Source organism: Orcinus orca, chromosome 8 (assembly GCF_937001465.1).
Source record: "Orcinus orca chromosome 8, mOrcOrc1.1, whole genome shotgun sequence".
NCBI classification, from domain to species: Eukaryota; Metazoa; Chordata; class Mammalia; order Artiodactyla; family Delphinidae; genus Orcinus; species Orcinus orca.
In genome coordinates this window covers 90,783,437-90,922,776 of record NC_064566.1, presented here as the reverse complement: position 1 = coordinate 90,922,776, position 139,340 = coordinate 90,783,437, and the positions used below count along the sequence as shown (strand labels likewise).

General features: G+C 39.2%; 3 protein-coding genes across 13 annotated transcripts; 2 read left to right on the top strand and 1 right to left on the bottom strand.

The window, feature by feature from the left end:
- The first annotated feature begins 31,151 nt into the window (after positions 1–31,151).
- USP28 (ubiquitin specific peptidase 28) lies at positions 31,152–88,111 on the top strand. Of its 11 annotated transcripts, none has more exons than XM_033434561.2 (29): positions 31,152–31,367; positions 41,355–41,416; positions 41,579–41,642; positions 42,758–42,850; positions 44,573–44,650; positions 45,654–45,786; positions 52,942–53,047; positions 53,964–54,123; positions 59,459–59,545; positions 60,253–60,390; positions 61,331–61,404; positions 62,938–63,017; positions 64,279–64,427; positions 66,169–66,296; positions 69,073–69,168; positions 72,159–72,338; positions 74,356–74,573; positions 75,539–75,609; positions 77,014–77,242; positions 79,099–79,293; positions 79,898–80,037; positions 80,199–80,384; positions 81,387–81,482; positions 82,167–82,345; positions 82,448–82,526; positions 83,328–83,407; positions 83,973–84,096; positions 85,545–85,740; positions 86,874–88,111. In XM_033434561.2, the coding sequence occupies exons 5-29, from the start codon at positions 44,582–44,584 to the stop codon at positions 87,047–87,049; spliced, it is 3,369 nt and encodes a 1,122-aa protein (XP_033290452.1). In that variant the 5' UTR covers positions 31,152–31,367; positions 41,355–41,416; positions 41,579–41,642; positions 42,758–42,850; positions 44,573–44,581; the 3' UTR covers positions 87,050–88,111. The 11 variants fall into 11 exon arrangements, with proteins under 11 accessions (XP_033290452.1, XP_033290453.1, XP_033290449.1 ...); XM_033434560.2 differs by lacking the exon at positions 31,152–31,367 and adding an exon at positions 40,039–40,169; XM_033434562.2 differs by lacking the exons at positions 41,355–41,416; positions 41,579–41,642.
- Positions 88,112–99,390: 11,279 nt separating this feature from the next.
- On the bottom strand, positions 99,391–100,082 carry CLDN25 (claudin 25). Its single transcript, XM_004286735.2, is given in 2 exon segments — positions 99,391–99,761; positions 99,764–100,082. Coding segments are annotated over 2 exon segments (690 nt in total).
- A 6,866-nt stretch (positions 100,083–106,948) lies between these two features.
- Positions 106,949–138,763, top strand: ZW10 (zw10 kinetochore protein). Its single transcript, XM_004273388.3, has 16 exons — positions 106,949–107,130; positions 109,775–109,909; positions 114,526–114,627; positions 114,818–114,895; positions 115,367–115,526; positions 117,042–117,194; positions 117,610–117,801; positions 124,272–124,435; positions 125,343–125,525; positions 128,210–128,448; positions 130,487–130,558; positions 132,634–132,803; positions 133,641–133,771; positions 134,349–134,480; positions 135,255–135,457; positions 138,161–138,763. Exons 1-16 carry the CDS (start codon positions 107,026–107,028, stop codon positions 138,279–138,281), a joined length of 2,340 nt encoding a protein of 779 aa, XP_004273436.2. The 5' UTR covers positions 106,949–107,025; the 3' UTR covers positions 138,282–138,763.
- The last annotated feature ends 577 nt before the right edge of the window (positions 138,764–139,340 follow it).

Sequence of the window (139,340 nt, the reverse complement as noted above, 5' to 3'; positions counted from 1 at the left end):
TAACATTAAGAGAGTACCTAGAAATATATTTATTTCAGAAGTCCCCTCTCCACATTCCCATGAGCCCTTGCACTTTGTTTTTCCATTATTTCCGAGTAAGATATGACACCTCTTGGACCAGTTTTTTGGAAGAAGCAGGGGGAGAGTGTTTATTATGCAAACATAATAAGGAAGTGTTTATTATGCAAACAGCAACTGAGTTATGTGTCCTTTAAGACTACTAAATAGTTTTTAATTACTGCTATATCAGTAAATCCCATAAATATGCAAATGCAATTAGTTGACAAAATAGGCCTTAAATATCTTTATTCCTCTCCAACAAAGTTCTTTGAAGTTAATCGCTAACTCTCTTTGTTCACTCCCTTGGCAGTAGTGCTAAAATTGACAGGAATTTTGACAGATGTACATATTCAGGGAGAACCAAATTTTCTGAGCACATCTGGTCAGGCTGCAGGAGAAAAGCAGAAATGGACACTCTAGCCAAACTCAAATATTTAATGAGTAGAGTCCCATATGAAATTTCTTTTATTTAATGAGTAGAGTCCCATATGAAATTTCTTTTATTCCATAGCAGTGTCTTCTGAAATAAATATCAAGGTAACCACTTGGGTACCACTTCAAGTCCAAAGCTACATTGAACATTTGCTTTTTTTTCTGGCACAGGATTTCATTTTTTAGTAATAATGCACATTTTCTGGTCCCTAAAAATAAACAAAAAAATATGGTCTGCCATGACCCCGGCCTTTCGTGGTTATGTGACATTGTTTTCCATGAGAACATAGGAGCTAAGGCTCCAGGCTTTGGAGTCAGACACACCTCATTTTGCCTCCCAGCTCCATCACTTGCTAGCTGTTCATGGCCTTGGTCAAATTGCTTACTGTTTCTAAGCCTCAGTTTTCACAACTGTAAAAAGGGTATAATAGGCTCTGTTTAGTTTTCTATGGTTGCATAACAAATTACCACACACTTAGCAGCTTAAAACAAAGCTCATTGGTGAGCTCAAAGTTCTGTAGGTCAGAAGCCCAGGCACAGCAGGGATAAATTCTCTGCACAGGATCTCACAAGGCAGAAATCATGGTGGTATGGTGGAGCTGGCTCTTAGTACATCAGAAAGGCCAACTGTGGGGACTTCCCTGGTGGTACAGTGGTTAGGACTCTGTGCTTCCACTGCAGGGGGCACAGGTTCGATCCCTGGTCAGGGAACTAAGATCCCGAAGGCAGCCCTGCACAGCCAAAAAAAAAAGGGGGGTGGGGGGGGCAACTGTGTACATCTCTTCCCAACTCTGTGTTCAGGTTAGTAGCTTGAAATCAGCCATGACGGAAGTATCTGCCACACGGGAACGAGCAAACACTAAAAATCAGGTCTCCTCCGACCAGCTGGTTACCAAACACCCACTAGCACCCCAGGGCCCACTCCCTTGAACTTACAGGGCTTCATAGACACCTCCATTGTGGCACTTGAGTGTGTTATGACTCTTTGTTTACTTTCCTATCTCTTCCAGAATTCTGTGGATTCCTTGAAGGCAGAGCACTGTATCGTATTCATCCTTCTATCTCCAGCACGGAGCTTGGTACCTAGCGAGTGCTCATTAAATGTTTGAGAAGGATGGAAAGAGGAGAGGAAGGAAGGAATTAACAAATAGGCAGAAAAGAATTTCGGTTTATGCAGGAAAGATGGCACCAGGAAGGGCCTAGCTTTTTCACAACCACATATAATATGCTAACCCTTCACTACCCATCTCACAAAGGATGGTGAGAATAATGGCTTGGGTTCAGATCAAGATTGCTTTTATTTAGTTTGCTCCAGAACAGGCCAGCAAGCCGTGAAAAGGATAAACATGGGACACAAATGCAGGAAGTTCATGCCTCTCTTTGAGTCTCTCAGAGGGTACCTAAAATTCGGGGGTCTTGTGATCCCCAGGAGTGAGATGTCCCCCCAGAAGCCAGAGGAATGTACACCTGGGGGCTTGTTGCTTCTGTGTATTCCTTCAATGACAGCAGTTCCAGGAAGCTGCTTAGACTGCAGTGTAAAGCAAAGAGTCTGACTCACGATGCCATGCTGGTCAGGCCTTCTGCACAGATCATGAGCCTTCAAGTCTTGCTGTGCCAGCACTGGGGAATCTCTCGTGACCTGTGGCTCACCGCAGAGCCCAGGACTTTTCCATTTACGTTCATTTAGGAGTCTTCTGTGGAGAGGCCTGGATATGGTCAATCACAGAAACCAGTAAGAAAGATATTCTGGTTTGGTCTAAATTTCTGGATATTTCTATCTCTGCCGTGGACTCAAGATGGGCAAGGGCTTTGATCTTTTAGAGCTTGCTTTATTCATTCATTCATTCACTCTGTGGAGAATTGTGGTAGACACTGGGGATATAAAGATAAGGGAGTTCAAGGAAATTGGGGTGGAGGTAATAGGTAAGAAACACCTAGAATACAATGAGATAAATGCCAAAAGATGAATGAAGTGGGGGAAAATAGAAGTAAAAGAAAAAAATGGAGCCCAGATTTGGGGTGAGGTGAGGAGAGGCTTTTCACAAGTGACATTTGTGCTGGGTAAAGATAGGTAGGTGAGGAGAGAACTAGGAGAGCGGAAGGAATAGCATGTGAAAAGGCTGGACGGTGAGATGAAAAAGCATGATAGAATGAAATGATGCCATTTCAGCAACATGGATGGACCTAGAGATTATCATACTAAGTGAAGTAAGTCAGACAGAGAAAGACAAATACCATATGATACCACTTACATGTGGAATCTAAAAAAAGATACAAATGAACTTATTTACAAAACAGAAATAGAGTCACAGACATAGAAATCAAACTTATGGTTAACCAAAGGGGAAAGGTCAGGGGGGAGGGATAAACTGGGAGTTTGGGATTGACATGTACACACTACTATATATAAAATAGATAACCAATAAGGACCTACTGTATAGCATAGGGAACTCAATACACTGTAATGACCTATATGGGAAAAGAATCTAAAAAAAAGAGTAGGTATATGTATATGTATAACCAATGCACTTTACTGTACAGCAGAAACTAACACAACATTGTAAATCAATTATACTCCAATAAAAACTAAAAGAAAAGAAAGAGCATGGTACCTTCCAGGGAGCTGCAAGCCTCACTGTGTAAAATTGGGAGGCAGATAATCCCAGATGCACATGAGTTGAGTGGATTAATAAGTTCGTGTTAAAAAGCGTTGAGGAGAGAATAAAACGGAAAAGTGAAATACTGTATAAGTCTGTATAAGGGCTGTTGTTATAAAGCTGTCTCCAAATGGCCCGTAGCAATTATTCTAAAATGCACAACAGCTGTATTTGTCCCCTTTCTGCCATTGCTGAAATTTACACTGTCATTGCTCCAGGAGGAGGGCTTGGCACTAATAATAGGCTGGCTGACTATGGCTGGAGTGTGACAGACCTCTAGTCAGAGCCCTTAAAAACTGCAGAGTGGGAAAAGGGAAAGCTACTTGGAAGTCAAAGTGAATGTAATCAGAGCGCTGCCTTGTGGCAGCTGTCATACCTGCAGCCCCAGGAAACGCCAAGCTGTTTTCTATTTTATTACACAGTGCACTTTTACGAGACTTGAAAGTCACGTCCCGCCTCTATTCGTGTCACCACTCTTTTTTCTTTGTTCTGACTATCCCTCTTTAGATTCCCCAACATCAACTCACACCAACCTGTCTAATCTATTTCCACTCTGCTTACAAATGTCAACCAATTCCTCCCTGCTCACTTACGTTTGTTCCTCCAAACTCTTTGTTTCTGGGAGTTTCCCAGTGACTCAGTGACTTCCCTACTCTGTTCCTAAGAGCAGGAATAAGTAAAACCTTGATGCTCCTTGTCTGAAAAGTTATAAACAGTATTATTAAAAGTCATGTAGAATTTTAATATTAGACAGAAAGTATAAAATTCCATAAAGCTGAATGTCTTAGATTGGGTTTTCCTGAAACATACCTGAGATAAGGATTTGTGAACACGTGTTTATTGTAGAAGTACTCACAACAGAAATAGCTAAGGAAAAACAATCGTTATAGCCTCAAACTGCAGGGAAACTGACAGAAACCTACACTAAGAATTCGTTCCTTAGTAAGGGAGCCTGGTGGCGGCATACTCACACCTGTCTGTCATTGGCTTTGAGCCTGGGGGCAGGGGTGACGGAGTGAACTCCCAGGCATTTTCTGCTCTTTTCTTGGGCAGACAAAACTTTAGTAGCCCAAGGAAAGTTCTACGAAAGTTCTAGGTATTGGCATTTGGAAGCAATAGCACACAGAAGTTGAGATAAGGGAGCACAGAAACAGTAAAAAGGGATCTGAGAAGAGCTGGGAAGATCACTGAAGGTTTCCACTGAAGAGTCAGCAAAGATTTGTGGGAGATACTACGTTTCTTATTTTTCCAGAAGACTGTTACATTCTAAGGAACCTGATGATCAACTTTGTTTCAGAGCCTAATCATACAGAAATATAAAAAGCTACCTTTCACACCTGAAACTAACACATTGTAAATCAACTACACTCCAATAAAAATGTTTTAAAAATAAAACAAAAAGGTACCTTCAAATTAATACTACCCCACCCTGAAGGAAGCTCTTCTCTCCCCAAAATACTCAATGATGATTTTTCCATAACTTTTAGCAGAGGCACATGATTCCTAACTTGATCACATCTTTTAAGAATAATATATGAAGGGACTTCCCTGGTGATCCAGCGGTTAAGTCTCTGTGCTCCCAATGCAGGGGGCCCAGGTTCGATCCCCGGTCAGGGAACTAGATCCTGCATGCTGCAACTAAGAGCCTTCATGCAGCAACAACAACAAAAAAGAAAGATCCTGCAGGCCACAACGAAGATCTTGTGTCCTGCAACTAAGACCTGGCGCAGCCAAATAAATAAATATTTTTAAGTTTTAAAGAATAAGATATGAAACCATAAAATCGTAAGTCTAAATTATAATGGCATGAAGTCTAAACAAGAAGTTTGCAACCCTGGCAGCACACTGGGATCATTGGAGTGCTTAAAAACTTTAAAAATATTATGTGGGGGGATTCCCTGGTGGCACAGTGGTTGAGAGTCCGCCTGCCGATGCGGGGGACATGGGTTCGTGCCCCGGTCTGGGAGGATCCCACATGCCACGGAGCGGCTGGGCCCGTGAGCCATGGCCGCTGAGCCTGCACATCCGGAGCCTGTGCTCTGCAACAGGAGAGGCCACAACAGTGATTACGTGGGCCCCAACTTCACAGATTCTGATGTTAGGGTAAAAAGTGGGAACAAGGCACTGGCATGTTTTTGAAACTCCACAGGTGACTCTGATGTGCAACCAGGTCTGAAAATCACAAGTTTAAATCAGTGCAAATAGAAGCACTTGTAGATGGATGGAATGAATTTCCCTTCATTCAATTATCATTGAATTCTACTTTGCCGCTTGTAAAAAGAAACTGTCAGGATATTTGCCCTGTGTACACTTCCCTTCTTTGAAAATTGCCTCCTTCTCCAGTTCCCATGGCCATGTGTGTATTGTTTTCCCAAGCACTCTGACCAAAGCCAACAGGACAAGGGGTGGCCATCTGGTCCAAGTGGACCACTAGACTCTCTCCCAGAACTTGGGGGATAAGTCACTGGCCAGTTGGTTACTGGTGCTGGGGCTGGGAAAGTGTCATGGACCTGGCGTTGGGGAAATGTCAATTTCCACCATTTCCGTAGAGAAGCAACTGGACGACAGAGAATGAGAAGAAAACAGACCTGTAGAGAGATCAAGGATGAGAAATCACGTGGCAGCAAAGAGAAGAGTAACTGATTCCTGATGACTCTCCAAGAGTTGGTTTCAGTGCTCGTGTGGCCCAGCTATGTTACCAAGAAGTTGCCCTGTGGCTTCCAAAAAAGCCCTCCTCGCCCCTTTTTACTTAGAGCTTCTTTGTGCTCGTTTCTCTTACTTACAACTAAAAAGCCTTTGTTAAAACAATGGTAGTTTGGCCAGGTGCTAAGTTTGTGCCCCAGAATAACTTTCCGTTAGGTAAGGTATATGAGCTTATAGTGCGTATACATTTCTGAGTCTGTGTGGAATCATTGTTCATCACCATGTTTGTCTGCCTCACTGAACTAGAGGGCCCTTAAGGAAGAGAGGCTATGCCTTACTCATCCAGCTGGCATCGAGCACAGTAAAATGGGGCAGTGAGGGTTCAGTACATGCTTGTTGAATTCAACTATGAGGCTGGTCAAATAGAATATGTATATATTAGTCTGCTAGGGCTGTCATGACACAATACCACAGACTGTGGGGCTTAAATAATTTATTTTCTTACACTTCTGGAGCTGGACGTCTAAGATCAAGACGTCAACAGGGGTGGTTTCTTCTGAGGCCTCTCTCCTTGGCTTGCAGGTGGCTACTTTCTCACTGTGTCTTCATCTGGTTGCCCCTTGGTCTGTGTAAGTTTCTGTGTCCTAATCTTTTCTTATAAGGATCCCAGTCGTATTGAACTAAGGGCCACCCTAATGACCCCATTTTAACTTAATTACCTCTTTGAAGGACTTGACCACATATTCTCCACATAGTAACATTCTGAGGTACTAGAAGTAATGGCTTCAACATACACATTTGGTGGGAGCACAATTCAGCCCATCACAGTGTGTGCTGATTTATTTATTCAACTCACTTTTATTGATTGTGATTGAAATAGGTCGAGTGTGATCCTTCGAACTAAAGACTGTAGGGTGCTCTGTCATTGCTAAATACGCCAACTCCTTCATATTCTTAGTTTATAACTCTCAGAGAATCTTAGAGACTGAATTAACTCCAAATTATATGATTAGCCCTCAGAGGAAATCTAAGGCTATACACTTCAGAAAAATAGGTAAGTTCCCAGCACATAATCTTATTATTAAAACCAGTATGGATAGAGTTTTAAAATTTTTGCTTCATTATTTTTTTAAATTAAGACTTTATTTTTTAAAGTAAGTTTAGGTTCCCAACAAAATTAAGGGGAAGGTACAAAGATTTCTCATACACACCCTGCCCCACCCAATACACGCATAGCCTCCCATATTATCAACATCCCCCACCAAAGTGCAGCATTTATTGCAATTAATAGACCTACACTGACATGTCATAATTTCCCAAAGTCCGTAGTTAACACCACATTTCACTCTTGATGTTATACATTCTATGAGTTTGGAGAAATGCATAATGAGGGACATGTATTCATCATTATGGTACCATACAGAGTATTTACATTGCCCTAAAACTCCTCTGTACTTTGCTATCCCCTATGCCCTCTCCCCCAACTCCTTGGCAACCACTGATCTTTTTACTGTCTCCATAGTTTTTTTATTCAAGAATGTCATATTCTTTGAATCATACAGTATGTAGCCACTTAAGATTGGCTTTTTTTCACATACGAATATGCATTTAAGGTTCCTTCATGTCTTTTCACGCCTTGAGAGTTCATTGCTTTTTAGTGCTGAATAATTTTCCGTTGTCTGGATGTACCACAGTTTATTTATCCATTCACCTACTGAAAAACAGTTCAATTGCTTCCAAGTTTTGGCAATTATGAATAATTACTACTATAAACAATTGTGTACAGGTTTTACTATGGATATAATTTTCAACTCCGCTTGATAAATACCAAGGAACACAATTTCTGGATCGCATGATAAGAGTATGTTTAGCTTTATAAGAAACTGCCACACTGTCTTCCAAAGTGCTGTACTACTTCGCATTCCCACCAGCAATGAAGGAGAACTCCTGTTGCTCTACATCCTCACCAGCATTTGGTGCTGTCAGTATTCTGGATATTTTTTTATCGGTTGATTTACAATATTAGTTTCAGGTGAAAAACAAAGTGATTCAATATTTTATAGATTATACTCCATTTAATGTTAGTATAAGATATTGGCTGTATTCTCTGCGCTGTGCAACATATCTTTGTATCTTATTTGTCTTATACATAACAGTTTCTACCTCTTAATCCCTCACCCCTATCTTGCCCCTCCCCTCATTCCTTTCCACACTGGTCACCACTAGTTTGTTCTGTGAGTCTGTTTCTCTTTTGTTGTATTTATTTGTTTGTTCTATGTTTTAGATTTCACATATAAGTGATAACATAGAGTACTTGTCTTTCTCTGTCTGACTTATTTCGCTAAGCATAATACCCTACAGGTCCATCCATGTTGTTGCAAATGGCAAATTTTCATTCTTTTTTATGGCTGAGAAGTATTCTGTTGTATATATACACCATGTCTTCTTTATCCAGTCATATGTTGATGGACACAAATTGCTTCCATATCTCAGCTATTGTAAATAATGCTGCTATGAACATAGGGAAGCATATATCTTTCGAATTAGTGTTTTCTTTCTTTTTTTTCTTTTTCGGATATATACCCAGGAGTGGAACTGCTGGATCATATAGTATTTCTATTTTTAGTTTTTTGAGGAACCACCATACTGTTTTCCATAGTGGTTGTACCAATTTATATTCCCACCAACAGTCTATGAGGGTTCTCTTTTCTCCACATCCTCACCAACATTTGTTATTTGTGGTCTTTTTGATAACAGCCATTCTGACAGGTGTGAGGTGATATCTCATTGTGATTTTGATTTGCACTTCCCTGGTAACTGGTGACACTGAGCATTTTTTCTTCTGCTCATTGGCCATCAGTATGACTTCTTTGGAAAAATATCTGTTCAGGTCTTCTGCCTATTTTCTGATCAGGTTCTTTGTTTTCTGATATTGAGTTGTATGAGCTGTTTATATACTTTGGATATTTACCCCTTATCAGACATATCATGTGAAAATATTTTCTCCCATACAGTAGGTTGTCTTTTCATTTTGTTGATGGTATTCTTTGCTGTGCAAAAGCTTTAAGTTTAATTAAGTCCCATTTGCTTATTTTTACTTTTGTTTCCTTTGCCTGAGGAGTCAGATCCAAAAAAAATAAAATATTGCTATGACTTATATAAAAAGTGTTCTGTCTATGTTTTCTTCTAGGAGTTTTATGGTTTCTAGCCTTACATTTAGGTCTTTAATCCATTTTGAGTTTATTTTTGTATGTGTTGTGAGAAAGTGTTCTAATTGCATTCTTTTACATGTAGCTCTCCAATTTTCCCAACACCACTTGTTGAAGAGACTGTCTTTTCCCCACTGTATATTTTACCACCTTTGTCGTGGATTAATTGACCATATATGCATGGGTTTATTTCTGGGCTCTCTATTCAATTCCATTGATCAATATATCTGTTTCGTGCCAGTTCCATGCTGTTTTTATTACTGAAACTTTGTAGTATAGTCTGAATTGAGGGAGCATGACAACTTCAGCTCTGTTCTTTTTTCCAAATATTGCTTTGGCTATTCAGAGTCTTTTGTACTTCCATATAAATTTTAGGATTATCTGTTCTAGTTTTTTGGGTAATGTCATGGGTATTTTGATAGGGACTGCATTAAATCTGTAGATTGCCTTGAGTAGTATGGACTTTAAGTTTTTTTTAAATTGAATGTTACAATTATTGCTTCTGTTTTATGTTTTGGGTTTTTATGGCCAAGAGGCATGTGGGATCTTACCTCCCAGACCACAGACCAAACCCGCACCCCCCTGCATTGGAAGGCAAAGTCTTAACCACTGGACAACCAGGGAAGTCCCCTAGTATGGTTATTTTAACAATATTAATTCTTACAATCCATGAACATGAGATATCTTTCCAATTCTTTGTATCATCTTCAATCTCCTTCATTAACATTTTATGGTTTTCAGAGTATAGGTCTTTTGCCTCTTTGGTTAAATTTATTCCTAAGTGTTTTATACTTTTGGATGCAATTTTAAATGGGATTATTTTCTTGCTTTCTCTAATAGTTGATTATTATTGTATAGAAAAACAACAGATTTCTGTATATTAACCTTGTATCCATCAACCTTGCTGAATTCATTTACTAGTTCTAATAGTTTTGGGGTGGAGATTTTAGGGTTTTCTATATATACTACCATGTGATTTTCTGCTCTGATCTTCATTATTTCCTTCCTTCTGCTAACGTTGGGCTTTGTTCTTCTTTTTCTAATTCCTTTAGATGGTAGATTAGGTTGTTTCTTTGAGATTTTTCTTGTTTCTTGAGGAAGGCCTGTATCATTGTAAACTTCCCTCTTAGAACTGCTTTTGCTGTGTCCCATAGATATTGGAAAGTTGTTTATTATCATTTGTCTTGAGGTATTTTCTGATTTCCTTTTAATTTCTTTATTTACCCATTAGTTTTTTAGTAGCATGTTGTTTAGTCTCCACATGTTTGCATTTTCCCCACTTTTTCTTCCTGTAATTGATTTCTAGTTTCATATAGTTATAGTCAGAAAAGATACTTAGTATAATTTCTATCACCTTAAGTTTGTTGAGACTTTTTCTTTGTAGTTTAGCATGGGTTCTATCTTAGAGAACATATCATGTGCACTTGAAAAGAATGTGTATTCTGCTGTTTTTGGATGGAATGTCCTGTAGATATCTATTAAATCCCACTGGTCTAATGTCTCAATTAAGGCCACTGTTTCCTTATTGATTTTTTGTCTGCATGACCTGTCCATTGATGTAAGTGGTGTGTTAAAATTCCCTACTATTATTGTATTGTATTGAATCAAATTGAATTGTATTGTCTATTTTTCCCTTTATGTCTATTAGCACTTGCTTTATAAGCTTAGGTGCTCCTAAGCTAGGTGCACATACATTAACAAAAGTTATGTTATCTTCTTGTATTGATCCCTCTATCATTATGTAATGTTCTTCTTTGTCCTTTGTTATAGACTTGTTTCAAAGTCTACTTAATCTAATATGAGTATTGCTACCTCAGCTTTCTTTGCATTTCCATTTGCATGGAATAACTTTTTCTATCACCTCACTTTCAGTCTGTGTGTACCTTTAGCTCTGAAGTGAGTCTCTTGTAGGAAGTGTATAGATTCATCTTTTATTATTATTATTCAATCAGCCACCCTTTGTCTTTTTTTTTTTGTTTTGAATGTTATCTTACTTATTGTTTTATACAGCAGGTCCTTATTAGTCATCAATTTTATATACATCAGTGTATACATGTCAATCCCAATTGCCCAATTCATCACACCACCACCACCACCTCCCTCCCACTTTACCCCCTTGGTGTCTCAATTTCTGCCCTGCAAACCAGTTCATCTGTACCATTTTTCTAGGTTCCACATATATGTGTTAGTTTATGATATTTGTTTTTCTCTTTCTCCCTTACTTCACACTGTATGACAGTATATAGATCCACCCACGTCTCTACAAATGACCCAATTTTGTTCTTATTTATGGCTGAGTAATATTCCATTGTATATATGTACCACATCTTCTTTATCCATTCGTCTGTCGATGGGCATTTAGGTTGCTTCCATGACCTGGCTATTGTAAATAGTGCTGCAATGAACACTGGGGTGCATGTGTCGTTTTGAATTACAGTTTTCTCTGGATATATGCCCAGTAGTGGGATTGCTGGAACATATGGTAATTCTACTTTTAGTTTTTTAAGGAACCTCCATACTGTTCTCCATAGTGCCTGTATCAATTTACATTCCCACCAACAGTGCAAGAGGGTTCCCTTTTCTCCACAGCCTCTCCAGCATTTGTTGTTTGTAGATTTTCTGATGATGCCCATTCTAACTGGTGATACCTCATTGTAGTTTTGATTTGCATTTCTCTAATAATTAGTGATGTTGAGCAGCTTTTCATGTGCTCCTTGGCCATCTGTGTGTCTTCTTTGAAGAAATGTCTATTTAGGTATTCTGCCCATTTTTGGACTGGATTTTTTCTTTTTTAATATTGAGCTGCATGAGTTGTTTATATATTTTGGAAATTAATCCTTTGTCCGTTGATTCATTTGCAAATATTTTCTCCCATTCTGAGGGCTGTCTTTTCATCTTCTTTATGGTTTCCCTTGCTGTGCAAAAGCTTTGAAGTTTTATTAGGTCCCATTTATTTATTTTTGTTTTTATTTCCATAACTCTAGGAGGTGGATCAAAAAAGATCTTGCTGTGATTTATGTCAAAGAGTGATCTTCCTATGTTTTCCTCTAAGAGTTTTATAGTGTCTGGTCTTACATTTAGGTCTGTAATCCGCTTTGAGGTTTTTTTTGTGTATTGTGTTAGGGAGTGTTCTAATTTCATTCTTTTACATGTAGCTGTCCAGTTTTCCCAGCACCACTTATTGAAGAGACTGTATTTTCTCCATTGTATATCTTTGCTTCCTTTGTCATAGATTAGTTGACGATAGGTGCGTGGGTTTATCTCTGGACTTTCTATCTTGTTCCGTTGATCTATGTTTCTGTTTTTGTGCCAGTACCATATTGTCTTGATTACTGTAGCTTTGTAGTATAGTCTGAAGCCAGGGAGTCTGATTCCTCCAGCTCCGTTTTTTTCCCTCAAGGCTGCTTTGGCTATTCTGGGTCTTTTGTGTCTCCATACAAATTTTAAGATTTTTTGTTCTAGTTCCATAGAAAATACCATTGGTAATTTGATAGAGATTGCATTGAATCTGTAGATTGCTTTGGGTAGTATAGTCATTTTCACAATATTGATTCTTCTAATCCAAGAACATGGTATATCTCTCCATCTGTTTGTGTCATCTTTGATTTCTTTCATCAGTGTCTTATACTTTTCTGAGTACAGGTCTTTTGTCTCCCTAGGTAGGTTTATTCCTAGGTATTTTATTCTTTTTGTTGCAATGGTGAATGGGATTGTTTCCTTAATTTCTCTTTCAGATTTTTCACCATTAGTGTATAGTAATGCAAGAGATTTCTGTGCATTAATTTTGTATCCTGCAACTTTACCACATTCATTGATTAGCTCTAGTAGTTTTCTGGTGGCATCTTTAGGATTCTCTACGTAGAGTATCATGTCATCTGCAAACAGTGACAGTTTTACTTCTTCTTTTCCAATTTATATTCCTTGTATTTCTTTTTCTTCTCTGATTGCTGTGGCTAGGACTTCCAAAACTATGTTGAATAATAGTGGTGAGAGTAGACATCCTTGTCTTGTTCTTGATCTTAGAGGAAATGCTTTCAGTTTTTCACCATTGACAGTGATGTTTGCTGTGGGTTTGTTGTATATGGCCTTCATTATGTTGAGGTAGGTTCCTTCTATGCCCACTTTCTGGAGAGTTTTTATCATAAATGGGTGTTGAATTTTGTCAAAAGCTTTTTCTGCATGTATTGAGATGATCATATGGTTTTTATTCTTTAATTTGTTAATGTGGTTTATCTCATTGATTGATTTACGTATATTGAAGAATCCTTGCATCCCTGGGATAAATCCCACTTGATCATGGTGTATGATCCTTTTAATGTGTTGTTGGATTCTGTTTGCTAGTATTTTGTTGAGGATTTTTGCATTTATATTCATCAGTGATATTGGTCTGCAATTTTCTTTTTTTGTAGTATCTTTGTCTGGTTTTGGTATCAGGGTGATGGTGGCCTCATAGAATGAGTTTGGGAGTGTTCCTTCCTCCACAATTTTTTGGGAGAGTTTGAGAAGGATGGGTGTTCGCTCTGCTCTAAATGTTTGATAGAATTCACCTGTGAAGCCATCTGGTCCTGGACTTTTGTTTGTTGGAAGATTTTTAGTCACAGTTTCAATTTCATTACTTGTGACTGGTCTGTTCATATTTTCTATTTTTCCTAGTTCAGTCTTGGAAGGTTATACCTTTCTAAGAACTTGTCCATTTCTTTCAGGTTGTCCATTTTATTGGCATAGAGTTGCTCGTAGTAGTCTCTTAGGATGCTTTGTATTTCTACAGTGTCTGTTGTAACTTCTCCTTTTTCATTTCTAATTTCATTGATTTGAGTCCTGTCCCTCTTTTTCTTGATGAGTCTGGCTAATGGTTTATCAATTTTGTTTATCTTCTCAAAGAACCAGCTTTTAGTTTTATTGATCTTTGCTATTGTTTTCTTTGTTTCTATTTCATTTATTTCTGCTCTGATCTTTATGATTTCTTTCCTTCTACTAACTTTGGATTTTGTTTGTTCTTCTTTCTCTAGTTCCTTTAGGTGTAAGATTGGATTGTTTATTTGAGATTTTTCTTGTTTCTTCTGGTAGGCTTGTATAGCTATAAACTTCCTTCTTATCCACCATTCTGTCTTCCAGGTCACTTATCCGTTCTTCTGCCTCAGTTATTCTGCTATTGATTCCTTCTAGTGTAGTTTTCATGTCAGTTATTGTATTGTTCATCTCCGTTTGTTTGCTCTTTAATTCTTCTAGGTGTTTGTTAAACATTTCTTGCATTTTCTTGATCTTTGCCTCCATTCTTTTTCCGAGGTCCTGGATCATCTTCACTATCATTATTCTGAATTATTTTTCTGGAAGGTTGCCTATCTCCACTTCATTTTGTTGTTTTTCTGGGGTTTTATCTTGTTCTTTCATGTGGTACATAGCCCTCTGCCTTTTCATCTTGTCTATCTTTCTGTGAATGTGTTGGGTTTTTTTTTCCCACAGGCTGCAGGATTGTAGTTCTTCTTGCTTCTGCTGTCTGCCTTCTGGTGGATGAGGCTATCTAAGAGGCTTGTGCAAGTGTCCTGATGGGAGGGACTGGTGGTGGGTAGAGCTGACTGTTGCTCTACTGAGTTGCAGAACTCAGTGAAACTTTAATCCGTTTGACTGCTGATGGGTGGGGCTGGGTTCCCTCCCTGTTGGTTGTTTGGCCTGAGACAACCCAACACTGGACCCTACCTGGGCTCTTTGTTGGGGCTAATGGTAGACTCTGGGAGGGCTCACACAAAGGTGTACCTCCCAGAACTTCTGCTGCCAGTGTCCTTGTCCCCATGGTGAGCCACAGCCACTGACCTTCTCTGCAGGAGACCCTCCTACAGTAGAAGGTAGGTCTGGTTCAGTCTCCCCTGGGGTCACTGCTCCTTCCCCTGGGTCCTGATGCGCACAATACTTTGTGTGTGGCCTCCAAGAGTGGAGTCTCTGTTTCCCCCAGTCCTGTTGAAGTGCTGCAATCAAATCCTAGCCTTCAAAGTATGATTCTCTAGGAATTCCTCCTCCCGTTGCCGGACCCCCAGGTTGGGAACTTGACGTGGGGCTCAGAACCTTCACTCCTGTGGGTGGACTTCTGTGGTATAAGTGTTCTCCAGTCTGTGAGTCACCCACCCGCAGTTATGGGATTTGCTTTTACTGTGATTGTGCCCCTCCTACTGTCTCATTGTTTCTTCTCCTTTGTCTTTGGATGTAGGGTGTCTTTTTTGGTGAGTTCCAGTGTCTTCCTGTTGACGATTGTCCAGCAGCTAGTTGTGATTCTGGTGTTCTTGCAAGAGGGAGTGAGAGCACGTTTGTCTACTATGCCATCTTGGTTGCTAATGTCTCTCACCCTTTGTCTTTTGATTGGAGCATTTAGTCCATTGACATTCAAAGTGATTACTGACAGGTATGTGCTTTTTGCCACTTTATTACTTGTTTTCTGGTTGTGTTTGTAGTTCTTCTGTTATTTTCTTCTTTTAGTCTTTTTCCTTGTGGTGTGACAATTTTCATTAGCATTATGCTTGTGTTCCTTTTTCTCTAGTTTTGATGTATCTATTGAAGGTTTTTTATTTGTGGTTACCATAAGGTTCATGTATGTTGACTGATAACTTTATCCACTTGTTTTAAACTGGCAGTCATTTAAGTTCAAACACTTTCTAAAGATCTACATTTTTTACTCCTCTCCCCCATGTTTTGTGTTTTTGATGTCATAGTTTACATCTTTGTGTCTTTCCCTTAACTGTTTATTGTAGTTCTAGTTGATTTTACAATTTTTGTCTTTCATTCTTCATACTAGCTTATTTAAGTGGTTGATCCACAACCTTTACCATATATTTGCCTTTACTAGTGGGATTTTTTCTTTCCTATAAATTCTTACTTCTTGTTGTAGCCTTTTTCCACTTAAAGAAGACCTTTTCACATGTCTTATAAGATCAGTTTAGTATTGATGAAATCTTTTACTTTTTACTTGTCTGAGAAGTTCTTTATCTCTCCTTCAATTCTGAATGATAACCTTGCTGGGTAGAGTATCCTGGGCTTAGGTTTTTACTTTCCAGCACTCTAAATATATCATGCCACACCCTTCTGGTCTGCAAAGTTTCTGCAGAAAAATCTGCTGATAGCTTTATGAGGGTTCCTTGTATGTAGTTCTTGGTTTTTCTCTTGCTGAATTTAAGATTCTCTCTTTATCATTAACTTTTTGCCATTTTGATTATGGTACATCTTGGTGTCAGTTTGTTTGGGTTCATCTTGTTTGGGACTCACTGTGCTTCCTGTACCTGGAAATCTGTTTCCTTCATCATCTTCAAGAAGTTTTCAGCAATGATTTCATCAAATATATTTTCTATCCTTTTCTCTCTTCTCCATCCAAATTCTAGTATGCTTGATATGGTCCCATAGGTCCCTTAAAAGTCCTCATTTTTAATTTTTTTTTGCTATTCCGATTGGATGATTTCCATTATTCTATCTTTCAGATTGCTTATTTATCCTTCTGTATCACCTAGTTTGCTGTTAATTCCTTCTACTGTATTTTTCATTTTAGTTATTGTATTCTTCAGCTCTGTTTCTTTTTTATATTTTTTAGTTCCTTGTTAAAGTTCTCACTGTGTTCATATATTCTCTTTCCAAGTTCAGTTAGCATTCTTATTACTATTACTTTGAGCTCTTTATTTGGTAAATTATTCAATATTTATCTCTATTTCATTAGGGTCCTTTTGGGGGGCAAGGGTTCTCGTTCTTTCAATTGAAACATATTTCATTGCCTTCTCATTTTGCTTATCTTTCTCTGTCTCTATGAAATTAGGTGAAATGGTTACCTATCCCAGTCTTGAAGGGGTGTTCTTGTGTGGGAGTATCCTTATACAATCTGCTTGTGCCCAGTGGCTTTAGTGGAAGAGCTGAATCTGAAGCAATCATGGGCTAAATCTTCCCCCAGGGTACGCTGGCAACTACCACCTTGGTAGGAGGTAGGGCTGGAGATGGAAGGGCTAGGGCCAGAGACATGTGTAAGCCAGGGCTTCTCCTCTGCTCAATGGCAGTCACTGCCTTCTCAGGGATGGGAGTTCAAGGGGTTCAAGGGACTGAAGTGGAAGTCCTGAGGGTTGGGTCTGAGCCAGCTCCATTCCCTTTAAGTGTGCACACTCTCCTCAGCAACAGCACCTCCACACTAGCAGGGCCAGAGAAGGTGCCTGATATGGACTGGGTTGCATGCTGGGGTGGTCCCAGGAAGCTGGTCAGAGCCCAGGCAGTTTCAACCTGCTGCCTCCATGCTCTTCCTGGGGGTAAGCAAGTGTGTGTGTGTGCACTCCCAAACAGCAGAGTCTTGGTTTCTTACAGCCCTCCTGTAAGTTCCACTGGTTTCCAAACCAGCTAAGGGGACTTGTCTTCCTGCTGTTGGACCCCAGGGCTGAGTTGCCCAAACTGTGACTTGAACCCCTCACTCCCCAGGGAGGATCACCAAGCCCAAGATATTTCCCTCCTCCTCTGTGTCCCCATGCTAGGAGTGTGGTTCCTGACCCAATTACTTCTCCTCCCTTTCTACCTGACTACATGTGGATCTTTTTTATAGTCTTGGTTGTAGAAGAGCTTTTCTGCCAGTCTTCATGTTATTTGCAGTGAGAGATGCTCCACATATAGATATATTTTGATATGTTTGTGGGAGAGGTGAGCTTCACATCCTCCTACTCCGCCATCTTGATCCAGTATTCTGGATTTTGACCATTCTAATAGGTAGGTACTGGTACCTCATTGTCGTTTTAATTTGCATTTCCCTGATGACATATGTAGTGGAGCAGTTTTTCATATGCCTGTTTGTCACCTGTATATCTTTGATGAGGTTTCTGTTAAGGTCTTTGGCCCATTTTTAGTCAGGTTGTTTTCTTATTGTTGGGGTTTAATAGTTCTTTGCATATTTTGGATAACAGTCCTTTATTAGATGTGTATTCTGCAAATATTTTCTCCACATTTGTGGCTTATCTTCTCATTCTCTTCACATTGTCTTTCACAGAACAGTTTTAATTTTAATGAAGTCCAGTTTATCAATTATTTATTTCATGAACTCTGACTTTGATGTTGTATCTAAAAAGTACCCGAGGTCATCTGTGTTTTCTCCTATGTTATTGTACAGGAGTTTTATAGTTTTATGTTTTACATTTAGGTCTGTGACCCATTTTTGGTACTTTTTTGTGAAGAGTGTATGGCATGTGTTAGAATATTTTTTTCTTTGCATGTGGATGTCCAGTTGTTCCAGCACTATTTATTGAAAAGAGTACCTTTGCTCCATTGTATGGCCTTTGCGCTTTTGTCAAAGATCAGTTGACTATATTTAGGTGGGTTTTTTTCTGCACTCTCTATTTTATTCCATTGATCTATTTGTCTGTTCTTTTTCTGAGTCTACACTGTCTTCATTACTGTAGCTTTATATTAAGTCTTAATGTTGGGTAGTGTCAGTCTTCCAACTTTTTCTTTCTCAATATTGTATTGGCTATTTTGGGAATTTTTGCCTCTCCATATATACTTTATAATCAGTTTGTTGATATTCACAAAATAACTTGCTGGGATTTTGATTGGGATTCCATTGAATCTATAGATCAAATTGGAGATAACTGACATCTTGACAATATTTACCATTCCTATCTACAAGCATGGACTATCTCAAAATTTATTTAGATCTTCTTTGATATAATTCATCAGAGTTTTGTAATTTTTCCTCATGTAAATCTAGTACATATTTTGTTAGATTTATACCTAAGTATTTAATTTGGGAGGGAGGGAGTGCTAATATAAATAGTATTGTGCTTATAACTTCTAATTCCACTTGTTCATTGCTGGTATATAGGAATGTAATTAACTTTTATATATTAACAAAGTGTCCTGAAACCTTGCTATAATCACACATTAGTTCCAGGAGGTATTTTTGACAATTATTTGGATTTTCTACATCGATGATCATGTCAGATTTATCTCTTCCTTCCCAATCTATATACATTTATTTACTTTTCTTGTCTTATTGCATTAGCTAGATCTTCCAGTATGTTTTTGAAAGGAATGGTAAGAGAGAACATCCTTGCCTTCTACATGATTTTGGTGGGAAAGTTTAGAGTTTCTCACCACTTGGTATGTTGTTAACTGTAAGTATTTTGTAGATAATCTTTATCAAGTTGAGGAAGTTTTCCTCTATTCCTAGTTTACTGACAGTTTTTATCATTAATGAATGTTGGATTTTGTCAAATGCCTTTTCTGCATCTATTGATATGATCATGTGATTTTTGGAAACAGGTTTTTTGTTTGTTTGGCTTTTGGTTTTTTTGGCCACGCTGCATGGCATGCAGGAATCTTAGTTCTCTGACCAGAGATTGAACCTGTGCCTCCTGCAATGGAAGCATGGAGTTCTAACCACTTGACCGCCAGGGAATTCCTATGGAAATGGTTTTTTAAAAGGCTTTTATTCTAGTTTTCACCCTGTTTGTCCAGCTCACTTTTTAATTCTTTTACTTTTAAATTCTTCTTTTTTGTGCTTTGTTGTTACTGTAAAAGGAGATAATAATTTACATATGCTAAAATGCACAGATCTTAAGTGTACAGGCTGATGCATTTTGAAAAATGTATACATTCATGTAACCAACATCCCAATTAAGATACAGTACATTTCCAAAAATTTCCTTCATGTTCTTTTCAAGTTCTGTTTAACACATCTTTGCCTTTAGAATTTCATATAATTGGAATCATATACAGTATGTACTCTTTTGTGCCAGGCTTCTTTTTCACAATTAAGTGTTTTTGAAATTCAAATATGTTGTTATGTATAACAACAAATCTTTGATTTTTATTGCTGAATGATATTTTATCATATGGATATTACACAACTTGTTTATCCAATCTCCTGTTTATGAACATTTCAGTCACTTCCAGTTTGGTACTATTATGAATAAAGATACTATGGACATTCTTGTACAAGTCTGTTTATGGATGCACACTTTTCATTTCTCCTGGGTAAAAACCTGGGAATGGATTGCTGGGTATTAAGATATGTGTATGTTTAACATATAAGGAACTCTCAGTTTTCCAAAGTGGTTTTGCCATTTTATACTCCCACATTGTATCTATATGTGAGTTTGGGTTGCTTCAAATCTTTTCCAACACTTTATAAAGTCCTTTAAATTTTAGTTGTTCTAGTGGGTGTGTAGTAATATCACATTGTAGTTTTAATTTGCATTTCCCTGGTGACTAATTATATATTGGACATTCATATATCTTATTGTAAAGTATCTGTTCAAGTGTTTTGCCCTTTTAAAAATGAGCTTTTTCTTAATGATTTGTAGGCATTCTTTATACATCAGGTTATGAATAATCTTGTAAGATATATGTATTGCAAATATGTTCTCCCAGTCTGTGGCTTACCTTTTCATTTTCTTAACAGTTTTTTGAGGAGCAGAATTTTTCATTTTGATGAAGCCAATTTATCAGTTCCTTCTTTTATGTTTAATGTACTTCATGTTCTGTCAAACAAATTTTTGCCTATATCTAGGTAGAAAAGATATTCCCTTATGTTGTCTTGTCTCTAGAAGCATTAAAATTTTAGTATTACATTTAGATCTTTGGCTGATGTGGAATTAGTTGTTGTATATAAGATTAAAGTCAAGGTTCATTTTTTCTATACAAATATCCATTGTTTATCACCATTTATTGAAAAGACTTTTCTTTTCCCAGTGAATTGCATCAGCAGTTTTCTGAAAATCAATTGACTCTGAATTTGTTTCTGGACTCTCTTATGCTATTGTGTTGATATATTTGTCTACCATAAGGTTTCTCAATTTCAGCACTACTGACATCTTGAGCCAAATAATTCTTTGTTGTGGGGAAGTTTGTCCTGTGCATTATAGGATATTTAGCAGTGTCCCTGACCTCTACTCATAAGATGCCTATAGTACCCATCCCCTAATTGTGACAACCAAAAATGCCTCCACACATTGCCAAATGTCTCCTAGGGGACAAAATTGTCCCTGGGAGAGCCACTGCATATCCTTTTGCCATGACTTGAAATTATATAGTATAAGGTCTCCAATTTGTTGTTCTTTTTCAAGATTATATTAGTTATTCTAGCTCCTCCACATTTCTATACAGGCATACCTCAGAGATATCTGGGTTTGGTTCCAGACAACACAACAAAGTGACTATCACAATAAAGAAAATCACATGAATTTTTTGGTTTCCTAGTGCATATGCAAGTTATGTTTACACTCTACTGTAGTCTCTTAAGTGTGCAGTAGCATTATGTCTAAAAAAACAATTTATACACCTTAATTCTAAAATTCTTAATTGCTAAAAAATTTGCTAACCATCATTTGAACCTTTCGTGAGTTGTAATCTTTTCACAATGGTAACATCAAAGATCACTGATCAGAGATCACCATAACAAATATAATAACAATGAAAAATTTGCAATATTGTGAGAATTACCAAAATGTGATACAGAGACATGAAGTGAGCAAAGGCTGTTGGAAAAATGGTGTCAATAGATTTTCTGGATGCAGGGTTGCCACAAACTCAGTTTGTATTAAAACACAGTATCTGCAAAGCACAATAAAACGAAGTGCAATAAATTGAGGTATGCCTGTACAAGCTTTAGAATCAGCTTATCAATTTCTACAAAAAAACCTGCTGAGATTTTTCAGTATGCGGGCCTCTCACTGTTGTGGCCTCTCCCATTGCGGAGCACAGGCTCAGGACGCGCAGGCTCAGGGGCCATGGCTCACGGTCCCAGCCGCTCCACGGCATGTGGGATCTTCCCGGACCAGGGCACGAACCCGTGTCCCCTGCATCGGCAGGCGGACTCTCAACCACTGGGCCACCGGGGAAGCCCCTGCTGAGATTTTGATGAAATTATGTTGAATCTGTAGATCGATTTGGAAAGAATTAACAACATAACAATTATTGAATCTTCCCATCTGTCTTAGCTTAGGCTGACTATTTTTATTATTTCTTGTAATAAAAATAGCAGGGACTTGGTGGCTTAAACAGTAGAAATTTATTTCCCACAATTCTGGAGGCTGGGAAATCCAAGATCAAAGTGATTGATTCCTGGTGCTCACTTCCTGGATTGCAGATGGCCAGTTTCTCACTGTCCCTATATAGCACTTGTAGGGCTGCCATAACAAAATACTATAGACTGGGTGGCTTAAACAACAGAAATTTATTTTCTCATATTTCTGTAATCTGGGAGTGCAAGATCAAGGTATGCCTAGTTTGTTTCTCCTGAGGCCTCACTCCTTGGCTTATAGATTGCTTCCTTCTTGTTATGTCTTCACATGACATATGTGAATTTGTACACATACATCATTAGTGTCTCTTCCTCTTCCTATAAAGATACCAGTCCTATAGGATTAGGGCCCCACTCTTATGACCTCATTTACCTTAATTATCTCCTTCAACGTCCTATCTTCAAATATAGTCACATTAGGGATTAGAGCCTCAGTGTGTAAATTTTGGGGGAACACAGTTCAGTTGATAACATAGGAGGTTATCAGTTTTCTAAAGTATGTTTCAATGAGCCAGATTTTGGCTTTGTTATTTTCTTTCTTTTGTCTGTTTTCTATTTCATTGTCTTATCCTCTTATCTTTATTATTTCCTTCCTTACGCTTACTTTTTTACTTTGCTCTTCTTTGTTTATTGTCTTACAGTGGAAAAGTAGGTCATTGATTTAAGACCTTTCTTCTTTGTCTAACATAAGCATTTAAAACCATACATTTCCTCTAGGCACTGCATAAGTGACATTGCACAAATTTTGATATGTTGTATATTTACTATTTTTCAGTTTTAAATATTTTCTAATGTCTCTTGTGATTTCCTTCCTGAGCCATGTATTATTTAGAAATGAGTTGTTTGTTTTAAATTTTTGGATGTTTTCTAAACTTTGTATTGCTTTTGATTTCCAGTTTAATTTTGTTAATTTTGTCAAAGAACATACATACATATGATTTCAATAATTTCATTCTGATTGAGAGTTGTTTTATGGCATAGCCTATGACTTACTATTGTGAAAGCACCACGTACACTTGAAAGGACTGTATATTCTGTCATTGTTGGATGTAGCATTCTGTGAATATCACTTAGATCAGGGTGGTTGACTGTATGTTTAGATTATATTTTTACTGATTTTTTTTGGGCGGGGGGGGTCTCTTGTTTTACCCCTTCCAGCAAGATGTTAAAATCTCCTGCCACTCTTGTAGAATTGCCTGTTTCTCCATTGTATTCTTTCAATTTTTGCTTCATGTATTTTTGAAGCTCTGTTACTAGGTGCATACACATTTATGATTATTATGGCTTCCTGATGAGTTGATGCTTTCATCAGTATAAAATGGCCCTCTGTGTAATGAGATCTATTTTGTCTGATATTAATAGCCACTCCAGCCTTCCTATGGTTATTTTGCACTATGTCTTTATCATTTTGGGAAGCTAAAACAGAATACCAAAGACTAGGTGGCTTATACATAACAGAAACTTATTTCTCACAGTTCTAGAGGATCGATGTCCAACATCAGGGTGCCAGCATGGTCAAGTTCTGGTGAAGGCCCTCTCTGGGTGGCAGAATACCAACTTCTCTGGTATCCTTCTATGGTAGAAAGAGGACTAGAAATCTCTCTAGGGCCTCTTTTATAAGGGCACTAATTTCATTCATGAGAGCTCTACCCTCATGACTTAATTACTTTCCCAGAGGCCCCATTTCCTAATACCATCACATTGGGGGTTAAGATTTCAACATATGAATTTTAGGGGGACAGAAACATTCAGTTCATTTTCCACCCCTTTTTTCCAATCCATTTACATGTGTTTTTATATTTAAAGTGCATCTCTTGTGTATAGCATAGTTGGGTCTTGCTTTTAATTTTACTTTGTTAATTTGTACCTCTTCATTGGAATGTTTGATCCATTTAAAGTAATTATTGATATGGTTGGATTTAGGTCTCCCATTTTATGATTTGTTTTCTATATTTTTCTGGTTTTTCTGTTCCTCCTTTTCGATTTTTTTTAACTCCCATTTAAGATTACCTATTGACTTTTTAGCTATGTCTTTTACATAATTTTCTTAGTGGTTACACTAGGGATTAAAATATTCATTCTTAACTTTTCACAGTCTACTTTTAGCGTTAGAACTGTACCTTCCCATGAAATGTAGTAATCTTGCAATCACTTAGTTCAATTTACTAGCCCCTGCTATTGTCATATGTATTCTGTTTTATATACTCCATGTGAAAATATTATAGTTTTTCCTTTACATAAAAATATGTAGCCTGTTATAAAGCCAGTTCAATTACTTTATTTCAAATACTGAATGTTTTAAATTCTAAATTTTTCATTTGGTTCTTTTTTTTTTTTTTTTTTTTTTGCGATACGCGGGCCTCTCACTGTTGTGGCCTCTCCCGTTGCGGAGCACAGGCTCCGGACGTGCAGTCTCAGCGGCCGTGGCTCACGGGCCCAGCTGCTCTGCGGCATGTGGGATCTTCCCAGACCGGGGCACGAACCCGTGTCCCCTGCATCAGCAGGCGGACTCTCAACCACTGTGCCACCAGGGAAGCCCCTTTCATTTGGTTCTTGTTTGTATTTTCTAATTATCTGTTGAGGTTTTCCAGTTTTTCATTTATTACATGTATGTTTTCCTTTACTTCATTAAGCACAGTTATTATAGACACTTTATTTTTTCAATTTTTATTGGAGTATAGTTGATTTACAATGTTGTTTTAGTTTCAGGTGTACAGCAAAGTGAATCGGTTATGCATATACATATAGCCACTCTTTTTTTTTCAGATTCTTTTCCCATATAGGCCATTACAGAGTATTGAGTAGAGTTCCCTGTGCTACACAGCAGGTTCTTATTAGTTATCTATTTTATACATATTAGTGTCAATCCCAAACTCCCAATTTATCCCTCCCCCTCTAGTATGGCTAAATACTGCTAACCAAGAAAGGAAACAAAAATGTCACTTTAACAAACTTTTGCTTCAAGAAATATCTCTCAAGCAATCTCTAGAATTTGCTCTGAAGGTGTAGGCTTACTTGGTAATGTCCACAGGCTGATGGAATAGGGGCTCTTTAACTACCCTATCCAGTTTGAGCAATGCATATTTAGCATTTGTAAAAATCAGAACATTCAAGTGTCAGTTCATAATGTCACAATATTTTCATGTTCATCAGATGAGCTCAGAACCAGCTCATTCAGATACAAGTCAGAGTGTTGGTTTGCCCTCAGCCCATTCTCTTTGTCTTGCCAATGAAATAATGAGATTTAGCATAAAATAACAGTCATTGGGATCACTGCTCATCTTTTCATAAAGCTGAAGGAACAAAACTTGAGAATCCTCTACTTCAAATAACATGACTAACAATTTTAAGCTGAAATACTTTCCTAAAGCTTTTTAACTCCTTGGTACTAGAGCTCCTTGATTTGCAGAAACCAGCTCTCTAATCTGCTGGCCCCAGTAATGCAATACTTAACCTGTACTCCTTAAAGACACTGTCACCCATTCTACAGGGCTGCAGCTCCTCACAAAAAATGGTTGGATTCCAGACAGTCTATTCAGCACCCCATTCTTTTGGTTTTAAGTTGCTTGCTATGGATTACTCTGGAGAAGTGTAAGAGACAATAAATACAATTGTTTCAGAGCTTCAGAGTTCCTACCTTTGACTCCTCAGGTCTGAAATTCTAAACTCTTCCTCCAACCAGACGGAAGTAAAGCCCCATTCAACTTCTGCCCTTAGCTTTTACCCCTCAGGCAGAGATCATCAATTATTACCTGCCCCCCCCCCCCCCCACTCCCCGCAACTCCACAAAGCTCCATCTCTTCGGGGATGGCCTTGAGGCACCTAGGCCTTAAGTGCCAGTAGAGGTTGGCTTACAAAAGTGAAAAAGCTACAGTCCCTTAAGGGCATGGGACTCAAGGCAGGGGATTCACTCACTCTAGTGTACCCTCCATTCCCTCTGGCTGTGTTCTTTAGAAATGAAACAAATTCTTGTGAATGAGGCATGCTTATCAGACTTAGCTAGTCTGAAACACTTTGGGAAATAACTATGGTAAAATTCTCTAGGATCACTGCTTAAATTAAGTTCAGGATAAAATGCTCCATAAGGAGGGTGAACACGTAATTTATCATCCAAACCTGGAAGTTTGAGGAGGGTGGAGCTACTAATAATCATGTGGGGAAAATAGGGGTAAATCAGAATTGCACCAGGCAAACTGGGACCTGTGCTTACCCCAACTATAACTGGTCTTCTGAGTGCCTGAACTCCCATTGTCTTTCTCGCAGCCTTCCCTGTCTTTCTCAATTCAAATAGCACCTCCTCAGAGAAGTCTTTAGAGGCTGTTTCTTCTCTAATTATTCATCTTTCCCAGACTGGGTTTCTCTAAGCCAGAATCTTCTTAACTTTTACCCAGGCTACAGAAAGAGAGCTAGATTGCTTTCGCTTAGAATCCTGGCTCTACCTTTATTAGTAGATAGACTTTGGGCAAATTAACCTTTCTGTGGTGGTTTTCTTATCTGTGAAGCAGGTAGTAAATAATAATAGTACTTACTTGTGAGGACAAAATGAGTTCATATATGCAAAGCACTCAGAACACCACCTAGGCTGTAAGTGCTCAGTACTGTTAGCTATCACTTCCTCTAAAAATATTTTTTTTTCCTACCAGAGTCAAGTATCAGATCACTAAAAAATTTGCATTTCTAAAGGCAAAATTGTATAAGTTACTTTTGCCTCATCTATTCTTTCAAATCCTAACATTTTGAGGAGGATATTTTCCTTCAGTGGTGGTCCTGAGTGAAAAAAAAAATTAAGTCACCTGGAGTCCCAATTTATGTCCCAGTATTTGCTACATTATACAAGTTTCTATTTGCTTTTCCTGGGTGGCTTTCTGGTTTTTATCCTAAGTCATGTCTTTGGTTTCTGTAGCAAGGCCCCAGCTTTGACACATGTGGAAAAGAAGGCCCCACCTGCCATTTCAGTAAACAAAGGATGTTGCAGCCATAAAGCCATCAGCCACTGTAGCCCCCGCTGGTGTGCCCTCAGGGGAATTCAGGATGGAGGAAAACAGGGTACTGGCCCTAGATAGTTAAGATGCGTATCAGAGGAATAATTTCAGTGAGCCCAGACTTGCATCTTTCCATACCTAGAAAAGGACTAAAATCATCCTGAGATGTCTTTATTTTTAACTAAAGTAGAGTTGATTTACAATACTGTGTTAGTTTTAGGTTTACAACATAGTGATTCAATGGATTGTACTCCATTTAAAGTTATTACTAAATAATGGCTATGTTTCCCTGTGCTGTACAATATATCCTTGTTGCTTATTTATTTTATACATAGTAGTTTGTATCTCTTAATCCCCTTTTTTGCCCCTCTTCTCTTCACTCTCCCCACTAGTAACCACTAGTTTGTTCTCTATATCTGAATCTGTTTCTGTTTTGTTATATTCATTTGTTTTATTTTTTAGATTCCACATATAAGTGATAATGTAGAGCACTGGTCCCCAACCTTTTTGGCACTGGGGACCAGTTTCATGGAAGACAATTTTTCCACAGATGGGGGTGGGGCTGGTTCAGGCGGTAATGCGAGCGATGGGGCGCGATGGGGAGCGGCAGATGAAGCTTCGCTCGCTTGCCCGCCACTCACCTCCTGCTGTAGCCGGGTTCCTAACAGGCCGCGACCGGCTGGGGACCCCTGACGTACAGTATCTGTCTTTGTCTGACTTATTTCATTTTTCACTTAGTTTAGATATGTGATTCTCAGCTGGAGGAGAGTTTCCTCCTTAGGAAACATTTGACAATGTCTGGAGACATTTTTAATGGTCCTACAACTTGGCAGGGGAGAGCTACTGGCATCTAATAAGTTGAGCCTCTACAACAAAGAATTATTGGGCCCAATATGTTAATCATGCCAAATGAAACCGGAGGTTTGTCCTAGATACTAATTTGTTACCAGTTATATGTATTGTAAATATTTTCTCTCTGTTAATATTTTCATTTTTCCTGTAGTACCTTTTGATGAAGAGAAATTCTTAATTTTAATGTAATTTAAGTTATCAACCTTTTCTTTTATGGACTGTGCTTTTGTCTGATTTAAGAAAGCTCCCCTCTGCCCTAAGGAGACGCCCCAATGAAGTGTCTCAAAAGTTTTAAATCTTGCTTTTTTACATTTAAGCCTTTCATTACATTTGTAATGAACTAATTTTTATACTAATTTTATACTAATTTTTATATGAAGAACTGAGGACCGTTTATTAAAAGTCCATCTTATCCCCACTGGGTTACAATGTTGTCAAAAATCAAGTTTACAAAAATGGACTTATTTCTAATTGTCTATTTTTACCTTTCCATCTGGAGGCTAAGGTTGTTTTCACTTTTTTATAAAAGGAAAATTGAATCCCAAGAGTTTAAGGTTTTCATGTATTTCATGAAAACAGATTTCAGTAGGTTTTTTTGTTTTTTTAGTGTTTCTCTATATTTTCCAGAGAAACAAAAGGAAGGAAACCTGATGTTATTTTGAATACCAGTGCCCAATACTTCTCAAATTAAAATGAACTCATTAACTTTACTGAAAGTTGTTTCAATTCTCCACAAAATACATTGCCTATAGTACACATTTCAGAAAGGTTGGAAACACATTTGTTTTTCAACCAGCAAAAGAGAGCCTTTTCTGAAACCTTTTTAACACCTATATTTAACCTTACACATCATCTAACTTTTTCATCTATGGGTTATAACAGAAATACCCATATTCTTTCCTCCATAGTAAGAAAGGCCATTTTCCTAACTGCTGAGAAGCTGGCTCTAAGGACATTCCTGCCTAGATCATTCCTGGAAAGGAATCCATAGCTCAAACAACAGTCACACCTGTTAGTCAGCCTCAGCCATCAGCTTTCAAATCCAGTTGCTCTGAAGCCAGTGGCAAAACTATTTACGGAGTGAAGCAGAGAAGAAATATAAGTACACATTGCCTTCTTTTCCCTTTTTTCCTTTCCTAACATTTCCCCTTCATTGTCATTTAGCCCACACAAGCTCCACACCAGTATTCAATAACATTGAAATGGGATCATTTCATTAAAACAAACTATACTTTGGAATTGAGGTAAATCAGAGGTAGAAATATAAATTCATTGACTCAGAAAATAATTTAGCATTGGGACAAGAAGATTTCCAGGAGAGGAAATTTTCTCTTTGGGAAAATACTCTGGAAACGATTCCTTTTTTAAACAAGTCAATTATTTGCTACTGCTTGTTATTCTTTTTTTCCTGAATAGTCTTCAAATGATTATCAACTAACAACGCAATTATTCTGGAGCCTTCAAGTATGGTTTTAAGGACAAATGAGAAGGGGTTTTCTGTAGTGACATTCCATGATAGCTACTTTTTATATTTGATCACCATGAAGATTGCCAACTGATGGCCAAGCAATGACATAGAGTATTCCTTAAATACTCTGGTTGGACAGGGGGTCTCTAGCTGATTACCACATCCAGGACCAAGTGGTAGTTAAACCCAAGGGGGCTAAGAGGACTTACCAGATCTACGGCTCTCAGATTATAACAAATTTATTAGATCTGGAGCCCTGTTTAGAACCATATAGCAGAAAGACACTTAATCAAAACTCAGGGGCCTGTATTTACAAAATGGATATGCATACCTCTTTCAGATATATGGGTGTAGAAGGTCTCTGGAGGTCTTTTAAGGAAATTTTCATAAACAAGAGTTATAGGTTTCCACCGCATTTAAACACATTAAATAAGCAATTTCCTAAAATGAATGTGCAAAGGCAAACGAGTTGCTCCAGAGACATGGTAAAGACACACGGAAATAGAGCTTTCTGGCAATGTAGAAGTATGCAATGCTGCAAAGAAAGTGGACTGAGAAATCAACTTATTTTGCTATGACCCCCAGGTTGAGGCCAGGAACACACGTTTTGATTGCCCAGGAGAGAAAAAAAAAAAAAAAAGTCAAAGCCACAAGCATAAAGAGTCCTACAACCATCAGACATAAACACATAGCCTGCTGAACGTGGAAGATTATGATCACGCTGCCAGTTTACCTGCCAGGGAAAAGAGACCCCCTGAATCTCCAGGTGAAGGAAGTAGCAGCAGTCGTGGTCTAGACTCCTGAGAATAATCAGGTCTCCCATGGGAGCTGCACCTGCTCTGTACCTGTTTCCTTATGCCTCAAGCTGTGCTTCCATGCAGACTAGAAACGCCTGCAGGTGAAACATCACAATCACATGAGCACAGGAAAGACCAGCATCCACATAAAATTCACACTGAAGGTGCTGCCCAAGGGCTAGACCAGGGCAACCAGATAAGCACTACCCTCTAAAAGAGGCCCTTCCCTACCCAGCCTCCACACAGATTTGGACCAAAGTGTGCCAAGTGGATCGTCATTGCGATACATGTGAATAAACGTGAGACAGGGTTTAGCAGTTACAATTTCCATCAAATTGTTGAAAACACGACCCAATTGAGGACACCTTAGCTCTTAATGTGCCATCATAAGCATCTGGCTCAAACTTAAAACCCTATAAAATTTTAGTTTGAACGCCATAAAATCTAAAATGGGAAAACCGGGCAGTTCTTGCTCCCCATGCCCAGGTCGGTGTTAGGGCACTTCCCTGAGCACCAGTGAATCCAGGCTCTGGTCCGTTTGGTTAGCTTTACCCGTCAGACCACTCCATTCAGCCTCTGCCTTTCCTTTTCTCAAGGATGATAAATTTTTCGTGTCACTGGACTTGGAAATGGCTCCACCGCCAGGTGGAAAACCCTCTATTACGCGGTCCCTAGACAGGTTCCCCAAATGGGGAGCAGCCTGAACTCGTCTGTGAGGAGTCTTGAGCCGGTGGTGAGTCCTAGAAATGAGCAGGTTTGAGGGACGACGGCAGAGAAGGAGACTTGCGAAAACAGTGTCCACAACCCACACCACCATTTCCTGGGCGTCAACCGCCCAGAACACACCGCTCGGGGGCAGACGCTGACCGTTAGGCGCGGGCGGGGCCTGGGTCACGTGACCGGCGCCGGGTCATATGCCGGCGTATGCGGGAGCACGTAAAGAGCGGCTCGGCCCTCGGCCGCGCGCTTGGCGTGCGCGCGCAGGCCGGGGGCGGGGCGCGTGGGCTGAGCCGCCGGCGCGCGGCGGGGTGGAGGCGGGGCTCTAGCGGGGTGGAGGGCGGAGGCAGGAGCACCTCCTCCACCTCCTCCTCCTTCTTCTCTTCCTCCTCCTCCTCCTCCTCCTCCGGCGAGGCTGGGCTGGCCGCGGCGGCGGGAGGCGGGTGACCTGCGGCGGGGCGCCTCGGCCATGACTGCGGAGCTGCAGCAGGACGACGCGGCCGGAGCAGCCGACCGCCACGGCTCGGTGGGCCCCGCGGCGGCGGGCGGGAGCCGGGGGGGCTGGCTCCGGGTCCCGCGGGAGTAGGGGGTGCGGGGCCGGGGCGGGAGCGGCGCGGGGCGCGGGGCGCGGGCGGGCGGGCCTGCGGGGCTCCGGCGCGGGGCCAGGCGGGAGGGGGCTGCGGAGGGCTCCCGGGCCCGGCTGGGGAGAGGGCGGCGCGCCGGCCGGGGTGAGCCCCGGGGCTCGAGGAGGAGGGTGAAGTCTCTGCAAGCCTCGGTCGCAGAGATTGAGGACTCTCTTCGGGTTCGGGGACGGGCTGAAGTTCGAGGGAGATTAGCTAATTTGGAAAATCAAATATAAAGGGCTGGACGTGGGCTGTCTGTATCAGGGATCTCTAAGAAGAGCGCTCCTGGCGCCCGACCAAGGGTGAGAAACTTCCGAAAGGGGCAGCTTTGGTGGTTTTTGTTTTTTGTTTTTGTTTTCGAATCCGTTTTAGGGCAGTGCTGTTCTAAGAGTCTAAAGCAGACCGAAGTTACCTAAGTTAAAGCCAGGATTTATCTACACCGTGTGAAAGACCAGGGGTCCTTGTTACCACTTCATGCCTTCCACACACACCCCTATTTTTTTAAGCAGAAAGCAGCCTTCCCAATTACTGCATTCATCACTCTAGATTTTTAAGGAAGGGGGAGGAACAGAACAGCGCGATGAATACAAGGTATGCTGATAATGCTTTCCCTTTTCTATTATCTAAGAAGATTGAAATCAATACGAGGATTTCTGGGCTAAGGTGGTGAGAGTAAAAGAATACTGGTTTGAGAGAAAATCAAACGGCTAATGTCTGTGCGAAAAAAAACTTGGGAAGTGGGCAATTTGAGAAAGTCTTCTAATGTTACTTTGGAATGTTATAACTTAAGACTACCCGTCACCCGTCAAGTGCTAAGCTGTTTCAAGACAGAATTGGAATCCTGTACCAAGTATTTAAATGCGAGTTTGGAAGTGAGGAATTTCATAAAATATTTACAGTACAGAGCTGTCAGATACTTCCACGTGAGAAACCTTTTATGCCTTTTTGTTTTTCCTCTTCAGGCACTCGGGAGACCAATAGTGTGTAAAGTGACCGCACTTACTTTTTAAACTCCTGTAATAAAAGATACCTCTGGGTCGTGGACTCAAAAATGAAAGTAGGCAGATGGTGTTTCATGTGCTGATTTGTAATAGAAAAATTGTTAGGTGTTTACCAATGCCTGTTGGAACCTGAGTCAGGATTTTCTTTGGTTTCAGAGATCAGTTCTATTTGTTTTTAGGACAGTGAGTTAAAAACAGATGGGAAAATCTTAGCTTTGAGACAGTCATGTTGATTTGGAGAAGAGACTATTTTAAGGGAGAGCAAGTCATTTAAATTCGTTGGTTGACACCATGTGCCTTTTGGTCAGCAGCAACTGCATTTACCTCTGCCGCAGTTTGATAGGTGACCATTGTCTCAGCACTCTCTTGTTTAAGAGTTCGTATGTGAGGTGTTTGATGAACACTTGTATATAAGTCATAGCTATTTTTGGAAAGATTTGGAACTCCAGTGGCTGTGGCTAGCTGGAGGACCCTGATTCCTGGCAACCTGCAGAGTGATGACATTTACTGTTCTTCTCAGTGATTCGCCCCATACAGACAGATGATAAGCTTGGAATGCTTGATAATGTTTGCCCTTTTTGTTTTTGCTAATGTAAAATGCTTGAAGTTAGCAGGCTAGGCTGAAGGAGTCTTATATGAGGAAATTACCTTTCACATCTCAGAGGAAAGATTTTAATATCTTCTTCCTAATCTTCATAAATTTCATGTTAGAGTGGACTCTATTTTGAATTCTCTGAAGCATTCTACATTGCCCTTAAAGGATCTTTCATTGCTGTAATTGAGGGGAGCTCTCCTCCCCTGACACTAAATCTATTTAAAACCTAGAATGCTTCCCTTCCATTATTGGTCATTTGTACATGGAACAGGCAGAACCCATTATAGCCGTCCAAGATTCGAGTGCAAGAAAAACGTAGTACTCTTGAAATATGTTCTCAGTACGTACTCGAGTCTAAAAGAGGGTACTATTTCAATCAATTCTTGACTTAGATGAAAGCCAGCAGCAATGTTTACTGTTATTGTAGTTTACAACTTGAGGTCAGGTTGGCTCTTAGAAACCTGTGGTCCTTGGCAGCTAAACTAGGGCTCATCACACGTTCTGCTAACTGAAGCCCTGTGAAAACCTGTCAGTTTCCGTGAAAATTTAATGCTTTCTTTTGATTTTTTGGCTTTACACCCTCTTTTTTTTTTTTTTTTTTGCGGTACGCGGGCCTCTCACTCTTGTGGCCTCTCCCGTTGCCGAGCACAGGCTCCGGACGCGCAGGCTCAGCGGCCGTGGCTCACGGGCCCAGCCGCTCCGCGGCATGTGGGATCCACCCGGACCGGGGCACGCACCCGTGTCCCTTGCGTCGGCAGGCCGACTCTCAACCACTGCGCCACCAGGGAAGCCCTTTACACCCTCTTTTACCTTGTCTCATTAATTGTGATTTTTGGAACATCAGTAAGTCAGTGCTTGGTTGGCTTCCACAACTCTCATGCCTCCAGCTACAAACAGTTCCTATTCACACAGTACTTTTAGTAAATTTATAAAACACATTGACAAGTAACACCTCACCAGGCAAGATCTTCCATGTATTTTGTTTCATCCAAGAAATTTAAAGCAATAGCCAAGTGAAACATTTTTCAAGGAAAATAATGACGCTGATAATAGTAGTAGATAACATTAATTGATCATGTACTGTATGCCACACTCTGTGCTACGAATTTAACATATATTATCTTAGTACTTATGACAACTCCAGGAAATTTTCTTGTTAAATAATTTGCCGAAGGTCACCAAGCTAGTCAATGGTACAGCCAGGATTGAACCCAGGCACTTCTGACTCCACGGAGCCCAGGAAATCCCTGATCCTACTTCTTAGTCAGTAGACGCATTGTTTTGGGTCAGATCCTTTCTATTACTCTCTAGAACTCTCTTCCTGATGTTTTAAACTTTCAGTCCTCCCTGCACTCTTTCTAAATAGATAACCTTCCTTTCTACTTAACTGAGCTTGCTGATACCTTAAGAGCTCTCTGTCTCATATTTGGGTTTTTTTTCCCCCCTCTTCAGCATCCCTTTTTCTCTCAGTGGAAGAGATACCTTTCCCTTCTCCCTTCATTTCTTAGAGATGAATCTAAATCACTGGTGTCTAGAGACCTTTTTGACTGTGACTACTGGGGGAGAATGCTCCAGTAGAAGCCCGGGATGCTGCTAAACATCCTACAGTGTACAGGATAGCCCCCCCTAAACAAAAAGCTGTCTGGCCCAAAATGTCAATAATTTTGAGCTTAAGAAACCCTGATTTAGATGTCTCTCCTCACATGCCTAAGTTTTCTTACATCTTCCTTATCCGAACCTAACCCCCAGGCACCTTCACTGACTTCTGCTCCCTTGCGACTCAGAACATGGTCCATGGACCAGCAGCATCCACATCACCTAGGAGTTTGTTAGAAATGTAGAAATTTTGGGTGTGCTGTAGCCACCTTGTACTTGTCCTGCTTCCAGACTTTTTTGAGTTTATGAAGCACTTTAACATTTATTCTCATTGACTCCATGTAGCAACCCTATGAAGTAAAACTTAGTGCGACTAGGAAGTAGAGTTTGCAAAGTGACACAGCTAGTAAGTGCTAAAACCAAAACCCTGGCACAGGCAGTTTTCTCCTAGGATATCAGTATTTTTACTACAACCTCTAGATGAGTTTTGTTAGCTGGGCAGGTCACAATAGTTTACATTTAAAAATCATTTTTTCATTTTAGTAACAATTACTGTATGCATTACTTCACTTCATAGTCACACCAGTGCTGTCAAGGCTTATGGTATACTTTAGTTTCCAGGTGTGGACATTGATGCTCAAGAAAGTTGAAATTTGCCTAGAGGCTAATGTGTGCTAAGAATCTGGGCTACTTAGTGCTATTTCCACCATCAAGGCTTTATAATAAAAAGGGAGGTCAAAATACCAGACATTCAAAGGCAAATTGAAGATCTGCGTGAATAGGTGCTGGCAGCTGCTGCGTGATGGTTGGTAGTCAGGTTAGACTTGAGATGCCCTAAACAAATATGTCCTTTTTCAGTATTCCAGCCCAAGTTAGTACTTTCCTGCTGTCTTTTTTCTTCGTGTGTGTGTGTGTGTGTGTGTGTGTGTGTGTACGTGCGTGCGCGCGATTGTGCAAAGGTTTCCCTTTTTATTCAGTTGAATAAATTCATATAAAACTAACTTTTAAAGTGTACATTTAGTATATTCACAGTATTGCACAACCACCACTTCTGTCTAGTTCCAAAATATTTTTAACACCCCAAAAGAAAACCCACTAAGCTGTCACTCCGTATTCCCGCTCCCCCTGGCAACACCAGTCTGCTTTCTGTCTCTGCATTTACCTGTTCTGGATGTTTCATGTAAATGGAATTGTATAGTACGTGACCTTTTGTGTCTGGCTTCTTTGACTTAGTTTAATGTTTTCGAGGTTCATCCAAGTTATAGCATGTATCAGTACTTCATTCCTTTCAATAATGGCTAATATTCAACTCTATGTATCTATTACATCTTGTCTGTTTTCCCATTGGTGGACATTTGAGTTGTTCCTACCTTTTGTTTTTTATGAATAGTCCTTCTGTGAACATTCACGTACGAATATTTTGAGTACCTGCTTCCAATTATTTTGGATATATACCTAAAAGTAGAATTGCTGGATTATAGGGTAATTCTATGTTTAATGTTTTGAGGAACTGCCACACTTTTCCACAGCAGCTGTACCGTTTTACATTCCCACCAGCAATGTACAAGGGTTCCAGTTTCTCCACATCCTCCCCAAACACTTGTTATTGTACATTTTTGCTTTTTTTTTTTAACATCTTTATTGGAGTATAGTTGCTTTACAATGGTGTGTTATCTTCTGCTTTATAACAAAGTGAATCGGCTCTGTACATATACATATATCCCCATATCTCCTCCCTCTTGTGTCTCCCTCCCACCCTCCCTTCCCCCACCCCTCTAGGTGGTCACAAAGCACTGAGCTGATCTCCCTGTGCTATGTGGCTGCTTCCCACTAGCTATCTGTTTTACATTTGGTAGTATATATAAGTCCATGCCACTCTCTCACTTCCTCATTTAGTTTTGATTTGCATTTTCCCAATGGCTAATGTTGTTAAGCATCTTTTCTTATGCTTATTGGCCATTTGTATCTCTTCTTTGGAGAAATGGCTGTTCAGGTCCTCTGCTCCTTTTTGAATTGGGTTTGTTTGTCTTTGGTGGTTTGAATTGTAAGAATTTTAATATAATCTGGATGCTAGACCCTTATCAGATTTATGATTCGAAAATATTTTCTCCTATCCTGTAGGTTGTCATTTCACTTTCTTGATAACGTCCTTGGATGCACAAAAGTTTTTAATTTTGATGAAGTGCCACTTACCTATTTTTTCTTCTGTTGCTTGTGCTTTTGGTATAATATAAAAAGAATCCATTGCCAAATTCAAGATAATGAAGATTTACCTTTAACTTTCTTCTAAGAGTTTTATAGTTTTAGCTCTTATATTTAGATTGTTAATCCATTTTGAGTAAGTTTTTGAATATTGTGTGAAGTAGCGATCAAACTTTACTCTTTTGGAAATGGATATCTAGTTGTCCTAGCACCATTTTTGTTTGTGGTGTGTGTAAATTTAAGGTGTACATCATGTTACTTTGGAAAATTTGTATATTATCATATGTTTGCTCCTGTAATGATATTTATCATATAACATACTTATAGCGCAGTATTATTGTCTACATTCAATAAACTGTACATTAAATCTCTGTGACTATTTTAGTACTTGTTACAAGTTTGTACTCTTAAACACCATCAATCTTATCCCTACAGCACCCCCAGTACCATTTTTTGAAGAGAATATTTTTTCCCCATCAAATGGTTTTGACACCCTTGTCAAGAATCAGTTGACCATAGATGTATAGTTTTTTTCTGGACTCCCACTTCTTATTCATTTGTCCATATGCCTGTCCTTATGCCAGTACTACACTGTCACGATTACTGTAGTTTTGTAGTAGGTTTTGAAATCTTAAAGTGTGAGTCCTCTAACCTTGTTCTTTTTCAGTATTGTTTTGGCTCTTCAGGGTCCATTGAAATTCCATATGAATTTGAGGATCAGCTTTTCCATTTCTGCAAAAAAGGTCATTGGAATTTTGATAGGGATTACACTGAATTTGTAGATCACTTTGGGTAGTATTGATATCTTAACAGTATTAAATCTTTGTAATGATTAGTTTTATGTGTCAGCTTGACTAGACCAGAAGGTGCCCAGACATTTAGTCAAACATTATTCTGGGTATGTCTTCGAGGGTGCTTCTGGATGACATCAGCGTTTGAATTGGTAGGCTGAGTAAAGCTGATTGCCCTCCCTAGTGTCTGTGGGCCTTACCCCTTCAGTTGAAAACCTGAATAGAACAAAAAGGCTGAGTAAGAGGAAACTTTACCCACCTGACTGGGTGCAGGTCTTCTCCTGCCCTCAGACTGAAACTTATATCATCAGCTCTCCTGGTTTTCAGGCTTTCCAGATCTGACTGGAATGACACCCTTGGCTGGTTCTCCAACTTGCCAACTGCAGATCTTGGGACTTCTCAGCTTCCATAATCCCAAGAGCCAATTTCTAATAATAAATTTCTTAATTCACACGCACAGGAAACTAGGAATACAGGGTCTCCTCATGTGCTTGCACACACATGTGCCCTATTGGTTCTGTTTTTCTGGAGAACTCTGACTGATACAGTCTTCCAGTCCATGAACGTGGATGTTTTTCCATTTATTAAGGTTTCCTTTAAGTTCTTTCTCAGTGTTATGTAGTTTTTAGTGTACAAGTCTTTCACCTTCTTGGTTAAATTTATTCCTAGGTATTTTATGCTTTTGGATATTATTGTAAGTGTAATTGTTTGCTAAATTTCCTTTTCAGATTGTTCATTGCTGCTGTATAGAAACACAGCTGATTTTTGCCTGTTGATCCTGTGCTCTGCAACTTTGCTGAATTTATTTATTAGCTCTAGTGACTTTTTTGTGGATTCTCTGGGATTTTACATATCATGTCATCTGTGAATAGAGATAGTTTTACTTTCTCCTTTCCAGTATGGGTGTCTTTTATTTATTTTTCTTGCCTAATTGCTCTGGCTAGAACCTCTAGTATAATGTTGAATAACATTGGTGAAAGTGGGCTTCTTTGTATTCATACTGATTTTAGGGGGAACTCTTTCAGTCTTTCACCATTGTGAATGATGTTAACTGCGAGTGTTTTTAAATAAAGGCTCTTTATCACGTTGAGGAAATGACCTTCTCTTCCTAGTTTCCTGATTGTTTTTATCATCAAAGGGTGTTGGATTTTTTCTGCATCGACCAAGATAACTGTGTTTTTATCCCCTTCATTCTGTTAGTGTGGCATATTACATTGGTTGGTTTTTACTGGTTTCCTTTCATGTCTTCATCAGTCATGTTTTCTTAGGCATCCATTTTCAAGTATTTGGCTAAGCTTTATCTCTTCATTCTTTGAGATGTGCAGAGTATACTCTACCTTTCCATTTCTCCTGCCAGCTTCCTACCTCTGTCATCACACTTGGTTTATTCAGTACCCCTATAACTCATGGTTAAGCTTTCTTTCCCTAGTCTCATCCCACTTTAAACTAGTTGTTGACATGTGCTAGATGAATCCCCTTAAAGTACCTTTTTTACCCCTCATATTTCTTCCCTGCTGAGGAACCTGTAATAATTTTTTATTGTTCATTAGATCAAGTCTAAACTCATCCTGACATTTAGAACCCTTCATAATCCAATCCCACATCACCTCTCTGGTCCCTGTTATTTACCTTAAATGGAAACTACACACTGAGGCCCATCTAATAATAACTTAAAATTTTACTGTTAGATTTCTAAAATTATAACCATGTAAACTTGATTTCTTATATCTTTTCCCATATTTTCTTAGTTTCTCAATAAACCTTAGCAGTAGATTGCTGAATGGCATTTTCTTTAATTTTTGAAGATACACTTCATAAGACCTTATTGTAACAGTTTCCTGGCCTCGTTTCTTGTATTTAGTTGGGGCACATATGTATTTAAAGAAGTGAAAAAAATATTGTCTTAATGTATTCAAAAGTAAGAAAAAAACAAGGTGCAAGACATGATGTGTAGTATGAAAGAATATATTTGTGTGCATAGACCATTTCTGGAAAGATATGTCAGAAACTATTAATAGTGATTACTCCTGGGAAATGGGACTGGATGGGAGGAAGAGGGAAATTTCCCTTTCATTTTATATCTTTTTGTGCTGTTAGAATTTCCTACTCAGTGAATGTGAAAAAAAAAAGAGATGAAAAAATGTGAGTAAATAATGATCAGTTCTTTTTTTTCTTGCTTTTAATTTTAGTTTAAACCCCACTATACCATTTAGAATTAGCTAACTTTTAAAAACTTTTAATGCTTTTTAAAAACTTTAAGCCAGTTGATGAACTGAAACAGTGATTTTCATCATGTACCTAATTTTTTGCACCATTAAAATAAGTTATCAAGTAGCCCATTTCGGGAGATTTAGTTTCATTCACTAAAGAAATGCTATTTGTCAATTGTAGAGTCATAAGGCACTTTAGATTTCTACGTTATGAGTAAATTGGACCAACATGGAGTTGTTGCTGGGAGAAAAACTGAAAAAATACCAGGGCTTTTGTGGACTTGTTCCTTGTTTTGTGGAAGTTGGAAAGGTTAGTGACAGTCTCAGACTGTGTTGTTAAGACCCTGTTGTATAGGTTGGGTTTCTGGAGTTGCTGCTGTATATTTTCTTTGACTCTTAAAGTTATTCCTTTGCTTTCCTTGGGTATTTAAGTTTTATTTTAAAATTAGAAAACCAGATCTTTAACTTTGGAGGGAATTTTATTAGGCACACCTTGGTAGTTCTTTGGAGTAAAGTAACATTTATCAATTATGTACTTAGTTTTAAATTTAGAAATGGCTTTGTAAAAAGAGACAGTCGAGATCAGGAAATGTGTGCATGAGAATGATGAAAATAGCATCCCTGTTTGAAGGAATGGAATAATCTAGAAATTAGAAGAAATAACTATAGCATCACAGTGCTAAACTGGGTATTTGAAGATTGTGAGATTAGTAATCTCACTAATTTGCTGATCAAAGAGTTTTAGTTTAGTTGCAGTAGGATTAGGACTATAAAACTTCATAGTTTAATGTTTCACTGGGTGACTAATCCTGTTTATTGCTTACTAGAAGGTGAGTTATTGTCTTTGCTTTAAGAAAACCTCAGTCCTGAGAAGTTTTGCACCAAAACCACGGAGTAGTTGAGGTCGGAAAGCTTGAGTTCCTTCTTTCTAGAGATTTCTGTGTGCCTGTCTTTTTTCACTGCCTCTGGGCAAGAAAAGAGAGTACTCTTTGTTTCATGAAAATAATGTGTATTTAGCTATAGGGAAGTGCAAACATGTTGGCTCTTGCCAGTTATTTGACCTCATTATGACTGGAGCACAGGCTTTGTCTTGTCTCATGTTGGGTGTGTACTTTATGTGTAGCATCATAGTTAGGGTGAAGTTAATATTTAAATCAGCTTCCTGTGAAGTTCCAGAAGAAACTGTGAGTTAGTAATACCGTAGGATCCTAATGAGCTTAGCTTGTCTGTTGTGGTAAAATTAACATGTCATATATAGTACTGATTGCGTTGTCTGTGTGAGAATTTAGGTTTACCTAAATATTTATAAGACTGAGTCATGTCATAGCAGTTGTTCATGTGTATCACTAGCATAGCTTAATCCTTGTGAAACTTGTTATTCAGACTCTTATTTTTGATTAATCTTTTAATTCAAGACACTTGATGACAAAATAGGTTTTGTAAACCTTAGTTTTCTGATTTGCACAATGAAGATAATGATTCTTAACTTTTTTAGGGTTGTTCCAAGGATTTCATGTGTGTGTGAGGCATCTAAGGTTCCTGACAGAAAGGCGTTCAGTAAGTGTTAGTTACAGTTGTTAATAGCACTGTCCTATGGCTAATTCAAATCAGCTAGTGTGTTGTGTGATTCTTGCCTTTACAGAGGCAGCACTTAAAACAGTTAGGAAACCACATGGTGAGAGATACCAGGTAAAGCCAGTAAGTCCTATTCCTTTGCAGGCTTATTCGTTCCCTCAACATGGGAGGGGGAGAGGATAGTGAGGGACCAGAGTTCTTGAAGGAGGTAAGATGAATATAATGTCGTTCTTGACACTGTACAAAATGATTTTATGTAGCTGTCATCTCTGCCCAATAGCTTTTAAAAAAGGGAAACGAAGAGTTTATTTTCCTTTCCTGAGCGTATTATTCTAGATGTGTTAATGTCCACTGCTACCTGTTACAAAGTGGAGACAGAGGAGTGGGACTTTAACCCACAGCCAAATGTAATGGTTAGTAAATTATTTATCATTTCCATACTGTATTTCATTGATTAGCATTTATTTGGCATTCTGAGATCTCTGAAATTGAGATGGTCCTTACATTTACTATCACCCAAGCAGCACATGTGGTGTAGTTACCATAGTCTGCACATGTGTGGGCTTAGTCATAGCTGTTCCTGCCGTCATGGCAGTCGGGTTATATGCACTCTTGGTACCGCAGGGTTAGTTTACTTGCCATTTAAAAGGGCTTTAAAAAGATTGAAAAAACTATGAAGAAAGGCATAGAAATAGAACAGCAGGGTACAGATTTGATTTCATGTGAAGTAAAATATTTGTCATTGGAGGAATGATTGCAGTTTCAAATTTTCTTGCAAAGCTACAATCAAGTGCATTATGGGACCTCAGAAAGGAAGATACTATAGGTGTTTTAAGCTTTTTTTTTGTTTTTGCTGAGAAATATGCCAAAGAATTATCTATTGCATGCCAGGCAGTGCACCTGGAAGTAGGGTGAATTGCTCTATTTCTCAATATAAATGAGACATTTTGGAGCTACAAGAAGCTGATGTGACCAGTTCATGTGTCTCCTAGGACTGTCATGAAGGACTTCGTCACACTTCACTGTTATGAAGGCATTTAAGTGGCAGCCGTTTTTGTCTTTGGTGGTGCATAAAATAATGGTGCTTTTTATAACTGATGGCACCTTAGATTCTGTCCATTATAGTGTTTACCTCTCTACTTCCTGATGATAGCTTATTTGGAACTGATTGTACTACTAAGTAATCAAAATTGTGATTATATAAGGGCAGCTAAAATAGGAAACTTGTTAAGATGCAGAGATCAAGGTCAAAATATAAGAATAAAATGTTTGCATTGTTTTGCATTAAATAGGTATTCTTGCCTGTTTTCTTTGTTTTCTCAGATACAGCATGGCATAGAGGTTAGAGTGCAGACTCTGGAGTCAGGCAGCCTGGGGTCAAATCCCAGCTCCACCCCTTACTAGCAATAACTTTGTGTAAGTTACTTAACATCTCTATGCCTCAGTTTTCTGTCAAATGGGCGCAGTGTCTATCTCACAGGTTTGTTATGAGGGTTAAATGAGTTAATACATATGAAGTGTTTTGAACAGCACCCGGCTAAAAGTAGGCAGTGGGTGTGAGTTATTATTTTAACTGGGATTGTCTTCTGTGACTCCTGCATCAGTTGGTACACAGAGTAATTTGAGGTGAAGATGTGATTGTCTATCCCACTCTTATCTTCTTGGTTCCAGTTCAGGGCTGATATGCTACCCATTTCCTCTTCCTTTTATTCCACCCTTTTTTGGGTACATTGATTTGGATTTTTTAGAAAATTGGTTATGATTGACCTATATAGATTCACACACTTAACACAATACGATCAGTGGAATTAGAATTTGTTTGGAAACAAACTTTTTAATACTTTATTTTTCTAAAAATCATATGCTGTGTTTTCAGTGTTTTCCAAGGTTAAATCTGGATACCTCTTAGTGTGAGAGTCACTCTAGCAGTGCCCAGGCGGTGACTGCCTTTGACAGACTCACAGCCTCCAGGGCTGCTGGGCTCAGCAGAGTAGGGTTCCATTTCTAGCCTATGACGATGATCTGTGACTAGAACAGAAAGACTGTTGATGCTTTTCCAAGGACTGTACAGGGGTGTTTCAGTTCGTTATTTCTAGTGGTGTGCTGCTTGAGTGTTGCATTGGGCCCTCAGCTGTTGAAGAACAGAGGATACTGTTTCTGTTACAGCTGGCAGTGAACTAGACTGCCTACTGCCTCTTGGAGACATAGTACTAACTGAAAGACAGTTAATGGTCAAGCATCAAGTATTGAATTGGGGCTTCATTCTAGTACAATGTTAAGAATAAATTAGATTTCTTCTCGCTGGATTAAATTTGAGCTATTTCGTTTTCAGTATTCATCTGTAAGATCACTGTGTCTTCACTTGGGCCAGCCAATTGTTTAAACTGTTGAAAAGCTTACTTGTAAATAGGTGTTTTGTGTTAACTTGTCTGTGTTAACTTGTCAGTTGAAGACTTTAAGGCTGAAAAGGGTTATAAACTGATCTTGTAGCTGGAAGTTAATAAAAAAGGTTTTTCCATGATTCAGATTAATGAAGAGAAAACATTCCATACTTTATTCCCTCTGCAATTGTATTTATAATTCAGAAAATTCTAGCTTTATCTATACATTTTTTTAAGCAATCAAACCTAAAGTTTCAAATGTAACATTGGTTGTATCGTTTGTTAATTACATGATTGGAAACTTAATGTCAGTGAAAAATGACACACACAAATGGCATGTGCAGTGAAGCTTAAAATAGCACATCTTCACATCCATGCAAATTCCCTGGACTCCTCATAATGACCTACTTACGTACTGCTCACAGAGAGAAACCTGAGGCACTTGAAGCATCCATTAAAGCTGGAATATTACATTTAAATGTTTTATGTATTTGTAGTTTTGCTATTTACTCATGTTTCGTCCACAAATGCCAAAAGCATTTTGCATGATTAAGCTTTTAAAAGAGCAATACATTTGGCATTTCAGAATGTGTCTGACAGTCAAGTACCTTGTTCCTTGGAGCGTGTTGGTTTTTTAAAGTAAACAATGCAAGTCTCAAGCCTGTTTACCCAAGATGCTGGTGTCTATTCTTTAAACGTGTCCAGGTTTACTTTCCGATTGACACGTGTGTGTGTTCTTTCTGTTTCTCAAATACAGAGCTGCCAAATGCTGTTAAATCAGCTGAGGGAGATCACAGGCATTCAGGACCCTTCTTTTCTTCACGAAGCTCTGAAGGTTAGTCTCAAGGCCTCTATTCAACAGGTTTTAAAGCTGTTGTTCATATCATAGTTATGTCAGTTCAAGCTATATTTATGCCAAGATGAATGTGCATATGTATAGGACGGAAGTTCTAAAGGTCAAATGACCCAGTATCTTCAACATGTAAATTATAAGAGCAGGAAAAAGTTGAGGAGGGGAGAGACTCATAGTGCGGGGGGAAACCTCCAGAGATTTAAGGTACCTATCAACTAACTGCACCATATGGACCTTTTGTGGATCCTGATTCGAACTAAGAAGTATTTGAGTCAGGGAAATTTGAACTGGTTATTTGTGTGAGGATAGCATTATGGGTTATATTTTTTTAAAAAGATACATTCTGAAATGTTGACTGATGAGATGATAAGACACTTAGAGTTTGCTTCAGAATATCTGGGGGAGGAGAGGCAGAATAGGTAAAATAAGACTGACCAGGGCTCGGTAATTATCGAAGCTGAGTGATGGACACATGGGGTTCAATTATACATTCCCTCTCCTGTTGTGTATGTTAGATTTTTTCCTAAGAAAAGTTTAAAAAGTTAAAATGAAATAGAAGTGTGGTCATCATTCATCACTATAGAATATGATAACTGTTTGGCACCTTTACCATAGGGGCTGACTTCACTTAGAATCTCTGTGTTAATCGCCAGCCCCCTTCTTGATACATCATGCCGTAATTCTGTGAAATCAGGCGGCACAGTATCCAAAGCAGTGAGATTTCATTCTCGTTTGCATGTTGTGGGAAATCAGAGCATGGCAACTCCCTTCCTGTAACTAGGAGTTTAATGGCAGTGCTTTAAGCATAATAGACCTACTATCCTCCACTGTACTCTGTTTCCTCCTTTATACCCTAGAATTATGCCTAGACTTACTCAGTATGTCACCAGGGTAGTAAGAGTTATAACCCCCAGACTAACTTGCTGCTTATTTTAAATGCTGTGATGCTTTACTTTTGACATTTCTATTTTTTTCCTCCCCTCAGGCCAGTAATGGTGACATCACCCAGGCAGTCAGCCTTCTCACTGATGAAAGAGTTAAAGAGCCCAGCCAGGAGACTGCTGCTACAGAACCATCTGAAGTAGCGGGCAGTGCTGCCAACAAAGAAGAATTAGCAAGTAGGTATATCCTGGCTTGGTCCCGCTCTGAACTAGTGGAGAGTAAGAGATGAGTTTACGTGAGTGTCCTTTCCATCACATCAACCCTTCGGAAATAGTAGTAATAATGACTAATTACTGAGCCATTACTAGGCGCCAGGCACAATTCTCAGCGCTTAAATGGTTCCATTCATTCAGCACTTATTTAATGAACCCCTATTATGTGCCAAGCACTCTTTTAGGCACTGGAGATGAACAAAAGAAACAGGAATTGCTGCCCTGTGAGAGATGAGGCCATTGAGGGAACAAATGGGAGGCAGATCTTGCAGAGCCTTCATAGCTGCTTGGCATTTACTCTGACTTAAGAGGACTAGCCATTGGAGAGTTTGGTGCAGAGGAATGCTGTAAACGGGTTTCCTTTGGCTAAAGATCGTTCTGGCTGCTCTGTTGAGAACAGAATGTGTGGGAGGGAATAGCGAGCGTGGGGCAGAGCAGGGAGCCCAGGATGACTCAGGAAGCTATTGCAGATGAAGGCGGTGTGGGCCAGGATGCAGTAGTGGAAGGGTGACAAGTGCTTGCTCTACAGGATTTGCTTACAAAGGATCTGAGAGTTGTGAAAGAGAGAGGGGTTAAAGATGACTCCAGGTTTGTTTCCTAAGGAGCTGAAAGGATGGAGCTGCACTTAACTGACGTGGGAATAATTGCAGATGGAGCAGATTTGGGGTGGAAAATGAGGAGATCGGTTTTGGCAATATTAAGTTTGAGATGCCTGTTAGACATCCAGGTGGAATATCAAAAAGGCAGTGGAGGTCCAATTGTGCAGTTCAAGGAAGAGATCTGGGCTGGAGGTGGATAAAACCTGGAATCATAAACCTGTAAATGGTACTTAAAGTTATGAGAAGGGATGAGCTCTCCAAGGGAGTGGGTATAGAAAACAGGAAAGGTTCAGTGACTCAGCAGTAGATCTTCCAGTGTTGAGATGTCTGGGCAGGGGGCAGGGGAGTAGGAGGAAGACCAGGAGAGTGGTGCTGTGGAGGCCAAAGAGGCTTCCAGGAGGAGGGATCTATCAGCTGCGCAAGGTGGTGTTAATGGATATTTGAGCCGTTGGCAATTTTGAACTATTCTGAATAATGCTGCTGTGAATATTCTTGTATATGTCTTTCGGTGCACGTAGTGACTTTTTCAATCCACATTTTTCTTTTCTAGACACATCCATGTTGGTTGTACCTGTAGTTATTTCTTTTGACTGATGTGTAGTATTTCTTGGTCTGAATATACAACAGAATTGATATATTTGTTGATTGACTTTGGGGTTGTTTTGAATTTTTTTTGCTGTTGTAAACAAGGCTGCTGTGAGCTTTTTTGATTTATGTTTCTTGTGCATGTATGCAAGAGTTTCTTTAGTGTATATGCCTAGCAGTGTAATTGGTGAGTATTAAGATGTGCTCATCTTCAACTTAGTAGCTATTATTAGTGACATTATTTTCCAAAGTGATTTTTTAAAAAAATATTCATTTATTTGGTTGTGCCGTGTCTCAGTCGCGGCATGTAGGCTCCCTAGTTGCAGCCCGTGGGCTCCTTTAGTTGCGGCAGGCGGGCTCCTTAGTTGTGACATGCAGCCTCTTAGTTGCGGCATGCATGTGGGATCTGTTTCCCTGGCCGGGGATCGAACCTGGGCCACCTGCATTGGGAGTGCGGAGTCTTAGCCACTGTGCCACCAGGGAAGTCCCCAAAGTGATTTTTTTTACATATTTATACTCCCACTAACAGGGTTTGAGAGTAACTCTTGCTCTCAAATTTGTTAGATTGTAAAATTGTTGCCTGTCTTTTTGATATGAAATGATAATCTTGTTTTTAATTAGAATTTTTAAAAATTAAATAATGAGATTGAACATCTTTTCCCTTTTGACTATTCATGTTTCCTCATGTGAAGTTTCTTTTCGTGTCTTCTGCTGGTTTGTCTGTTTGTTTGCCTCTTTTTATTGATTCTTGATATTCTTATTGATAATGACCTTATATTCTTGATATTAACCCATTTTTCTGGACTTGGGTGTTGCAGATATCTTCTCCTTATTGATGACTTGTGTTTTTACACTATGGTGACGAACTAACAAATAGCTTTCATTTATTAATCTTCTGCTATGGTTTGTGTTTTTTGTTTAAGAACTCCTATACTGTGAAGTTATAGGATATTCTGTTATATTTTCTTCTAAAATTGTAGTGTTTTGCTTTTCACATTTAAATCTTTAATTCATCTGAAATGGATTATCTTGGTAAGGCATAAGATAGAAACATAGTTCGATCCACCCCCTCACTTCCTCCAGCTATTCAGTTGGTTCAGGACCTTTTATTGAAGAGGCTATACTTACCCACTGATTTACAGTATTAGCTCTGTGTTATATCAGAAATTCATATTTTCCATTCTATTTCATTGAGTATCTGTTTTTAATTCTTTGGGATATATACCTAGGAGTGGAATTGCTAGGTCATATAACAATTCTGTGTTTAACTTAAAAAAAAAATTCTAAAACAGGACTCTTTTTTCATAACTGCAACAATATTATCACACCTAAAAATTCATAACAATTTCTTAATCTCATCAAATACCAGTGTAGAAATTTCCCTGATTGTCTCACTAACAATATGTTTGTAATTGGTTTGTGAGAATAATGATCCACATAAAATGAAAACATTAAAGTATGTTTGAAATGTTTTTTAAGATCCCTTTTATCTATATAGTCCCCCTCTCTTTTTTTCTTGCAGTTTAATGTTTGAAGAAATAAAGTCCTTTGTTTCAGGATTTTATTTGACAGGATTTGCATGATACCACATGATTGCATTCCTGTGGTATCCTTTAGTGGATTTTTATGTCCTGTCTTTCCTATTAATTTAGATGCTTATCTGGCATGACAAAGTCATAGGTAGTGTTGTGTGTATTTCTTCTATTTTGTTGTATCAAGAAGGAAATAATGTCTGGTCCCCGTCTTTTTGTGTTGTTAAAATTGTTAGTGTGTTCAGATTGTTAGTTTGATTAATTTATCATAAAATTCCCCACCTAGTATTATTTATTATTGCTTAGTATTATTTATTATTTATTATTATTTATTATTTATTATTTATTATTTATTATTGCTTAGATTCTTTATTGGAGATTTCAAAATGGTAGTATTTTATCTATTTATCTATTTATCTATTTATCTATTTTATCTATTTTATCTATTTTATCTATCATTACTTAATAATTTATTAGTTGGAATTTATTAGTTGGAATTAGTTGGAATTTATTAGTTGGAATTTATAATTTATTAGTTGGAATTCTTTTTTTTGCTTAGTATTTTTGCTTAGTATTTTTTGCTTAGTATTTTTTGCTTAGTATTTTTTTTGCTTAGTATTATTTATTATTTATTATTGCTTAGATTCTTTATTGGAGATTTCAAAATGGTAGTATTTTATCTATCATTACTTAATAATTTATTAGTTGGAATTCTTTTTTTTAAATTATAGTTAAAAAACACATTAACATAAAATTTACATTTTAATCTTTAAAAAAATTTTTTCATCATGGATATTTTGGGGGGGCATCAATTTTAATTAATTAATTTATTTATTTATTGGCCACACCACGTGTCATGCTGGGTCTTAGTTCCCTGAGCAGGGATTGAACCCTGCCCGCTTCAGTGGAAGCAGAGTCTTAACCACTGGACTGCTAGGGAAGTCCCACATTTTAACCATTTTTAAGTGTACAGTTCAGTAGTGTTAAGTATATTCATATTATTGTATAAAAGATCTCTAGAACTTTTTCATCTTATAAATCTGAAACTTTATTCCCATTAAACAACCCTTTTCCCCCTTCCCACCCCCAGTAACAGCCTTCTACTTTCTGTTTCTGTGAATCTGACTACCTTAGGGACCTCATATAAGTGGAATCATACAGGATTTATTTTTTTGTGACGAGCTTATTTCACCTAACATAATGTCCTCAGTGTTCATCCATGCAATGGCATGTGACAGGATTTCCTTTTTTTTTTCTTTTCAGTTTTTTTAATTATGGTAAAATACACATCACATAAAAGTTACTGTCATAACCATCTTTAAGTTCAGTGGTATTATGTACATTCATGTCATTGTGCAACCATCACCACCATTCATCTCCAGAACTCTTTTTTTGTCTTGCAGGACTGAAACTCTCTACCCATTAAACAGTAACTCCCCATTACCCCGTCCCCCAGCTCCTAGCAACCACCATTCTACTTTCTGTTTTCTATGATTTTGACTACTCTAAGTACCTTATATAAGTGGAATCATACAGTATTTGTTCTTTAGTAGCTGGCTTATTTCACTTAACATAATGTCTTCAAAGTTCGTTCAGATTGTAGCACGTTAGAATTTCCTTCCTATTTAAGGTTGAATAATATTCCATTGTATGTATATACCAAATTTTGTTTATCCATTTATCCATCAATGGATATTTGGGTTGCGTCCACCTCTTGGCTTTTGTGAATAGTGCCATTTGAACGTGGACGTGCAAGAAGCTCTTTGAGACCCTGGTTTTTCATTTTGGATATATCCCCTGAAGTGAGGTTGCTCGATGACATGGTAGTTCCACTTTTAATTTTTTAAAAAGTGTGGGAACCTCCACACTGTTTCCCGTAGCATTTGCACTATTTTATAATCCTGCCAACAGTGCAAAAGGGTTCCAATTTCTCCACATCCTCGCCAATACTTGTTATTTTCTGGGTTTTGTTTTTCTGATAGCCATTCTAATGGATGTGAGGCATTATCACATAGTGGTTTTAATTTGCATTTTCTCTGATGATTAGTGACATTGAGCATGTTTTCATATGTCTGTTATCCATATTATATCATCTTTGGAGAAATGTCTCTTCAAGCCTTGTGCCCATTTTAAAATCAGATTAGTTGATTTTTTGTTGTTGTTTATATACTCTGGATATTAACCCTTTATCAGATACATGATTGGCAATTATTTTCTCCTATTCCGTAGGTTGCCTTTTGACTCTGTTGATTGTGTCCTTTCATGCTTTAAAGTTTTTAAGTTTGATTTAGTCCCATTTGTTGATTTTTGTTTTTGTTTGTTGGTGCTTTTGGTGTCATATCCAAGAAATCAATGTCATGAAACTTTTTATGTTTAACTTTTTGGAGAACTGCCAGCCTCCATTCTTCTAACTTCCACAACAGCTGCACCATTTTACATTCCCACCAGCACTACACAGGGTTCTAACTTCTCTACATCTCCACCAACATTTGTTATTTAGCCATCCAAGTGGGTGTGAAATGATAATCTCATTGTGGCTTTGATTTGCATTTCCTTAATGACTAATGATGTGGAGCATCTTTTCGGGTGCTTATTGGCCATTTGTGTATCTTCTTTGGTGAAATGTCTAATGAAATGCTTCTCCTATTTTTAAAGTTGGGCTGTTTGTCTTTTTATTATTCAGTTGCAGGAGTTTATGCAGTCTGTATATAGGTTCCTTACTAGATACATGATTTGCAAAATTTTTCTTTCATTCTGTGGGCTGTCTTTTCACTATCCTGATGGTGTCCTTTGAAGCCCAAAGATTTTTATTTGACGATGTCAGATTTACCAATCTTTTCTTTCACTGCTTGTGCTTTGATTGCCATCTCGAAGATGCCATTGTCTAATCCAAGGTCATGAAGTTATACCTGTTTACTTCTAAGAGTTTTGTAGTTTTAGCTCTTATCTTGAGGGCTTGATCCACTTTTGAGTTCATTTTTGTAAATGATGTGAAGGAGGGGTTAAAAGCCACTCTTTCCCTATTGAATTGTCTTGGTACCTGTGTTGAAAATCAGTTGGCTATAACTGTGAGGTTTATTCCTGGACTGTCAGTTCAGTCCCACTCATTCTGTCCCATCGATCCATATGTTAGTTCTTATGCCAGTAGCACAAGGTCTTGATTTTTTGTTTTGTGTTCTTTGTGGTTTTTTTCTTTATAAATTAAGTATTTCATTGCTCACATATAGAAATTCATTCAACTTTTGTTCATTGATCTTTTATCTAACCATCTCTTTTTTTTTTTTTTTAACATCTTTATTGGAGTATAATTGCTTTACAATGGTGTTAACCATCTCTTATTAATTATAACTGTTTTCTATAGATTATTTTGGGTTTCTCGTAGGTGATCATTATCTGTGAATTATGACAGATTTGTTTCTTATTTTGCAATCTTTATTATGTATTATATGCAATCTTTATTTTATTTTGTTATCACACTGCCTGGAACTTTCAGAACCATGGTGAATAAAAGCCCTCAACAACAGACATCTTTGTCTTAGTCTTGGTTTTAAAGGAAATGCATGTAACATTTCACGATTAAGTGTAAAGTTTGCTGTGGGCTTTCCATGGATATTCTTTCTCAGTCTAAAAATATTCTTTTCTCTTCCTACTTGGCTTGGAGTTTTTATTCCTTAATGGAGGTTGAATGTTATAAAATACTTTTTCTGTATCTATTGAGATGATCATTTTTTCCTTTAACTGTTAAGATAGTGGATTTTCCTGGTCTATTTTCAAACATTAACTCAGTATTTCCTTCCTACAGTGAATTCAGCTTGGTCTTAATATATAATCTCTTTTGGTGTGTTAGCAGGATTCTGTTTGCTTTTGTTCAGGCTCTTTGCATCTGTGATCATGCGTGAGTTTGTCATTTTTCCTCTCTCTTACTGTTGTTGATTGGTTTGTGATATACCAAGGTGTTATGCTGACTTCGTAAAATGAGTTGAGGAGTATATCCTCTGTTCTCTAGAATAGTTTGTGTGAGATTGAAAATATCCATTCTTTGAATGTTCAACTTTTAGCTGATAGTTTACAATGGTAAGTAAAGAGACTATTTAACCTACAGGTACGGGATATATTTCTGACTCTGTGAAGTAAGGCTGCAAAAGGGGGTATTTGACTCATTGCATTTTAGCAGCTTGTTATTACTGTACTGTTAGCTAATCATAAGGTTACTGTGTAGCTGTAAGTTATTCATTTGATTCTAGCATAGAGTAATAAAGTTGTTTTTACACAGAAGAGCCATTGTATTGAGAGTTAGGGAGTGTATCTAATTTTGTGAGTGCTTTTACCTTTTTTCCTACAATACAAACAGAAAGGCAATGTTTCCTGCATGTAGACTAATTAAATTTCTATTTATCTTACAGAAGTAATAGACCTTACTCATGATAACAAAGATGATCTTCAGGCCGCCATTGCTTTAAGTCTGCTGGAGTCCCCCAAAATTCAAGCTGATGGAAGAGATCTTAACAGGTTATTGATTTAATTTATAGTCTTTGCTCTGCACATTAGTGTGTAGATCAAAGGCAGTATCTCTTTGAAACAGTTCTGCCAAGCTTCTTTAATTGCACCTAAATGAAATTTCTTTTATGAGAAAGTTTAAATTCACATTCGCTTACTTACTCTTTGGTTCACTTTTGAAGAAGCTAAATATGATAAGGGTCTTATTGCAGCCTGTGGTCTTTGAGTAGAAGCCTGCAAGGTTTTGTAGTTCACATTTGCTCGTGGGGAAAAGCTGTCTAGGGCAAATATCTGATAAATATGTATTCTCTTTATTAACTTTGAGCCTTTGTAAACTTTGAATGTTTTGTTGTTGGCTATTGAAAATGAAAGTTATCACTCAGCTCCCCTAGGACTAGGAGGATATATGTTTTGAATTGGTACTGATTTGGTGATTGTCTGGTATTGTTCACAGATATCCAGTTCCATTGGTGCCCAATCAGTTTCCAGACATGTTTATCCCCTCATACTGCCAGGTTGTTTCTTTCAGGGAAACATAGGGCCATGGTTTGTGTGCTAAGCAATTTCAAGGCTCTCATCTTTAGCAGAGTGTCTCTCTTGCCTCTTTCAGTGCCTCTTATCTCAATAAGGCACTATTGTTGAAATGTAAAACTTTTAATATGGGAGCCATAAATAGTCTTGAGTCTCAACTCAGTTCCATCAGGGCCCTTGTTAGTAATAATCTCTGTTATGGCAGGATTAACAACTTGATGTTTAAACCTTTTCACTTATGTTGCAACCTTATAGTTATTATATAGCCAGTGGTTACCCAGTAAATAGTTTATCTGGCATTTTGAGTTACCTGTGAAAGCTTACCTACATCCTCCATATAGTATATTGTTGTTTAACTCTTTTCTTTTTTGATGTGTGATATGTTGGCACAATATAGGATGCACGAGGCAACCTCTGCAGAAACTAAGCGCTCAAAGAGAAAACGCTGTGAAGTCTGGGGAGAAAATCCCAATCCCAATGACTGGAGGCGAGTTGATGGTTGGCCCGTTGGGCTGAAAAATGTTGGCAATACATGTTGGTTTAGTGCTGTTATTCAGGTATGGTATTAAGAGACAGCTGTGTCTTCTGGAAACGATTTTGTAATTTATTAAACTGAAATGTGAGAAACATAGCTTTAAAAAAAAGGAAACAGATAAATAAAAATGGAGGGTTTTCCCCATGGCATTATTGTGTTTTGGTTGCTTTCTTGTGTTTTTGACCTAGATGCTCTTGTGTCTAACTTGGTCAGTACTGAAAACAGAATATTCTGTGGTTATAAATAGGTTGAGGAGGTGTTTTGGTGAATGCTGTATTACAGCAGAGCAAGAGCTAATAAGGAGAAATCAGTCTTTGGGAGGCTATCATAAATGACCGGGCAGGAAGGAGATGATGGTGGCCTGGAACAGAGAAGTGGCATAAGCCATGGAAGGGAGGAGTCAAAGCATTCACGAGGTATTTAGGAGATCAGATCTATAGGATTTGATAAGCAACCGGGTAGGGATACGTGCAGGAGGGGCTGAGAAAGACGGCAAGTTTCTAGCTTGAGGTACCAGGTGGACGATAGTGCCATTTAACACTGGAGGAGGAATAATTTGCGTGAGTGTTAAACGGGGGATTTCAGTTCGTTTTATACATGCTGAGTTTGAGGGTCCACGTGGAGATACCGTGTAGGCAGTTATCTATGTGAATCTGTTGTTCAGTAAAAAGATCTGGGCTGCAGATATAGTTCTGGGAATCAGTAGCATGTAGATGGTGATAAAGCCAAGCTAGAGGATGAATTCCCCTGGGGAGCGTGCTGCCTCTTAAGCTTAACGTGGCTGCAGTGTAGCACTTGATCCCGCCCTGCCAGCTTCTCCTTCACAGTACTTGACACCGACCCAGCTGCTTAGCCAAAAATGGAATCCTCCGTTTACACACATAAAATCCATGGGTTCCTTCAGCTTACTCTGTGCCTGGACTGTTTTAGCACTGGGGAAACAGCAGTGGATAAAACAAAGCCCTCACTCCCATGGAGTTTACTTGGAAAAGAGTGGGACCGACAGGAAACAAAATATATATCAGATGGCGGTAAGTGCTATAAAGATGAATGAATGGGGGCAAGAGGGGCTAGAAAGGGTTCAGCTAGAGAAGGAAGGGGTGCTGTTTATATAGGGGGGTTACGTATGGCCTTTCTGCTGAGGTGGGCATCTGAGTAGAGGCCTGACTTAGGCGAGGGAATGAGCCATGTAGTTCCATGAAGAATGTTTCATATAATTATATAGAGGACACTGCAGACAGGGAACAGCAAGTTCAGAGACTCAGGTCAGGAGCTGAGAAATAGGGAGAAGGCTGGAATTGAGTGACCGAGGAGGGGGAACAGACGGCTGTGAGTGCAGGGAGGTGGTGGAGGCGGGGCGGGGGAGGGGGAGCGTGGGGTCACGATGAGGGTTCAGGAATCACGTGAGGTGGGAAAGTATTGGAAGGTTTGGAGCAGACAAGTGCTGCGATCCTACTTCCATTTTAAGAGGCTCACTGGCCTCTGCATTGAGAATAGGATGTAGGAAGGTCTTGGGGAATGAGGGACACGAGTCAGTTCTTTCCTTTTGAGAGAGAGGGAGAGATTGAGATTGAGACCGAGACCCTTCCCTGGATTCACTTCCCTCCTGTGAGAGATGGTGAAAGGAGCGAGCCTATGGAGGGGATGACTGAGAAGGGCTTCTGAGAAAGCATGGGAGGACAGGACAGAGAGCAGGGCGTGTGGGGAGGGCTTGGCCTCCGACAGCAAGAGGGCAAGAGGGTAACGGGAGAGGACAAGGAGGAAATGATGACTGCCAGTTAAAGTGGAAATAGTTCCTAGTAGTCGTTTTTTCCTCTGAAATAAGCAGCCATTTTTTGAGGCAGAGTGCAAGAGTGACAGAATCAGGTTTTAAAGGGAGTGGAAGTTTAAATGGTTGTTGTAAACAGCGGGAAACCAGTTGGCGCCAGAATACAGTGGTAGGATTTCTGAAAATGTGAAGGTCTCCTTGAGGTTGTAGACCTTAAATGTATAGTGGTATCCACATGTCCTGTTTGATCGGGACTTCTTCTCTTAGCAGTTCTCCAGAACGCTTAAGTGGAAAATTAAATTCATTTAAGTTGGAGGATTTGCTGGGTATGATGAAAGGACAAAAGAGCAGTTTGAGGGACTTCCCTGGTGGCACAGCGCAGTGGATGAGACTCCGCGCTCCCAAAGCAGGGGGTCCGGGTTCAATCCCTGGTCTGGGGAACTAGATCCTACATGCAAGCTGCAACTAGGAGTTCGCATACCATAGCTAAGGAGCCTGCATGCTGCAACTAAGACCTAGTGCAACCAAATAAATAAATACATAAATAAATAAAAACTAAGAGATTGTTTCAAAAAAAAAAGAGCAGTTTGAGAATTTAGTGAAAGATGGGTAGAGACCACGGAATCAAAGCTGGGGAGAGGGAAAAATGAAGACAGGAAGGGAGGACAGGAAAGAGGTCTGTTTGCTTGGGTTCCTGATGACGTCAAAGCACAGGTGTCTTGTGGGTCATTGAACAAATGAGCCAGAAGACAGGTTATGGTTCAAGAGGAGGTTTTTCTGAATTTGTGATCTGAGAAGCGGCAGTGTTTCTGGTATTGACATATCCTGGGTATGTAGAGATGGAGTGGAGGAATAGGTCATGAGACATAAGATGCTCATGGGAGCCGGGGGGGTCCCTCGGCTGAACAAAAGTACCTGTGTTCCCTCAGAAAATGTGAATTGGACTCCTGCTGTGTGCCTAGCACTGTTCTAAGCCCTTGAGATATAGGAGTGAACCAAACCAAGACAGAGACTTGCCCTTAGGGATTTAGATTCTTGTGAGGCAAGGCAGACAAGGAACAATAAATAGAAAATAAATAGTTGAAATAGGAATCAATAAATAGTTGAAAAACTAACTAGTTAACTACATAGATGTTTATATAGTATGTTAAACTCTGGTCAGTGTGATAGAAAAGAGAGCAGGGTATGGGAGATTGGAATTGCCGCAGGAGGGACGGGAGCAGGTTCCAACATAAACTACGATGTTAGGTTAGGCCGTGTGAGGGGATGAGATTGGAGCAGTTGCCCTGGACGCAGCAGGCGAGGGAGTGAGCCAGGCAACTGTCGGGGGAGAGCATTCCATGTAGAAGGGGAAGCGCCAAACAATGGCCACAGGGTGGGAGTGAGCTTGGCGTGTTCACAGGACATCAGAGTCCCGAGTGGCAGGAATGCTAGGAGCGGAGGCAAGGATCACTGGAGGTGGGGTTGGAGAGGTAACTTGTCTTTTGCTCTGAGTGAGATGGGGAGTCATGAGGGTTCTGAGCAGAGGAGTAATGGACTCTGACTCGAGTTTTAAAAGGCTCCCTCGGGCCACTGTGAGGAGAGCAGAATGGAGGGGGCGCGGATACAAGTGGAGAGACCTATGAAGGGGGCCGCTGCGGTCATCACTGAGAGGCCGTGCTGCCCTGGACCAGGCTGGTAGCCGTGGAAATAGAGAAGAGGTTGGAATCTTGATTTATTCCCAAGGCAGAGCTGACAGGATGTCCTGTGGGTTGGGTACTGACCAAAGTCACCGAGTAAGGATGGCAGACTTGGGATGGCAGAGCTCTCACCATATGACAGTCTTCAGCGAATCAGGTGCTTTATTTTGGTTACATTAGAAAGATAGTTAGAAGGAGCTGTGTGGAGAGTGGGCTGATACAGAGGAGGTTCTAGAGCCAGGGAGACGATGTGCCGTGATCCAGGTGAGCAGTGATGGGAGTTTGATTAGAGCAGGTGATAGGGACTGATAGAGAGGAGGTGGTTATGAATAAAATAGCGCCCCAGAGGCAGAGTGCAAGGGACGTCTTACTGGATGTAAATGGTTGATAAAGGGAAAGGAGTCAACGATTATTCTGAAGTTCTAAACTTTGATGCCTGGAGGAGGAGGATGTAATTAGTGATACAGAGACTACAGGAGAAGAAGCAGATGTTGGAGGATCAAGTTGATATTGGTTTGGGAAATGAGTAACATCAGCTCACACTGTTGTAGTTTTTAAGAATAATGGCATCTTTGGGAAAAGCCAGATTTTGGTGAAGGTGAGGAAGTGGAGTGAAGGAACTTGAGAACGTAAGGCCATTTTTCTCAAGGTAGAACAGAAGTGCTGGAACATGTTACGGGATAGTCAGCCGAGTAGGGATGAAACCAGGAGGAATGGAGATGCGCTAGGTAGACATGGGAGGTGGGAAGAGAAGAGATGGGGCTGCTTGTAGAGCTGAGCATCCCAGCCCCGGCTGCAGATAGAACTTTGGTATCACATCCTAACCCGACTTAAGTTCCCAGTCCAGGTGTACATTCCTCCTATCGGCTGAATCCCGGTAGAGCTTGTCGTGGAGTGGGGGAAGTCGGAGGCTTATAGTCCACCCAGGATGCTGCTTCAAGAGTTCCAGTCTGTGGGCTGGAGGGCTTTTCATCTGAGGATTATGTTGGGATGAGGAGTTATATTCATACAAGAGGTTTTTTTTTTTTTTTTATTTGCTGTACGCAGGCCTCTCACCGTTGTGGCCTCTCCCGTTGCGGAGCACAGGCTCCGGACGCGCAGGCTCAGCGGCCATGGCTCACGGGCCCAGCTGCTCTGCGTCATGTGGGATCTTCCCGGACCGGGGCACAAACCCGTGTCCCCTGCATCGGCAGGGGGACTCCCAACCACTGCGCCACCAGGGAAGCCCATACAAGAGATTTTTTAAAACATTAACTTTCAAAAGATATTCGTAGTTGGAAAAATGTATGATTTACAAACAGTAAAAAGGAATTCCTTTCCCTGATCCTGCCAGCCAGAGATATCTGTTAAAATTTCTTAAAATACAGTATTTAAGGCAAAGAGTGGAGAATAGTAAAGCTTTAGAAAGAAATGTTTCAAATCCCTGTTCTATTAAGTCCCCATTGTACCCATCGCCCGTCATACCACCCCCTTCACACAGATACAACCACAGGTGTATGTAACCCTAAACAGTGTATCATGTTGTTTTATATGATTAAACTTCTTATGAACAATGTAATACTCTCATCTGTGTTGATACATGTAGCTCTTGATCACTCATTTTTACTGTGTAGTTGTCCTTTTATGAAAACATTGTTTCTATGGTATTATTTTAATGACTATATAATAATCCGTTATACAGATGTACTATAGTTTATTTAATCTTTTCCTGCTAGCCATTAGGTTTTTTCTAGTTTTTTCCTAAAAAGGATTAACATTCTTTTGGCGAAATTTTTATGTGTAGCCATTATTATTTCCTTAGACATAGTAGAATTACTAGGTTGACAGTTATACATACTTTTAAGGTAAAAAATATTTTTTTGCTGCAGTTATTTTGAAAGAAAGGCTATTAATCCATTTCTTTATTTCAGTCTCTGTTTCAATTGCCTGAATTCCGAAGACTTGTCCTCAGCTATAGCCTACCACAGAACGTACTTGAAAATTGTCCAAGTCACACGGTAAATTGGTGTCAAGGAATCTTCACTGTTGTTTAGTCCCATTCTTCCCAAAGGCCTTTTAATTTTGGTTAAAGCTGGTTCCTGTGATGCTCTTTGGCTTGTGCAACATTTGTTTTCATTTCCAAATGGCTCTTTTTCTTTCTTTGTGACAAGAAATAATGTAAAGTTAAGCAGGAATAAAATTAGGAAAACAGTTCTAAGAAAGGGGCAGGTCACCCTGATGGCCTCAGCTTTTCTGCCTCTGGGTGGGAGATTTAGAAATCCCTGTCTGTCTGCGCCTTCTTCAGGCTCCTTTAGTCGCTTGCGCTGAGGGATGCAGAGTGGATGACATGATGCCCGGAGGCCTGGGCCTTCTTAGAAGTCTTTAGTCCATTCTTGCCAAAGGATATAGCCTCCTGCTGAGATCTAACCCTTCCCAGGATTTCCCTTGGTGATGCCTTTCCCAAAAGGAGGGATGGCAGCGGTTTTAGAAAATAAACACTTTTGCTTTCTGACATTATTCTCTCTCTGGCTTCTACATAGATATTCTCGAGTTTAGGGCAGTCCCCTACACAGACTTTATCAGAGTACCTATAACAGTTTGAGACCTGATTCCAATCTAGAACTTTGTAAATATAAATTAGAGATTGTTGACCACTTTTTTCTTTATGTGTTCAAATTTTCCAAATATGAGGTTATAAGAGTACACATCGCTATCTTTCCTGCAGGAAAAGAGAAATATCGTGTTTATGCAGGAGCTTCAGTATTTGTTTGCTCTGATGATGGGATCAAATCGCAAGTTTGTAGACCCTTCAGCAGCCCTGGACCTCTTAAAGGGAGCATTCCGATCGCCTGAGGAGCAGCAGGTACAGGAAGCCCATAGTCCTCGTTCTTTTTCTCGACTCTGGAGTTTGCAATGATGCCTTGTTACTACTACTGTGATGTTGCCTTGTTTCAGCTGTGTAATAAGCTACGAACGTGACTATGCAGGACTCCGGGTGCCTGCTTTTGCCCTTTGTAATGCCTAAGGAACAAGTAAAAAAAAGTGTGTGCATGTACGTGTTGTGTGGGGGAGGCTGGCTGTTTTAAAGGAAAGAAGAAAAAATAGTAGAGAGAATAGAATTTTCCAGGGGCTGTTGAAGTAGAAAGGAGGAGATTGGAAAATATCTCAGTAAATCATGGCAGAGGGTCACCGAGAAAAGGAAAGTCTGTCCTTTGTCTGCACCTTTGTCTTGGGATGGCCCAAATAGAAATTCTATTTTTAAAACGATCTAAACCTGAGTTCAGTAGCTTTTCTGAGCAGTCTTTCTCTTCTAGACTCTAGTACGTTCCTTTCCCTACCTCTTATTCAGATCAAAGCTATCACTATTAGAGCAGCTTCTTCTTCATAAAATTACTTTTTTTATCTATTTGTCTAAAGGTCCTGCAGTTCTACAAAATTCTCAAAACATTTCATAAAGGTTTCCTTTCTCCATTCAGATCTCATATTGTTCTAGAGAACTTCAGTCTGTTCTTTGGACCTTTTTTTCAAGGCCTAACTGGAAGATTTTGTTAGTTTGTTACAAATAGATGTGGCTGGAAGGGGTAGTGTTCCCATTTCCTTCTAATCAGAAATCGCCCAATGGGTCTTGTGTGTTGTCTGCAGCAGCTGGGTTCCAATGTTCCTTGTATCTTCACGATATTTGGACCTGAAAAAGAAGTCCTTTGTAGTAATAGAATCTTAATCATTGGTGGGATAAGGGCATATTTTCATTTCCCTAAGTATACTGTTGGGTCTAACTCATGCAATTTGTGCGTCTGTTACAGCAAGATGTGAGTGAATTCACACACAAGCTCCTGGATTGGCTAGAGGACGCATTCCAGCTAGCTGTTAATGTTAAGTGAGTGTTGAGGATTTGTTTGTACATCCTTCCTACTCACAGCGGGCCAGTGAGAATTATGATTTGGGGGGAAATTATTCTTCTCAAGTAGAAATTGCTGATTTTTACCAAACCCTGTGGGGTAACCACTCATATTTGTCATTGTTTATCCCCCTTGCCCTTGGTTTTCCCCCTATAGATAATCATATTAATCTGTAACTTTTTTTTCTAAAAGGGTCATAACTATTAACTTTTTAAAAGTCATCACCTGTGCTGTAAAAGTATTGAAAGATAGAAATCAATCCTTGATGTGAGAATGGAGGTATAATATGAATACATTGAATTTAATTATTTCAGTCACTGACAGAAGTAAAATTCAAAGCAAAGAATATAAATAGCCCTTGCCAAATACAGATGCAGAGATACTTGCTTCCTAAGTTTTTTTTTAAAACTCATAAAACAGCTTTCCAAATAGCATCTTACATAGTTAATTTAAGATAGGCTTATAGAAATAGGCTGTTTTCGTTCCATCTCTATTGTGCCACCAGGAAAACATTTTCATATTCATTTGGAAAACTGAACAAGAGGGTTCATTCTTACCTTTATATGACTTCTATACCTTATATATTTCTGTCACTGGATATAGATGTATATATTGAATGTACACACACACATGTATTTGCATGTATGACTCCCCTGTTAGACTTGCAGTTCTGTAAGGCCAGGGATCATGCCTGTATTGCCTTTGTGTCTCCAGAATTTGGTACAGTGCTGGGTATATACTTGTTTAATGAGGGGTTTTTTTGTTTTTTAATTTTCTTTAACATCTTTATTGGAGTATAATGGCTTTACAATGGTGTGTTAGTTTCTGCTTTATAACAAAGTGAATCAGCTATACATATACATATATCCCCATATCGCCTCCCTCTTGCGTCTCCCTCCCACCCTCCCTATCCCACCCCTCTAGGTGGTCGCAAAGCACCGAGCTGATCTCCCTGTGCTATGCGGCTGCTTCCCACTAGCTATTTTGGTAGTATATATAAGTCCATGCCACTCTGTCACTTCGTCCCAGCTTACCCTTCCCCCTCCCCGTGTCCTCAAGTCCATTCTCTACATCTGCATCTTTATTCCTGTCCTGCCCCTAGGTTCTTGAGAACCATTTTATTTTTTTCTTTAGATTCCATATATAATGTGTTACCATATGGTATTTGTTTTTCTCTTTCTGACTTGCTTCACTGTATGACAGACTCTAGGTCCATCCACCTCACTACAAATAACTCAATTTCATTTCTTTTTATGGGTGAGTAATATTCCATTGTATATATGTGTCACATCTTCTTTATCCATTCATCTGTCGATGGAAACTTAGGTTGCTTCCATGCCCTGGCTATTCAATGAGTTTTTGAACTGAACTAATCCGTTACTTATTTTAGAGCATACTTAGATCTTTGAGGGTTGATGAAAATGTATTATTTTTGCTTTTGAATGCTGGTTTGGCTTAATGTGTTGCTTATCTGATCCAAATGATACAGAATTGTTTCCTTGTTTTAAAAGCAGCAATCCCAGGAACAAATCTGAAAATCCAATGGTGCAGCTATTCTACGGTACTTTCCTCACTGAAGGGATTCATGAAGGTAAATTCTCTGCTCTAAATGTTAATTCTAGACTTGTGACCACATCTGTATTACTGTGAAATGGCTTGCGAGTCAGACAAATGCAGGTCTGAATACTGGTTCTGCCTCTTAGTATGTGTGTGATCGTGGACAAATTACATGAGATCCTGGATCCTCAGTCTCTTCATCTGTAAAATGGGCAATGTTCGTCTCAGAGTTGCTATATTGAATTGTGTAATATTTGCACAGCCTAAATCTGGTATTAATGTCAGACACACACTGATGTTAATCAGTTTTCTCTGTTGTTTTATCTAATCTCAAGGTTTCATTGAGTCAGGCTGCCAAAAGTGTGTCTACTGTAGGGGCTTATCTGAGCTGCATGTTGGACACATGGCCAATCATTCTCCATCTAACACCTGTCTTCTTTTACCTCTCTGATAGGCTTTGTAAAACAGTCTAATCCAGGGACTTCCCTGGTGGTCCAGAGGTTAAGACTCTGTGCTCCCACTGCAGGGGACATCGGTTCAATCCCTGGTCAGGGAACTAAGATTCTGCATGCCATGCCGTGTGGCCAAAAAAAAAAAATCCAATCCACCGTCACTCCCAAAAAACAGCATTTCTTGATATCACATAACTAGTCAAGTGTTCAAACGCCCAATTCGTTTTACAATTTCATGTGTATATAAATATATAATTTTACATATGTAAAAATAAATACACTTCCCCATATGTATACTTTTTTACAGTTTGTTTTAATCAGGATGCAAATGTGGTTCATTTATGATTGGTCTTTTAAGTTCTTTTCAAAATCTGCAGACTGTCCCTTCCCTCCATTCTTTCTTCCTTGAAATACATTTTTTAAGAAATTAGGTTGTTTGTTCTCTTATATTCTCTACAGTCTAAAATTTTGCTGCTTGCGTATCTGTGATATAGTTTAACATGTTCCTCTTTGCTCCTCTTTTTGTAACTTGATAGTTGGATCTAGAGTTTGACCAGATTCAGGTAAGGCTTTTTAATTAGTCAAGACTAACTCACAGGTGGTGGGACAGTCTTTGACCAGGAGGCATAGTTGGTTGTCTTTCTTTTTGTGATGTTAGCAGTTGTTAATGATCTATGCCTGGATCCGCTGGTTCATTAGAGGTAGCCATCCCGGCTAAGTATACTTGTAACCAGTTCTCAGCAAGTTGCTGAATTAAGAAGATACTGTCTGTGTGGTGCCAGGAAAAAAGCTTTCGATAGCAGTAGTGATGTCTTTTAAAAAGCAATCTGTTTCTTTGCCTAGGGAAGCCCTTTTGTAACAATGAGACCTTCGGCCAGTATCCCCTTCAGGTAAATGGTTATCGCAACTTAGACGAATGTTTGGAAGGGGCCATGGTGGAGGGTGACATTGAGCTGCTTCCTTCCGATCATTCAGTGAAATATGGACAAGAGGTGAGTTGGATATTTTTATTTGCTTTGCCAAGACAAAGCCAGTTAAATAGGACTGAGCTTTTGGGCAAACTGTTTTCACATCACGTATTAAATAACTTTACACTAACAGGACTTGAACTAGTCTGAAGTCTCTCATGAGTTGATAAGAGTTAGTGAGTCTTAGTGTTTGATGAATAAATTCTTGTATGAATTTGAGTTAATCGTATAAAGGTTGTATGCTGCTTCTGACGTTTTAAGTATGATCAAGTTTCTCTCTTTCTGTTGAAGCCTACCTGTACCTGAGTAGGGAGAACCACTGCCTCCATATTTTCGGAGGGTAAAAGTACAGTGATTAACTCCTATGGTATGCCATTTAGAATATTTTCCCTATTATAGTGTTTACTTTTCTCAGTTGTAAATTCTGCCTTTGCTTTAAAATTTTTTAAATGTAAGATTCATTTATTTATTTTTGTGGGTTGGAAAGAAAGGGGGAATTACAAGCAAGGGTAATTAATATTTCAAAGTTCCCGTTAAGAATTAGTTACATTGTAGCATAATTGCCAACACCACACAGCTTGCATTATTCTCCTTTCATCATACATTTTGAACAGAATTGTGCCTTATATGAGTCCAACTCAGTAATTACTTATAAGAGAAAGAAAATCTTTCTTGAATTAAATAGGGAGCCTGACTTGAGCCTTGTTAAAAGTGTATTAGCTATAGAGCAGTGTTGGAACTGGGAGAGAGCTGCTGCCTCCCTAGCTTTCCAAGGAAAGTATTAATTCCTGATTGGGAGGCATATCATCTGTGCCATCTGTGCAGAGCTGATGCTTGCTCTCACAAAAGGCAAGGAGTGTTCATTAGCGACTTAGACCTCTGGAGACCTCTATTCAAGAATGGGACCTCTCTATTAAAAAAAAAAAGAAAATTGTGCATATTTAGGTATAGCTCTGAGGTGGCCAGACAGGCTGTCTGGATTCACCTCATGCTGACAAGGGTATGTGGAGGGAATATAGCTATTTGCATCTTTGGTAAAGGGAACATTTTAAAGCTGTTCATACAGACCTCTGGCATACAGGTGAATTGAACAGAAATGCCTTTCCGGGTTTAGCTTCTTCCTCATCTACTATCAGTGACAGTTGAGATCTTCTTTATATTTTAGTGCTTTCTGTTCTTGAAACTCAAGGCAACATTATAGGTTGATTTGACTAAGTCCTTTGTGAGATCTGTAAATTCTTGGAATCCAGAGATTTTCTCAGAAACTTCAGAACTCATAATCATGAAGCTATTTCAAGTTTCCTTTTTAGAAATAAAGGGGATTCAAATTATGGTTAATAGACTGTAAATAAATAGTATATAGTATATGTACACATATTAATCTTTCTGGACAATTTCTAATTCTTTGGTTAGGCTAGCCATTTTCTCCAGGTTTTAAACCTCTTGAATACTGATGGTGCAGTGAATGTTGTGTAGATTCTTGGTGAAGTTCACATATTTAAGGGTCGTCATATCTGAGGATGATAGTTGAGTTAAAATGTTGTTCACTGGCTTGTAAATTTGGAGTCTTGAGAAGTGTTTAACCATATTCTCTAAGAAGGCATGATTCTAAGTGGTCATTTTACTGTTTGGAGTAAATAAAAAAAGAACTCTAGTATGAGTTTGATTACCAAAGGAAGAAAGTCTGGTGAGGGATAGTTTAAATCTGGCTGTTGCTATTTCCTAAAATTAACTTTTCTCTCCCGCATTTCTACGCCTGACATAGCGATGGTTTACAAAACTACCTCCAGTGTTGACCTTTGAACTCTCAAGATTTGAGTTCAATCAGTCCCTTGGTCAGCCAGAGAAAATTCACAATAAACTGGAATTTCCTCAGATCATTTATATGGACAGGTGAGTTCTGTGGTTGATTGTCTTCTTAATGTGTTGTAGCAGTAGAAGTGAGCATATACTAAGTGTATTATACATAGGACTCACCTGCAGCTCTTGATAATATACATATTTGGATTCAGTGGATCTAGGTTGCGACCTAAGAGTTTGCATTTCTAAGAAGCTCTCAGGGCAATGCTGTTTGATGCTTCTGATCTCTGGACCACAATTTGAGTAGCTAGGCTTCAGGTGAAAGCCCTGCTGTCTGGTGAACAGTATCTGGAGTAGCTGCTGTGTATTTCTTTCTCATTTAATACTGTTTGTATTCCTGAAAAAAGAAAAAAATCCTAGACAGACTTACATTATAGAATTTTAATCTTCTTAAAGTCTGTTTTATTGACATATAGTTTACATACAAAGAAATGTTACCATTCTTAGGTGTACAGCTGATGAATTTCAACGAATGCATACAGCCAAGTAATACCACCATCACTCGGAAGGTGATATAGATATAGAACATTTCCATCACCCAGAAGGTTCCCTCGTGCCCCTTTGCAGTCAGTCCCTTCCCTCCACCTTCAGGCAACCACTTGTTTTCTGGCCCTGTACTTTTGTCATTTTTAGAATGTCATAATTAGGGACATTAATATTCAGTATGAGCCCTCTTGTGGCCATCATCTTTCACTTAGAATAATGTATTTGGAATTCATCCATGTTGTTGCATATATCAGTGATTTCTTTCTTAATGTTATTGAGTAGTATTACATTGTATGGAGGTACCACAATATTTTTTCCATCAACTAGTTGATGGACATTTCAGATGTATCCAGTTTTAGGCAATTATGAATAAAGCTGCTGTGAACTTTCACATAGAAGTCTTGGTGTGGTTTTTAGTGCTTCTGGGTAAAATACCTGGGAGTGAGATTGCTGTTGTATGAAAAGTATATTTTTAACTTTATAAGAAATTACCAAGCTGTTTTCTAAAGTGGCTGTACAGTTTTGCGTTCCTATCAGCAGTGTATAAGAGTTACATTTGCTCCAAATCCTCAACAATACTTGGAATTATCGGTCTTTTAAGTTTTAGCCATTCTCTTGGGTTTGTAGGATTTTATTTTTCTTTTGATTTATAGTTCCCTGATAACTAACAATGTTGACCCTATTTTCATGTGCTTAATTAATGGTCATTTGTATATTTTCTTAGGTGAAGTGTCTGTTCATATCTTTTGTCCACTTTTTAATTTGGTTGGTTGTGTTCATACTGAGTTGTAAGAGTTCTTTATATATTTTAGATACAAATCCAAATATTTTCTAACTCTACTTGTCTCTTCCATTTCTTTACTGGTATTTTTAGAAGAGTAGGGGTTTTTGGTTTTGATGAAGTCTAATGTATAAAGTGCCCTTTTATAGTTTGTGGTTTTTTGTGTTCTAATTAAGAAATCTGCCAACCCAAGGTCACAAAGGTTTTCTTCGATATTTTTCCAGAAATTTTGTAATTTTAACTCTTATGTTTATGTCTGTGACCCATTTAGAGTTCATTTTCATATATGGTATGAGGTAAGGGGATTTTTTTTGCAGGGTGCGTAAGGCGGCATGCGGATGTCCAATTATTCCAGCATCATTTGCTGAAAAGACTCTCTTTTCCCCCATTGAATTACCTTGGTACTTTTTTCAAAAATTAGTTGAACTTGTATTTGTAGGCCTTTTTCTGGAGGTTTTATTCTGTCTATTGTATAATCTTATGCCAGTGCTACATTGTCTTGACTACTGTGATTTTTTTTTTTAACATCTTTATTGGAATATAATTGCTTTACAATGGTGTGTTAGTTTCTGCTTTATAACAAAGTGAATCAGTTATACATATACATATGTTCCCATATCTCTTCCCTCTTGCGTCTCCCTCTCTCCCACCCTCCCTATCCCACCCTTCTAGGTGGTCACAAACCACCTGACTACTGTGATTTTATTGTAAATCTTGACATCAGATAGTGTAAACCTCCCATTTTGCTATTCTTTTTAAAAAATTGTTTGGGCTATTCTGATCCATTTCTGTCTAAATATTAGAAGCAGCTTGTCAAAACCCCTAATAGCTATTAGGATTTTGATTGGGACTGTGTTGAACCTATAGATCAATTTGGGGAAATTGACATCTTAACAATTTTTAGTCCTTCAATCTATGAATATGGTATAGCTCCATTTACTTGAGTCTTTGCTAATTTCTCTCAACAGTGATTTATAATTTTTTATGTACAGTTCTTGAACATATCCGATTGTTTATCCCTAAATAATTATTGCTTTTGATGTTATTATAAGGCTTTTTAAAAAACTTTACTTTTGTTGTTCTTTACAAGTATACAGAAATGCAATAGATTTTTTTCCTCTTTCTTTTTAAATTGACTTTGCATCTTTTGACCTTACTAAGAAATTCACTTATTAGTTCTGATGCATTTTCGTAGATTCCTTGACTTTTCCTATGTAGATGATCATGTTATCTGCAACTAAAGGCAGCTTTACTTCTTCCTTTTCTATCTGTATGACTTTTACTTCTTTTTTTTACCTTACTGCACTGGCTATGCCTCCAGTAAAACATTGAATAGAAGAGGCAAGAGTGGGCATTCTTGGGTTGTTCCTGATACTAGGGGAAAGCTTTCAGTCTTTCACCATTAAATATGATGTTAGCTCTGTGTTTTCATAGATATCCTTTGTCTGATTAAGGCAGTTTCCTTGTATCCCAAGTTTGCTGAAACTGTGTCATTAATGTTTTTAAATATAAATTGTGTTTGTGGGATTATTATTTGCTTAGGTACATGTACAGGAGCAAAGAGCTTGTTCGAAGTAAAAGAGAGTGTATTCGAAAGTTGAAAGAGGAAATAAAAGTTCTGCAGCAAAAACTGGAAAGGTAAGTCATAGACAGCTTTGTACTTAGAAATGTGAAAGATAGAGTAGGATATTCAAATCGGATAATTTGCTTTTATCTAAAAATTCAGAGTTTTAAGTATTAACTAGTGTTATTTTATAAAATAGATAAGAAAAATGTGTTTCTAAGTGTGAAACTGTCTTTAAGATGTGCAGTAGTAGTCCCAGGGAACATTAGTGTCCCAAGTCACACAATTGGCAGTGTACTGAAGGGCACCCAAGTTCTGATTTCACAGCTCTTTACTTTTTCTGCTCTCCTTGCCATCTTTTTCACAAACTCTAATCGCTTTGTCTTGGGAAAGCAGTTTTGAGGTGCCTGGGGAAGGTAAAACAATGGTGTTCTCTCTAGAGTGGTGCTGACTCAAACTGAAGGCTTGTATTTGTGACACATACCAAGTCCTTTCTTCTGTGGAGGGATCTTTCCCTTTTTGTTCATCTGTTCTGCAATGACTGTTTGTGTGGACTCGCCACGTGACTTCCTAAGGAGGAGTCATTGTCATTTCTCTCTAGTAGAAGAGAGCCCATTGATTTAATGTGCAGGAAGGAAATCATAAGTACACTGTCAGTGGCTTTTCCCCCTTTATCTACTTAGCATTTTTGCTGCTACCACCCCACGTCTACCCACTTCATTGCTAGCTCAGTAATTTCCCTGACGGGCAGAACCTTCCATACCAGCCCGAGAAAGACCCTGTACCCATAGGTGCCCCTCTCCAGCTCCCTCTCTCTCACTTAGGAAGAACTTATCCAAGAGGTATTATGATCCATCATCTAGTTGTCTAAATACAGACTTAAGCTGGGGATTGATTCCTCACATACTCCTGGAAGTGACTTATGGGACTTTATACCTGTGGCAATATTTTACTTTTAAGATTTTAGTGATACTTTGTAAGATTGGAAAGTTCTGTGTTTATACAACCAGATATACGTGATGCATTATAGCTCGAAAATGCTCGATTTTCCAGTAACCAGCAAGGCATTCTGGCTTATTTAGATTTTAAAATAGTGTACAGGAGCATTTTCTATAGTATGATACTACTTTCTTTTTAAAATAAAGTGACTTTTAAAATTTCAGATAATTTTACTTGGGTAATTTTTTTAAAAATTGCTTGTCTGTGTGTGACATAATCCTGGGAATCTATACAAGACACTATTAATGGATACCATTAGGTGGTAGAAGTGAGATGGGGTGGATGGCTTTTGTGGTTTGTTTTACACATTTTTGTAATTGTTTTCTTACCAGGTGCATGCATTACTTTTACTATTTAAAAAAATAAAAATGTTCACCATTTCTTCTATAAGGTACTCTAATATTAAAAATAAGATTTCTTGTGTACAGTGTAGACATCTTTTTTGAAACTACTTTTGCTCTGATTCTACTAAATTAATACAAGTGCTGCATTGTATGAAGTAGTTGGTCTAAAGGAATTCAGAAGAAGAACAGAAAAATGATTGTCATAAAATTGAAGATAAGTTTCTTAGAGAAAATTTTTTCCTGAAATTTTGTAGAAGTATCACGTTGAAATGCAGCAAACCTGAGAAGAGTTACAGATGTAAAAGAATGACTTAAAATCGTATGAGATTATCAATGCTGCAGTGCCAGTAAGAAGATGTTTCTTTTGGTCCAAGCCAGTGCTGTATTAATAACTTCTTTCAACAAACACTGAAAGCTTAAGAAGACATGTTAACCATGTCTATGGGATAGACAAGAGGTTTAGTTCATGTACTGTAGGAGTTCAGAGAGGGGAGATCTTCCTTTGGCATTTGGGGGCATGGCATATGGAGGGGAGACTTCATGGAGAAAGTATATCTTGAAAGACCAGCTGAGTTTAGGTAAACTGATAGCTGCAATTAAGCCAAGGAAATAGGAATGTAAGGAATGGAACAGTTCTTCAGAGTTCTTCTAGTTTTACATATTTAATATCCTTTTCAGTGAAAGCTGTAACTCTGTGTGGCAGGCAGATCCACAGGAGAAATCATTCTAATTCTCCTTTCAGTTAGAGTAGCGGAAGTGTCTTTGCTGCATACCCTCTAACGTGGTTGATTTTGAGTCGCATTATATTTTTTTTTATTTCATAGTGTCCTTTTTGATATAGAAACAGACAATTTTCCTTCTTCCTAGTTTTATGCCTGTTTCTTTTTTCACTTTCTTTAGAGAAATGTGAAGTGACTCTATTCTTTTATAAATGGAATCCCAGGATTATAGTTTATCTGTACCAATGAGTCAGCTTAATTATGTACCATTTAGACTGTCTTCCGCAGTGAGCTGTAGAATTCACTGAAGTAAATCTCTTTACTGAGTGTAGCATGTGCTAGTAATGGCAGAACATTGGGTATTATTAAAATAATTAATTAGTTGTTTTGGTTACATATTGAAGACATTTATTATTTACTAATCCCAAAGAAATCTTCAATAATTTATTCCTGGCCTGGCCTGTTGAATGAGTATGTGAATAATAGGGTACGTAGGACTCAGGCAGAAGAAAGATTTGCGTTTTCTTATCTCTGACCTTTGTCAGTACCTACTTCCCATTTCCAGATTTCTCTCTCTCATTTTTCCTAATTGCAGAGTACTTGATCTAAAGGGCAGCAGAGAAGAAACCGTTGGATACTAGTTCACCAGCATTATTTTCAGATTTGAGTAATGATAACGTATCCCTTTTGCTTTAAGAAACAATTTACTTTTATGACAAGAGCCTAAATGTGATATGAATCAAGAGGAAGCATCACTGGCGTGGCTTTGACTAGGAGCCCATTTTAAATGCTTTTTGCCCAGTGTAAAAATTTAGGTTATTGTCAGTTTTCACTGTTGTAGTTAGAGAACTTTTTGCTCTATAGATTAACATATTAAATATTGTATGGCATTTAGGAATAAGCCTTTCCATTGACTCTTCAGAAAATAATGGATCTTTTGTCAGCGAGCCTGGAAATACAAGGCAGCCTTGGCAGTAGAGTACCATTGTCTCTGCCTCCTAGGTATGTGAAGTACGGCTCGGGCCCGGCTCGGTTCCCACTCCCGGACATGTTGAAATATGTTATTGAATTTGCTAGTACAAAACCTGCCTCAGAAAACTCTGCATCTCAAAGTGATGCACGCATGACGTTACCACTTTCTTCTGAGCACTGCCCGGCTTCTGACCTGATATCCAAGGAAAGGTAATGCAAACAAGTTTTAAAAATAGTATGTAATGGGTTTTTTGGTTTAATTTGAACTGTGCACCATCTTTCCACCTGATTAACACTCACCCCGTAAGAGCTCAAAGGCCGTGAGCTCTTTGTCTTAAAGGGAAGGATTTTGCCAACTGTCACTTGGGTGAATTTTTCATAATTCCCACCGGTGCCTTCGTCTTGCCCACACGATGGTTGGGATTATTTCAGAGGCGTTTTGAGCTGTTTGGAATAGTGTTCGTTCTCCAGCAGGCCCAGCTTGCTTTGAGCTTGCTATAAGCTAGGTGCCACAAAAGACCTTCCTCAGAGGAAACCTCAGCCCCTGAACTTCTAAAACATCTCATTTTCTCGTTTGCTGAAGAAGTGTGCATGACTAAGTAAACATCAAGGGAAGGGGAACTTACAAATAGAAAATTAAGATATGGACAAGACCTGGCTGGAAATCGAAGAGGACAGCCTAGAGGGGTTTATCCAGTAAAGAGACAGGGAGGCCACGTCACGTGAGCCCTTGATTCTCTTGCGGCTCAGCTGTGTACAGCGCCCTCTGTGGCCTGGAGGAGCCACTGGGGCCAGCGCGGATCAAATTTGATGTGTGGGTCCTGGGTAACAAAAACACTAGAACGTATAGAAAAGGTTAGACTCTGATGTTAAAAAAACAAAACAAAATAATCATTCTTCCAGCTCCCCCCGCCGCACGCACACGTATTAATACTCATTCATTGATGTGTGTGCAGAAGTGCCTATGTGGATAGAACATACCAAATGGTAGGAGTGATCATCTCCAGGGGATGGCATGAGGCGGGGGGGGGGGGGTTCTTTTACTTTTATACTCTACCTATGTTTTTTTTTTTTTGGGCTTTTGTAGAATGTTTTTATGTCCTTTGTAAAATATAAATGGTTTTAATTTTTTAAAAGTGGTTTAATCTGTTTAATAACATAAAATAGGACTGCCTATATTAGATTTTTAAAGTGCTCTGTGTGTGTGTGATCTTTTCTGAGATTGAGATGTCTGCTCGCTTGCTTATGTTGGGCTTATTTTTCCATATGTATGGGTCCTTAGGGAAAAGAGGTTTTCTCCATTACTCTGTGTATGGGAGAAAGGCAGGTGGGAAAGGGAGAGAGGGTTGCTTTTAAGTCAGAGGTAGGAAGTTTATATTCTTCAGTTTTGGTGTGAAACAGAAACCTAAGTACGGTCACGGGCTTAGTTTGTATTCCTGCTGGTTTGTCTATGTGCAGTTTGTTTGGCATTAGTTAATTAGTAGATAAATTAACATTTACTTTACATACTTTATTCTCGGTTTACAACAATGATGTAAAGAAGTTAACATCCCACATTTCATAGCTGAGGTATTAGATTACTTGCCTGAGGTACTAACTTTTCCTTGGGTATTTGGCTAAGGCGCGGTAGAGCTGAGATTGTCTGCCTTTAAGTCCTGCACCCTGTGCTCTCCCAGGGGGCCACCTATTTGCATTCCTGTGAGTTGGATGTTGAGCTGATACTATTTTTCTTCTGTGTATTTTGTTCCTGCATCTGTCTATCCATCTCACTTTAGTCAGTTGCATCTTGGAAACACTGTAGTTGATTCCTTGATTATTCCAGTCCCAATCTTCTCTTCTCCATGTTCCTTCTCATCCTTTCTTCATGAAAAGGCAAGTGGTTAGAGAGCAGGAGGCATAGACTCTTAAACCCAGGCGGATCTGGGTGTAAATCCCTCTCTGTCATTTACTAGCTGGGTGAACTTGGATACGTTGCTTTATTTCTCTAAATCTTAGGTTTGTAGTTGGTAAAATAGGGATGGTCATAGTACCTGCCTCATGAGCAAGTTGTGTTAAATGAGATGATGCATGTAAAGGAAAGGTTTGGCTCAGTAACTCTGCAGAGTAAACACTCACTAAGTTATAGGTGTGCTTCTCCACGTAGCAGCTTGCTTTAGAAAGTGCATTAATTTAGGCCAAGGCGTATTTTGGAAATCATCATCTGAGCATGTTTTTTATCTTCCTTCAGTACAAGTAAAGAGAGCACGTCTCAAGATGCTGAAAGTACCTTTTCTTCTGAAGGTTCTCTACACAAGTCTAAGGTGGCGAATCAGCCACTTACACCTTCCCGATCTTCCATGGAAATGCCCTCACACCCAGCTCCTCGAACGGTCACAGATGAGGAGATAAACTTTGTTAAGACCTGCCTTCAGAGGTGGAGGAGCGAGATTGAACAAGATATACAAGGTTGGCTCTTTCAATGCTTCCCAGCTACTCTGCCTTTTCTGTTTGTTTGAATATGTGGAAGTTAGGTACCTTGGGTACATGTCCTGCCGTTGCCATGTATACTGTTGAATTTTGGGGATTGTGACCTCTTTGGTACTTTTTGTTCCCTGTGAGATTGGGTCACACACGTCTGTTTTACAACCATGAAAAGATTCCCCCCCCCCCCGGATTCCCTCCTCAGAATTTCTGGGGAATCCTGGGTAGCTTGGACACTCATGACACTTAGCTTTGGCTGAGAATTTTCTGCGTCTGCTGACTTTCTTTTCCCATAGTTTATCTGAACTCTGGCTTCAGTTGACCCAAACTTAGAATTTTGTTTTCCTGAACTACCACTTTTAAAGTCTTTTCCACATGAAGTATGCTTTACTGAAGGTTAATGAAGCAAAGACTATGTGCGTAATGCGCGCAGTGTAAAATCGTATTGCTCAGATTCTGTTCCGAAAATCCTTTGGCCTCGTTGTCTTGTTGCTCAGACTTCCCCTCCTCCCCTTCTTTCTCCTTTTATCTAGGGAGCAGTAAATAAAGAAATAATACAAATCTAGATTCCTCCCAGGTTCTTATTCATAGAAACCTGGCCCTGCCTTTTGTTGTGCCTTCTCCTTTCAGGTCCTGTCCCTGGGACATATATTGTACACCCAAGTGCCCCATTAAGGTCTTTTTCTAGAAACTGTTTTCTCTCTAAGAAATTCTGGTGTGAATTATAAGAGGTGATTTTTTAAAAATCTTAATGTAGTTATATTAAACTAAAAGCCTTTGTAACCTAAAGCTCCACCTACTTTAAAACTGCGTCCTTCTTCGTGGTTCATAGAGTGAAGTTGAACTGGTCAGAACCCCAGGTGCAGAGAAGCAGTACTCTTTGCAGAGCTAAAGCTGCCTGGGTGACGTGTAATGAAATCATTTTAACTAAGTATTCTTTTTCTTAACAGATTTAAAGAGCTGTATTGCAAGCACTACCCAGACTATTGAGCAGATGTACTGTGATCCTCTCCTCCGTCAGGTAGAATGAAAATTGATGGGAAGGTAGTCAAGGCATGTTCTAATGGTGCTAATGGTAGATACAAAAAGAAAAGTTGATGGTTTTCTTTGAAACTGAATGGAAACTTCCCTGAGATATAAAAATAACTTTAGGAAAGAAATAGCTATTATTCTATATTTTAGGCTAAAAAAAAGCAATGTATCTTCTGTCACCAACAGAACCTAAAATGTATTTGTTTTGATTCTGCCACATGGTATTTTTTTCATGTATTTGAAAAGTTTGTCATTAAATATTAATAAAAATTTCTCATAAAATGGTTAATTTAAGTAGTGCAGTGGGGGAAACCTGACCAGGGACTGGTTCCCCATCCTTTCCAAAGTACCATGGTCCTTAGTGATCCTTTGTTTAGCAGCGTGCTTTCAAGCTTTATATCTCTAGTAATTCCAAAAGGGAGGTAGGCAGGGCAGAAATTTTAGTTTCCACATATGTTTTTGTTTAGAGTAACATTCTGGGCATAGAGGGGAAAGAGGCCCCAGTTAGGGGCACGCCCTCCGCTGGCTTCTGTGTGAAAGATAGGCCGCGGGAGGAGAGCTCTGTTTCTAGGGTCACATGGAGGCAAGTTGTGTTGCACAGCAGGAATGTATCATGTAAATCTTGGCTGTTCCCCATTTTCTCTTTTCTATTATTTAAAAAATTTCACCACCAGTAAAAACATGTCAAGGTACTGATTAAATGTAAGTTTACTTTGGTTCGATGGCTGACTTTCTTTCACTAGTACTTACTTGGCACTTAAGCATTGCTCTATTTTCCCCATATTGGGGGAAAAAAAGGCTTTTCACATGTTGAAACAAACAAGTATGTCGTTAAAAGGGTCTTCACCCCCAGATAAGTGGATGATAACTTGCAAGAAGAAATATAGAGACCACGAGACCGACTAATAATGAAATACGCTAACTTAGATTTTGTTAACAAATAAAATAGGCATAGAACAAGATAGCTGCTAAACTTGTTGTAGGTACCAAGTGTGGTAAACATCTTCTCAACATGAGTGTAGTCATGGTGATTCTGTTTTTAGATAAACTGAGTTTGGAACTCGGGGGATAAATAGGTCTCAGTTATCTTTCGTTTTAGATGTATAATCATAGGAGTTTAGAGTTGAAAGAGGCCTCAACGAGGTCATCTAGTTCAATTGTCCGATTTTAAAGGTTCAGGAACCAAGACGTAATTAGGAGATTCCAAGGCTGTGTTTTTGTTAGTTCATCTTGAATCAACAAGATGTTTTGATGTGAACCTAACATCAAACACATGTATAAACAGGCAGTTTTCTGATGTCTGATGGTTGGGTATACTTTTGAATTTTAGTAACCTAAGTCTTGTCAGATTATTTTGCTTAACCTGATGCAGGAATTGCTTTGTGATTTGCAGGTGCCTTATCGTTTGCATGCAGTTCTTGTTCATGAAGGACAAGCAAATGCAGGACACTACTGGGCCTATATCTATAATCAGCCCCGACAAGTCTGGCTCAAGTACAACGACATCTCTGTTACCGAGTCTTCCTGGGAAGAACTTGAAAGAGATTCCTATGGGGGCCTGAGAAATGTTAGTGCTTACTGCCTGATGTACATTAACGACAAGCTACCCCACTTCAGTGCAGGTAAAAACACCTTAACAGAAGCCAGGGGTGGGGGAAATCTGTACTGCTCAGGGAAGGGAACAATCTTGTAGTTTAAAATAAAAATTTTAACTCAGATTTATTATAAAGTAATAATGTATTTAAAAAATACAAATAGTGTAAAGGAGACTAAAAAGGAAAAATAAATTTGCTCTCCTACTTCCGTCCTCGAGCCCAACGAGTATCCATTCTTAGGTTTCATGTGTAGTCTTCAAGAAGTGTTCTATGCAGAGGCTAGATTTTATTTATCGATATCTCTCCCACACCCAATTTTTCCCCCCAAAGGGGATATTTTTCCATTCTGTTCTGCCTCTTTTTCATTAATTGTTTTTCTTAGTGATCTGTATATTTTTATAAATAGAACCAACTTATTCTTTTTAACAACTGCATAATAATTCCATTGCATGGAATATGTATATAATCTGTTAGACCAGCCTCCCATTGACAGACTTTTAAGTTGCCTCTAGTTTTTTTTCTCTTTTAGTGACATTCTTGCACACATATTTTTACACCCTTTGGAGAATAGCTAGATGTTACAGGTGGATTTGCCTGAACAGTTTCATACTTCTCATAATACTAATGCTAAGAGCAATCATAATTATCATTTATGTTGGTACTTTACTCCTTATTGCACACTTTCAAACTTTATTTCTCTAATAACTTATAACTCTAAAAGGGAGGTAGGCAGGGCAGGAATTCTTATCACCCACATTTTCCAGCTGAGGTTCTGCACTTGTCTGGAGTCTTATAGCCAGGAAATATTCTGATTCCAGGTTCTGTGCTGTTTTCCATTTATATTACTCTCTCTTTCTTTCTTCCTTTCACATCTGAGATCATGGAAGGCATCTTCTTTTAGTGTTCAAACTTCACTGTTGCATAAGTAAGAAAACACATAAGGCATTTTGTCCGGGCAGCAAATGATCTTTCTGATTTGTTAGCGTGTGCTTGAGGGATAAGCGATGGAGAGAATGATCACTTAATGGTAACTGATCTTCGTAATTGCGTGTTTGCAGTGTGAAAGCAGGAACAGCTGCTCGTGGGAGTTACTGTACAAATAATTGTGCTGGCTGTTGGTGGTATCTAGGGGCCTTGTTGTTACACGTATGGCTCATTTTTATATTACAGAAACCGACAAAAAGTGGAAACTGTCATTTGCTTAGTGAAAAGACTAGTTAATAGCAACCAGTACATGGATGTGCTATTCTGCTATAGGTTTTTATGTTTTGTTTTGGTCACAGGGTTAGAGATGAGATTTAATATGTCCTTGCTATCCTTGCCATTTTTCATCATAGCCTTTAGTGAACCAGGTATTACTGACCATCTAACCTTTGTATCAGTTTGCTTTCTTATAGCACTTGATTGTGTGAAACTTAAGGAGGTATAAATGTCTTGGAATTCATCTCTAACCGTCTTGAGATGGATATTCTTATCAGTAGTAGGAGCATTGGTTACACTGATAACACTATCTACCTTGAAATATCCATTGGATCTAATGATTTTCTCAATTTGCAAGAAATGTTTGGTTTGTTCTTGCTACTTTGTCACTGATTGGCCTCTATTCCAAATCCTTAGTCATGATCGTCGATTGATTCGTTTAACAAATATTCAATGTGCCTGCCTACTAATATGCCAGGCACTGTTACTGGGGTGCTGTGACTGTTGGCCTGATATTGTCAGTACTTCAGATGGATTATGTACGTGTGTATGTATTTTTCATTAGGAGTAAGAAAAAAAGACAAAGTGTCTTATTTTCTTTCTTTCTAGAAAGGACCTTTGGATTCCTTGAGACCTTTTGCTTGGTGGAACTTCGTTTAAACTCTGTCTTTGTTCTTCCTCAGAGGCGGCCCCGAATGAATTAGATCAGATGTCAGGAGAAGTGGAAGCCCTCTCTGTTGAACTGAAGCATTACATTCAGGAAGATAACTGGAGGTTTGAGCAGGAAGTAGAGGAGTGGGAAGAAGAGCAGTCTTGCAAAATCCCTCAAATGGAGTCTTCCACCAGCTCAGCATCACAGGATTTCTCTTCATCACAAGGTACCTGAGAAGGGCATCTATGCCGGTGATCTGGTGGGATTCATGCTGCACTCCAGTAGCCAGTCCCGTGCACTTCATCTGAGTGAGCCGTGCCACGGTCTGCCCACTGGAGTTCAGATAGAGTTGGTGTTGCACAACCTGACGGCCTAGCCTGTGGCTCTAGACTGTCATTTCTGCTGAGCAGAAGTAAGAGCAGAAAGACGAGCTGCCTGTACTTTCACTCTGTTTAGTTTTTTGCTTATTTCCCAGGTTGCAGGAGAAACTACCTAGGATTAATAGGTAGATTTTATGAAAACTATTCTCCACAGGTGATCTTCCTAACAGATGGTTGTTTGTAGGAAGGCTTCTTGGCATAAAGAAATATGACAGCATCAGGAGCACATTAAACTTTACAGCATCATCAGTGGCTTCTTGCTAAAATAGCCATTTCTTTTAGTCACTAGTTTCTAGGGGAAATTTGCATAGGTTTTTTTAAAAAGGTTTGTTAGAAGGTTTCTTAGAAGGTTTGCACATGAAACTTTGTATCAATCCTGCTTGCCGTTTACAGAGTGTTCTAGAGGGTATTCTCATCAGATGCTAATTCCTTTATGTGGTTCTTTATCAGAGTCTTCAGTCGCCTCTTCCCACGGGGCTCGCTGCTTGTCCTCCGAGCATGCCGTGATCGTGAAGGAGCAGACCGCCCAGGCTATTGCAAACACGGCACACGCCTACGAGAAGAGTGGTGTGGAAGCAGCGTTGAGTGAGGTGAGAATGGCTTAGAAGCCCAAGTGCAAGAGGGGTGGGCTCTTGGCAATAACGACCACAGTTTCTCGCATTTCTGTTATCCTGTGCCTGCTGCATTTAACCAATCCCTCTTTATTTCTTCTGTTTTTTTCTTACTCTTTCTCTCCATTCTGCTGCCACAGCTTAAGGAAGCTGAACCCCAGAAGCCCATGTCCCCGGAAACAGACCTTGCAGAGCAGCCCGAGCAGCCCGCACAGGCTCATGACGCAGAGTCTGCTGCCCAGCCTAATGCTGAGGTCTCTGAAGTCGAGATTCCCAGTGTGGGAAGGATTCTGGTTAGATCTGATGCAGATGGATATGATGAGGAGGTACAGAGATGAGTCAGGGTTTAGCTGTCTGTCGTCAGTCTTGTATTTCCTTCTCACGTGACTGAATATAGTTGTGTGAGGTGTTTGGCAATAGTTACTGTTTTCTCATTGATGTAAATAATGGGCGAGAGGGCCTATCTCAGTTACCACTGTACACTGCTGCCAGTATATATCTACCCAGACCTGTCCTTATGAGGGCCGCTGCAGAGTCCAGATGGCTCAGAAAGGCAGAATTTAGTTTTTTGTTTGGTATTATGAGCAAAGAAATTGCCTTTAGGAGTCTTTGTCTTTGGTCATGTTAGTCCATTGTGTCTCCTCCAAATATAAAGTTTTCAGTTGTCCAGTGAGCAAAAAAACAGATGTGACTTGAAGGTGTTTTTAATTCTGAAGCTTTAGGGAGAAGCTGTAGAATCCCAGGTTGTTCATTGTCTGCCGCCTGTACAGTTGTCACCACACACTAACTGTTGGGAATCCTGTCCTCAGGTTTCTGTTTTTTCCTGTGGGGCATTTTTTTAATCATTGTAAGAGTTTCACTTTATAAAGTGTTATTTGTGTATCCCCTAGTTTCCAGACTGTTTAAAATGTGCTCTTCATCCTAGTAAAACTCCAAAATACTGGTGTATTTAGGATATACACCCAAATTATAGAACTCAGTTGGAACTCTCGCCTCAGACACTTCCCCTCGGAGAGTTGTAATTTAACTCGATTCTGTGGCAGCGCCACAGCGCAGGTATTTTTAGACATACATCTTTATCCATTGGCTAAATTAGAGAGAATATGTAGGAATAGCTTGTCTTGGGCAAAGTCTTGACATTGTGCAGAGGGCCAGGGCTGTGAATGTGTGTAGGACCCGGTGTGTGAGCCTTGCCTCGCAGTGGGTTCCAGCCACGGAGCACGCTGCCATGCTTCCCTGCAGCTGTCTGTTCACCTTTCCTTCATACAGTCTTCTTTTGAACCTTTCTTCTCTCCTTTTTCTCTCTGTTTTGTGCCCTCTTGTGGTAGGTGATGCTGAGCCCTGCCATGCAAGGGGTCATCCTGGCCATAGCTAAAGCCCGTCAGACCTTTGACCGAGATGGGTCTGAAGCAGGGCTTATTAAGGTATCTCTGTTTTTTGAATTCTCATCCTTATACCACAGGTATCATAACACAGGGCAGTAATTTCCTTAGATGCTAAAAAATGGGATTAAAAGGTTTTCATCGAAGTAAAACATAGAACTTCCTTTCCTGCCCAGCTAACGACCCAGCCATCTCACAGCACTGATGGCTTCTCCTCTCTTGGCACTGACGCGGCTTTGGTGTTCTGTGTTACACCTGGCCTGGAGGGCTTCTTGTTGTTCTTAGGAGCCATCTGTTCATAAAGCTGTGAATGGGACCTTGCCTTTGTAATTTGGGGGCCATAATATAAGAATGAAGGCCATGCTTTTTAAGGTACTTGAATAAAATTTAAGGTACTTGAAGAAATTGCATTCATGTCGGTTTTTAAATTTCAGGTCCTTGGTACTCAAGGATATGCCTGAAACAATTAAAACTAAATATTTGTTTTTCTGAGAACTTGATGAGGAAGATGAGTTTCTTGTGAGTATGTCTTTGGTGCCAGAGGAGTTTTATCCTTATGAAATGAAAGAAACTTTCAGATTCCGTAGTTGCCTCTGTCATGTCTCAGTAAGGACTTCTCAGAAGTCTTCTTAGAGTGATGAAAACCTCTGTAGCGCTTAGGCGTCAGTTTCTGTGTGTAGAAGGTCACAGTGTGCGCTTTTCTAACCACAGTTCTGTCTTCAACAGGCATTCCATGAAGAGTACTCCAGGCTCTATCAGCTCGCCAAAGAGACCCCCACCTCTCACAGTGATCCTCGACTTCAGCATGTGCTTGTCTACTTCTTCCAGAATGAAGCGCCGAAAAGGGTAGTAGAGCGGACCCTTCTGGAACAATTTGCAGACAAAAACCTTAGCTATGATGAAAGGTGAGGAGGGGCTACTTCGGTGAACCACCCTTCCTTCTGGGTCTGGCTTGACTAACTCCTCTGAAGGGGGAGCTTTCATTGCTTTCTGAACTTCGTTCACAGGTCAATCAGTATTATGAAGGTGGCTCAAGCGAAATTGAAGGAGATCGGTCCAGATGACATGAATATGGAGGAGTACAAGGTGAGATCTTCTCTTTACGTCTACAAAGCAAACACATTAAGGCCAAACCAACAATTTTATATTATCACAGACTGACCACCCGCCGCCCACCCCCCAAAGAAAGCTGGGTGAGAATGAATGAATGATCTTTTCTTAGAATGGCCAGTTTCTTTATTCCATTGTTCTGTTAGACTGAATCAGCACTTCATTTCTCTTAAATACCCACTTTAGCCCTGTTCTGGGCAGTAAAGTTCTTGAATTCATGGCTTTGGTTTGCTTTAAATAATTTAGTTCTCTAACATTTCTATATCTGAAATTAGATTTTTACACATTAAAATGCATGCATGACTACAGATTTTCAAAAAAGGCATCGTGTTGTAGGAAAGACACTGTCCGGTGCCACCTAAAGTATGTCACCACCCCCACTGAGCTTAGTGTTGTTCTGTGAGGTTGGAATGGCTGTGTCCCTCCGTCTTCCGTCATCTGGATGGTTTTGTCAGAACTCGGGAGGCCGTTCATTTATAGCACAACTGAATGACTTTGACGTGGGTGTTGGAAATTAAGATCCTAAATTCTAAAGCTCATATGAAATGAGTATTTCTGTTCCTTGGTGGAAGGAGCAAGACATGGAAAATTAAGGTCGGCGGTAGACGTTAATTCGAAATGTCGAATACTTTATTATCTGAAAGCCTTTGTGTCTCCTGTTTTTGTGCCTGGCCACATGTGCTCAATGAGTATTTGTACTGAGTTTGAAGTTTACTGTGGCGGAAAGGGTAGAAGTAGTGGTGGTCATAATCATGAATGGCTGTCATTCCTTTTCAGAAGTGGCATGAAGATTACAGTTTGTTTCGAAAGGTGTCTGTGTATCTCCTGACAGGCCTGGAACTCTATCAGAAAGGAAAGTAAGTTGGCCTCTTATGTCACTGAGATTACTGGTCAGGACACTTATTTATTGATGCCTACCAGGAATTCAGAAGGTCACAGCACCTTCACCCCCCTTCTCACATGTACCCTGTGCCTCTACCTTTTTCCAGTGTTTCACTTCACTTTTGCTCTGAACATCACACATGTTTTTTCATCCTTTACATAATGATAGATTTCTTAGTTGAGAGATATAATGGCCAGGTTTTCTTTGTGATAAATGAAAATGAACTCAGAAAGTGAATTTTAAGAGTTGGTGTGGACCTTAGTGAGCCTCTCGTCCACTTCTTTGTTTTAGAGTTGGGAGAAACAGAAGCCCGGGGAAGTTCCATGATTTGCCTTGGGTTTCTCGGCCAGTTTGCAGAGGAGCTGAGACTGGCTGTGGTCTTTGGCCCTCAGGCTTTTCCCAGTGCTCCATGCTGCCTCCATCATTAAGACTTTTCCATCATTTCAGCCAGTTGCATTCTTGTATTAGGGAACAGTGGGGACTAAGCCCTGGATTCGGGGAAGGAGCACTGAGCTGTTTTTTATCTACCGCTTTCTAAGGTACCAAGAGGCGCTTTCCTACCTGGTGTACGCCTACCAGAGCAATGCCGCTCTGCTGATGAAGGGGCCCCGGCGGGGCGTGAAAGAGTCGGTGATCGCTTTATACCGAAGAAAATGCCTTCTGGTTTGTACTGATTGTAAAGCCTTACGACTTTTTAATTATCTATTGTGTTTACCTCTGCTCCTTGAAGCCGTGAAGAAATACAACTTAAAAAAAATCTCCAACAGGTTTTAGATTTTTCCAAACTCTGAAGAGTAGTTTTACATGGAAACAAATTATTTTAAGTTACTTCAGTGAATGTCATTCTTCTTCCACCCCTGATAGAAGTTAGGTGAGAATCACTTATCCCCATTTCGGTGCCCTTTCTATGTACTGCATGATAGCTTTTATCACATGGCCTGTCTACTAGATTGTGAGTTCCTGAGCACAGATCCTCTTCTTATTCAGCTGTTTTCTTGGTGTCTGGCCCAGAGTAAACATGTAAGAAATGTGTGTTTTTCCTGTGTTCCCTGCTAAGCTAGTAGATGAGCATTTTAGTGACTTCTAAAGAGATTCCAGTTTTTTTTTAAAAGGTATGAACCATCAGGATCGGTCCTGCCATTCTGTTAATATCCTCGTCATACACCACTGGAGATCTATCCTGACCTATTTTGCATTTGGCCGCCACGTGGGAAGGAGACCCATGTCCCCTCTGCCTCCCCAGGGGTTCCTGCAGGTGCTTGTCCTTCAGAAACTACAGAGGCGGCTTTCCCAGACCCACGTGCTTGCCTTTAGCCTCTCTGACACCCGGCAGGATCACCCTTCACGGGAGGAGTCAGGCCAGCATTTCTCCCACTGCTTCTGTTAATACCAAGTGGAGGAGATTAAGTCATGACATGTATTTATCTCAGAAGCTTCATTTTCTGATTAGACTTGGGTTCCTGCATCAGTTATAGGTATGGCAGGGCACTTTGAAGCTGAAAAAAGGGCCTTGTAGATTTGATGGACCCAAATTTTAGTAAAGACATGATTTTATTTTTTAAATCACCAAATACAGATTACATTTTGAATATCCCACTCAGCTGCCACAGGGAGACAGTACTAGGGATTTAGAGTCTTTCCACCTCTGGCTCTCAACCTCCAGTGTGCGTCAGAATCGCCTAAGGAGCTTTCAGAAGGTTGGGACCCAGGCGTCTCCCCAGACAGTTAAACCAGTCTCCTAGGGAGGCGCCTGGGCACCAGCTTGCCTTCTGCAGGTGATTCTGATGTTCAGTGAAGATTGAGAACCATTGAATAGGCCTTTTGATAGAAGCGGGTGTTAAATATGACCTTGACTTGTAAGTTTAGGCCACTGGGTCAGAGACTTTGCTGCATTCGGGTCACCTTGGGAGCATTAAAAAAAAAAATCCCAGCGCCCAGGTCACCCAAATACCAGTCAGTCAGCTTGCTTGGGTTGGGGCATCGGTAGTTTTTAAAGATCCCCAGGCATTTCCAGTGTACAGTGGAGTTTGGGAAGTACTTGTTTAGGCTCTTCTAAAATAGATATTCTCTTTCAGACTTTTATTTTTGTTCACTCTGTTTTTTATCTATAGGAGCTGAATGCCAAAGCAGCTTCTCTCTTTGAAACAAATGATGAGCACTCTGTAACAGAGGGTATTAATGTGATGAATGAGTTGATCATTCCCTGCATTCACCTTATCATTAATAACGACATCTCCAAGGATGACTTGGATGCCATTGAGATCATGAGAAACCACTGGTGCTCTTACCTCGGGCAAGATATTGCAGGTGTGCTGTTGTTGCCACTTCCAGTAATTTCTAAGGCCCTTGAGAATTCTAGAAGTTGCAGTGGACTCAGTTTGTAGTACCGGTTGTCAAACCATTTTAAGGCACTGGAATCCCCTAGAATATACAAGAGTCAAAAGTACATCTACTCTATTGAAACAAGGAATGGGAGCCTGCACCCCTGTCCTTCTTAGCCTCCCCTTACCTCCTCTGTGGCTGCTGAATCACCTCCACAGCCAGCCAGCCAGCTCTGTTTGAAATAAGTCACTGCTCTCCAGGAATGTCGGACTGCTGTTACTTTTTCATCTGCCGAAATCTGAACTTTAATTTTATAGTTTAAAAATAAAAATCTATTTATGCAGCTTGATTACCTGTTGGTGCCGTAATCAAATTTTCCTGTGACTTGAAGTTGCAAGACATAAACATATTATTAACTATGATGCCTTCAAGGTTAACAAATTAGTAAATGGAACGTCTGTGCATGTCCAAAGCATTTTGGAGAGGGAGCCTAAAACTAGGTATTTTTAGGTGAGTTTGATAGATTTAGAAAGTTGCTACGTATCCTAATACGAATCCTCTTTGTTAGTTTCTCACTGATGTAGAGATATTCTGTTGACTTGTTAAAGTTTATAATATTTATTGAAAAATTCTATAATAATTAGTAGCTATGAATTTTGTTTTAATGTCTTCAGTTTTTACTTAGACCATGTGTGATACATAGCTTTACATAATGCCGTGTACACACTAGTATATTTTAATTACTTGAAGGAAAAGAGCAGCATTTTATTTATGGCAATAGTATATTTACGGTACATTATATTTATGGTACTTTCTCAAATTTTAAAGGATGATTGATTGGAAGACGTGTCCATAATGAAGTGAATATATAGTGTTATTCTGCCACACGTCACATGGCTTAAAACAGTGACCTAAAACTTTGGTATATTTGGCAAATAGGTCTTTGCTACTGGTTTGGCCTGAAGGAATCATCATTTGTCATTAGCTGACCAGAACAATGCTTTAACCTTTCAGGTTGGGTGATGGCTGTATGAAAGACCGTCTCCTGTCATTGCAGACTTAGTTTTTACTCAGAGATTTATTTAGCTGTATAGTAACCATCCATTTTTCCTCCACAGAAAATCTGCAGCTGTGCTTAGGGGAGTTTCTACCCAGACTTCTAGATCCTTCTGCAGAAATCATTGTCTTAAAGGAGCCTCCGACTATTCGACCCAATTCGCCCTATGACCTTTGTAGCAGGTTTGCAGCTGTCATGGAGTCAATTCAAGGGGTGTCAACTGTGACAGTGAAATAAGCCCCCACGTGTTCAAGTCCCATCCTGGTCTTTGGTTGACTGCCTGTTGCATAGAAGTCTGTTGTCACAGTGTTTACCTTGGGAAGGGGATTAGGTGGAAAAGTAAGATTCAGATCCAGACCCCAACCATACTGTGTATGTAAAGAAGGATTGAAAATAAAATTGCACTTTTTAGGTACAGAATCATAAAAGCGATTTCACTAAAAAAGGCAGGAACCAGTGTATTAAGGTATTGATTTATGGCAGAAGACCTGAAATGCCTCTTGTACCTACAGGCGTGCTTGGGCTTTTCTAAGCCTCTTGACACTTTTAAAATTATCCTTCAGGCATAAGTGTTTTTGACAGCAGAGTAGAAGGGTGATTCATCAGAACCTGAACCATATGAACAGCTACTAGTTATTTTATCAAATACAGATGACATTAAAAAATTCTTAACTGCAAGAGAGGAGAAGCATACACCTTGCCTGGCTCTTGACAGGAGATGACAAGATAGGTTGTTGATGAACCACTACCCTTTCACACGTGGGTAGAACATAAGGTCATGCATGTGGCAGTAAGATGTTCAAAAGTCAAAAGAAAGCTGCCTCTCCTTCCTTTCTTCTCTCTCTTTTACTTTATATTTTTAAATAAACCAGAAAACCTCATACTCAGTCCTGAGTGAAAGAAAGGAAGGCATTAAGGACTTCAGATGGAGTAACAACATTGTGAAACTTGACTAAAGATCACGTTTTCATAGTTAACCATTTAGGTAAAAATTTCTAGTGTCTGAAAATTGTCAAAACCCATGTCTAAGGCTGCTGCTGGCCCAGAAGAACATTTTGATGCCCCTCCCCTTTTTTGCTTCTAAAAAATAAGGGATGTGGGTTTGTAAAAAGAAAAAAAAAAATCTATATATATATGTATATGTAGAGAGAGAAATATCCCCTCTTGATAATTTTTAAAAGGCTCCAAATTGGGTATCCAAATTTTAAGATTAATGAGGGAATCGTGGGAGGGAAAAACACTTACTACAACAATGCAGATTTTATAAATGTGCAATAAAAGTATTTGTTTTACCTTTGGTATGCAGTATGGCCTTTATTTAAATATATATTTTCTGTTTTGGAAATGGATGGGCTCAATAAGCGTTTCTCACGTTTCAGTTTTTCTTCTTGAAAAGAGAAAGGCAGATTAGAGCGTTGAGAAGCTTGATGGGGATGAAAGGCAGTGGTCACTTCTTGAGCAGCACCTAGTGGTGACTGATCTCTTTTCATCTCATTTGCTAGTTGCATTGCATGTAAGTGTATCCACTTTGTAATTTTTCTGATTTAGAAGGCAAAAAAATTATTTTCTTGAAACCAAATTCTTATATTTTGGTTAAATTAATGGTTAGGCCGTCTTTTACAGATATTCAGAGGTGCTTTTGTGTTTTAAAGCTCACTGCAAAGATCTGTTTCATGGGAAATTAATCACTTTTCTTACCCATTGATTACCTTTTACTGTTTAAAATTCTAGGCAGTAGCACCATTTGCCTTCTGCTTTTAAATACCTGTCATTACTGATTACTGTGCACAGTTATATAACCACCCTGGGATGAAAATGGGGACTGTGGTTTGCCCAAGGTCATAGGTGTCCTAAGTAGTGGAGCCAGGACACTAACCCTTGGTGTGTCTCACTTCATAGCCTGTGCTATATTAACAACTGCTTGACTGCCCTTGGGAGTCTTGTAAAATCTTTTGCTTTGTACCTTTCCACATTAGTTATTTCCTGATGAGCTTTTGAGAACCTGCAGTTGGTGAAGAAAGGAACAGCTGTACATCTGTAGTGTTGGATCCACTCAGACCACCATGGCGGGTACTGGTGCTGCCTTAGGTACAGCTTAGTTTCTTTCAGGGTCAGCAAACTGTCTCAAGCTAAGAGTGGCTTTACTTATTTAAAGGGTTGTGAAAAAGAAGGATGAGGGGAAGGGATGTTGGGGGTGGGGTGGGAGAAAGAACCAGTGTGACCCTTAACCAGAAATGATTTCAAGAGTTTGGGCAGGGTACTTGACCTCAGCATAAATTCCCTGGAGACTGGGTTTAGCCTTTCCCTGGTTAACTGGAATTGCAATCCTTTTCCATTTGGATTTGTTAATTAGCTCTTTCAAGAAGTATGGAGCATATAAACTCATTGTTATCCTACCCACTTCAAGAAAGAGGTGTGAAGTGGATACATAGAACAATTTAAATAATGAATGAAGAAGAGGCAAGGGTTGAATGAAGGGCTGGGATGTAGCAGGGGTAGGATAGAAGGGAGAATTAACTGCAGCTGTAGTTTACTCATTTTCCTTGCTCGGTTTATTATATTTCATTGAATGAATATACCTTACAATTTATTATGCTAATTGTCATTTGAGTGTTTCCAGTTTTTGGTTGCTACCCATAATGCTACCAGGAACGTTCATGTACATGTCTTTTGATGCGCCCAAGAATGCGTTTCTGTTGGTATGTAATTCTGAGTGGAATTACTGGATCATTAGAATATATGGGTCATAGGAATAGGTAGATGTATCTTTATTAGGTTCTACCAAACAGTTTTCCGAAGCAGTTATACCAATTTAAACTCCTACCAGCAGTTTATAAGAGTTCCAGTTGCCCCATATCCTTGTCAAGATTTGATTTTGTCAGTATTTTTAATATAGCCATTCTGGTAGACATGTGATGATATCATTTTGATTTGCACTTCCCTGTGTCAGCTGAAGAAAAATGCACAACCTACAAGTTGCAAGTTATGTTTTATTTAGGGACCTTACTGAGGACTGTGGCCCTGGAGGCATCCTCTCAGATAGCTCTGAGGAACTGTTCCAAAGAGGTAAGGGAGGGAAAAACATGTAGTTGAACATTAAAAGACTGCTACTAATCTCAAAAACACCAGACATTTCAAGTTAATGATTTTAGTGCTTTTCTACCTATGAGAAGATGCGAGCCTCATTGAAATGATTCCTTAGATATGTACCTTAACTATCTAGGGCCAGTATCCTGTTTTTCTCTGTCCTGAATTCCCCTCAGGGTGCACCATCAGGGCTGGCTGCAGTGGCTGATGGCTTGATGGTGGGCAACATTCCTTTGTCCACATCTGTGTCCTAAGGATGTCCAGCATCTCTTAATATACTTAGTGGCCTTTGGCTATTCTGTTTTTTGAAATACGTATTTACGTCTTTTGCCCACTTTTTTTTGTTTCTTTTCCTTAGTGATTTATAGGAGTTTTTTGAAAATATAGTCCAGTTATGGAAGCTTTTTTGGTTATATGCATTGCCTATATCTTCTCCCACTCTGGCCTTTCATTTGATGTCTTTGGGTGAAAACAAGTTTTTAATGTTAAGGTTGTCTAGTTTATCAGTCTTTTCCTTCATGGTTAGTGCTACTGTGCCCTATTGAGGAAATTATTTCCAAGGTCATAAAGATATTCTGTGTTATCCTCCAGAAGTTTCACAGTTTTACCCTTCACATTGAGTGGACTGACCCTCACCATTTATTGAAAACATTTTGTGTTTCCCAGTGCTATGCCTTTGTCATAAGGTGTCTATGTAGGGTTCTGCTTCTGGGCTCTTTTGTCTGTTCTATCGGCCTGTAGGTCTGCTTGTACCAATATCACATTGTCCTAATTAGTGTAGCTTTATAAGTCTTGATATCTGGTACAATAAATTGTCCAGTTTGGGACATCTTCAATATCATCTTGGCTATTCTTGATTTTTTTATATTTCCATATAAACTTTAGAATCAGTTTGTCAGTTTCACACATGCATACACAAATCTCCAGGGATTTTGATGTGGTTTATAGTGACTATAGATAATTTGAAGAGAACTGACATCTGATCTATGAACATTGTGTATACTTTTTATTTAGGTTTTCCTCAGTTTCTGTATAAAGGTCTTCCACCTCTTTCATAAGATTTATTCCTGGATCTTTGATGTTTTTCAACCTATTGTAAATGCTGTGATTTTTTTAAATTCCATTTTTAATTGTTTGTTGCTGACATCTGGAAACAAATGGATGTTTTTATATCAAGCCTGTAAGAATTACTTATTAATTCCAATAGTTTATCAGGTTTTTTTTAGGTCTTCTGTATACACTATGTTATCTGTGAATGGTGACTTTTATTTCAAGTCCTTACAACGTTTCTTTTTCTTGACTGGTCACACTAGGACCTCTGGTATAATGCTGAATAGAAGTGGTGATAGTGGGTGTCATTATCCCCCCCCCATATCAGGGAGAATGTGTTCAGTATTTCACCATACTGTAGGCTTTTTATAAATTCCGTTTATTAGATAAAGAAAGATTCCTTTTATTCCGAGTTTGAGTTTTTTTTTAATTATGAATGGGTGTTGAAATTTATCAAATGCTTTTTCTTTATCTATTGAAATGATTACATGGGTCTTTTCCTTTACTCTGTTCATGTGTGAATTACATTTAGTAATTTTAAACCAACCATGTTGCAAGAAGAAACTGAATTTGATTGTGATATATTTTTTATATGCATATGGAATTTTTTCATATTCTATTTAGGACTTTTGCATGTATATTCATGAGAGAGATTGGCCTTTAATTTTCTTTTCTTGTAATGTTCTTATCAAAGTTTTGGTGTAGATTATTCTGGCCTTATTGCATGAGTTGGGATGTTCTCTCATTTTCTATGCTCTGAAAGAGTTTGTATAAGATAGGATTATTTCTTCCTTAATTTCTGGCAGAATTCATTGTTGAAGCCATCTGATCCCAGAGTTGTTTTTTTGTGTGTTTTGAAAAGATGCTTTTAATTATAGATTCAGCTTCTTTTATACATTTAGGGTTTTCAGACTTTTGGTTACTCCTTGTGTCAGTTTTGGAAAATTATTAGAAATTCGTCCAAAAAAAGAGAAATATGTCCATTTTGTCTAAAATTTAAAATTTACTTGGCAAAACGTTTATAATAACGCCTTGTGTGTGTGTGTGTGTGTGTGTGTGTGTGTGTGTTTAATGGCTCCAGGATCTTAGTAATGTCCCCCTTTTCATTACTGATACTGGGTGACACGTATCTTCTTTTCTTTTTGGTTAGTATTTCCAGAGGTTTATTGGTCTTTTCAAACAACTTTATTTTGTTTTTATTTATTTTTCTCTTGTGTAAGTTTTTTCCTGCCTTTTTATTTATTTATTTTTGGCCATGCCATGAGGCTTGTGGGATCTTAGTTCCCCGACCAGGGATCGAACCCGTGCCCCCTGTAGTGGAAGCACAGAGTGTAACCACTGGACCTCCAGGGAATTCCCTTTTCTACCTTTTTAATTCAGAGCTCTTCAGCAGTGATTCCTAACCCTGGTCACCAATCCAGAATCAGCTGTCACTTTAAAAATCCCGGTTGCCAAGGCCTCAACCCTGCAGATATGGACTAATTAGACTTCCCTGGACCCCAGATGCTTTTATGCTTGGAAAGCATCACAGGTGATTCTGATAAACATACAGTCACAGCTTAGAACTACTTCTTCATAGAACTTCCATGCCTACTAGTAAGGTGGCTTTTACATTGTCTTCAACACACTGAGTTCTGTGGTTTCATAAAGTCTGTAGAATCTTCTGCAATGATAGTTTACCGGCTTTTATGCTTTCTGAATTAATGCATTATAACTTTGGTGTATTCCTCATGTTGTGAAGCTCAACTCTGATGGAGATATAGCAAAATATTTTTTTTTCTGTGTAATTAACCTTTCTTTTAATTACCATAAACACATCAGTTCCTTAAAGTTCGCTCACAGGCTCAGCTTCTCAGCTGTTCAGTCATTACACTGCTTTTCCCTGAACCTTTAAAACAATTATCCACATTCTCTTAGGCTATTAAACACTAAATTGACATAGTAATCTACTGCACATCAGAGTGGAACTGCCTTAAGAGATTTTCAGGGCACTTTCATGTCCTCCTCCTTTCAGCCCTCTTGTTTGCTGCATTGCCCAATAGGCTGCTGGCTAGTTACCTGATTCCACAACCTCCCTGTTGTGTGTAACTGATTGGCCATTTACAGACAAGTGAATGGGTCTTATAAGGTAGAGACCTGGTCTCCTCCCTTCTCAGATAAGCCTGGATTGTTCCTGCTATGAGGAAGACAAGAAATTGTGATATTAAGCAATGCAGCAGGAATATTAACTTTGAGTAGGAGAAGGGGACAGAAACCTTCTGAAGAATTTAGGTGACTTGGGCGACAAAGAGTAGCCCCCACTCGGCACAACTAGAGAAAGCCCGCACACAGCAGCGAAGACCCAGTGCAGACGAAGACAAAATAAATTTTAAAAAAAAGAATTTAGGTCACTTGGAATTGATAAGCTGCTGCCTAAGTACTGAGGGATTGCCACGAGTGTGTGCTGGTCCTTGTATTAATCATGTTCATGGAGGTATGACCAGTTTTCTATCTAGAGCCCTAACGGTGGGCTAGAGGTATCCCTCATGCCAAAGATGGTCTTCCCAAATGAGCACTTAGATTTTAACAGTAAGGATGGAACCCCCAACGATGACCCAGGAGTAGCAGCATCATTCACTGAGTCATCGTGACCGTCTCTACTTAGGGAATAACCAGACCTCACTCATGAGGTGAACAGTTTTACAGCTTTCCTGATTTACAAACCACTGCTGAATCGGTGTGTCTCGTGAAGATGTAGTTCATGGAAAGAATATTGGCATCGTTAGCTAACAACTGAGTTCCAATACTGGCTAAACCTACTTTCTGGTCTATAAAACCAAAAAATCCTTAACCTTGCTGTTATGTTCTAAGGGTTAAAAGAAACAATAGATGCAGCAATGACTTGGTGTAAAGTATTGTTAGCTGCAGGTCTCGTGTGGAAATGTCTTGTGGGGCAAGGTCTTTAAGGCTTCTCCTTGGCCTATGTAGGGCTCACAGGTGGATGCTAAATAACTGGGACGTAATGTAGACATCCAGGGTGCTGTAGGTCTCTGGCAAGCAGATGTGATCATATTTTAGCCAGTCTGACTGGAAGAGGGATGCTGAAGGGATCCGGGCCTATGCTGGATAGAAAAATTACAGTATCTCCTGTCGGGTTCTTTTCTTGCTTTGGGCATATTTTTTCTTTAATCATTTTATTGAATGGCCTAAACTTGATAGGGAACAGTGAGTCAATAGCTTTCTTTTTGTTTCCATGGCTACCTTCCAGTATGATCCTTTGGCTGTCCTTTCCCTGAGAACTTTATTGTCCCGTTTGAGTATGAAAAGAATAATTTTCATGTATTACAGTGTCTGGACCAGTCTAGATCAAAAGTTCACTCTCATCCATTTGCTTCAGTGCTTCTCCCCTCATCTTAGTCCAGGCCTCAGCCTGAAGTTCGGGGGCTAGCAGTAAGGAAGGAGCCGTGGGATGTTTTTCTACTCCCCTGCTCCGTTCCCCTCCTAACCCCTAGCTCTGGCAGCCCTAGAGCCTGGGGGAGGAGAGTTTATAGCAGAAGAAGGCAAAGGACAGTGTTTACTTTTTTGTTTGTTTGGTTGGTTGGGTTTTTTTGTTGTTTTTTTTTTGCGGTACGCGGGCCTCTCACTGCTGTGGCCTCTCCCGTTGTGGAGCACAGGTTCCAGACGCGCAGGCTCAACGGCCATGGCTCACGGGCCCAGCTGCTCCGCGGCATGTGAGATCTTGCCGGACCCGGGCACGAACCCGTGTCCCCCTGCATCGGCAGGTGGACTCTCAACCACTGCGCCACCAGGGAAGCCCCAGTGTTTACTTTTTAAAGAAATAGTTTTGTTTCTAATACACTCTTGGTCTTTGTTATGGCAAGAATCCAATGACTAGCTCTTGGGTGGGGTATTTTATGGGTTCTTCAGAGAGCTCTGTAGAAAACTTCCAGATCATTCCCTGATATGGCTTTTGGACTTCCTGGCTGGCCTCTTCCAGTCCCTCTCAGCTCCTGCTCTAGTCATTCACACTGTCCAGCAGCGCTCTAGGACAGTGTCACCCAGACTGCCTGCCCCAGCAGCCATCTGGGCTACAGAAAGCTTACCATCCTTGCCCCAGTAAAAGGCAGAAGGGCGGTGCTGCCACTCTGCCCCACTCGAGCCAGCCCCCTGCTGCAGGCTGCTCCGGTGGTGGTCAGGCACCCTCCTCTGTGCCTCCATAGCCCAGGAGTTTCTGCAGCTCAGCACAGGTGTGATGGGTGTGTTTCAGATACCCATCTTCCCTGCTGGGAACAGCTCCATCTGTGAGTGGTCCTTCTGAGGTCCGTCTCCACCCCACTCCTCACAGGGAAGGGTAGAGACACCACAGTCCTCCCAACTGTTACGAATTCCCTTCCGGGAAGCCTCCCTAATGAGTCTGGGTGTTTCTCTTATGTAGGTGTTGGGTGTGAAGGCTGACCACCAGTTTGGTTACTTCTTAGCAGCAGTGTGGTGAGCCCCTGTCTTTAGAATCCAGGGCATGTATCACCCATGGGATTTGGCTTTGAGGCACTATTCAAAATCCTGGGCAACAACAAAACAGTCTGTACACATACTATAAATGTGGCAAGGTAGCAAGAACAACTGGCTTAAAAAAATAAATCCATTAGTTAGTAGAGTAGAATGTGATCCCAGCTTCTTTCAGTTCCATATCAGAGGCCAGTGACTGCAAACATTTCCCTAACTCTGAGTTTTGTATTATCCTAACCCTCCCTGGCTGCTAAGACACGTCTCCTTTCCAGAAGCCCATAAAACTATTTCTTACTTTCCTCCCATCCCAAAATGTGTCTAACCCTTGGGACTTTTCCCTTAGAGCTAGTCTCAGAGGCTCAGAAGGGTAACAGATGAATGTTTTGATAGGGACCTTCTGAAATGCCTTCTCTGCTAATGATGAAATGTTCAGACCCAAAGGAAGGCCGGTGGAGAAGACAGCACCGAACATATCAAATTCTAACTGCATCACGTTTGGCGAGTCCCCGGGTTATTTTCTTACAATGCTTTGCACATAATAAAAGCTTTTGCCTTGAAACATCGATTGATTGATGTCCCTTTCTGTTCCTAATACATATGACAACACACCTCTCCATGTGTAACCACAATAAAGAAATGTTTTTGATGTTGATTTGCCACAAATGCATGAGAAAGGCTGAACTGAAGCTAAGATTTAATTAGTTCTATTTTTATTTCTCATTATTTTCCCTACAACGCAGGTAGATAAAAACAGTGGCAGTTTTTGGTGAAAAGCATCTTATTCCTCAGACTCTTTCTATAAAAGTAGATTCTGGCCAGAATGCAGATCACCTTTCCTTCAGGGGATGACATGCCATTGACTGCTTGGGAATCAATCAACAGTCCCTGCCCCACTCCTATCGTTTTAAAAAATGCCTTTGGGGACTTCCTTGACGGTCCTGTGGGTAAGACTCCGAGCTCCCAATGCAGGGGGCTCGGGTTCGATCCCTGGTCCAGGAACTAGATCCCACATGCATGCTGAAACTAAGTAGTCCACATGCTGCAACTAAAAGATCCTGCGTGCCGCAAGTAAGACCTGCCGCAGCCAAAATAATAAGTAAATATTAAAAAAATGCAGACCTTGGGGGGCTTCCCTGGTGCCGCAGTGGTTGAGAGTCCGCCTGCCGATGCAGGGGACACGGGTTCGTGCCCCAGTCCGGGAAGATCCCACATGCCGCGGAGCGGCTGGGCCCGTAAGCCATGGCCGGTGAGCCTGCGCGTCCGGAGCCTGTGCTCCACAACGGGAGAGGCCACAGCAGTGAGAGGCCCGCGTAACGCAAAAAAAAAAAAAATGCAGACCTTTAAAAAATTTTTTTTCAATGCCTTTGTGTCCTTTATAAAGGAGAGTTAGGAAAACAGGCTATTTTTTTTCTTAATAAACCTTTAGTTTGTGTCCAGTTTCCTTGCAGAGGAAGCCATAATGACATGCTGATGAAAAATGCCATCAGCACCTGCACACGTGGGATTAGGATGAGGGCTGCAGGTCACCAGCAGGACCAGGTGAGCCACCTGGCAACAAAGATCCTGTTTAGACCTCAACAAACGCACGGAGCACAAGATTTTTCTTTTAGGTCTTTGGTTTTTTCTTCTGCTTGGGTGCTAGTTTTTCCTTTGGTCTGGTAGATTGTCTCAGTCACCCATCCCCATGAAGCAACAGGATGGGGTGGGTGACAAAAGCCTGCCATGGCATCCAAGCCTTGGATTCAAGTCTCATCCAGCTAATTACTCACTGTGGGCATGTTGCCTAAATTCTTCATTTTCTCATTAGCAAAACAAATAATACCTGTTCTCCCAATCTCAAAAAAAAAAAAAACCCTCAATATAACAGTAAATAAAACACAAGATATGTGAAAGTGCGTTGTCATCTCTTAAACCCTACACAACTGTGTGGTAGGGATATGGCCCAGGGACAAGGTGTTAGGAAAGGTGGAGCAGGCTACTGTTTCGGTCAGCTGACCTCCTGTTCCTGGCCTCATGCTTGGCTTCCCTTGGTTCTGAGAACAGAGACAACATGCTCCTTCCTAATTCACCAGCCTTGTCTTTTACTTTTTTCTCTCTCCATCTAGAATTGCTATCCATCCTTTAACTTGTAGGCAGTTATCATTTCCTTAGGGTACCCGCTCATTTAACCTGACTAGGTTAAATTGTTCCTATTGCATGATCTTATAGAACCATGTACCTTTCAGGATTTGTAAAGTTTGTTACAACTACAATTTGCATTGATGTGATTTCCCATTAATATTTGTCTCCCCTAATTGCCTATATGAGGGGCAGGGATACATTTTGTCCTACCGTTTTATTCCTGGTTGCTAGCACAATGCCTAGCACATGGTAGGTGCTCAATAAATATTTGTTCAAAGAGTGAATAAACGGCCAGATGGATGAATAACAAAATGAGTCCTTCTTGTAGATCCTATGGGATCCAAGGATCACTCTTGGATATTTGAGCTTCACCCCTGAATGAAACTTGGCCTAAAGATCCTTGAAACATAATCAAGAAGGGGTAGTTGATAAAATGGGCATTGGAACCAGAGAAGGCCGGAATACAAATTTGATGCAAACTGCTCTTTTATACTAAAAAATTTATTTACCTAAGAGTCATTTGGATTTGTGTATGTCAAGTGGACATATACAAAAGGACATACTGGGAAAGGAGCTTTCTGGAGAAACTGTGACTCCTAGAGGATGCTATTCTGGGTGAGAAGGTAACTGAGTCAGGTGCTGAAGACGAAGTTGCACCTGTGGAGACTCATTTCCTCAGGAAAAAAAAAGAAGGGAACTGGTCTGGGCTGTGCCGGCAAACTTGTTTATTCTTGTGTTGGTGCGTGCGTATTCTGTGGTGGCTAACTCAAGATGCCAGGGCTATGCCAATGTTATTTAATTGAGAAGGAGAGGCATCTGAGCACAAGCAGTACAGCCTCAAGGCAAAGCACAGTACCAGCGTGTGGAGGGAGGGAGCTCCTCAGTCCTGTGAGCAAAAGATGCCTCTGAACTTGGAAAAGGGACATATCTGGGGACACTGGGAACCATCACCCTTAGTTGTTCTCCTGTGGGAATTGTCGACGGGGTCAGTGGTGACTCTCAACTGATTAAGGCAGTGGGAGGCAGATGGTAGCAGAGGATCAGGGTGGACACGCAGGGTAGTTTCAGCTGATAAGCAGGTTTTTGAGCAAGCGGGAGGCTCCTCCTTGAGGACTTGCAGAAATGCCTGAGGAAGACCTGGCCCAGGCGGTCAGGAAGCAAAGGAACTTGGGTCATTGTTGTGAAAGGGACTTTACTGGTTGCCTAGCAGCCTAGGTAGTTCTGCTGACATTTAGGTTAAAATTTAAGGGATTTATAATGTGATTTTCCATATGGTAAAAGACATTTCCGAGTAGCTGATAATTCTCTCCACATGTATGCCCACATTGGGCAGTCCTTGGGTACAGCCACAAGGACTGATATATTGTGAAGCTCCCTTTCAAATCATGCGCCCGAGACTGAAAATGAACCCAAGGAGGGTCCCTGTCCTGAGGTGATATAATATCACCAATAATTCATTTTCATTTGCAAAGGCATATCTTTAGCTTTTCTGTCTTTCATATCCAGTAGACTAGGTTTTCTAGGTTGAACGCTATTTTGTAATATGTTTTCCCTAGTAATAAAAGAATCAAGTATATAATTAATGTTATGAGTTTAAAAGTATTTTATGTAAATAAAATCTAAATCAGATAAACATGTCTTTAGACACTGTGCATTGATTTTTCATTCTGAAATTAGGATCACCATATCACCAAGATAGTCAAATTCTTGAACAAATGAGACAGTGACTACCACCTCTAAAATGAGGCAAGCAAATATAGAGTGATGGAGGATAAGGAAGAGAGAGGATTCTCCTGACATTCCTCTGTTCCATAGATTTCTTGGCAAAGCTTGTCCTAGATGAACAGGATCCTAGGTCTTGGCATTAGGTGGAACGAGCGATCGGACTCCTCCGCTGGAGCACAGGATGGTGGGGCTGCTGTGGGGACAGCCATCTGCACAGAGGGCATATCTTCTTTTCCCAGGCAGGCCGAGGAGATAAGGAGTAACCCACCAAGGGCCAGGAAAACACCAGCAGCCCAGCCCAGCTAGAGGGCATCTCCAAACTCCCACCAAGGCACAATCTCAGGGACGCTGTCATCCCAGAAGTCTTGGATTGTGGCGCAGGCCACCCAGGAGACTGGAAAGAGGGAAGTGGCCAAAGCTGATGCCTCCAAAGTCCCTGCCAGGAGGCAAAGCCACCTCTGGAATACCCATCTGATCCTTGAAACTGGAAGCATTGGGCCCCAAAACCAGAGAGCAGAAGCCCCAGTAGTCCCAGCCCATGGGAGGCTACCATGAGGATGCGGGATGCCTGGAGCTCCAGGGGCAGAGACGAGAAGGACTCAAAGGCCTTACACACAGTGGCAACTTCCTCCTGATCTATGCAGACCTCCCAAAGTCCTATGATCCAGGTCTCCATTTCGTTCAGCTCCAGACTGAGAGTTTTCCATTGGGGCAGGACGGTGGTGACACATGAACAGACCCAGCCAAGCAGAGAGAGGAGCAGTCCCCCAAGCTGGGCTTTCCCACGGAAACTCCAGGCCATGGTTGCTCCCACCACAAAGGAAAGGCAGAAAGGAAAGGAGGACAGGCGGCTTGGTGACTGGTCAGCAGGCAGGACTTCTGGGGAGCTGAGTGGAGTCCACTCAGCAGCTGAGGCAGGTGCCAGGAACTTGGCAAACTTTGGGTTTAGAGGGTGTACCCAAGATTGGATGTGGGTGTGGATTCTGGGGGAGGGTCCCATGAGAGGCAAAAAAGCCAGACAGTAAGCCATCAATACATATTTGATGAGTGAATTCATACACTTAAATCACTCCCCAGTTCTGAGAAGATGAGAATGATGTTCTGGGAATATACATTGATGTAATCTTTCTGGAGGGTAACATGACTTCATGTTTTACACTTTTAAATATCTGCATACTTTGACCCAGCACCCTACGTCCAAGAACTTACCTTAATTTACTGTGAATATATACCAATATTTATGAAAATACCCACTGAACTAGTGTTAATAATTGTATATTATTATGTACAATTTAGGCAGCTGTTTTAAATTGATGTAGAAGAAATTTTAATGACATGAAAAATGCTTTTGAGGCTTCCCTGGTGGTGCAGTGGTTGAGAGTCCGCCTGCCGATGCAGGGGACATGGGTTCGTGCCCCGGTCCGGGAAGATCCCACATGCCCGTGAGCCATGGCCGCTGAGCCTGCGCATTCCGAGCCTGTGCTCCGCAACGGGAGAGGCCACGGCAGTAAGAGGCCCACGTATGGCAAAAAAAAAAAAAAAAAAAAAAAAAATGCTTTTGACACGTTGTTAAGTGAGAAAAGCAGTGACCAAACAGTATATAGAGTATATAGAATGCAGTTTCACTTTCACAAAAAAGCGCATCTATCTGTATCTATGTGTGTGTATGTATCATATACCACAAAATGTTAACCATGGTTATTTTACTGGAAGGGTTATGGATAGTTCTTATTTTCCTTTGTTTTTATCTTGTGCTTGTCTATGTATTTTATACATTTTTACAAATTTATCATTTAGTATTTTTGTAAACAGAAGAAAAAAATTCCCGAATCCAAGGAACCTATCCAGACCCAGAATACACCAGGAGGGAAAGCCCTTCCTCCCCAGTCCCCTGCTGCTGCTGGGACAACAGCTATAAATAGATGGTAGTCACACCAGCTTCCATTCCTATTTGTTGCTGCTGCCAAGAGGCAGGTTCCGACAGGAAAGGCAATAATTTGCATTTACTGAGTGAGGCTAAATACCAGACTTTTGGCTAGATTCTTTTTTTTTTTTTTAACATCTTTATTGGAGTATAATTGCTTTACAATAGTGTGTTAGTTTCTGCTTTATAACAAAGTGAATCAGTTATACATATACATATGTTCCCATATCTCTTCCCTCTTGCGTCTCTCTCCCTCCCACCCTCCCTATCCCACCCCTCTAGGTGGTCACAAACCACCGAGCTGATCTCCCTGTGCTATGCAGCTGCTTCCCACTAGCTATCTATGTTACGTTTGGTAGTGTATATATGTCCATGCCACTCTCTCATTTTGTCACAGCTTATCCTTCCCCCTCCCCATATCCTCAAGTCCATTCTCTAGTAGGTCTATGTCTTTATTTCCATCTTACCCCTAGGTTCTTCATGACCTTTTTTTTTTTTTCTTAGATTCCATATATATGTGTTAGCATACCGTATTTGTTTTTCTCTTCCTGACTTACTTCACTCTGTATGACAGACTCTAGGTCCGTCCACCTCACTACAAATAACTCAATTTCGTTTCTTTTTATGGCTGAGTAATATTCCATTGTATATACGTGCCACATCTTCTTTATCCATTCATCTGTTGATGGACACTTAGGTTGCTTCCATGTCCTGGCTATTGTAAATAGAGCTGCAGTGAACATTGTGGTAACGACTCTTTTTGAATTATGGTTTTCTCAGGGTATATGCCCAGTAGTGGGATTGCTGGGTCGTATGGTAATTCTATTTTTAGTTTTTTAAGGAACCTCCATACTGTTCTCCATTTATAAGCAGCTCATGCAGCTCAATAGCAAAAAAACAAACAACCCAATCCAAAAATGGGCAGAAGACCTAAACAGACATTTCTCCAAAGAAGATATACAGATTGCCAACAAACACATGAAAGGATGCTCAACATCATTAATCATTAGGGAAATGCAAATCAAAACTACAATGAGATATCATGTCACACCGGTCAGAATGGCCATCATCAAAAAATATAGAAACAGTACATGCTGGAGAGGGTGTGGAGAAAAGGGAACACTCTTGCACTGTTGGTGGGAATGTAAATTGGCTAGATTCTTTATCCTTATTTAATTTTCACACCACCGCTGTGAGATACATGTTAGGTAACTTGCCAAGGTGCACCAGCTGGCAAGCAACAGATCCAACTCCTGAGCCAGGAGGCTCGGACTGTGACATTTCCTATTCTTGTCTCCAGCACCAGAACAGAGATGCCTCCTGTGCTGCGCCTGCCTACTGGTGACACAGCATGCAGGCATGGGCTCCTCTTTATGGCAAAATATGGAAGAAAATTGGGATTTATTATATTGAAGACATAGATGTTGACCGATGTATTCTCCTGTACATATTTTAACCTACTGATTGCCCTGTGGTACACTACGATGTGAAAAAGGGACATGGGATAGTCAGCAAGGAGGAAGCGTCTGAAAAAGCAGTATCTTGACTTTACCCGGACGTCTCAACAACTAAGCGGCCTGATTAGCTTATCAGTCTTGTAGGGGTGGAAGGAGGTGAGCAGAAACTTCTGGAATGCCTTTTTTCTTTCATGTTTTATTATAGAAAATTTCAAACACATACGAAAGTAGAGCAAATGGTATAAAGAAATCTGATGTACTATCACCCAGCTTCAGAAATTATCCACTCATACCAATCTGTCTTCACCCATACCTGCATCTACCACTCCCCCTCCCTCCCTTAATCCTATCTTGAAGCAAATGGGATGCTCTTTTAAACTGTAGGCTCCTTCTGCTGCTTTTATAACAAGCACATGTTCTAATCAAAACGATGGCAAAATATTATGCATCTCTGGAAAGTGTCTGCTTGTACTATATCCATCCAGATTTGTGTCTGTTACTTAGCTTCCTGAATCCAGGCATGCCACATGTGTGTGAGACATGATTGGTCAGGAGGAATCCTTTCAGACATTGTTCCTTATTTCTTCGGCTTCTCTTCAGAGCCCTTTCTTGGTAATTTATGAAAATCTGTGAGTCAGGAGAGATACAAACCACGATAAGTGTGAAATATGAAGGAGGTCAGATTAATGAGGGAAAACAGAACTCATTCATTTGTTAATTTCTTTTTTAAAATTTTAATTTATTTTTTATTGAAGTATACTTGATTTACAATGTTGTGTTAGTTTCTCGTGTACAGCAAAGTGATTCAGGTTTATATCCTGTGCTATACAGTAGGTCCTTGTTTATCTGTTTTATACACAGTTTGTATCTGCTAAACCCAAACTCCTAATTTTTCCGTCCATAGCTTTCCCCTTTGGTAACTATAAGATTGTTTTCTATCTCTGTGAGTTTGTTTCTCTCTGGTAAATAAGTTCATTTGTAACGTTTTTTTAGATTCCACATATAATTGATATCATATGATATTTGTCTTTCTCTGTCTGACTTACTTCACTCAGTATGATAATCTCTAGGTCCATCCATGTTGCTGCAAAAGGCATTATTTCATTCCTTTTTATGGCTTTTTATCCCACTGTGTGTGTGTGTGTGTGTGTGTGTGTGTATATATATATATATATATATATCTCACATCTTCTTTATCCGTTCATCTGTCAGTGGGCATTTAGGTTGCTTCTATGTCTTGACTATTGTAAATAGTGCTGCTGCGAACATTGGAGTGCATATATCTTTTCGTATATTAGTGTTTTCTCCGGATATATGCCTAGGAGTGGGATTGCTGGATCATATGGTAACTCTAGTTTTAGTTTTTTAAGGAACCTCCATACTGTTCTCCATAGTGGCTGCACCAATTTACATTCCCACCAATGTAAAGGAGGGTTCCCTTTTCTCCACATCCTCTCCAACATTTGTTATTTGTAGACTTTTTGTTGATGGTCATTCTGACCAGTGTGAGGTGACACCTCATTGTAGTTTTGATTTGCATTTCTCTAATAATTAGCGTTGCTGAACATCTTTTGATGTGCTTTTTGGCCATCTGTATGTCTTCTTTGGAGAAATGTCTATTTAGGTCTTCTGCCCATTTTTTGATTGGGTTTTTTTGTTTTTGTTGTTGAGTTGTATGAGCTCTTTGTGTACTTTGGAAATTAAGCCCTTGTTGGTTGCATTGTTTGCAAATACTTTCTCTGAGTCTGTAGGTTGTCTTTTCATTTTGTTTACGGTTTACTTTGCTGTGCAAAAACTTGTAAGTTTGATTAGGTCCCATTTGTTTCTTTTTGCTTTTATTTCTGCTGCCTTGGGAGACTGACCTAAGAAAATATTGCTATGATTTATGTCAGAGAATGTTTTGCCTATGTTCTCTTCTGTGAGTTTTATAGCATCATGTCTCATATTTAAGTCTTTAAGCCATTTTGAGTTTATTTTTTGTATGGTATGAGGGAGTATTCTCACTGCATTGATTTACATGTGGCTGTCCAGCTTTCCCAACACCACTTGCTGAAGAGACTTTTTTTCTCCATTGTATATTCCTGCCTTCTTTGTAAAAGATTAGTTGACCGTATAGGTGAGTGGGTTTATTTCTAGGCTCTCTATTCTGTTCCATTGATCCATATGTCTCTTTCTGTGCCAGTACCATGCTGTTTTGATTACTGTAGCTTTGCAGTATTGTCTGAAGTCTGGGAGGGTTGGGCCTCCAGCTTTGTTCTTTTTCCTCAGGATTGCTTTGGCAATTCTGGGCCTTTTGTGGTTCCATATAAACTTTAGCATTATTTGTTCTAGTTCTGTGAAAAATTTTGTGGGTAATTGGATAGTGATCTCATTAAATCTGTAGATTGCTTTGGATAGTATGGCCATTTTAACAACATTAATTCTTCTAATCCAAGAGCTGTTAATTTCTTTTTATTTACTCAAGTGTTCATTCATGCCTGCATGCATTGTCTGTCTGTGTGTAGCAATCCTACTCCATTCGCTATGCTCTTTTTTCTCCTTCCTAAGTCTGGCTCTCCCCTGTCTCTTCCTGGAAACTTGAGGGATAGTCCTTAGCTTATCCAGTGCTCAGGGAGAGGTGGAGCTTCTGCAGTTGTGTTTGTGGGTATTCATGGCTTAATTTCCTGGAGGAAGATTCCAGAACCTCAACCTGACACCTCCTTCCATTCTTAGTTCAGATTACTTATTACTGTGGAACCTCCCTGATTCAATCAGTGACTGGGTGCTCCTCCCCCAATATTTCCTCTGCCCTTTGTACCTCCTTAGAGGTGGATTAAGCTTCCAGGCCTGTTACTTGCACAGACTCCTTCCAAGGCCTGCACTTAATTTTGTAATTGTTATTTTATATTCTTTTCCTTAAAGAGTCCTCTGCCTCCTGGCAAGTGTATAAAATTTAGGCCCTACCACATCTGGATCAATCCCTCATCTACCTCAAAGATAGTAATGATCATATTTTCCTGAGATTATTTATTCACATATTTTGGATTCCCAGCCTAGCACAGTGTCCGTCATATAATAGTTGCTCAATAAATATGTGATACAAATTTTCAGGAATTTCATTTGCATGTCCTTCTTTCTCACTGGGCATTTATTATTAGTAGCATTTAGAATTCAAAGAGAGGCTGACAGGTCTACCAAACAGAAGTTTGGTTGGTTTTCTAGGGAGAGGCGATTCCCAAGATGTTATGGCTTCCTGTCTCAACCCCCTTTGCTCATGTCACAGGAAGCTGCCCCTGCGTCACTAGGATAAGCAGATTGTTCCACAGGCACTTAAAATTGACAGGGACCTTAGTGTCAGCATCTACTTGGGGGTCCACCTTCACAAGGTACTTTTAAAAAAATTTTAAAAAGCATTTTAATCAAGGCAGTACATGTTTATTGTAGAAAAATAGAAAAAAACAGGGAAAAGAAGAGAATAAATACCATAAATTCACCACTAAGAGAGTTAAATTGGTGTACTTCCTTTACCTTTACCTCTATATATGTATCTATATCTATTTATTTTTTAATACTGTACATAGTATATTGTGAAAATCTTTTAGTATGTAACGCATTTATATGCATATATGTATACATACATACATATATCTTATAGTATGTATGTAACACATTTAAATAATGAAACAATTTTTTTAAAGTTTTGATAAAATTGATTTGTAATCGCTGATAGAAAGTGCTAAGTATCATGTTCCAGTCCATACAGTACTAATGTTATTTATACCTAGGTAATATAAATAATATAAACTTATAATATATTTAATAGATGTTATATATGTATATATATATATACTATATATAAAAGGAGTGCAGTTATGAGCATACTTTTATTTATAATGAGGTGATTCCACTTCCTTGCACAACTGCAGAGGGCACCATTCACATAAACCCTGACGGCCACTGAGGCCCATGAGAATGAATATTTAACGAAAAAAGATCAAGATGGGCTCGTTAGGTCTTCAGGCTAGATAAATTTCACAGGTAAGCGTTTTGAAGCTGAGAAAAATTCAGTTGTGACTGGTTATTAAATAAAAACATTTTTCTTCTAGTGAAAACCCGGCGGGAAAAGGCAAGCTATTTGAAAATGAGCAAGGAGAAAACGCGTCTCCGCACAGTTTGCCAACTACGGGACACCGTGAAAAGTCCACGCTAGGATAGCCGCGGTGCCTACTGGGAGTTGTAGTACGGGCCTCGCTTTTCGCGCGGAGGTCTGGGCCCCGCGAGACTCCGTTTCCCGGCAGGCCGCGCGCCAAGGCCTCCGGCGGGACTGGAGCTGCCGCGCTGGCTACAAGAGAGTGACTCTGCCCGGGTTGCTTCTTGTGGTAGCGATGGCCTCGTTCGTGACGGAAGTCCTGGCACACTCGGGGAGGCTGGAAAAGGAGGATCTGTGCACTCGGATCAGCCGCCTGACCCAGCGGGTGGAGGAGATTAAGGTGAAGCCGGGGCAGCTGGCGGCTGGCTATAAAGGGACGGAGGGAGGAGTAGAGCCATGGCAGCCAGAGTGGATGCCAGCGGTCAGGCGTGGAAGCCGAGTGGGAGGAATGAGGAGTGGGAGGGCTGGGAGGTATGTGGGCCGAGGAGGGGGCTTAGAGGGAAGCCCAGACCGGGGTTGGGGACTGCGGAGGAAGGGAGGCGGGACAGTGGAGAGGAAGAGGCGGTGACTGGGGCAGCTTTGGGAGTGGGGTTAGGCTAGGGAGGGATTGGGGGGTCGAGGGCGAAGGCCGAGGAGACAAGCAGAGCGGGGGAAGTGGGACTGGAGGCACGAGGTTTCTAGGGAAGGAGAATAGGAGCGGGATAGAAATGAGGGCAATCCCGCCCACCCCTCATTGGTGTGTGATTTCCTCCTCTGTCCGATTTGTGGATGAATATAATGGCTTTGGGAGGATTGTGCCGTTCTCCTCCATCCCTGAAATTTTTGTTATTAAAACCTATCGATATTTTATTAAACTCTCTTCTCCACCTCCAGGCCCTTGAGACTACGATGTTATAAAACACGTGAATAGCACTTCTTTGTACCCTGCTGTCTTGAGATTGATACAAAAACAAAAGGCACAAACCACACGCAGTTCCACTTTGTACTGCTATCTTTACCCTACATTTGTATTTACCCACATCTTTGTTGCTTTCATTTAAAAAGATGTGCACGTATATATGGAATCTAAAAAAAAAAAAATGGGTCTCACAAACTTAGGGGCAGGACAGGAATAGACACAGATGTAGAGAATGGACTTGAGGACGAGGGGAGGGGGAAGGGTTAGCTGGGACAAAGTGAGAGAGTGGCATGGACATATATACACTACCAAACGTAAAATCGATAGCTAGTGGGAAGCAGCCGAATAGCACTGGGAGATCAGCTCAGTGCTTTGTGACCACCTAGAGGGGTGGGATAGGGAGGGTGGGAGGGAGGGAGATGCAAGAGGGAAGAGATATGGGAACATATGTATATATATAACTGAGTCACTTTGTTATTGTAAAGCAATTATACTACAATAAAGATGTTAAAAAAATAAAATAAAAAGATATGTACCGTGTAGGTCTGGATTTAAGGGAGCCATTTTGGCACTGTACCATAAAGGCACAAAAATGTTTTTATTTTACCAAAATGATTTCCTAAATGTTAAGTATTCATGTCACTGGCATCTCTTCTTTAATATGGCTTTAGGATTTTTCATCACTTTTTTGTTTTTATTTTTTTGGTACGCGGGCCTCTCACTGTTGTGGCCTCTCCCGTTGCGGAGCACAGGCTCGGAACGCGCAGGCCCAGCGGCCATGGCTCACGGGCCCAGCCACTCCGCGGCATGTGGGATCTTCCCGGACCGGGACACGAACCCGTGTCCCCTGCATCGGCAGGCGGACACTCAACCACTGCGCCACCAGGGAAGCCCCATCACTTTTTATATGATGGAAAGAGGGCAGGCTATTAAGCTACTTTAACATGGCACTCAAGGCTCCTCCCTGTTCTGGACCTAACTTTCCTTTCACTAGTTTATTTTCCCTGACTTGAATCTTCAGACAGTTGAGAATTACTTTGTATACTCCAAACAGGCCCACTTTTTTCCTAGTTCCCAGATTTTACTTATGTTGCCGTTTCTCCATCTTTAACCTATTAGTATTTCTACTCATTTTTCAAGTTCCATCTCAAATATAGTTCCCTGCATGAAAAATATCCCCATTTTCCCTCAGGCAGAGGTGCTCTGTTTCCCAGTTGTGCTCCTGGAGGACATTAACTCTGTTGCTATATTACATTTCTCTATTCTGTATTCTGAATACTTAAGTGCATACTGTCTTTCCTACCTAAAAGGAATTTATTTGTGTGCAAGCATAATTTATTCCTGTGTCTTTCAAAGCATTGACTAATTCAGTGCAAAGTATTCAATAATTTGTTTGCATTAAAGGAGATAATGGAACTCAAATCAGTTTAGGCTTTTAAGGGACTTCCATTGCGGTCCAGTGGTTGAGACTTCGCCTTCCAATGCAGAGGGTGCGGGTTCAATCCCTGGTTGGGGAGCCAAGATCCCACATGCCTCGCAGCCAAAAAACCAAAATATAAAACAGAAGCAGTATTGTAACAGATTCAATAAAGACTTTAAAAATGGTCCATATCAAAAAAAATCTTAAAAGAAAATTTAGGGTTTTAAGATTAGGCCTTACAATTTTATAAGCAAGAGAATAGAAATTCATAAATCCATTGAGGTATACAGATTATGGGTTTAATTTATCCATTTACTTTTTTTTCTATTAGGTGTGATTAAAATTAGTGGCTATAGTCTGAGCTGATAATAGTTCAAAATGAGAATTTTTGTCTCTTCGTTTCTCTTTTTCAGTGTTTGTACAACTCTTGGGCACTGTTGGCATTTGGTGATCATTGCCTTCTTGTACCCTAGTCGTGTTATGGGACTCTTAACGGTGGGAGAAATGTGTTTTTTGAGGAAACCCGTTGGCTTGGAGGGAAAGTGAATGGGTGTTGGTAACTGGCAAGAAGGCCCTAACTTGGAAGATACCTAATAGAAGATGAGCTATGTATTTTAACAGAGTTCCTTACTCATCTCATTGTAATTTTTCCATCCTATGTAATAGGGCGAGGTATGCAGTATGATCAGCAAGAAGTACAGTGAATTCCTGCCTAGCATGCAAAGTGCACAGGACCTGGTTACCCAAGTGGATAAGCTATCTGATGACATTGACCTGCTGAAATCCAGGATAGAGAGTGAGGTAAGAATAGTTTGTTATATAGGGTAGGTTTGTAGGGAGGCAGTTCAACTTCCTGATTTCTAAGACAATTCAGTTTTATACAACTTTTAAAGACCTCGCTTTCCTTATTGGTAAATGGAAGTTGAATTAGATGATTTTAGGGTAACGTCCGGTTTTAAAATACAAATATTTTCCAAAACTATACTTTAAACAATTTCTTTTTTATGGTAAAAAAAACATTTTAAGCTATAATAATAATGTCTTGCATTTTAATAGCACTTTATAAATTAAAAAATAATCTCAAGATTTTATTGTCTTCGTAATACAACAAAAACAGATGAAGCATAGAAGTGTATAATTTGGCCTTTTCCCTTATCTCCTACTTTAAAATGCTTATCTCTCTTAATGGCCAGCATTCTCTTATATCTGCAGCTGGCCTCAGCATATTAAAGCTTCAGCACAATCTTTTCTTTCGGCCTTCTGGAAAATTGGCTCAGATCGCCAATCACAACCACTCTACTTCCTGTCATAAAGCCACTTTCCCTGGACATGCAGAAAATCCCTGCCCGTCTTGTACTGTGTCACTTTGTGGGGCTAGTGCTTGCTATACTTCTTATGGAAAGTCTGGCAGGTTTTAAGAATGTTCATCACGTTTGCCAGAGCGCTGTCATCGCAAAGAAGTAAGCCTGTCTGGAAACAGGAATATCCATTATATAATTTAAAAAATATTTTTCACATATATTATCTCACCAGGATTTTTCCCTTGCTGTTTCCTTTTAGGAAAAAAAAGCAGTTGAAAAAAATCAAGCTGATATTAGAGATTTAAATAAAGTAGGTGTCTTGTACCTCAATTTCTAAATTATCAGTCAGGGTGCATTGATATCCAAAATCAGGATGTTGAGGTATTCTCAAGGTCCTAAAGGAAAGACACCAAGTCTCTTCTCTATGTGATAGTTACCAAAGAAGGAAAGAGAACAGACGTATTTTAAAAAATTCTCTATAAAAACTTGAATCACAAGTGGGGAAACCACTAGCTACCTAGAAAATCTATTTAACAGTGAGTTTACCAGTCATTCTGGTTAGAGGTTTGAATAAAAATAAATCCATTACTCTACAACTCTGGCGCAGTTCAAATAATATTTTCAAAGTGTATTGTCAGACAAATGAGTCAACAGTGCAATCTTAGACTGTGCTGTTAGAAATGAAGTGTCTGGAACCGGAGAGTAATGGGCTCTTTGTACGTTTTGCTGGCCAGATTATGGCTGGTGAAATTTATTCAGTTCTGGTTGTTACGTTTTGAAAGTGACTGGTCTCGATGAGAGAGTCCAGGCCTGAACACTGTACCATCTGAAGAACAATGACGAAACTCAGGGTGTTTAGCTTCAATGAAAAACACTTCCAATATTTGCAGCCCAGTATTTTCATATGGGAGAAAGATTCAAATTTATGGCTAGAGAAGGGGAATTAGATTCAATAGGTGGACATTATAAAGGTGTTTATTGAGTTTATATATATATTTGTTTATATATATATTTGATATATTTATTGAGCATCTGCAAGGTGCCAGATACTGTGGTAGTTGGTGAACTAGACAGTGTTTTATTTCAAAATGTGAATCTTATGCCTGTTATAGATGAATAAAATAGTGTGATATACACTAAAATTGGAATAATCCAGTTAAAGAGAGCAGATATAGCTAAGGATGGCTTTCTGTAGGAAGTAGTATCCAAACCAGAATCTGAAGTGGCAGGTAATTAAGCAAAAGATGAAGGAGGAATGTTTAGGCAGGCATAGGGGACAGCATGGTAGAGGCATGGAGGTAGTGGAGAGGTGTCACTTTTGGAGAGCTGCAAGTATTCCATATGACAGATATTTAGAGAGTGTGGCGGGAGGAGACATGAGATGAGATTAAAAAGGTAAGCAAGGACTGTGTGTATCAGTTTAAGTAGTAAGGACGTTATCTTGATTGCCCTGTGGAAGCCATGGAAGAGTTTAAGCAGGAGAGTGATGTCAGATTTGAGTTTTAGGAATCCCATTCTGCTTGCAGTCTGAAGAAAGGACTTGAGGGAAAAGAGACTGGGAAATGAGAAGGCACTTAAAGCATTAGGAGGCAGTTAAAGTAATCGGGCAAGACAGGATGCAACGTGCTCCATCGTCAATGGCAGTGGGGGTGGAGAAAAGTGGACGAATCCTAGGGACTTTGAAAAGATATAGAATCTCTGGGAGTTGTTGATATGGGGGGTGAAAGACTACGGAGTCAAAGATAACTGGGGAACTAGGTCATTGATGTGTCATTCACTGAAACAGAATCTAGAGGAGGAGTAGGTTTTTGTTGAGTTTAAATATGGGGTGCCTGTGGGGTATACAAATGGAGCTGCACAGTTGGATTGTATGAAGATGGAGGCTAGACTGTTGTAAAGAAAGATGGGGGCCGGGCGGGAACTTGAAATGCAGTGGCTTAAACAAGATACATATTTTTCAATCGTAGTGTCTAGGCTAGCAGGCTGATTCTACAACCCAGGGCCTGGCTACTGTAGTGTACTCTGTGTCAAGAACTGTGAAGGACAGTTTATTACTCACAGCGGTAGCTAGAGGATGAACGTTTTTGCACAGTGCCGCAAGCCCCAGTTTCTACAGGGCGGTGTGCAGTGGACTGTATGGATGGAAGAGAACTTCTGTGCTTAGGGAACCTGAACCTTTTCTAACGGGTAGTGAGCACGCTGGCTTTTTGCTATGGAGGAAAACGCCATCTCTATTTTTCAAGCTGTTTACTACACAAACATTTTTGAAAAGATAGTCCAGAACAAAAGACAGTTAATTGCTTCACTTGCAAGATAGTGCAGAAATGTGAGAGACTCCTAAAGAATTGTCTTCCAACAGTCTGTAGGCAGCGGAATTGGCAACACCTGGTGGCTTGTTAGATGTGGAGGATCTCAGGCCCCATCCCAGACCTCCTGAATCAGAATCTGCACTTTAATAAGATTCACGAAGCATATGTATGTATGTATGTTATAGTTTGAGAAACACTGCTCTAGGATTTTGTTGTTTGCGTGGTTGATGTTGGTCTCTCCCCATGTCCAGTTATAGCTGCAGGTTAAGGTCAAATAGAGGGAATAGAGGAGACACATCTGTTTTCTTAAGACTTGGAAATGGTACACATCACTTCTGCTTATATTGCATTGGTGGGATCTTAGACACGTGGTCACACCTGACTGTGCAGGGCACTAGTACATATAGTCTAGCTGCGTAGCCTTGTGCTGTTACTGTGGGAGAGTGGGAGAATGGATTTTAGAGGATAGTTTGCATGTCATGCCATCCATATACATATTTGGATGTTAGGAAAATGGTGTGGACATGAGGTAGCTGCACTTAGAAGTTGAAGCTATGGGAATGGATGAGATTACCCAGAGAGAGCGTGGAGAGGAGGGCTTTTCAGTACAGGCACAGCTGGTATTTGGGGCCGGATGTTCTTTGCTGTGGGGGCCTATCCGGTACCCTGGAAGGTGTTCAGTACTAACCCTGGCCTCTACTCACTAGGTGCTAGTAGAGCGCCCTCGATCGTGGCACACCAGATGTCTATAGACATTGCCAAACGACCCTGGATCAGGGTGGGGTCAAAAAAAACGTTTATTTTTTGAGAACTGTTGGTTCAGAGTAATGAGAGGGCCAGGGAGAAAGGAATATCAGCGTGTGTGAAGTGATCAGAGGGGAAATTTCTCTCCCAAAAGAAGATGAAAAGGAATGGCCAAAGAAGCAGGAGGAAAATGAGTAGATATTGGTGTCATAGAACTAAGGGAAGGTAAGTAGCAGTGTACTGATGCAAGGTAATACTGGTGACATAGGCTTTGGATTTAGCAGCAAGGATTTGCTTGGTATTTTGGCACCAGCTGCTTTGGAACAGCTTTGGTGGAATGGCGGGGTAGAAACCAGATCACGTGAGTTATAGAGTGAATGAGAGGTGAGAAAGTAAAGACAGTGAGTATGGATCACTCTTGCAAGAAGCTTGTTTGTGAGAGGGAGGAGAGAAATCAAGTAGCTACCGAGAAATAGGGTGGTTGCTAAGGTGGAGGATACTTTTTCATAGAGTTGGGGGAGATTTTAAATCATATTTAAATCTGATGGGAGGAGCCATGCTCTAATAGGTATTCACATAATTGGAATGGAGCATGACTTAGGGAGAAGTAAAAGATAGAGAAGAGAGGAAATAATTGATAGTGCAAAGTCCCTGAAAAGGTGGGACAGAATGGGAGGCGGATTCTCACTCAATGTAGAGAAATCTTTCTATTAGTTAGAACTATTCAGCTGAAGAATGAATTATCACTTGGCAGTGGGGATACCAGTAATCCAGGTGGATGAGTTCTTTGATGAAAGATAACTGCTTAAACTAAGAATACATGGTGACACGAGGATATTATGTTGATGGGAACGGGTATTCCTGCATAGGATAAGGGTTTGGGCTAAGTGGATCACTTAAAGTCTCTTCCTACTACATTCTGTGATTTTTATTCCAGTCTTAACCAGCATTTAAATTTCATCATGAATTATATTCACCTAATAAAGCTTATTGATTACAGTAAAAGTTTCATTTCTTAAGTATAGTATAGCTTAAAAGTACTTGTCTTTGGTGTGTGACTTAGGTCCGCCGGGATCTTCACGTATCAACTGCTGAATTTACAGACTTGAAGCAACAGTTGGAAAGAGACTCGGTAGTCCTAAGTTTACTTAGACAGCTACACGAGGTCAGTATACTCAAATCAAACTTTAGTGTTTTGGTGGTGAGAAAGTTATTTTTTTTTCCCAATTGTCTTATCATTCAATGGGTATCCCCTATGTGGTATTTTTTCATAGTTTAAAAATAAACAAGCAGACAGACTTGAAATAGTAGGATGTATAAAATAAAATACCTGATAACTATACTTATCTTTTCAGTTTTCTACTGCTATTGAGGAATATAATTGTGCATTGGCAGAGAAGAAGTATGTTACTGCTGCTCAGCGTCTAGAAGAGGTATTAAACACTTTCTCTAAAGCATGAGCAATTAGTACTATTCTTTTTTTAAAAAATTAATTAATTTATTTATTGGCTGTATTGGGTCTTTGTTGCTGCGCGCGGGCTTTCTCTAGTTGTGGCGAGCGGCGGCTACTTTTCACTGCAGTGGCTTCCCTCGCTGTGGAGCACGGGCTCTAGGTGCGCAGGTTTCAGTAGTTGTGGCACGCGGGCTCTAGAGCACGGGCTCAGTAGTTGTAGCACACGGGCTTAGTTGCTCCACTGCATGTGGCATCTTCCCGGACCAGGGCTCGAACCCATGTACCCTGCATTGGCAGGCGGATTCTTAACCACTGTACCACCAGAGAAGTCCAGTACTATTCTTGTTTTAAGTAAATTTTGTGTTGCATGTATTCCTTATCATTATACAAATATATTCTAATTGCCTAGAGTCCAGATGAAATGTTAACAATGATTCCATTTCACTACCAGGCACAGATATGCTTGAAGTTATTAAAATCCAGAAAATGCTTTGATTTAAAAATACTGAAATCTCTCAGCATGGAGCTTACAATACAGAAACAGAACATACTTTATCACCTTGGAGAAGAGTGGCAGAAGCTGATTGTATGGAAGTTCCCACCATCAAAAGGTGCTGCTGACCTCAGGTGGACTGCTTTGCTTAATCTGCCTGAACCAGTTTGGCCTCTGAATATATTCCAAATATTTTATGTTGGGAGAGAGGAAGGTTTCATTTATTAATCTCCCAATTCTATATTGAGTTCTCATGTTAAGCAGAATGCTTGTTAGGACCAAAATGCTTGTTACTTCCCGTGCATTTCTCTTTCTGTCCCTTTCACTGGGAAGGAGCAGGGAAGAGAGAAGATGATTGGGAGGGGTCCAGGTGGCGCGGCTGTGGTAGAGGAGGTGGTAGCACATTAAGACCACACAGTTTCCACTGCATCGTAGGATGTGCCAGTTCCAAAGCTCTAATCCCAACAGTTTATCTTTTCTAGAAAGCTTAAAGAAGCTGTTCAACCATTCTTTCTCTCTTGCTAAGGAAAGGGATAGGAATTTGGCCCAGTTTTTTTCAGTCGTTGGAGAAAAATGGTGACAAAATCATGAGATGGGGGATGTTTTGCAAGATGAAGAAATAGGATAACTCTGGCCCTGGCTTTTATTTATACTACTTGGCTCTCAGCCCCTCTGCCCACCTCTGGGTGTGAGCCCTCTTTGATATCTTGTTTACACAAAGTAAAACCTCTGAGGGTATATGGGAAGGACATGCCATTAAACCTGGTATATTTTCCAGCATTTAATCTTGAAATTTAGTCTGTTTCAGGGGAAACCTCACAGTCTCCCCTTGCTCCCTTTCCCATATCCACTATGGCCTTCAAATATATTGTATATGTATGTGTGTACACACACGCATGCGTGCGCACACACACATACACACACTCACACACACATACCCCACCCTGTATGTATTAGGTATTTTCAGGGAAGTCATCTAGAAAATTTTAGATTCTATTTCCAAGCAGACTGTAAAATTAAAAGGAGGTGGCAGGTGTGTTAATTCTTTGTTGTAACACACCCTGTTAAACTTGTTTGGCAGGCTGTTCTCTTTACTTCATAAGAGGGAACATAGAATAGGAGGCCTTAATTGAAACTAGGATCTCACTTTTTATTTTTTGCCTTCATTCTGTCATTCAGCACATTCTTTTTTTAAATTGACGTATGGTTGATTTACAATGTTGTGTTAATTTCTGCTGTACAGCAAAGTGATTCAGTTATAAATATAAATACGTACGCTTTTATATTCTGTTCCATTATGGTTTATCACAGGATATTGAATATAGTTCCCTATGCTATACAGTAGGACCTTGTTGTTTATCCATTCTCAACACATATTTAGTAAGCAGTTGTTGTATGCACATCATCTTACTTTGGCACTCAGTTTGATTCTTTGAACATACCAAAGGAAGTAATTTCCTGTTTTAGAGTGATGCCAAGGACATGTATGTAGTAGTTCATATTTGATTGCATTAGAAGTGTATTGTAGTAAAACCACATACTTAGGACTCTTAGTAGACGATGGGCTCTCAGGAATAGAAATGGGAACATCTTGTATTGCTGAGACAGCTGATATTTTTTCCCTTTTTCTTAGATACCAGCAACTTGGAATCTTGCCTACAAACAGAACTTCATTTATGCGCTGAACCATCTCAGAAAGAAGAGAAGACCCCCGTGCCACCCATCAGTTGTGTCCTCTTGGCATTTTCTCTTCTTGGGGAGCTACATATCAAGCTTAAGTCATTTGGTAAGGCATAATACTTTGTTTCATTTACATGAAATTTCAGAAGGTCCATTGTTAAAGGAATGACAGAAAAATTATCAGTATTGTCTGAATAATATTGATGATGGATCATAGGGTTTGGCCTCATGATTTATCAAGTGGAATTGTATAAATATTACACTTTTCATTAAGGGCTTAGATCCTTTCCTTTTTTCTTTCTTTTTTTTTTTTTAAAGTAGCTGCTGGTATTTATTTTATTTGATTTTTTGAATAATTTAAATAAAAATCTGTTGACAATCTGGGAAACTTCAGTGGGAAAACCTGCAGTGCGTAATGGGTGTTGTGTAATGTCACGGTATATGTATTTTTGTTGTCAGGCTCGAAGATCTTTTTTTTTTTGACGTGATTTATTTTTTATGAGTGTTCATAAAACTTTCAGGTCAGATGCTGCTGAAGTATATCCTTAGGCCTCTGGCATCTTGCCCATCCCTTTTTGCTGTGATAGAAAGCCAACCTAACATCATTATCATTCGTTTTGAATCTGTGATGACTGACTTGGAACATCCATCACCATCTGAAGTTTTTGCCAAGATCAGACTGGTACTGGAAGTGGTCCAGAAACAACTTCTAGGTATGTATCCCCAAGGCAGCGCTTTTATATTTTAGAGAAGTTGATATTTATTTTAACGTGGATAAAAATGTCAGCAATCTGAGTGAATGGCGGATCAGACGTGAGTAAATTATGTCATGGGAACAAAGTAGTTAACCTTTTTATTTCTTACTCTATTTTGCATTCCTTCTCTGCCCTGTGTTGACAAATAGGGTCTTTAGTGGTGCCCTAGAGTCTGTGTTTGTAATATTTAGTTGAATTTTGGGATGCATTTCCCTCATGGGACTTCTAGGAACATCACATTTTGGGACTCTTGCTTTAGTTATAGGAGAAGCAGAAATGAACTAAGTGCTGTTTTATATCTTTTGATGGGAAAATCCCCTTCAACCTAGTTGATATAAACAAAATAGGTTTAACATAGGCAATGAATTTCATTCCATCTCAGCCTACTGGTTAGATCTTTATATATTCACCCTTGAAATAGTTTCTATGTTGCTTGAATCATTTTTTGGCTGTCACACTACTAAAAGTAAAATTTCTTCTGGTGTTTTGTTATAATACTGTTGGTTTTAGTCTATTTGACTTACCTTCTTTTTGCTTTTCTCAGTTGTCTTATTGAATAGTCAAATTAAGCATTCTTGCTGTGGAGAAAATGAAAAAGAGATGCTGCTATTGTTTGTATGCCTTCCTGGCAGTCAACATAATTTATTTATATATAAATTTATTTTTTTTTAAATCGAAGTACAGTTGATTTACAGTGTTTTGCCAATCTCTGCTGTACAGCAAAGTGACTCAGTTATACACATACAGGCATTCTTTATATATAAATAATTTATATGTAGAGCAAGGAATTCTTTCTAGTTTTGACAACAGAGAATAAAAAATTCTAAGACTTGCATAAATTACAAAAATCCAAGGTAGTTTTCTTCTTATTCCTTTACTTAGGGAGATAATACACCCTTATTTTTATTAGATATAAAAAAAGAGTTGTAAGCAAAGTATCCAAGGATTGGAAGGAACTAGAAAGGTGATGCAATACAGATATCTCTGATGCTCGACTCTCCTCTGTAACACTCCCATCAATTAGTCATATAACAAACTTGAGCACCTTTAGTGAGAGGGAACTCACTTCCTCTTGAGGCATTCCATCCCACCTCTGGACAACTCTGAGTACTATGAAGTTTTTGTTTGTTGGTTTTTAAAAAAAATTGTATCTTCTTTCTTAAATGCTATTGCCCAAATGACCATTTTGGAACTTAAATCTTTAGGGTAGTTGTGTAAAAACTATGTACAAAATATATGCCCTGTAATATCTGCTTTACTGATGCTGTTTCTAGTATGTGGAGCTATATAGAAATCTAATTCTTATTACACATGATGGACTTTCAGATTCTTTATAGTAGCTGTTATTATGTTGCCTACATCTTATCACCAATATAAAACATCTTTAGTTTTATTTTTTTAATGAAATAGTTTTTTAAGTTCCTCTTATCTTCACTGATCTTCTGTGAATATATTCCATTTCTTCCATAGTCCTTTTATTAAGGTAGGGTGTTCAAAACAGAACAAAGTATTCTAAGTATAGTCCGAACCAATTCAGAATAGTATGGGATTGTTCACACCCTCATTCTCAGTTTCATGCTTCTGTTAGTATAGCTATATAGTATAGCTATTTTTACACAGTTAACTTATTGAGCTTGATGTCAGTGGAAATCCTATGTCATACTCAGTGCAAACTGCTGCTTTCCCATCTTGTACTTGATTTTTTGGCATTAACATTAATCTTTGTTAAATTTTAGTTGATAAAATTTTACAATATCCTTTCTACTTCATATCGAATGCATAATTGATAATCATGTTTTCTTACAGTTTAATCTGAGTCAGTGATGGTACTATTACCTAGGATAGGGCTAGATCAGAGGGTGCTCTGGGGAATTCCAGTAGAAACCTCTTTCCAGTTTGACGTTGGTCCATTTAAGTATTCAACCTAGTGTTTTATTTGTAAGTTTTCTTAGTACCTAGGATATTCAGAGCAGAAGACAACTCACTGTTGCTAGGTGCTCTTCTAATCTCTTTACTATCTTTCAGTCAGTATTCCCTTCCTTCATCTTCTTGCCCTAAATAAAACCTGAGGATCATATTTTGTGGCCTTAGTTCTTTTTGGAATCCTCTACTTTCTTTGGATTTTAGTTATTCTGAAACTTCATAAAGATTTTTACCTTTCATCTTATGTTTGTCTTTGGTTTTATGCTCTTTTCATCTTTTAAATATGTATTTTTTTCTCCCAAGTTTTCTGTACTACTAAGCATCATTGTACCAACAGCAAAGGAGCTTTTAAAAGAGGAGAAAAAAAATTCTTTTGGAAATACTTTGGCAAAATATATAAAAAGCCTTAAAATGTTTATATCCTTTAAACCAAGGTTTCAACTTCTAGGAGTCTTCCTTGAAGAAATAATCTTAAATATATAAAACCATTTATGTATAAGGATGTTCATCATAATGTTACTTATAATATTGAAATACTGGAAAGTCATGAAATCTTGAAGAATAGGGAAATGATGAAGTAAAGTATACAGCTGTATAATAGACCACTTTGCATAATTATGTTATACTTTAAAATTGTCAGCTCATTCCAAAATAATGCATAAATTTAAAACATTCCCAATCAGATGCTTGTTATATATTTTTCCAACTTGACAAATTAATTACTCTAGAGCTTACATCAAAAAATATATTTATGAGACTTGCTAATAAAGATTTGCAAAACACTAGTTGGAGAATTTTATAATTAAAACTATGTTCTTGACATAAGAAGATCAGTGGAATGAAAAAGCGTCCAGAAGTAGAGCCAAGAATAAATGAGAATTTACCATTTGATCAAAGTCACATTTCAGTTTAGTGAGACAGATAGTTTATTAAATAACGGTGCTAGCAAAATTGGCTATATGGAATAAGACAAAGTTAGATTCCTGCTTCGTACTTCATACAGAGATACATTCCAGATAAATTAAATCCCTATATGCAAAAGGTAAAACAATAAAAATGTTAGAAAATTTACAAGAAGACTTAAATATTCTCAGGAAGCTCAGAATGCATAAAGGAAATGATTGATAAATTTGACTACATATAAATGTTAAATTCTGTATGGTAAACAATGCCATAAACAAAGTCAAAAGATAATATTATACTGGGAGAAAATATTTGCAGTACATTGGCAGACAAGGAGCTAATACAAAGATTTTTTTTACAAAGAAAAAGAGAACATAATAACAGAAGAAGAGTAAAAAATATGAATAGGCAGTTTATGGAAGAAAAGGTGCAAGTTAATAAACATAAAAATATGTATTGCTTAATCTCCCTAATAGTGGAATGGAAATCACACCATCAAAGTAGAACTTTTCACCCCTAGGGTTGACAGAATTCAAAGATTTGTGTAAGACACTTTCGGTAAGAAAATGCGAAGGTAGTCTCCTTCATCGCTTTAGTGAGTTTTTTAGAAAGTAATCTGCAGCTCTATAGTTATGCTAAAATATACATTGCTTTGACCCAGGTGTCCCACTTTTTAATTCCTTACTATGTGATATCAACAGTGTATATGTTTGCATGTATGAGTACTGTATATACTTGCATACTGGAATGTGCATCATTTGAAGAATGGTGCAGCTATTGAAAAGAAATGAAGTGGAGCTAGATATAGTGACCTCAGAGATGGCCACAATCTATTTTTAAGGGATAAAAAAGTTACATGTAAAATCTATAGCATAAACCCATTTTATAAAAAAGGAAGTAGCCCCTTATATGAATGTTATATTAGTTTGCTAGGGCTTCCATAACAAAATTCCACAGGCTCTGTCGCTTAAACAATAGAAATTTATTCTCTCACAGTTTTGGAGGCTGGAAGTCCAAGATCAAGGTGTTAGTAGATTTGGTTTCTCCTGAGCCCTGTCTCCTTGCCTTGCAGACAGCCTTCTTACTGTCCTCACATGGCCTTTCTTCTCTGCATGCTTATCCCTGGTGTCTCTCCTTTTCTTAAAAGGACACTAGTCATAGTGGATTAGGGCTCCACCGTTATGACCTATTTAAAGGCGAGCCCTGTCTCCGAGTACAGTCACACTGGGGACTAGGGCTTCAACATATGAATTGTGGGGGACACAGTTTAGTCTATATCATGTGTCTGCGTGCGTGCATGCATGTGTGCGTGTGTGTATTATTAATGTAAGGGAGGAAGAATACAAACCAAACTCTTAACTCTGGTTACTTGGACACAGAGAGAGAGAGAAGCTTGTGGGTATGGAGAGGGAAAATTAGGCTTTCTCTTTGTAAACTACCGTGGTGTTGGCTTTGTCACAAGAAGCATATTTTGCTTTTGCCATGAATGATTTTCTAGAAAGTATACACTACTAAAATTTACCAAGAAATAGAGACTCTGAACATACAAGTAGTTGTAGAAGAAATTTGGAAGGTTGTTAAAGATTTTCCACTAAAAAGGCCACCATCAGGCACGTATGGTTTGTGGCTACATTCTAGGTGCTCTTCAAATTACAGATAATCCCTTTGATAATCAAGCTCTTTTGGTCAATAGAAAAAGATGGATAAGTGCCCTAATTAATTTTTTAAAAACCAGCATAAATTTGCTACCAAAGTGTATGGAATGATTTTACCAAGTCATTTTATCGCTAGCTAAATTTACAAGCTCAGATCCCCTTAAAATCACATTTTGGGTTGGACATTTAATTGTGATTTCAGGTGAATAATTTTGTCAATTCTTCGAGAGGAAACTTGACAAATTCCTAATGTATTTGTTGAAATTTCTCTTATTGTCTCTTAATATTGTCTGCTTTATCATCTTAAAAATTTTTTTGCACAGCAAGAAAAGTTTTGTTTTGCTCTGTTTTAGCAAGCTGCAGCTGCCATTTATTGTAAAATTTGTGGCATATTTTCTTCCAGTCTGTATTTTCCTTTACTGTTCTACCAGTTCTTCTAGCTTCTGCACCTTCACTTGATTCTGCATCAATAGTGTACCTTAGTTTTAAATTTAAAAGTTTGTTTATAATCATTTTCTTAAGCTAGAAAAATATATCATAGTGAAAATAATAAGCATTTCAATTTTACTACCGTTTTCAGTTTATTATAGGTATCACTGTAACCTGTGCTGTATGTGAAAAATATTCAAATAACTGCATTACAATGTTACACTGGTGCATAGGAAAACAAAGTCATTCCAGTGGAATGAATCTGTTTACACTGACTACATCGAAGGTGTGTTTATAAGAAATACTAGAAGTGATACACATGCCTGATGTGAGCACTACAGTACACATAATAGCTTATATGATGTGATGGTTAAAGTGAGGCATAGTCTTTTCAAAGCAACAAAACTGTGTTTAACAGAAAAGTATTTTACGCTACTTCCTCTTTTTTTTTTAGTTTAAAATTTTAATTCAAAAAACGTACAGAGGTCCCACGTACTCTTCACCCAGTTTTCCCCAATGTTAGCATCTTGTATAACCATAGTATAGTATCAGAACCAGGAAATGGACTTTGTTATGATTCACAGAGCTTATTCAGATTTCTCCAGTTTTACTTGCACTCATTTGTATGTGTGAATAGTTCTGTGCAATTTTGTTACATGTGTAGATTCATGTAACTACCACCACAATCAAGATATAGAACTGTTCTATCACTACAAGGCTCCCTTGTGCTACCCATTATAACCACACACCCTTGCTTCCATTTTTAAACTTAATTTGAAATTGCTTAAAATTAAAAAAAAATTGAGTTCGTCAGTCACACCAGCCCCATTTCAAGTGCTCAGTAGCAAAATGTGGCTGGTTGCTATCATATCAGACAGTGCAGGCCTAGACTTCAGATATTGTAAGATATCTCAAGGCTCCGAGGTAATATGGTCACTTTCTTTTAAGGTTCTTATATATTGTTTAGTTAATTAATGGTATGTTCTAAATATAACTCCCTCAAAATGTGTTAGAAAAAGCTACCCTAAAATATACCATGGAAGAGACACTGAAGTATTCTGTTTGGTAGGCTAGATATTATGCTATAATGTAAGGTGTTTATTGATATTTTACTTAGGATAAACACTCAGATCCTTTGCAGAGATGAAAGAAATATATTTATTATTGGAGAACTTGTTATTCTAAACTAGTTTCAACGTGGTATGCAGAACTTCTGAGTGCTTCATATAATCAGATCTGTAGATTAGCAGTAGATGATTATAATGTAGGTGGCTTAATACCTTATTGTTATAGAGAACAGGCAGTCATACAGTGCAGATGATTCATTTGAGCAGTGAAAATAAAATAATAATTGTGTCATGCTTTTCCCATGTAGTCTGTTGAGATAGCTATAGAATTATTCGTGCTGTTTTCTTCCCTGTCATCTTAAAATTAAAGAATTCTAGAAAACTAGGGAATTTGAGAATATGTCCAGACTGTGAAGAGTTTCTTGTTTAAAACTTTTTCTTTTGAATTCAGATTTGCCTCTTGTTGCTGACGTAGAAAATGAAAAAACATGCAAGATCGTATTGGCTGAGATCCTTGGTGACATGATCTGGGAGGACTTGTCCGAGTGCCTCATTAAAAATTGTTTGGTTTATTCTATCCCAACAAATAGCAGCAAGTTACAGCAGTATGAGGAGGTAAGAGCAGAGGTGTCACAGAGGGTTTGAAGAGACCGTAGGTTCCTGTTGGCGTCACTTGTTTACCTTGGAGATCTTTTGTTCTTCAGTGACATCTTTAAGAAAATTATTCATAAAGTGTGGAGGCAGATTCCCTCTGACTTCATGTCTCTTCTGGCTTCCTACCTTTTGATTGGGTGGGGAAGTATGTTTCGTTATTAAGTATGTTTTCTTTAGTAAGATACTTTTGAAAAACAATTGTTTTTCTATTGGTGTCAGCTATAGTAGCTACTATGTGACGCTTTACTTTCTGGCTTCTTTTTAGTGTTTCCTCAAACACTACAGTAAGCACAGTAGTCCCCCTTTATCTCTGGGGCTACGTTCCAGTTCCCCCAGCGAAGGCCTGAACCTGTGGATGTACTGAACCACATATGTCCTATGTTTTTCCCTATACTAATGGGCAGGTAGTGTATATAGCATGGATATGCTGGACAAAAGGATGATTCCTATCCTGGGCAAGACAGAGCAGGACGGCGCAATATTTCATCATGCTACTCAGAACAGCACACAGTTTAAAACTTAGGAATTGTTTGTTTCTGGAATTTTCCATTTAATATTTTCAGACCATGGTTGACTGTGGGTAACTGAAGCCGAGGATAAGGGGGACCTACTGTCTATTTATTTAAAAATGTTTGCACCTTTACTAAGCAGAGTCAAAAACTTCTAATGAAGATGCTCTTCCTAATGAATTTAAGTCTAGAAAAAATGAATAATATTTTTATACCTAGTAATTGATGGTCTTTTCTAAAACTTAAATGACCAGCTGGTCCTTGTTCTTTCCTATACATTGGATTTGAAATTTTAATATTGGAAAAGAACATATGTATTTGATTCTTTTACTTTTTTTTCTCTTGCGTTTCTTTCTCAGATCATACAGTCCACTGAAGAATTTGAAAATGCCTTAAAGGAGATGAGGTTTCTAAAAGGAAATACTACAGATTTGCTGAAATATGCCCGTAACATCAATTCTCATTTTGCTAACAAGAAGTGTCAGGATGTGATTGTGGCAGCTAGAAACCTAATGACCTCTGAAATTCACAACACTGTGAAGGTATTGGGGGTTACAGGGTGTTACCTTGTATTAGGAAGCAGCTCATTTTTGAGATGATTATGATAGAGTGGAAGAGCACTGACAGTTGCTGAGCTCTGTCAGTTATTAATCTTCTTAAACATTAGTTTTCTCATCTTTAAAGGGGTCCTAATTCCTACGTCTTTTATAGGGTATTGTGGGGGCCAGATGAGATAATGCACATAAAAGCATTGTATAAATTTAAAAAGTCTACGTGAATGTAATAGATTACTGTTGTTGCAATCAGAGAGTATATCAACCTATAGAGTTTTCTCAACTTTATCACTTGAATTTTTAGTACACAGTTTCGTGACAGGTATTGTTATATCCAGAGATTATATCCTGTTGTGAAATGTTGACTTTATTGCTTACGCTAATAGAGGTGCTAGTTTTGAAGTTAATAAAAACAAACAAAAAGATGTGATCTTTGTATGGTATAAACAATTACCTGTAAAATCCGTGGACAAATTAATTTGCATTGAGGGTAATTTACTCCTTTGACCTTAAATAATTCTGTGTATTTTTTTTAACATCTTACATATATAAAATAATATTTGACAAATGTAAGGTGTTACTTAGATTAAAAGAAGACATACACTAAAGTAATCCCTTAATAGAAAATTCCTCAGCCATTTATCTGTTATCGCTGAGAGGACTGCGCTCTTCCTCCCTCTGTCCTTTCTGTCATCCCCCATTTTCCTGGGGCTAGGTACCCTGTTATAGTGTCCACTTCAGTAAAATATTAAATTAGCCATTTGAGGTGCACAGATATTAGCACATTTTGATGTAATCTTGGGTGGTTAAGGGAGCCGAAATGCACTCAGTACCGGGAACTGGGCTGCAGGTGTTTTTCACATGAATATCACTTATGTCACTCTTGTGCACAGAATCCAGTGGCTTCCCGTCTCATTCAGAGAAAGACCCAGTAGCCTTGCAGTGGCCTGCACGGCCTCCTGTGAACTGTCCCCTTGTTGCCTCTCTGACTCCATCTCCTGTTGCATTCCTCTTCAGTCACTCTGCTCATTTGCCAGGCCGACTGGGCTGCAGGACTTTTGAACCTCTTTTTCCCTCTGCTTGGGATATTACCACAGATGTGCTCCCTTTCCTGACCACTCTTTTAAGATTGTGACTTCCCGCTATTTCCTGTACTCTTTCCTTGCTTTATTTTTCTTCATACCACTTATTATCATTAAATAGTCTATATGAATTATTTATTGTTTTTCCCCTCTAGAAAATAAGCTCTGTGAGGGCAGGGTTGGTTTTTTTTTTTCCTGTTTGTTTTGTTCTTTACTGTTTGGTTTACTGTTGTATCTGTAGCATCAAGAAAATACCTGGTGCATACTACTATGTACTTAGTAAATGAATTAATATATATCCCATTAACTCTGTTATAACTCCTTGTTATAAATAGGATTGTTACTGGATCACTTTGTGACTCTGGGCTAAATCTTTTAACCTTGTTGGACCTCATTTTCCTCTTCTGTAATATGACAGAATTGATCTAGATAATCTCTGAACTCCCTATTCAACTAGTTCTGACAGTTTATAAGACTGTATTTTCCCCCCAAGTACCCAAGTCCTAATGATGTAGCTTCCTCTAGATCAGAGTTTCTCAGCAGTGCCACTGTTGACATTTGCGGCCAGATAATTCTTTGCTCTGGGGGCCTGTCCTGTAGGATGTTTAGTAGCATCCCTAATCTCTACCCACTAGATGCCAGTAGCACCTCTCCCAGTTGTGATGTTTGTATTCTCATTTAAATGTCATTAACAGCCCTATGAAGTAGACATTATTATACCATTTTACAGATGGCAAGTCTCATGACTTAAACATTTTTATTAGAGTTGGAGCTTCTTCTGTCAGAAATTTTCCATAGAGGTCCAGTATGTGCAGAGCAGAGCTGCTTTTCTTGCAGTAGGAACCTGCTGCTTCCACCTGCTTAATCTCTCCTTTTATTGGTCCCTGAGGCATCTTCGAGAAGCAAGGTTTGAAAACCATTATTGTAGTGCAGTTTCTTCATATTACAATGAGAAAATTGAGTTCAAGAGAGGTTAAATGACTTTGTTAAAAGTTAGGGTAGAAAATATCACTGATGTTTCCAAACTAGAAGCCTAGTGTTCTTTCCTTTAGTCTTGACCAAGTCTGGGAATTTTCATTCTGTATAAATGTTAGGGAAGCTTTTTTGGTTTTTGTTTGGAATTTTGTTTTTAAGAGCAGTATAAGCTAGCCTGAATGTGTTGTTTCTTTGAGTAAGCCAACATGTGTTTCTGGTGGGAAATAATTTGTTTAATGACAGTGGAACACAAGTCATACTGGTGTGTGTTAATCTAATAGTCTCATCTGAGAAAGAGGATTTTTGAAGGTCCTTTCATTTACCTAAAATCTTGGGCCAGTTTCACAGCTTTGCTGTTTCCACCAAGAGTGAGAGTGCACAGAAGAACTAGAAGAATGGCACAGTAAAGGGATTGCTTATTTCTTATGACGTGCTTTCACCCAAGATTGAGTAGTCATTAAAGTACTGCCATGTTTACTCAAATCTTTTAATTATTCTGGAGATCCACAGCTTAATCATCATGGAAGCAACTGGTATCTTATTCCTCACTGTATGCTTGCATTTGGATTATTCTGAGGACAGTGCATTTTCTTTGTTTCTGTATTTGACCCTCAGATTACTCCTGCTTCTAAGATAAGTGTGCCAGATTTACCTAGTCCTGCTGAGGGTGACAAGCTACAAGTACAGAAAGTGTCCACAACTCAGTACAACGAAGTGATGAATTTAGAGCCTGAAAATACGTTGGACCAACATTCCTTTTCTTTGCCCACATGCCGCATCAGTGAATCCGTGAAGAAATTAATGGAACTCGCCTATCAGACTTTACTGGAGGCAACAACTAGCAGTGATCAATGGTACGAGTTCTGAGTCCTCTGGAAATGGCAATGACTTGGTTAAATGTATATCTAAACTAGACATTTATTAAGAAAATTAACTGGAATTCTTTGGGTTTTCTTATCTTATTAGTTAATATTTTTTTCCCTCGAGAAAAGTATAGTACACACGTATGTATTGACAATTAACGTTTATTTACAATAACATACAATCTTACAACAAGGTATGAGCAATAAAAGCATTGTATGGATGGACAAATGGGTTTGACATTAAAAATTGTTAATCACTTTTTAACAAAAAGCCCTTTAATTTTTGTTTACTTTTAACTTTATTTGACTTCAATGATATTACGTGAGAAAGTGCTTGTGAAGAACTTAGAATGCTACCTGGGAAATAATCAATACTCAGATGTTTATCAGTATTGGTGGTGGTGGTCTTAGTGATAGTTGTACCATCTGTTTCAGCATGCTCTGGCCCTTTAGCTTAACGTCCATTTTACCTTTTGAAATCTAGGCCCTAATTAATTTACATTTTAAATGTTAATTTTATAGCAATAATAGCTTATTGGGTAGCCAAAGGTAGAAGGAAAAGAATGGAATGCACCAAAGTTCTGATTTCTCCCTTTCAAGAAGCTTTCTCCTAATCAATATTGTATTCAAGGTACCCAAACTCAATCCATATACTTGCACATTTGTACTGAATCTCTTTTGGTTTAGTAGGCTCTTCCCATACTCCTAAACTTTATAAATTGAGGAGAAAATGGTAGCCAGTAGCCCAAATTGATTATAGAGCAGATTTTAAAAAGCCTCTTTAGTTTGGATCTGTGTGTAGTAGTATTTTTACTTTTCATCCTCATAGTAGAAAACAGTTTCAGTTAGGGCTTGACTTAAATTGTGTCTTCCGATGGGCTTCTGGAGTTTTGGTTTTTATCTCCATGTACAAACTAACCCCTTTATTTCATTCTGCTCTAGAAAGAACATGTTCACTAAGATACTTCCTTGACTTGAATGAATCATTATATTCACAAGTCCATCCAGTTTTAAATCTAAGTAGGAAGAAAAATACATGTAAAAGGAATTATGCACTCCTTTGGCAGAATAATATAGGAGTGACTGTTTCATTACATGGCATTCACCTGAAAAGTACCAGACCAGAAGTTAGGGATGCAAGGCAATTTTTCCTAAGAGAATACCAAACAATATTTTTGTATACTGAATGTCTATGGACATTCTTCCCACCAAAAAAATAGTTTCAACAGGATAAACAAAAACACAACTACATTACAACAACTCACTTTTCCTATTATCAAACTTCAAACAGCAACACATGAAATAATCTAGTCAGGTATCATAGTAATCAAGTTGTAACAGTGTTTTGGGGTATAGTGATCATGACTAATTTTTAAAAGTTATTTGTGGAATTCCTGTGATGTATTCAAGGTACATAATTTAAAATATTCTTATGTAGAAGTAAGCTACACAAACCTTATATTTGCTCTTCCTAAGTGCTTTTTAATAATGATCTTTGGTGTTCTAAGACCAGATTTAAAGGGCAAGAAAACTTGAGGTTGGATTCTGTCCTAGAAATGTTGATTCATCTCCTTGCATTGGGGTGAGAAGGAGGGAAGGTGAAGGCTGAAAGGCAGGCTGGTTCCGACAGCACCAGTGAGTGCCTTTATTGATACCTTGCCCTTTGCACAGTGTGTCAGTGAGGAGGTGACATTTGCTCGAGGCTTAGCTCCATTTGTCACTGAAGGGGTACTCTGGGTACTGGCAGAACACAAACTGACAAATGGAAAAGAGGCTTTGGGTTGAATGCTGCTATTCTTAATATTATTAATGGGTCCAGGTTTTTAGACCTGTAGTCTAGTTAGTGAATAACCGCTGAGAATCTATGCCATTTAGAGGAATGGTGTTCTCAGCAGTGACCAAGGCATCTGTTCTCTCCAGCTGTAGTTTTTGCTGCTGACTCTCCCTTCAGGTGCACTGAGTTTGAATTTTTTTTCTCATTGCCAGTATATCCTTCTGCATTTCTGTTGAAACTGTGTTTTCCTTTTAGTGCTGTTCAACTTTTCTACTCAGTGAGGAATATCTTCCATTTGTTCCATGATGTTGTACCAACATATCACAAGTATGTGCCACTGTGTCTGACTTCTGTGTAATATTGTAGGTCTAAAATGTTTGTGAGTCAGGTTAAAACCAGTAATTTTATATTCGCACCAAAGATAATTGGTTACTAAAATTCACAATAAAATGCAGTAAACATTTACATTACATGTTTAAAGGACATTGGTCATTTATTAATAAATTAATAAGGGTACTATAATCTTGCAGTATAGTAGGTGACACAGATTTAAAGACTCAAAAGGACTTTACCCTGTTACTGATGGTAGGTGCTTGCAGAACTGCCTCACTTTATTTGGTTACAAAACAAAAGGTCATCCATCACTCCATATTGCTTTCCAGTAAACATCCCACATTTTCCCTTGGCATTCATAGCTTTGCAGACTTAATACCACAAGAGATTGCTATTTAACTGTCGATCAGCCACTCTTAGCAATCTTAAGCTGTATTTACCTAATGTCTTGGTTTTTTAAGGTTTCTCTTAATATTAATCTCAGAAGTTACTCATAACTTTAAGTCTCCAGGAGTTCTCTCTGTTATCCAAATTAAGTGTTTTGGATACCTTTTACAAATGTTTTAAATAAATATGTCAACAAAGCTATTCCTTAATCAAGGACTCTGGTTTCAAAGAAAAAAATCAGTTTATTGTTTGTAGTATTTTTTAGTTCAGATTTTTGAACAATTGAGATGTTTTTAAGTAGGGCCAGTTATTGTTTTTATTCTAAAAGACAGCTTATTTATTGTAAACATTATTTTTATTTGTATTCTCTTTGCTGTGGCTTAAAACTTTTATTTCACTTTCTACTTAGGTAAAGGAAAAAAAACATCTTCAGGTCAGTTAATAGCCACGTCCTTGGGGATTCAGAGACAGTTGGCTTAGGGGTTTTCATGCTTAGAAACATTTTTCACACTGGTGTGGAGTTAGATTTGCCTCTTTTTCCGCATTGTGTGATCTGGGAACTTTATGCTAGACCAGTGGTTTATAAACTTCAGTATGTATCAGAATCACCAGGAAACCTTGTTAAACTACAGATTGCTGGATCCCATGCCTGAGGTGTCTGATCAGTAGGGCTGGGGTAAAGCCTAGAATTTTTAACAGATTTCCAGGTGATGCTGATGTTGCTTGTCAGGGGACCACACTTTGAGAACCACCGTTCTAGATTAGCGTTCACAGCTTTGGCAGTAGTTTAGACTCTTTTATGGACCTTGAAGAATATATATGCTTAGGCCCTACCCCTAGAGATTTTGATTTATAGGTATGGTTTAAGATTAAACATATCTCAGTTTTTTAAAGCCCTACAATGATTCTGATGTGTAGCCCAAAGTGAGGACAACTGTCTTAAGGTTACTAGTTTCCAATTTTATATATTCTAGCCTGACATTGAATCAGCAAACTAGGAAGTATTAATTGAATGACTGCTAGTGGATATGTAGCAGAGGCATAAGACAAGATCTCTTCCCAAGCTGGGTAGGTAGACTAATATGTGCAGAAGAATTAGAGCAGTGGTTTTCAATCTTTTATGAAAATTTAAAATCACATGGGAAGATTTTAAAACATAAACATAAACGCCCTGGCTTCACTCAGAGGTTGTGATTTAATTTGTTTGGGGTGAAGTCTAAGCGTCTCTATATTAAAATTTCTCAGGTGACCCTAATCTATAGCCAGCTTTGAAAACTAGTGAATTAGAAAATAGTTGAGTGCTTCATTGTACATGAAATGGGGATTTGGAGAAAGGGGAAGCAAACATGTTTTTCCACAGACTTATCAGTGTTAGATTTCAAGGGGATTATTATGTACAGCTATGCCAGGTTTCTAGTATAAAGAGTTGACACAGGTAAACATCTTGATTCCCTTGTTGTTTTTTGTTAATCACTAGGATAGTTTTAAAGGATAAGGTCCCATGCAGGCAGAACAACCTCAGTGACTGAGTGGGCGTGCTGAGGTTATGCCTTGTTATGTACAGCATTTATACAGTAGACAATGATTAACACCTAGAAATACGTTAAAAGAGTAACTTTTCATCAACCCCAACTTCAATAACAGGAGATTTCTTTCTTTTCCTACGCTTCCTCCTGACCTAGGGAGAACCTTCAAAAACTGCCCCAGTTGGCTGCCATTCACCTCAACAACTGTATGTATATTGCTCACCACTTGCTGACCCTCGGGCATCAGTTCAGATTGCGTCTTGCCCCCATTCTGTGTGATGGCACTACTACTTTTGTGGATCTTGTACCCGGCTTCAGGAGACTTGGTAACTGATACTTTAAATTTAGGAAGCATATTGATAATGCAGCTTATCAGACTAGTATCTTTGTAATTTACGAATGCAGCAGTTAGAAATTAGGTGGTGGTCCTGAGCTGTATTGGAAAGTGGGAGGGCATTTAATTTGCAGGTGTTCCCAGTTACTTAGTTTTATAAAGTGAATGCAGTCTTTTGAAAGCATTACTTTTTCATGACGTGATTTCGTGGTACATTAGTGTTCCAGACTGCATTTCTGGTGTGCAGTGAATTCACCAAATCAGAGTTATGTCAGTAGAGTGACACATACTAAGGTGTAGTGTGACACTTCTGTTAGCATTGTTGGTAAGAGCTCACTAATGACAGTGCTTATTCTTTTGCAAAACCTCAAACTAGCTCCCTTCTCTTCTACCTCCTTTAGCTTTACTTCTGATTATTAAAAATCAAAAGAAATGTGGGGTAAGTCAATAATGATAGCCTAAGAAAAGCAGAGAATCTATATGATTTACTTAGCTTTTCAATTCCTGACTTTTCCCTTAGGTGGTGTAGATATATCAGAAAAATAAGCAGTTACTTCCACTGTACAAGCAGTTTTTCTTATCTGACTCTGGACAAACTGTTGGAAAAGACTTACTATCCTGAGGGTGGGCTTGGAGGGACCGGCTAATGTATTAGCAGTGATGTTTCTAGTAACCTTAGGGCAACCTTATGATGTTATCTAACAAGCAGTTGTTTTCAGATAGGCAGAATCAGATATTTGGTTCATGCTTGTCTCTCCTCTTCTACCCTGGTTTTGCATTGTGTAATTGAACAACTTTTAGAATTCTTTATTCTCTTTTCTTATTATAGGGACAGAGTGTTTTTTGGCCCAAATGCGGGCACAGAAAGGAGAACTTCTGGAAAGATTATCAAGTGCTAGAAACTTTTCAAACATGGACGATGAGGACAATTATTCTGCAGCAAGTAAAGCAGTCCGACAGGTGGGAGGCTGTTGTTCCCTCTGGAATTTGTACTCTTCCTTTAGATGCTCCCCCACCTTGTTTTTTAAGCAGCAAAGAGTATGTAACAGGTAGCTCAGTTCATTCCCCAGAGCTCCCATTGGAAAATGTGGCTACCTTTTACAGTCTTGTATACGATCTTTCCCTTCCCCTACCCCACCAAGTCAACAGGAAGCTATCTTCCCATCAAGCCACTAGTGATGGGAATAATAAGTCTGTCATAGCAAGTATTTAACCCATGAACTTAGGTTTGGGAAATTTGAAATACTAGCTTTCATCTTAGAAAAATGCCTCTCTCTCCTAAGTGACTTATCTTTTTACTAGTTTTCCCATCCTCAGAATAAGTCAGTTTTTCATCTAGCAGAGATATCACTAGGGTGAAATACTCAAGAAGCACATGTTCTTGATTACTTTACCTCACCGTCATATAACACTTCTCCCATACACACACACACACACACAAACACACACACAAGCACGCACACAGTAAATGTAAATCTAGAAAAATGTGAGTTGTAACAATCTCTCTTCCATGTAAATATCTGTATTCTTCTGACAGGTACTGCACCAACTAAAGAGACTTGGAATTGTGTGGCAGGATGTCCTGCCAGTGAACATATATTGCAAGGCTATGGGGACTTTACTCAGTACAACAATTTCTGAGATCATTGGCAGAATCACTGCCCTAGAGGTAAGGGCCATTAGATGCCTCACCAGACTTGAGATGCAGTTCTTGTTCCAGATTGTCACTTTCCTAAGGAAGTGATGTTGAAGTCTCATCTTTAGTCAACACAGATGGTAGAAGAAATTGTTCATGTGTCATGTCTAACTCATTATACTGTTATTTTTTTCACTTTTCTCTTAATTCTGTTTTGCTGGAGACTTGCTAATCTCTATCTTTCATACCTGTATAAGAAAGCAGGGTTATGCTGCTTCTCCATCTAGCATCTGTGTAAGTTATGAATGAGGAAGTTGGAAATGGGGCAGTGCTCCCAAAATGTAAAGTGTGAAGTCATATATACTTAACATGTACGTGAACTAAATAATTTAGTAAAGTGAAATGCAGCCTTGTGCAGGTACCACTTTACCAACACACATGTGTGATCCTACAGGAAAGTTGCCTGGACTCTGCCAGCTGATACCTCTAAAGTATAGATTGGCTAAACCCTTGTGATAACACTCCCTGCTTTGCAGCAAACTGCACCACATTCTATTGGAGAAATGGATTTTTTCATGCAGGCAAACTAAATTACCGACAATCTGTTGAAACATATTTTGTGTCATTCTAGCTTTAGGAGTATTGTCAGAACTGATGAAATCTAGTGTCTAGTAAGGTGTGCTAAATTGGTTGGAAAACATCTTGCTGTGGCTGACCCCCTGAATAGTATACACCAAAGGTCTGCTTTTTACTTACTGCTAAGCTGGCCCAATTCTGTTCTGTTGTGTTCCCTTTGTGCAAAATCAGGACATCTCTACTGAAGATGGTGATAGATTGTATTCCTTATGCAAAACAGTGATGGATGAAGGACCTCAAGTATTTGCACCTCTGTCTGAAGAAAACAAGAACAAGAAATATCAAGAAGAGGTTCCGGTCTACGTGCCAAAATGGATGCCATTCAAAGAATTGATGATAATGTTACAAGCCAGCCTGCAAGAAATTGGGGATCGGTGGGTAAAATCCTTCTATAGGATTTATATATCTCTTCACAGCTATAAAAGAGTATTAGTGCCATTGAGAGCAGTGCTTCTCTCTGTTTCTTAATATTACTCAGGAAAGTTTCATATTGAGTAGCAGTAGGTGGGGCCTTTGCATGGTCTATCATAGTGTGGATCTCATGACCATTTTCTCATATTTGATAGCGTAAAGACTTCTTGTTTCTATTATTTTGGTCTTGAGCATGTTGTTTTGTCATGCTGTACGTGTGATCTTGTACTTCTTGCACTTACAAGGAGTACAACCATCTGACACCTGGATGGAAATTCTTGCCCATTTTAATCAACAGTGGATGCATTTTAAGATTGGCTTTGATATGTTAACAGAGAAATGACTTTTATCTGTAAGAATATTCAGCATCAAACCATTGTTTGATTGACCAGCAGTTTTTCTACAGGGAGTAAAGTAGTTTTAGAGATTCAGCACCACACACGTAGAAAGGATTCATCTTTTCTTAAATATAGTAGATGATGTTTTCTCTCAATACCATCAGTTAATGTTGCTGTGCTCTGTAATTGTATGCTATGTCGTATCATACTGAGTGTGTGAAGGTCATTAATACTATGCAAAAACTGGATAGATGTGGACTAGTTATACATCCTTGGACGCTTTTATTATTGTCTTGGTATATTTTTAACAAGCATGCATACCTTGTATAGGGAACTCACTGAATAGGCATTAAGGTCCATATCCATCCCTATAGCTACTTGTCTGTCTACTTTGGCTTGGTTTATTGTAGATGCCCAATTACGTTAGACTAGTTGTCCTAGATGTGTCTGGGTTGTTCCCAGCAAATACTATCCATTCTAAAACAAGGTAAATGAGATTTTTTGCTTGAAAAAAAAAATCACATCAAAATACCTCTAACTACATTTAGTATAAAATTTGATTTATTCATTTGTTATTTACAAGTCCTTAGTGAGTTATGTCTTCAGGTAAGACTCCAGAGGGCAGCAGATAAGAATTTTTCTTTCGGCTGTTAAAGGGCCCTCTTGCAACCCAAGAATGATCGTTAATTCTTCGTTATGAGAAAAATTACAATACTGATATATCTCAGCTTCTTTTCTTCTGCCTAGGAAGATTTTTTTTCCTCCTAGAGATTTCAGTAAATATAAGGATAATAACTGATTGAGAAAAATTTTTTTACCAAGGAAACTATCTCCAGTTGTGTAGTTTAAACATTTAAAAATTATAAAATATACATGTGAAAGAGTACAGTATATATAACATATATTCACAGTTTAAAGAAAGAGTGAAATAAATGTTCATGTACCTATTGCTCAGCTTAAAAATATTACCACTACCTTTGAAGACCCTTATGTACCCTTTTCCAAATCGTCCTCGCCAGAGGGGTAGCCACTATCTTGAATTTTGTGTTATTTATCTCCTTGCTTTTCTTTATAGTTTTACCACATTTGCACATATCCCTAAATGGAGTCTTCTATAACTTGCTTCTTTTGTTCAGAAAATTCTTTTGTGAAGGTATCTGTAGCTGCAGTTCATTTTCACTGCTGTATCATATTCCATTATATAAATATTTCAGTTTTTTTTAAAAAACTGAGTTATAATTAACATACAATATTATATTAGTTTCAGGTGTACAACATAGTGATTTGATATTTTTATACATTATGAAAAGATCACAGCAGTAAGATCAGTTACCATCCATCACCAAAGTTGTTACAATATTATTGACTGTATTCCTCATGTGTATGTTACATCCCTGCCTGTGACTTATTTATTTTATAGATGCATATTTCATGGTTTATCCTGTTGCTTCACATTTTCACCAGTATTTGGTATTATCAGACTTTAAAATTTTTGCTAGTCTAGTTGCTATGAAATGGTAGCTCATTGTCATTTTAATTTGTATTTCCCTAAATTCTAATGACATTGAGCATCTTTTTAGTGATCATTTTTCTTCTATTGTAAAATGCCTGTTTATATTTTTTTTATATTGGGACTCTGTGGTTTTCTTTTTGAAGTATAGTTGATGCACAATATTATTAAGTTACAGGTATACAATATAGTGATTCACAATTTTTAAAGGTTATACTCTCTTTATAGTTATTATTGGCTATATTTCCTGTTGTACAATATAGCCTTGAGGCTTATTTTATACACAATAGTTTGTACCTCTTAGTCCCCTACCTCTAAATTCCCCCTCCCCGCTTCCGTCTCCCCACTGGTAACCACTGGTTTGTTCTCTGTAGCTCTGAGCTATTCATATTTTTTACCCTTTATTCTACGGGGTTGTTTGTGATTTCATATGTATTTTTTATACTTATCCTTTGTCAGTTAAAATGTGTTGCCTGTGGTTCACTTTTTAAAGTAGTTACAGATCCCATTACTCTATATAACCATGTGAGGATGTGGTCATAATTGTCAAGTTCAAACGGGCTTAGTGAGTATAGAATGAGGGAGAACAGTTTTATCTTCCTAACTTGGTCTCTTTGTCTGTCTGTGCTGTTACCAAAATGCAGCCAAGAAGGAGAAGATGTCAAAGATACTGACTGGTAGATTCGTAAAGAAGGGGAAGAATGCCAGAATTTGTTTTATTTCCATTTTAAACAAATACACTTTTGGGATCAAATACGCAATTTAAAACTCTGGCTTATACTTAATAGGAAATAGAAATTGTGTTTTTCATTTTGCAGGTGGGCAGATGGAAAAGGGCCCTTGGCAGCTGCGTTCTCTTCCAGTGAAGTAAAAGCTTTAATTCGTGCCTTGTTCCAGAACACAGAAAGAAGAGCAGCTGCCCTTGCCAAGATTAAATAGCTCCATCTTCCTGAGAAAGCCGTGTCTTGAGCAGGTGGATTCCTTTCTTGGCGTAATCAGTCTTTAAAGACTTCTTGGAATCACCCGTTGGTTTTGGTGAACTGATATATCATGGAAGTTTGATTTCACCTAAGAACGCCTTACCTCCTGGCCTGTATGAGGCTTTGTTGAAGAACTGGTTGTTAGGATCAGATGTCAAATGAAGCACCTCAATTTGTTGACTTTTTAGCCACCCTCCCTTAATAAGAAACTGTAGGGTGACATTGTTTCATGTTGCTTCCAGGGCCCTCTGGGAACTGTATCCATTGAAAATATAAGCCCTGGCCTTGGATCAAGGAATCCAGGTCATTCCAAGAGTCAGGATAAAGAATTTGTGAGAGATGGGAGATATATTTTGGAGGGCAAGGGAACCATAAATTGGTCTTGCAGGAATTAAGAAGACTTCCTTCAATATTTCTTTCCAATAAATAATGCTTTTCAGAGTTAAGGGTGAGTGTCTTTAATAACATGGGAACTTTGACAAAAGAGACCATCAAGTTTTCTTATCTTTCGTGCCATTCTTTTTATCGACATTTATGATCCTCACAGAGGACTCAATGACTTACCGTCTTTCTTCATGACACTATCTGATAATTTAACATTTCTTTCAGTATAAAGTTTTGGCACTTTTTGCTATTTCAACTAAATTATATATTTTTTCTGGCTGAGCCACGTGGCTTGCAGGATCTTAGTTCTCCTACCAGGGATTGAACCCGGGCCCTCAGCAGTGAAAGCAAGGAGTCCTAACCACTGGACTGCCAGGGAATTCCCGGACTGAATTCTATTTTATTGGTTGGATTTTTTTTTTTTTTTGTCTTCTCAAATTCCAGTGTTTCTGTACCTTATCAAATGGCAAAGCTTTTAAATTTCAGTGTTCCTTCGGTATGTATGTGCCATGAGGTGCTAACTCTGGGTTCGGTAGCCTAATCTTTTATTTGGTGGATGTGGGTAATCCTTCAGCTCAACTTTCTGTGTTTTTAACTCTTTGCAGCCATTGGAGGTTTACATTCTATTAAAATT

Bases quoted from the DNA above. Each gene is read 5' to 3' on its own strand.
- USP28 (XM_033434558.2), top strand. From the start codon at position 31,311: ATGACTGCGGAGCTGCAGCAGGACGACGCGGCCGGAGCAGCCGACCGC. The intron at 75,610-77,013 runs GTAGAATGAAAA...TGTGATTTGCAG, and splicing joins GTGATCCTCTCCTCCGTCAG to GTGCCTTATCGTTTGCATGC. The intron at 79,294-79,897 runs GTACCTGAGAAG...GTTCTTTATCAG, and splicing joins GGATTTCTCTTCATCACAAG to AGTCTTCAGTCGCCTCTTCC.
- ZW10 (XM_004273388.3), top strand. From the start codon at position 107,026: ATGGCCTCGTTCGTGACGGAAGTCCTGGCACACTCGGGGAGGCTGGAA. The intron at 128,449-130,486 runs GTACGAGTTCTG...TTTTCCTTTTAG, and splicing joins ACAACTAGCAGTGATCAATG to TGCTGTTCAACTTTTCTACT. The intron at 130,559-132,633 runs GTATGTGCCACT...CTCCTGACCTAG, and splicing joins GTTGTACCAACATATCACAA to GGAGAACCTTCAAAAACTGC.